The sequence below is a fragment of the Dendropsophus ebraccatus genome, chromosome 8, assembly GCF_027789765.1.
Source record: "Dendropsophus ebraccatus isolate aDenEbr1 chromosome 8, aDenEbr1.pat, whole genome shotgun sequence".
In the NCBI taxonomy this organism is placed as follows: Eukaryota; Metazoa; Chordata; class Amphibia; order Anura; family Hylidae; genus Dendropsophus; species Dendropsophus ebraccatus.
The window spans coordinates 65,989,663-66,133,841 of record NC_091461.1 but is presented as its reverse complement, the minus strand read 5'-3'; the positions used below and the strand labels follow the sequence as shown (position 1 = coordinate 66,133,841).

Below are 144,179 nucleotides of genomic sequence, written 5' to 3'. Positions count from 1 at the left end.
TTTCCTCACCAGTGGAGATGGCTCCAAAAGGAGTGACTCCAGTTCCGTGGGTGTAGATGCAGGAATGCCCTTCGGGAAGATAATTCTCCTGTAGCATGGTGAATGGTTTAAGGGCTGCACCTGCTCCTAAGACATGTTTCACCCTGACATTCCTGGACGCTGACCACCCTAGAAAATGCTCTCTCCCACACGCCGGCGGAAATGCTGGATTGTCAAACAAGGGACTCATAATCCCAAAAATGGAGAGGAAAAGTAATAGTTTGTAATAGTTGCAAAAAAAATCTAGTCAAGTATGAGAAAGTGTCAAGCTGTGGGCATTTGATCGGGAAGACCGAGGGTGGGAATCGTAAGTTAATGGGCGTCAGTCATTACCCATTGTTTGATAGCAGCGTTGTGGAACCAATCCACCACTCTTAGTAGAACAGCGGCTTTGTGGTACCTGGAAAAGTCCGACAATCCAGCACACCCATTAAGTTTATGCCGGGTAAGTGTCTTAAATTTGATGCATGGCCGGATAGGGCAAGAATCAATCGCACTGAAAGCCTTCAGGCCAAATCACTCACTATTGGGTCTCCACTGACCCTCCAATACCAATATCAGAAGAAAATAGTGAGAGGAAGGAGGAGCCTTATCCTCCGTAACGTCCGCAGGACACCAGGTGGACTCTTGGGTGAGTGGATCAGCCGTTGAGCTGAAGTGTACCGAGTATATTGCTAAAAAATAAAGCAGCAAATTTGATTGCAGCACCAGTGTCTGGATTCCTTTCTACACGGGTATCCCGCTCAACAAGAGGACTATCATCTTATGATACTCAGGTACTCTCGTGTGTTACACGTATATACTCTCACTATTTTCTTCTGATATTGGCCGGATAGGGCCCCACACAAACCTTCTCAGTATTCTCTTTAGCTGTTTTAAAAATGTGGCAGGAACCGTAACGGGGAGCGTTTGAAAAATGTATAAAAACCTAGGTAACACGTCCATTTTGATGACATTGATCCTCCCAAACCAGGACAATTGGGATTTATTGTAGGTGGACAGGTCAGTTTTAGTGCGGGCTAGGAGTGGTAAGAAGTTTATTGTGAATCAAGTAGACAAGTCTGTGGGCACCCAGATCCCCAGATATTTGATGGCCTGCTTTTGCCAGCGGAAGGGGAAGGAGTCTTGTAGTTGAGCTGTCAGCGCGTTAGGGAGGGAGATATTGAGAATCTCTGTTTTAGCATAATTTGCTTTCATATTGCTTATCTGACCAAACCAGTCAAATTTCTTGAGAATGGCTGGGAACAAGATCAGCTGTTATGTCACATACATTAACAAGTCGTCTGCGTAAAGCGCCAACTTGTAATGTCAGCGCAAAAGTTTGATCCCAGAGATGTCAGGTGATGCTCTCAGGGCCACTGCCAGAAGCTTCATAACAAGCACATAGAGCATTGGGGACAGTGGACACCCCTGGCGAGTCCCATTCATAATGGCGAACGGAGTGGACAGCACGCCATTAACCTTCACCCTGGCCATGGGGTTATGGTATGAAGCTGCAAGCTGCAAATCTGGTCCCAGCCCTGCCTGTTCATGGGAGACCTTTAGGAAGGTCCAGTGTACCCTGTCGAAAGCTTTTTTTCCATCAACCAACACCAAACAGGTGGGTACACTGGACCTCCTAGAATTAGATGGTAATAAGAGGGTTTTGTTCAATTTATCTCTCGCCTCCCTGTGCGGGACAAATCCCACTTGGTCAGTATGTATAACACTCGTGCATGTTTCTGATCAGCGAGTTTCTGTAATTGACCTTTTAGCTCTATAAGTGTTACTATATCCTGTGGGACAATTCTGTTGTGTGTATTTTAGTAAGTTACATAGTTACATAGTTAATACGGTTGAAAAAAGACACATGTCCATCAAGTTCAACCAAGGAGGGGATGGATACAGGGAAGGGGGAGGGGTGATAGGTTCTATACATATGCATTTATATTATTTTGCTCTAAGAACTTGTCTAGCCCTGTTTTGAAGCCCTCTACTGTTTTTGCTGTGACCAGATCCTGTGGTAGACTGTTCCACAGATTCACAGTTCTCATGGTAAAGAAGACTTGTCGCCTCCGGAGATTGAACCTTTTTTTCTCCAGGCGGAGGCAGTGCCCTCTTGTCCTTTGAGGGGGTTTTACCTGGAACATCTTTTCCCCATATCTCTTGTAGGGGCCATTTATATATTTAAATAAGTTAATCATATCTCCCCTTAAACGTCTCTTCTCCAGACTAAACAAATGTAATTCTTTTAATCTCTCCTCATAACTAACATGCTCCATTCCCCTTATTAGTTTAGTTGCCCGTCTTTGTACATCCATCATTAAACAGGTGTTCCCTTTTCAAGCGCACCCCATTTTGTTTCAGGACCCTTTTAAGCACACATTTAAGTGCTTCCCATTGTACCAGGAGGGGGTGTCATCCTCGGCATGGACACTGAGAAAGTCTGTGATTGCTCTCTTAATATCAGCTTGGCATGCTTAATCCCTCACGAGATTTGGATTGAGTCTCCAGTTCCATTCCTTGGGGGTAGGATCTAGGAGAGTGAATTGCAGAGCAACTGGGGCGTGATCTGCCCATGTCATAGAATTTATAGTGGTCAGTTGACAGAACATGTCAATTCTGCTATATGTGTTGTGCTCTGAGGAATAAAAGGTGTAGTCTCTTACCCCAGGGTGCAGAACCCTCCATACATCCACCAGTTTGTGCTCAAACAGAAGCTTCTTGAGGGACCAAGACTGGGAGGATGACAAGGAGGACCTGCCCAAAGAGGAGTCCAAAGTCTTGTCTAGGAGGAGTTTGAAGTCCCAAGCTGTGTTAATGAGCGAACTTTCCCAAAGCCCTCAGATACAGCATCCCTGTTCAAACCTGGTTTTGGTTGGGGAGATAAACGTTAGCAACAGAGAGCCTCCACTTTTGAGACAAACGTGTCTCAGGAGTGACAGCACACTTAGCCAGTCACTGGCCACGGGGCTGTCCTGTGTCAGTCAGAGATTGGCTGAGCAGGCTGTCACTCATGTGATGAGTTTGTCTCGGAAGTGGAGGCTCTACAGTCAGCGGGGGACCCCAGCAACAGGATACCGGGAGAGAGCGGAGAGGTAAGCATTGGATGCTTATTGTTTTATATATAACAGCAGCAATATGTTAAAAATGCAGAAATAAAGCACATAAAAAGTAGTGGATTTTTTGCAGACCCGGGTGCTGGATATGTTTTTTTTTCATCAAATGCAATGTTCACATTGATAATAAATAACTCAGTAGAAGGTTTGCTGTTTGCCCCTGTGGATATGGTGTTGTGCCCTCGCTTTTCCAATTTTCTCATAAAAACATATAAAAGGTCATATGTGTATCCAGCCTTGGATTACTTCTTTACTAGTGATCATTATCCTCTGTCCAAATAGCTTCTATTGAATCACTTTGCACAAACTCTCTCAATAGATTTTCTGGCCTTCATGTCACTAAACAACACTTGTCACTCTTTCTAGATGGGTGAGTCTGCCCGGGGCTGTGCTACTACAGATTTTAGTGATCAGACAAACACAGCAAGCAATGTATTGAACAATGAAGAGGCAATACTTTCTGACCCACTATGTGTATTATTTTCAGATTGCATGTCATTTCAGATGTCACATGGTATTTAATACATTTTAACCAGATCAATTTGAGAATAATCCCAGTAAGCCCAGTCTGATTAAGAACTGGATTTTCCTGCTTGTTATTTTGTGAGTGCAACATGAAAGTAAACATTATGTATATCCAGCCAAGTGACTGATAGAAATCTTTTATAAAAGCATAATCACTTCCTCCATTTCTATAGCTGTAGCTGGATACCATTGTTTTTATTTACTGCGCCTCATAAAAGTATTACTATTTCCTTATAGCTAATATCCAACGTAACCACTGTGAGCAGCACTTACAGCAGCTAGACGGGCCAGGAATGATTTAATAAGGAACTGGTAGGCTGTCAAAGGTATCGTGAGCCATGCTGACTGCAGGAGTGTGTGTGGGGAGGATCCGCAGAGTTAACACTATGGTCAAGGTGGTTCCACAGATGCTGAATTGGGTTCAAAGGGGTTATCCGGTGCTACAAAAGAAACATGGCCACTTTCTTCCAAAGACAGCACCACTCTTGTCTCCAGTTCAGGTTTGCAATTAAAGGGAACCTGTCACCCCCCGTGCTGGGGCAGAGCCCGGCCGACCCCCCGGTGGAGACCCTTATACTTACCCCGAGCATAAAGTCCCACTCCTGGACCCACTTCCGTTGCTGAGATATCGCCGTCGGAACCCAGCGCGCGCTCATCAGAGATGAGTCAGACGCTCATAGAGAATGACAGCTCCATTCATTCTCTATGAGCGTCGGACTCGTCTTGGGGGGTGACAGGTCCTCTTTAAGCTCCATTCACTTTAAGGCTGGGTTCACACTACGTATATTTCAGGCAGTATTTGGTCCTCATGTCAGGTCCTCATAGCAACCAAAACCAGGAGTGGATTGAAAACACAGAAAGGATGTTCACACAATGTTGGAACTGAGTGGATGGCCGCCATATAACGGTAAATAACTGCCATTATTTCAACATAACAGCCGTTTTAAAATAACAGCAAATATTTGCCATTAAATGACGGCCATCCACTCATTTACAACGTTATGTGAACAGAGCCTTTCCTTGTTTTCAATCCACTCCTGGTTTTGGTTACTATGAGGACCTGACATGAGGACCAAATACTGCCTGAAATATACGTAGTGTGAACATAGCCTAATGGAACTAAGTTACAATACCTGCACTGAAACTGGAGACGAGTCGTACTGTCTCTGGAAGAAAGTGGTCATTTTTTTGTAGTACTAGATAATCCCTTTAAGTCTGGGGAATAAGGGCACAAGGGTAGTCTGGGGAATAAGGGCACAAGGGTAGTAATTGGAATTCTTGATCATGCTATTCAATTCAATGTCAAACATTTCTAGCTGTGTGATGTGATGAATTGTCTTTCTGGAAGATCCTATCTGTCCCAGGGAAGATAATCAGTATATATATGGGTATACGTGATTTGCAAGGACAGATTCCTACCCAGATCATTTGAGAGTGCCAGCTACATGGATGAGTGGCTACTACCAGCCGGTGTTCTAGCTGTGGTCACAGAGTGCTTGTGCGCTGATGTTTTTCTTTTGACACGCCAACATCCATCCGTTTCATGACTTCTCGGAGAAGGCAACCTTTTACCAATTAGAGGACGTCCAATTATTTTACTGCTGTGTAAAATTTTCTGCCAATGTAACTTTATTAGCAGAGTTGCAGTGACCATCTGTCTGCTTCAGAGCCCCATATGCAGTAGGATTCAACTGTTGGTTTAGGCATACGCCTGGTAGCCCCTGGTTTGTTTTGGTGCGAGCTGCTCCATTGTAGTGTGTGATTCAGCCATTCTTCTGTAGTCAACATGCACCTGTGGTTGTTGTACTTTGTTATGACATGCTTGAGAAAGGCTCTGTTATATGTGGGTGCCGAAACGCATTGTGCTTATTAATATATCATTTGTGCTCATCAATTGATGGTCCATCTCTACTGCATCTAAACTGCTCACCTGTGCTTGGGATTTCATAGAGGATCAAGTAGTACGATAGGTCTGGATCGAGGACACAGGTGGTCATCCCTCTTTCTTGGAGCTGCAGTGACTTATGTATACCACAACACGCTTATAGACTAGGTGAGTTCATTTCAATACAATTTTGTGTGTGCTCATCTTTGATGATTGTATTGCACTAGGAAGCGCCCTCTTGTTTGTTTCTATAATAAAATGAATGATTTAACCCCCTTAAAATATCATTTATGGGGTTAAAAATTGGGATAAAAAAGACAATTCTGCCAATTTTGGGGGGCTTCCGTGTTTTCGTAATGCACTTTACGCTAGATGTTTGGGAGACCTGTAAAATGGGGCCTCCCAATTTTTTTCCTATTGGAAAAATAAAATGTTATAAAGGTGTCCACACCCTTTAAGTCCAATGTGTAAATATTAGAGATGAGCGCGACTCGAGCATGCTTGAGTTTGACCATTTGGCATTTGAATACTGGTGGCTGGTGAAGTTGGATACAGCCCTAGGGAGTCTGGGACAAATGGGTAAACAATGTTGGGTGCAGCCATAGGCTTAGGTATTCAAATGCCGAGCAATCTGACTAATCTGCTAAAGTTGCACTAATCTCTACTACATACCTACTTTCTGGCCAAACAATACAGTAGCATAGCCATAACATTGCCAATATAATCTTGTAAATTAAGCTGACCATTAATCTCTGCAATAGGAACTGGTAAGAAAGGTGTCCAGGTAAAGTAGTTTGCAGGTTACTGGGTAGAGAAACGATGCCATGAAAATATAATCCGCTGATATAAATCATTTCTAACTGAGTCATATAATAATGTAATATAATAATATTATAAAGAGATGATCCACTGCGATCATAGCTGAAGCATCAGGTTCTATAAAATGCCAAAGGGACTGACAAAATGGGTGGAGAGCAAAATTCCACCTTTTAACAAAATTTTCCTATTAAAATGTACATAGAAAGTTGACTAACCTTGTAAATACTTTGTTTTATTGTGTTTTTATTGACTATGATTTCACTGTGGCTTGCTGTCTGACACGTGGACTAAAGCCTTCTGTGTACTAGTCACCTGTGCACTGTTCACAGCTGACAGGCAATAGCAGTAGTGTGAATTTACCTTCCTGCGCCAAATGCCAATAAAATATGTCATTAAGATGTGGCACAAGCTAAGAAAAGCAAATAATTGACATAGTGACTTTTTGTATAGATTTAGGGTACATTCACATGTACAGGATCTGCAACAAATTTGATGCTTCTTTACCAAATAGAAGGTTACAAATCTAAAGTTATGGCTTTGGTAATGCTTTTAAAGTGGAATTCTGGGGAGTTCATGAACATTACAAAACCCATACTGACCTTCCCCACTACCCTGCCGCCACTGCTGCCACAGAACTTCCTACTCTAGACAGTTCTGGACATGGGCAGAGGTGGCAGCAGGGGGCACTGTGTCAGATTGGAAAGACGTGCACAACTTCTTCCGGGGCATACAGCAGCTTATAAGTACTAAAATGATAGGATTTTTAAACAAATTAACAAATCTGTAGAACTTTCTGGCATCAGTTGATTTAAATCCGTTGTAAGAAAGGCGACATACTGTATAAATGAAGTGCTCTGATTCCTCTAAACCAGGTCTGCTAACAGGACATTCCATGGAATGCTCCTATTTTCTAAAGTACAGGTTATAAAAACTTTCCGAAGGTACTAGAATGAAAGCAATTCCATCTCTGATTCCTAGAATGGCTGCACCCTCTATAGGTAAAGGGAAGCTGTGCAGCATTTTTCACATTAGTACAAATGATAAGTATGTCTTACTGCTCATGCACACAGTGGTAATATAACTGGTACCTCCATGTGACCTCAGTTTTATGAGAGGCTCAAAGGCATGACGAAAAATATGACATATTATAAATTTATATTAGAGGACATAGGGACAGAGCAAATACAGCATAGAGATGTCATATGACTAATTCTGTAACACAGAATCAGGCTGTGTCCCCAAAACGGCTTTTTTAGGCAAAATAACTGCCATTGTTTGGTAATGATGGCCATAAATAATGATCACGATTATTATTGAAGACCTTTGTTGTAAAATAATGACCAGTATTTTCATAACAATGGCAGTTATTTCGCATAAAAAGAAGCTGTGGGGAATAAAGCCTCATAGAGACATTGTATGAGGCTAAACAGGGGCTGCCATGTGCATGAAACCCTAGAAAGATTGGTCTTGTATTAAGGCACTTATAACCGAGCAGAAACCCAAATGACTGACAGCCATTAATATCTTTAACAAATAAAGGGGGATTTGTCTTTAAGACTTATTTAACAAGGTATAGCTTATTGTAATTTAAAAATCTAATTCTGATAACAGAGCAGTCCTCCTGGGACTAATGTCAGATAAACCTGTAGTAAATGTTACATACATGCTAAGGCTATGTTCACACTATGTATGTGTGCGGCTGTGTTTTTTATGCGGCTGGAAATGTGCGGCTGAAACTACGGCCGTGGGAAAAAATAGACATGCGGCTCAAAACATACGGTCATTTACTTGGAAATCTGGTTCAACTAAAAATAACAAATATAATCTTAAGAAAGTGATGCAAACACCTCTGGATGCATCTGGGAAAGCAGGAAAACAGTTTACATGAATTGCTATTACCGGGGTTTGCAATCCTCTGCAGTATGCCGATGCCTCTCATGGTTAATATATTGAATTAATAAAACACATTTTCGTTGTAATAAAGTCCCTTTCATTGTTCAATAATTAAATTTAAACGAATCCATCCTTTTGCAATTAAATATACTGTTAAAATAAATATATATATAAATAAATGTATATTTATATATATATATATATATATTTATTTTTTGACAGTATATTTAATTGCACAATAATGGATTCGTTTAAAATAAATTATTGAACAACGAAACTGATTTTATTACAACGAAAATGTGTTTTATTAATTAAATATTAATTAGTACAGGAAGCTCCATTAAGCCGTTAATTCATATTGCCGGCAATAGAGCATTCTGTACTAATCATCACTTTACTTTAATTAAAACATCAAATGTTTCTTCTAATTATGTTATCACAATAGCATTATTAGAAGAAACATTTAGAATTATATGTGCGCTCAGCTGATTGGCTGATCGGCTGAGCGCACGTATAATTAGCGGGTCCGCAGCACAGTGACTTCATTGTGCTGCGGACCAGCGAAGAGGACACATCGGGGTGAGTATAGAGCTCTCCCCACCCCCTCCCCAGCACTGCACCCCTCCCAGCAAGGAAGGGGGGTCACTTAACCCCTTCCTTGCTGGGATGGGTGCAGTGCTGGGGAGGGGGTGGGGAGAGCTCTATACTCACCCCGATGTGTCCTCTTCGCTGGTCCGCAGCACAATGAAGTCACTGTGCTGCGGACCCGCTAATTATATGTGCGCTCAGCCGATCAGCCAATCAGCTGAGCGCACATATAATTCTAAATGTTTCTTCTAATAATGCTATTGTGATAACATAATTAGAAGAAACATTTGATGTTTTAATTAAAGTAAAGTGATGATTAGTACAGAATGCTCTATTGCCGGCAATATGAATTAACGGCTTAATGGAGCTTCCTGTACTAATTAATATTTAATTAATAAAACACATTTTCGTTGTAATAAAATCAGTTTCGTTGTTCAATAATTTAATTTAAACGAATCCATCATTGTGCAATTAAATATACTGTCAAAAAATAAATATATATATAAATATACATTTATTTATATATATATTTATTTTAACAGTATATTTAATTGCGCAATGGTCTTGTTCATTTTTTACGGGTCCGTTTACGATCGGGCCGTAGATTCATACATAGTGTGCACTGTGCAGCCGTATATCGTATACTTTCCAGCGTACGCATGAACCGGAAAAATCCGGCCGGTGATTTACCGCCCGCAATACAGCCGCACAGATACAGAGTGTGAACCTAGCCTAATACTGCCCATTAGGGATGGTCTGAACCGAGTTTGGTTTGGGTTCGTACAAACCCGAACCCTCGGTAATGATTCCCGCTGTCTGCCCGCTCCGTGGAGCGGGCGGATCCAGCGGGAGGACCACCTGGAAAACTGGGATACAGCCATAGCCATAGGCTGTATCCTAGTTTTCCAGGCATTACTCCGGCTGGATCTGCCTGCTCCACGGAGCAGGCAGACAGCGGGAATCTGCTGCCGAGTGTTCGGGTTCATACGAACCCGAACCTCGGCAGGTTTGGACCATCCCTACTGCCCATGTATGCAAATATAAGCAGAAAACAGTGCTTAATGTAAAGTTTTGAGTAAATTAGACCCTATATAAAATTAATCTGTGAATTTTTGACAATTTAGCTGTTAAAATCAGTGTCTGACAATTTGTCCTCCCATGTGCACATCTGAGTGAACATGTGTTTAAAGGGAACCAATCAGTGCAATTGTGCTGATATATAGCTCCCAGCTGCACCATATAGATCTACTATGCAGCGCCCTTACCATACCAGCTGTGTGTACAGCATTATCTTTATATGGGGAAAAATGTTTTTTATTCCGGTGAACGAGGCAACTAGTCATTTGGACCAGTAACTAGTCATGGCCCTTTGTGTGTCAGCACGCACTGCGGAGATGACTGACAGAAAGAGAGGCCACTAACGGGTTTGAGGAACATGAAAAAAAATGTGTGGGATATACTGGAAAAATAGGTCTGATCCATGAATATCCCACACCCAGCATTTGTTGCTTATGAGAGCCTAGGAGAGCCCTTCTACTCCCAGCACAAAGCCTTGTACATCAATAATCTGGGACAGGGTGGGAAGCAGATGTGCCACTACACCTGGGCATACCTCGCTGATTGTTCAGTTGAAAAAAGAAACGGCAGCTATATAAGTTTACAAATTGCGGTCATTGTAGGCAAAGGTACTGTGCTTCTTATCATCCTATGCCTTATCTGCTGGGGTCTGCATCTTTCTGAATAATAAAGGGTATTTTCTGCTATATTACTCATAGTGAACAGGGACTGAGAACAGTGGAAAAGACTTTCTATATTTCACATATTAAAACAATGTAAAAATTAAAGGGGTTATCCAGCATTATAAAAACATAGCTGTCTTTTTCCAAAAATAGCACCACCCTACTCCAGAATGTGGTAGTGCAGCTCATTTCCACTAAAAGAGAATGGAACCAAGTTGTAATACCACAAACATCATAGAGGAAGCTATGGTGCTGTTTCTGTTTTCTAATTAGCCATCCATCCATTCTTCTATCTCTTTGTCTCAAATCTATCTGTCTTATATCTATTGGGCAGCATGAGGACTACACCATAGCTGATGGTCAATGACCAAATTGCCAACACCCGAGGGGTATACCCGCAGTACCAATAGAGTAAATGGATAGTACAAATGCTGGGTGATAACAATAAATAGTCCCCTGCAGTTCAAGGCAACTATACTAAATAACCTAAATATACAAAAAACCCAAACTACTGCAACATAACAAAATGGAATAATTACTTTATAATATCTATTTACTATAGATTATTTACCATAGTTGATGGGCCTAGCATGAGGCACACAGAACAGCTAAAGGCTACAGCAAATGTGTGGATCTTTCACTCTGTTGCTTGGTGTCTGGCTGCTTCTTGGGTTCTTAGACGTGACGTGGCAGGCCCAGTCAGCCAGTCAACGGCTGCAGTGGTGTCCCACCTCTGCCACTGACTGACTGAATGGGCCTGCCACGGCACGTCTAAGAACCCCAGAAGCAGCCAGACACCAGGAATTGCAGTGTGGGTGGCAGCGCTGGAGCCAGGGAGGGAAGTGGATTTAATTGTTTTCACCCACCCTATAACCAGGCATTGCCAAAAAGAGTTTCTGGACAGACACTCCCTACATAGGTATTGCCAATAAAGGGGGACAGACAACCCTTTTAAGCTGCAGCAAACATTTGTCTTGTGTGTAGCCAGAAGGGGTCGTCTGCAGAATTACTTTAAAGTGACACTGTCACCCCCTTTCTATATGAGGACTTCTCTACACAGCTGTAAAGCCTAAATTCTGCTATTTTCTTACCTTACTTTATAATAGATTTCTTGGTGCTTGGTCCAGAAAAAATGCTTTTTATCATTGAGGGATTGTGGCACCTGGGTGGGGCTTCATGGCTGCAGCGCCACTTGACCCCGTAGGCCCCATAGACGTCATCGCCGTCCAGGCCCCACCCCCTCTAGGTCAGCCCATTCAATGGCCACAGAGGGGGCGGGTCCTAGACTGTGATGATTTCACAGAAGGGTGGGGCCTATGCAGCCTATGTGTGCAGGGCCAAGTGGCGCTTTGGCTGTGAAGCCCGCCCAGGTGGCACAATCCCCAACGATAAACTTAACTGCCATCATTCCCCCACTGGTGACATTTCTGAATGTGTCTCCACACTCACTCAACCAATCAGCAAATGAAGCGGGTGATTACTGTGACCAGTAATTTGCTGAGTAAGCATTTCCTTTGTTCCACAAAAAAGAGTATAGGAAGGCACTCCCCGCATTAACATCTTCTTTATTGGTATATTCTTCATTAAAAGACATACAGAGTGTGTTGCAGTTGGTGGGGATGCCGCTCAGCAGCTGATAGTGTGACAGCTGTTTCCCTCACGCATGCGCGCTTCCTCGGGGTGTCTGAGGAAGCGTGCATGCACGCAGGAAACAGCTGTCACACTATCAGCTGCTGAGCGGCGTCCCTGCTGACTGCTACACACTCTGTACGTCTTTTAATGAAGATATACCAATAAAGAAGATTTTAATGCAGTGAGCGACTTCCTATACTCTCTTTTGTGGAATGTTTCTATTGTTCTATTGTACTGCATTTCCTTGGAAGAGCACCCTGCCTTATGCCGCAATATTAGCCCAGGATAACTATTGCCCATAGTTAATTAGTGCTGGTCCGCTGTTCCTTTGCTTAGAGCATTTCCTTTATGTTGACAAACAAGCAAGAACTCTCTGCAACAGGGACCGGAATCGTAGGGGGTCGTGACTTTTTTATAATGTTTTCATCCCAACAAAAACACTTCAAAAGGAACCTGTCACAATGAAAATGCTACCTAAGCTATTAGCATCATGTTATAGAGCAGAAGGAGCTGAGCAGATTGATATGTATCTTTTTGGGTAAAAATTCAGTATAACTTGTAATTTATTGATTAAAATCTCCTGATCTTTCAATGCTAAAGAGTCCAGTCCTTCTAGTGACACTGCCCACTGGACTCCTTAACAGAGAATAAGCAGGGATTTCAATCAACAAGTTACAAGTTATACTGAATCATTTGCCACAAAGACATATATCAGTCTGCTCAGCCATTTATTTGTAAAAATTATTTTCTTTGACATTTAGTTCCTTGCCCACTGTGTTATTCAATGGACATTGGTGGTTGGAGTTTAGAAACACATCTGTATGTTTTAGCATTTGCTCTAATGGAATATATTTAACATAATTTTACATGTAAAAGGAATGTACGAGAAACTTTTATGTTTGGGTTTGCGTCCTAGTTAATGTATTGCCTATTAGTGTTAATGGGGATGTGTGCCTACATATCCTTCATCTGTGCTGCTGCATCTTTAGAAAATGTAATTGTGCAGCTACAGTATTTGCTATTAATGTGTCAATTTGCAGGAACGCCTGTTTCATTTAGTGATAAAAGGAATTTCCATCTGAAAACACAGATTGTATTTCCTAAAGTGTGACACATCCTGTGTAGGCGACTAGAAAAGGGAACCCTGAATAATTATTTTTCTTAAGAGACAACTTGACATATGAAGTGTCAAGTTGTAAGACATCAACAAAATACAATATGAAAGTGTGGTGAGTCTATACTAGAGTTCTTAAACTGTGACGTGCCCCCCTAATTATTGATAACACAGAGAGGAATATTAGTGTAAATGGCCTGAATTTGCTTGCAAAAAGCAGGCAAAAAAGTAATATGGCACCTTGGCATATTAATAGTTAAAGGGGTACGTAAAAATGGCCACTTTCTTCCAGAGACAGCCCCTCTCTTGTCTCCAGCACCTGAACTGGAGACAAGAGACAAGAGTCGTGTTGTCTCTGGAAGAAAGTGGCCATGTTTTTGGATAACCTCTTTAACAATGGCCCATGGCTATGGATGACACTGAGCACTGAACAGCTTTACACTTTAGAGCCGGGTTCACACTACGTATGACACCGGCCGTTCTGTGACCCTGCCGTGCCACAGAACGGCCGATGTCAGTGAAGTTCAACCCGGCCGGTACTTAACTTCTTTAGAATTGGGATGCGGGCACATTCCTGTGTGCCTGCATCCCAATTACCCTCACCCAACAATTTAAAGATCTTCCGGAGCCGGACTTTACATTGTCTGAGCTGTCAGTCTTGTGCCCCCGCTATTCATTGAATAGCGGCTGCACAAAACTGACATGTCATTATTTTTTTTTTCATTAGAATCAATGTAATCCCCAATTTCATTAAATAACGTCTGTGGTTGCAAAACTGCAACTACGGCCGTTGTTTAATGAAATTAAACATTGTCACTACGCTGGCACTAGTGGCGGATTAACTACCATGAACCACAGGCTGTTCACAAATCTTGGGCGCCAGCATGCCATATATATAGTTCACACAGGGACAGGTATGCTAAAGATTTTTGGAAAGAGGTTTTAATGCAGAAAATCCCAGTGTGTAAGAGTATTGGCAAAATGGAGTAGTGTATAACCCTATAGTGATGCTGTTATCAAATACAATTCAGCTAACAGAAAAGCTAGCAATCAGACCAACTGGAGCGCTTAATCCAGATCCACAAAACCCAGATGCAAATCAAGGTCAAATATAAACTGTTTTTTTTTATTGGAAATAAAATAACAGACCAAATAACCAGAGGTCAAAATAACAGACCAGACCTCTGACTCTGCAGTGATCATGACTTGCATCTGCTACCAAATACAAGGAAGAAGTATTATCCCATACATGATACCATTATACTGACCAGATCCAGTCTCTAGGACCCAAGGCTGCGGAGCTGCAGGGGGCCAAAGTTGGGGAGCTCCTTTGGGGTTGGGACCAAAGACTCTAGGGTTAAACAGACAAGGGTCTAGTTTAGATTTTGTCCCAACCTCAGTAGTGTAATTTGGTGGGGACAGAGGGGACGGCCGCTCCCGGGCCCACACTGGCAGGGGGCCCAATGAAGATTTCATCAGTTAATGCTGTCCGCTAAAAACTATTGCTTATGCAGACAGATTTAACAAATGTCTATTGGCTGTAGGTGGCCCTTGGCCTGCACTGCTTGCTCCTGGGGGCCAACGCGGCTAGGAAATGCTCTGCCTGATGAGAGGCAAACATACGGTTAAATGCGGCACAGTGATCGAAAAGGCTCTCAACCCTGCCAATCACTGTTGTAGCCACAAGAGGCTGTTCCCTCCCTTAGAGCTGCGGGACATGAGTGATGTCACTTATGGGCTCACAGAGCAGGGAGAGAGTCATAATCAGAAGACTACAGTACTGCAGCTGCACAGCCGGTAAGTATGGCTTTTGTTTTCTTATAGAGGAGGAGACCTTTGGGGGTTGGTGGGGCTAACTCCTGGGAAGGATGTCATCTATGGGATATGGTATGTGCTGGCTAACTAAAAAGGGGGTACCTTTTTTGGAGGTACAGTCTACAGTCTAGTGGTGGTGGTGGTGGGGGGTCTAACCACCAGGAGGATTACCAGGGAGATTACTGCTGGGGCAGGGGGTGGCTTCATGGGCAATACATACCGGGGGGATTACCTACACGAGATGGTGCTGGAAGGGAAACTACCTTTTTTTGTAGGTGTGGGGGGTATTGCCTGCCCAGAGAGGTCTAAATACTATATAGATCTTCAACATGGAGATAGAGGAGCGGCTGCACATCACACCTATGGCTGATACCAATGCTGCTAAGCCTATTTTAAAAAACCAACCTCAGGATGTTGGAATATGAATTGATCAAGCCATAATAGCCCCGTGGACCAACGTGCAGGTCTCCTGGTTCACACTGGTCCCTACGCTAACTCCACACCATGTCGGTCAGTGACCGCCACCCCCGCAAAGCGTGCACATGCAGGGAAGGGAGGCCATGGAGTGGCCCTGCAACCCCCATGTCACAGGACCAGACCCAAAAAATGCCCCCTGCAGTTGTTTTTTTAAAATAGGCTTAGCAGCATTAGTATCAGCCATAGGTGTGATGTGCAGCCGCTCCTCTCTCTCCATGTCGGATTTTGTATTTTTCTCCCCTTTCTGGGCAGCTGGCACTCCCCTTTAAAAGACCCATGTGACCTAAGTCAGCAGAGCATATACTTGTGCTCACACGACAGTACCTCCATGTTTTTCCCATTCTGTCTGCAGCAGTTTTGGTGAGTGTAATACCTATCCATACTTCTGTATGGAGGTAAAGGGGTTGATAATCTACTATGTTAGATAGTTGGTGGCCTTTACTGTATGTGAGAATAGAGGGACCCTGTGTTCTATATCAGGGCTAAAGCTGGGTCTAAGTACTACATGAGGGCATAAAGTGGGCAACAGTGTGGAGCAATACACATAGGGATGGTTTAGTGAGATGCCTAAAAGGTTTGGCAGAGACGAGGCATCGCTTGGAGAAGTCTTTATGATGGCCGAGCAAGACAGAGGTAAAAGTAAACAATGTAGTAAAGACGTCACTTACATTTCATGTACATTTTCATTCTCTTTAAGTGGAACTGAGCTACACTACAACACTCAAACTTTGGAGGAGGGTGGTGCTGTTTCTGGAAAAAGGCAGCTATGTTTTTGTAATGCTGAATAACCCCTTTATTTTTTACATAGTTATATGTGAAATATAGAAAGTCTTTCCCACTGCTCTCAGTCCCTGTTCACTATGAGTAATAAAGCAGAATATACGCTTTATTATTCGAAAAGCAGTGTCATCCTCTGAGGTTCCCTATGGGTAACATAATCGGTTGTGGGCCCACTGAGAATCACTCGCCCCCCCCCCCCCCAGGCTGAACCACTAGCTACGCCCCTGCCCACCCTAAAGGCTTGGCTGGGCCTTCAAGTGCAACCAACGCAAAGCCATAAAGGAGTAACTTTAAGCCCCCATATCTCCCCAGGGGAATGCCAGAACTAAGATCACCGGGTATGCCTGGATAGGTAATTTTACCCAGAATCCAATGAGCTTCTGCAACATTTCCCCAAGAATTTAGGCAGGAGGGTCTAAGTGGCAGATCCATGGCTCCACGTTCAAAAGAAGGCTGCAAACTTTCACCCCTTAAGGACAATTTTCATTTTTTACTCCTCGTGTTTAAAAGGACAGAGCACTTGCATTTTTCCACCTACAGACCCACATGAGGCTTTATTTTATGCAAAATTATTGTAATTTGCAATGACAGATTTAATTTTTCTATAAAATATGCTGCAAAAACAGAAAAAAAAATATTTGGTCTTTGAAATTGAAAAAAAAAAAAGCATTTTGCTTTAATTTTGGGGGTTTTGTGTTTTTGCCGTTCGCCTCATGGTAAAACTGACATGTTACTTCTGTTCATCAAGTCAGTATGATTACAATGGGCAACTTATATAGCTTCATTCATAAATGTTATTTTATTTGACTTCTTTAAAAAAAAAAAAGACCCTTAAAAAAATGTGTTTAAAATATCTCTATTATATCCCTATAACGATTTTATTTTTTTGTCTATGGGGCTAATCGAGGTGTAATTTTTTTGCGCCATAATCTGTACTTTTTATCGGTAGCTTGCTTGCGTATATGTGATTTTTTGATCACTTTTTATTACAATTTTTCCAGATTTTATGTGACCAAAAATCAGCAATATTGCATTTTGACATTTTTTCTAGCGATTCCACACGAGGTGATAACAAATATCTATACTGAATAGATCTGAATGAGAGATCAGTATAGTGATACTAGAAGTCCCCCAGGGGACTATAGCAGCAGAAGTCATTGGAAAGACTGCATGGTCACTGGCATGAAGCTACCTTTAGCTTAAAGGACAACTCCCGCGGGACTCCCCAAAAAAAACAAGCACAGACACACACAGACACCATACTCACCATCCCTCCGGTGATGATCCCCACTCGATTCGCCCACCGTCCGCCTCTCCGTAGCCGCCGTCCGCCATCCAGCGATGTCTCTGACTTCCGGGTCAAGGGGATGGAAAAGGCTGCCAGTGCGCTTGCGCACCGGCAGCCTTTTCATTGGCTGGAGAGCATCACATGGCTTCCAGCAAGCTCAGCCAATCAGGGCTGAGCAAGCTGGAAGCCATGTGATGCGCTCCAGCCAATGAAAAGGCTGCTGGTGCGCATGTGCACCAGCAGCCTTTTCCATCCCATTCACTTTCTATGAAGACACCGAGGAGGAAGAAGACCCGGAACGCCCCCCCCCCCCCCCCGACTCTGACGTCGTCGTCACCAGATGCCGCCGGGGAGAAGAGGACCGTGACGACCGAAAAAGGTAATGTATACATTCTTTAACTTCCGGGGGGGGGGGGGGGGGGGCGACTTTCCGAAAGTGGGGGAAGGGGGCCAGACCGGGTATTTAACCACATTACAAAGTTATATAACTTTGTAATGTGTGTTAAATAAGCTAAAAAAATTTTAAAATTTTTTGTGGCAGTTGTCCTTTAAGAAGCCACATAACCTACTTTGCTTTCCTTGCCATAGGACTTGAAGAGATGTTGCAGTGCTATGCTATAGTATTTTTCACTGCTGGTACTCATAGTATGTTGTACAAACAGGTCTGCATTTGATATAGACATTGAAGAAACTGCAACACTTCCATAAGCTCCATGGCCTCTTCAGACGTCATGATAGGCCATTTATTCATCCCATATTAATAGCCTCTTGATCTATCAGTTTAAAAGGCTGGATACTTAAACATTGGTAGTGTGTATTCATGTGCAGTAATGTGCACTGGCCTGTTCACACACTAATATGTTAAAAGCATATTTAGGTGGTATTGTGAAGTTCATTTATTATTAATTTTCCCTTAAATATGTGGTTCATCCATCAATGCTTTGAAGCACCAAAGATAAAGAGTTATGGTGAAATTTCATGCTCAAATGGTGTTCAGTTGTGTATGGTTCTGATGTGCCATGAATCCAAGTAAACTTTAATTTAGGTGGAGTGTAAGTGGCTGAACACAGCCAGTATGGGTCCCAAAAATCCTTTGAAATGATGGGTACACTTTGAATGGATTCTCAAGCTTTGAACACTCCTTACACATTAGTAGGGTCTAATGACAAATGGCAGATCACAAACTACTGGGTCTCCCACCAATCAGCTGTTATTTGTGAGAAAATCTAGCAGTAAATGTTCTGTTAATTCTCAGGAGTAAAACCTCTGGGGACACACAGTGTCCTTTTGAATCAAAAAGTGTTTGTGTAATGCACAATATATGTCTATAAGAGTTACTCTTTATAAACATTCTCTACACTGGCCAAAAAATAAGGTCCCTTAACAGATAAACATAACACAAATCAGAATTTAAAGGGTTATTCCCATCTCCCCTTTTTTACTTTGCACATTGCTTGGAGATCCTTGGATGGCCCAGTAATTTTACTGTTATTGGTCCTCACTTCCTTGAATTGGCTGCTTTGATGCATAACCAGTCCAGGCAAGACTGTGGCTGGTTTAAAACTGCTTAAAGGGGTTATCCAACAATAAAACTTATTTTTAACTATCTATTAAATTAACACCTTTACTTACTGGGGGTCTTTGATTCTTCCCTCTACTTTTCATGCAAATTCTCTGCTCTGTTGGCTTTGATCCTTTAACAGGCTTCCTGTTCCTCTGTACAAGATACTCTAGCCTCCTAATATGGAGGACAGGTTATAGTCCAGAAAGTTGGCTAAATTACTGGCTTCAGTGTTCTGTACACAGGAAGACAACACAGCAGACAGGTTGCATCAACAGCAGAGGGGAAGCATGAGAGTGAGACACCCCCAAAAGTTAATAAAATTAACATATTTTCCAATATATGTTTATTAGCTATTTGAAAATAGTTTTTATCTTTTGAGAACCCCTTTAAGCTGCTGTGCAGTTGTGCCTGATCATATTTTGCTCAGGTGAGCAGTTCGATTTAATCCTTTTCTCCAATCCACTATGTGCCGTGTGGTCTCTATACTACTGGGTGCAGTGTAGATATTATTCAGGGTCTTGGCTCAAATGGTGCGTATTTTCGGATACTTTTAGATTTTAATCCCTTAGAACATGCTGTTTACCACACTTACGTTTGGATGGGCAGCTGTCATCTGCAGCTATTTATAAGATGATGGCCAACATGTTTTTCTTTTTGAAGTAGGAGTCCCCATTTTCCCACAGCAATAGAATTAAAAAGTTCAATGTGTCTTTGGGTTAGTTGGAAAAGGTTGCCTTAAGGAAATTGTTTTTTCCTCTTATAAGTCGCAGATATTTAGGGGCAGTTTTTATTTTTGCTATCTTTAATATACATAGGATGATTACACAAGTGACTTCTTATGCTAAGGTTTAGTCTGACTAGTTAGATTCTAATGTGTCACTAGTTAGTGATAGTAAAGCATAGCTGGTATTTTATGAGAGGATCAAAGATGTCCCAATCAGATGCACTTTAATTAGTGAAATTTTTTTTTCTCTTACTACCTGGTCAGTGCCAGCACGTATATCCAATTTTTCAAATGGCCGCCCAGTTCCCACCATCTGCGCCAGTTTCTTATATACAATTTGGCCCACTCTATGCACTGGAGGCTGGCCCGGCATCCCAAGTGCTCCGATATGCCTTCCTCTCTGTGAAGCGGCGAGAATTCCTTCTGATGGAAGCGTGTCACAGAGGAGGGGGGGTATAAGAGAATTGGGGATGCTGGGCCCACCTCCAGTGCATTGAGCATGCCGAAATGCATATCAGAAATCAGCACAGGCAACAGGAATCGAGCGGTGGTTTGAAAAATGGACTGCGTCAGCGGGATGTACGTGCCGACGCCAACCAGGTAGTATGAAAAAAAACGATGGGTGCCCCTACGTTTAGAGGTAGTAATGCAATGGACGTGGCTAGATTAGGTCTAAGAGAAAGTGCTACTTAAAAATGTAGGTGGTAATTTGGATTTCTACCGAAAACCTACATTTAAACACTAGGCCCTTTAGAACTTATTGGGGATGATTTACTAATGTGTTCCTGTCAGAAAATAGCAATTTTTCCAAATACCAGACAAACACGTCATTTTTGTCTAAAAACCTGCCAAGTGGGCGTGTTGTGGGTGTGTAATGGGTGTGTCCTTTAAAATCCGCCACAACCGACAGATTTACTAAGCAAACTAAGGTTTTTTAAAAACCGCCTTACATATTGCGTGCACCTCATTAATGAATTTAGTGCAAAACACCAGACACAAACAACAGCATAACAGCTTATAATTGATGCATTGTTGGTAAATTTGGCCCATTGTGCTGAAGTAAGTTTAAAATGGAATGAGTTAAAAAATTTTGCTGATTCTTCCAAGCATTGCATGTGGGTGGCAATTACAGTGATGTAGGCAAGATAAGAACATTTGATTTTCTTTTTGAAGTTAGTAATTATTATTGTTTTTGGATGTTTTCCTGTTTTGCAATGTTTTTCTTCCTTCCTTCCTTCCTTCCTTCCTTTCAAGTCTATGTTCACACTACATTGTCATTTCGCTGTTTGGCTGCCCGTCAATGCGATGACGGCTGTTGGTATTCTAGTTGTTTTGAAAGGTTCTCAAATATTAGGTGAGAATGGCAAAGGTTCATTAAGGCAGATTAATTTAATTAAAACAGTCAAACTATAGTAGCTACAATAGTGGGACTATTCCAGAGTTACGATTTTTTAACAGATATTCTTGTAACAGTGTCAAATTGGAAAATGAAAATTTAAAAAATGTAAATCACTCAGTCAATCATTCAATTTCCGCCATGGATGGGTATCATTTCAGGTACCCTTTTCCCTCCCCTTGTGTTGCACCCTTTGTATCCCCTGTTAGTTTAAATGGCACCAATTTAAATGGCAATTTAATTTTGATTGAAATAAAATGTCCTCTGCAAGGATGTCAAAGCATCTTAAGAAGTCTGGAAGGCAGGGTTTAAACTCCAGGGGTTGCTAGGCCCGAAAGCAGTCAAGAGAGCAAAGTCTTACAAAGCAAAGTGATCGAAAGGCGTGCGACTGGAGGAAAACATCCCCAACGATGATGATGATGTGGTAGACCCCACATGGAATCTGGGAACACAGGCATCGTTATCTTAATCAGGCCACAAAGGTATGTTTGTCCCACCAAGCCAGGGTCAGGTCCCAAGAACAACTTGTGGTTCCAGAGCCAAAAGTGTACACAAAGAGGTACACCATCAGCTGGTTGGCAGAATAGAGTTCAGGAAGGTCCAGGGTACACTAAGGGGGGTCACCATTAGCTAGTTGGCTGAATAGCGTTCAGGAAGGCACTGGCACTTTGACGGGTACCCTAAGACAGCAGCGGCACTCCACAGCAGTCAAGCAATGCACCTGCTACGATGACCCACCCACTGCGATCAGAGGTGTGGCAGTTTGTCGTTGTGGCAGACCATGATACTATATGCACCATCTGTGATCATAAAGTGGGTAGGGTTTGGGTTCAAACCCAGATACAACTTCTATGCGACAGCACCTGGAACGCCACCACCCGACTGCTTGTAAGAAAGAACTGAGACCCCCATGCCACTTCTTGCCTGTAACCACCAACAGCGGCACCTACCATCATCACGCAGCCCTATCTTTGCAATTTAGGGGTTAGAAGCCTCACTTGGAAGCAGGAGGTCAAGAACATCTACCTCTACCTCCTCCGTGGGGACCATTGGGAAAACACTGCTGGGACAACAGTCTCAGTGTGAAGCCACCACAATAAAACAGCAATACATCAGCAGGAGGTCCTGACATCACAAAGGGGCTTGCAGGTGATTTGACAAGCACAAGGTATTCTGGATAATCTCTTGATCCTGCCTAGTGACAGTACTGTAAACTAACATGTGTGACTTTGTCAGATTCGCTTCACTCATCTCTAGTAAGAACAGTATAAAAAAGGAAAACTTAAAAATAACGTACGGTGTTTGCAAAAGACGTCCGAAAATGTCGTTATCATTATTTTGAATCGTCCTTAAATCCAAATGACTAAGTAATTTTGTTTATGTATTGGTAACTAATTATTAATTTGTCGTATTATTGCTTTATTAAAGTGAATGTACGATCAGATACATCGCCGTGTTTTTTTTTTTAACCTTATTTGGTGCCCGCATGGGGATCCCAGTGGCGCAGTCCTCTTTTTTTAAACACAGCCCAGTTCCAACTGGCCTTTTCCCAAGCACCAGCCCACCCCAGGCCCGCCATCCCTCCTCAGTGTGGAGGGGGTTTCGTGACACTGGTTGGTGAGGGGCCTGTCCCCAGTGCTCCGAGCTGGGATGGTGCTCAGGAAAAGACTAGCGCCAAGCATGGGAACTGGGTGGCTTTAAAAAAAAAAAAAAAAAGGACCGTGCCACCTGCATCCCCACGCTGGCCAATAGATTGAGGTAAAAAAAACAAGAAAAAAAACGCAGTGATGTACCTGATGGTACATTTGCTTTAATGTTAACCTGTATAACCCTTAATAAAAAATACTATAAAATTTGATCCATAGTTGACACTTGATTCTCTTTAACCCCTTGCCTCTTCAGCCTGTTTTGGCCTGTTTGGGCCTTAATGCCCAGGGCCTATTTTTCAAATCTGACCTGTCTTTCTTTCTGCCTGTGCTTTTAATTAGTGCGGTTATTCTGAGATTTTGTTTTTGTGACATATTCCTCTTTATGTTTGTCGTATAGTTTGGTTTATACACTCAGTAGTTTTTTGTAAAAAAACCTCACTCACTATTTATTCCCCTTATTCCAGTGTTTCTAGAAATCCCCCATATGTGGCCGCAGTGCGTCCCCTCACTCAACCAAAGACCTCAGACATGACAGAGACCTGGTGAATTTTGGGGCCTTTTTTTTATTTCAGTTTTTATTTTCAGTTCCTTTATAGCCATTATACCATGTCACAGAGGCTTTGCAGTGGCAAAATATTTGTGTAGGACAAGTTGACATTTCCATCTGTACTGGGGGACATGTGACACCCTCATCATGTTTTATAAAATTTTTTATCAGGTGGTTTGAATAAAAAACACAATTTAGCAGCTGTTTTTCACCATTTTTGTACGCTGTTTACTATACGTTACATATGACATGTTATCGTTATTCGTCAGGTTGGTACGATTACAGTGATATCCATTTTATATAGCTTTTGTTATAGTTTATTGCATTTATACTATAAAAACTGTTTTTGTCTTGCATATTGTAAGAGCTGTTATATGTTAATTTTTTCAGGCTTTTTTTGCGGCATAAGCTGATGTTTTTAGTGGTACACCTTTTGGGTACATGTGACATTTTGATAGCTTTTATCTATATTTTTTAGGGGGTGGGATTAACAAAAATTGTCATTTTGATTATTTTTTTATTTTTTATTTTTTGCGGCGTTAATCGGACTGGATAATTATTGTAATGGGTTAATAGACAAGGTTATTACGGATGCAGCAATACCAAATATATGTGTCTCATTTATAAGGTAACATTTATATAGGGGATGGGGAATGTTATTTATTTATTTAATTTATTAATTAATTTTTTTTATTTATTTATTTGTGTATTTTTTTATTTATGTATGTATGTATTTGTGTGTGCTTTAACTTTTACAGGTACCTCTATAATACATTACAGCACATGATCAGTGCTGTAATGTATTATAGAATGAATGAGCTGTCAGAACCTACCTTAGTGCAGGGGCCTGATCGTCAAATAGCATAGTAGCTCAGACACATTAAGCAGCATCTGGGTTGCTATGGTGAGCCGCGTAAACACTTGTGCAGCTCCGGGGGGTCGGAGGGAGCGGGGGGTCGGAGGGAGCTGTCAGCAATTCACTACCAATTACCAATGTGTCCTTCTGCTTAACCCCTTATGTACTGCAGTGTGTAAGTGACCCAATGTTTACTTACATGCTGCAACACAAAAAAGGGGTTAGCAAGCAGAAGACAAAAAGATCTCTGCTTCACTGCTCTGATAACCCTTGAGCTCTGTTCTTCCTAGCTCTTGCAGAGGTCAGGGGATATCAGTGCACCAGCAGTAAAGCAGAGATCGCCATGTCTTCTGAACATTGGGTCACTTACACACTACAGTACATAAGGGGTTAAGCAGAAGGTAGTGTGTTCCTGCACCTATGTATTTAACCATAAGGGCTCCTAATGGGCTCCTTATAGTTAAAAACAGTGGACTGACAGAGCAGGCAGCCATTGGCACTCTGCTTTGGCAGTTATTCTTGTGGCTGCAGGTAGGATTCTGATTTTTTTTTTGGCCACATCACAGAATATATATATATGTAAATAGGACTTTATTGGACTTTTTTATGGACACTACTGTACACACAGTTGGGTGATCACCTTCAGATGACTCCATATACCCCGATATGTGCACATTGAGAAAGCACAACACCTGATCTGTTATGGCCACTACTTGTTTTGTATACTAGCCGTTGCTGTGATACACTAATTAATGATTTGTAACCACTGATGTCAATTTTGTGTGCTGTGTATAAATTGTAACACTATGCCATATGTACTATAGACACTGCTTGATAAAGACCTTATTGTTAGGTCGAAACGTTGCGGATTTGGGCTAATAAACCACGTATTTTTTTCACTTTAATTTTGAGTGCCACGGCTTTTTCTGTTTGTATATATATATATATATATATATATGATATCTATATATATCTATATATATATATATTATATATATATGCAGTACTTTGTGTTGTGCGTAGGGGAGGGGGGCCCCTTACAATTTTTTGCTATGGGGCTCTGTAAATCCTAGCTACGCCCCTGGCAGCACTGGTTTAATACTTCAACCCCTTCACAGTTTTCACCCACACCAGGGCTCACAGACACTTGTTCTGCAGAGAACTTTGGCATAGATTCTTTCAGGATCATTGGGGGTTTGAGTAATTTGATTTTGACCCATTAGAAAGTAGAGTATAGCCTATATAAGTAGGGTATAGATATACCATTACTTTCTATGATATGAGCAACCTGATGAGTTCTGACAATGATTTTTCCCCCTATAACTCCTATGATGATATACCATATGCCATAAATAAACCAGTGACTTGCAATTGTTCTGCAAAGCTTAATGCTCTTAAAACAAAGACGCCATGATGCTGTAGATACTGTACGTGTTTATTCAGTTGTAAATGAAGAGCATGGATTCTGAATAGATGGGTTACATTTTACAGACTGTCCTTTCTTCCACACTGCATAAAACATTAAGCGTTCATTGCCTTCTATTTGCTGTCTATTTTACATTTTCTTACTCCTCTCTCACTAACCTCTTGAAACTTTTCCTGTTATGCATTAAACAAAACCATCAAAGAGAGCTATAGTTTACATCAACATACATAAGAAAGCCAGGCTGCTTTAAACAGAGCACATTAGGATGTGGCGTCGATGTGACCTGTGCCATTGGCTGCTAAGTAGTCATAACTTATTGCCCATTTCCTAATGAGGTTTGGTGGCCACTGGAACAGGTCATATCTGTAAATTGTCATACACCTACAGGCTACAGATCTTTCTCATCCTGGAAATCTAAGACTTTACAGTTCTTCCGTTTCACCATCAACGGGTACATTAAGTTCAATGTTGTAGTGTGTACCCTCACCAGATCCCAACCATCCAATTGGTGTCCTGTTGAAGGATGGTCTGTTGATGACATTAGGGTTGAAGACAGTTACAGGCTCTGGTTCTACTGGACCAACATCAAATTCAGGCATCTGGAAAGTCATCAGTTTTGATGCTTTTTCATACCCTCCATAAGGCATTGCTGACCTGAAATAGGTAATAGCCATAATTGATGAATTGAGATAAAGAAAGGTTTTATGTAATAAAAACTTCAAGTGTATAGCCTTCAAGATACTGAAAAGTGGTTTCATCTTACACCCCAAAACTACTGCTCCTATCCTCAGTGAATGGGAGTTGAGCTGTAGTAATGCATCACCTCCACTACACAATGACCAGTACAGGGCTTTCAATCACATTTAGGCTAGGTTCACACTGTGTTTTTGCAATCCATTTAACGTATACTTTTTATGGGAAAAAAAACAGATGCAATTGTATGTCATCCGTTTGCATCCATTTTTCCATTGACTTCCATTATTTAAAAAGAAAGCGGATTGTAGCGGATGCGGGTTTTTTTTTTACGTACAGAAAAGTATTGTTGACACTACTTTTCTGTACCTTAAAAAAATAAAACATCCATTTTGTTCCTTCTTTTTTGATAATGGAAGTCAATCGCATCCGTTTTTTGCATCCATTTTTTTCCATAAAACTTATATGTTAAACAGATTGCAAAAACACAGTGTGAACCTAGCCTTACTGTATAATTCAAGTTGCTAAACAGCGCATCGACAGGGGAAGATCAATCAATCATAGAAGCCCAGAAAACGCATTTAATATAAAATTGAGGGGGGCAGGTTGTGGGTACTCTTTAAGGGCCAAAATGGCCAATGACACTTTAGCTGTTCTAAGAGAAAGGGAACTGTTGATGCATGGATACTTACCTGTTGAATGATTTATATTTGCAAAGGTCAGCTTTGCTACCAAACTCCAGTAAGTTAATGCCTAGATTTGCTGCTTGCTGTGGGTCCACTCCCAATGCTTTGTCCCAAGGAGAAAGGTAGGTCTTAATAACAGTGATCTGCTTCCCACCTTCACTTCCTGGTTGGCCAGACTGACCATCTGAAATTATATATTAAGGAAAATAAGACAAAAAGACAAATAAAAAAATATAAGCCATAATTTAGATACTAGTCAGCATAACTCATTGTGTTGTAAAAAGTTAGTTATGTAAATAAAACATTGTATTGTATTTGTAATGCATGTACTCTTTTGGTTTACCTTATGTACCCTAGACTAGCTTCTGCAGCCTAACACCATCTGAACATCTCATCTAGATCCGGATCCCTTTCCTACCCCGACATCTGGGGTGATATACATCAAGCCCAAGGGGCTACAAGGGGAGCCTGGAACCATTCTCATTCTCCAACTTCCATTGTCTACGGTATCACACGAGGCACCGCCTTTTGCCTATTTTTTCTATTCCCTGCCTTTGTATATAGCTAAAGGCCACCCTAAAACATTACATAGATACTAGAGATACATAGTTCATATATAAGTAAAATCTACATATGAAGTTGAGTAACTGTAAATACACTGCATTCCATATCTTTTAACACTGGATATTATGGAGAGGAGATACATTCACAGTTCTGCAAGTGATCATTGGGAACTATCAACAAAATTCTCTTCAGTCACAACCCTATTAACTTAGCTGAGCTCTTATAATAAAGTATATCAAGTAATCTTCCTGTATCATAAGACTATAAGGTACATGGTGTAAAGATGGAACTTCTTAGCATGTACTTCACCTAAACTAGGTCTCTACAGGCACGAGACAGAAGGTGTGAGCTCTAAAGTGTTAATGGGGTTGTCTGGGACTTTTCAATGAACTAGCATTGCATTGTCTTCTGAATGTGTTGTATATTATATATATATTCACTTTCATTATTTATTTCTAGCTCCTCTTGTCACATGACCACTCAGCTTGTGATTTCTTTACTTCAGATACTTACTGTATCAGATACTTCAATATCTGCTCCCTGTTCCTTCCACTGAACAGTCACAGGAGGGTACAACACTCACAGAAGTCAATGCAATGCTAGTTTATTAAAAAGCTCCAAACAATGTAACCAATACCCTTTGAAATCTCACATAAATACATAAATTATTGGCCAGGGTTCTCAGATCAAGACAGATCACTAGAAATAGCTTCACTCCCAGGCTCACTACTCCATATAAACACTACTTATTGCATACTCCATATAAACACTATGCCAGGTATTGGTAAAGCAGAGAGGGGAGTTTAAATTGTTTTGTCAAGTTTCTCCATGGATTTCTTGGTTCTGTCTTAAAGTTAAACAGCTGGAGTGGTTATTTTAAACTTCTTCCATCACATTGGTCAAATGGTTTAAGTATATTAGAACATTAGTATAATTACCTTGACCTCCAGCACCATCCACACCCCCACTTCCTCCTTGTCCTCCACTGCCACCACTGCCTGGCTGACCTCCTGCAGCACCCTTGCTCCCTGGCTTTGGTGGAGGAACAGGTGGGTGTTGACCTCCATGCCCATGTTGTCCTCCAGACAAAGTAGACACAAATTGTCCACTGCCTTGTATTAATCCATAACCGCCTCCTCCAACACCTGCTTGTCCGCCAACACCTAGCTGTCCTCCAACAGATGGTATAAACTTCTGGAAGTGGTCCTAAGGAAGAAAGAAAGAGAATAAAATAATCAGTGCCCTCACTCTTTCAAGCCTGCTTAACACCTATCTGTCATAGATCCAATTTCAAACCAGTACTCAGAGTGGTATTAAAGTAATTGAGTGTCGACATATCACATTTAAACCAAATAAATAAAATTGATTGTGTTTGCTACAAGCAACGTTTGCATTCCATAATCACCCATGTATAGTATCAACTTCTACTCCATTGGTTATCCTGCGGCCTCAGGCAAGATCTGTAGTTTTCTATAGGACTGCAGCTAAACTATATAATGTAATTCCCTCATTTTGTATAGCAACAGTATATTTTGTGGAGTGGTACTGAGATCATCATCACTATCATTAGTTCCTGTCAACAGCGGAGACACAATCCCAGGAGGACTCACTAGAACCAGTTTGTTATAGGAAGCCATATAATGCTCAGTATATAATCAGTATGGGAAGAAAGCACCTGGAGGAAACCCACACAAACACAGGAGTAAATACAAACTCCATATAGATGTTGGTTTTCATCATATATGAAACCAGATCCCCAGTGCTACAACAATTACTACAGCTAAATATTTCTTTAAGCTATTCTGCCATTACCAATTCCTGTGGAAACATGTAAATGAGGTCATGCCGCTTACAGTAAAGTAGTATTAGCTTAGCATTTTGGCTATATAGCATGTGAACTGACCAGTCTGACCAGTCTCAGCAGGTTGAGGCATTTCACACTCTAGCAGTTTGCTTTATCTTTCCTGTGATAGCTGATGAAGCACCATTTATGCCCACTTAGTTTTGCCTTGAACTAAAGCTTAGTCCCTTTCAGACAAACGGGGATACAGTACCAGACACGGCCACATGAGAGCAGATCTGTGGAAAGACGATAGTAATATAGCAGGAGCTTCAAAGACTTGAATATTTAAAGGGGTATTCTCAGCTGCCAAACTTACTCCTCGTCATGATCCTGGCCTGCTTTTACTTCCTGCTTTGGGTAGCTCATTCAGTCATAGGCTGCTCTGGCTAGTAGAACTGTGCTCCTCTGCTCTGCACTCTGCTGTTCTGTGTTGGGCTCTGCTATTCCAAGTCCCATTCTGACAGCTCCATCGGCTGGGAGCTGTCGGTGTGAAGATGAATTACTGCAGATAAGGCAGCTGGGCAGAGGAGCCAGTACACATCTCTTTATTGATGTGTGCTTCAATATTTCCAGCACTCTCTTAGAGCAGTAAGGGAGTGAGTAATCAGCCTGGCCACCAGTGATAAGACTAAGAGGTGGTCGGGAACCTAGACAACAGCTGTAAACATGACAGACAGCCCAAAGTGTCTATCAGGAAGACACATATACAAAGGTAAATAGGCAGTGTTGGTGAGTGTTCAGACCCAGACCAATCAAAACTTTTAACATGTCTCTGTGACATGTCAAAGTTTTTTTTATAATGACAGGTACACTTTAATGCAATAGGTTGTTATGGCAGCCAGGGGCTTAATGAAATGTTAAGTTACATTGAAAGACCAGGCCATTTTAGACTCTGCTCCTTGGTGTGATTCCATCCTATGCCACAGCAGCACAGTGGATCCACAGCCATTCTACCCTATCATGTTGTAGGAGGGCCAAAGAGGAAACAGAGGGTGCTATTGACTATGGCATGTAAGGAGTTAATTGAAATGATCCAGGTGGGGCTTGCTGCTGATCACATAAACCTGCATCATCCCCACACTGGAAGCTATGGCAGGTTGCTGGAAGTACATCACAACAGTGCCATGTATACAACATTTGTCAGGAAGATGTTAAAGAGCAAATTGGGTCAAAAGAAGAAATTGTCCCAACAAAACATGGACACTTGGGAGGTATGGTTTTATGTATAAGCGACCTGTAATCTAGCATGTTGTCACAGTGTAAGTGCATGTACTGCTGAGAAAATCTGTAAACCAGTTCCTACAACAGCTGTTCCAAAGGCTAAATATAGACGGAAATGTAAGAAGTAAAAACCAGGAGACTCAGTGGGATTATATAACCCTGTGAGCTTGAAGGCTTAAACAGCAGAACAGACCTTCCCCATGAGGTATAAGGAAAGGTTCACTGGGCAAATAACCTGCACATAGCACAGGCAATGCTGTTAACCTTCTGTTTAGAATAAATGTGCTAACCCGCTAATACTCTGAATATTTATTTAATATGGCATTAGCCTAAATAAAATGGGAACTCCGCGTGCCACTAACCATGGCAGGTGCTGCCTGAGGGAGACAGTCTCCTCTAGAAGCAATGCTCCTATGTACAGCATATTCTTTAGTTCTGATTCATATAGAAAACTCCTTATGCCTCTATATCCAGAGGCCAGAGGAATACAAATGTACAGTAAAGGCCCTATGCAATTCAATAGGTCACACTCTTACAATGCAAAGCCAGCTCCAGCCAAAGTCCACCTTCCAGGCCTGTATCTGGTGAACCCTTCATAATTCTGGGCCCATTCAAATAGACATCTAGTTACTGACAGCTCCAGGGATTACAGTTTGTTGAGGTCTCACTGTTGAGACCTCCAAAAATCCAAAAAAAAGCCAGTAGTGCATTTCACTCCCCGAATCAAAGCAATCTTTACGCAGGCAGCACCATTATAAGTCTATGGGCTGCTGAAAAAAATGTTTGACAGTTCTCTGATCAGTGGGGGTTTCAGCAGTGTGACCCTAACTAATAAAAACTTTTCAACCTATCCCGTCCCTACATATTTATAATATATAGCTGTTTTCTTCATCACTGTGAGTCTAATAGAGGTCTAATTTTTATCTTAAAGTGTACCTGTTGTTATAACTTTCAAAATCTAAACAAACAGTAGATGTGATATAAAGCAAATTTGCATTTTACATTCATTTTTTTTTTTTGTTATCACTGAAAACACAGCACTTCCTGTGTTCTGACTCTAAACACAGGAAGTCCCAGGCCATCAGAGCCATCACAGAAAGAAGGCAGTCATGTGATTGATAGACACACTGAGCCGTGACACTCTGTGCTGGCCGGAACTTTGTGTTCGTTCTCTTTTTTCAACCAGCACAAGACTAAAAAGCTGCATTCAGGAGACTGGACCTGAGTTTCTGGTAAATATAGCTTTGTTTTAAGGCAGCATAATAACTAAAAAAAATAAATAAATAAATGTAAAATGCAAACTTGCTTTACTGTTGATTTAGACTAGGGATGGTCCGAAACTGCCGAGGTTCGGGTTTGTACGAACCCGAACGCTCTGCATTAGATTCCCGCTGTCTGCCCGCTCCGTGCAGTGGGTGGATACAGCGGGAGGACCGCCTGGAAAACCGGGATACAGCCTAGGGCTATAACTGTATCCCAGTTTTCCAGGCGGTCCTCCCGCTGTATCCACCCTATCCACGGAGAGGGCAGAAAGCGGGAGTCATTGCCGAGAGTTCGGGTTTGTACGAACCTGAACCGAACTCGGTTCGGACCATCCCTAATTTAGACTTTAAAAGCTATAACAACAGTGACACTTTCATATATTTGCATTACTTTTTCTGTTATACCCCAGGCTTTTCTCAGGGCATTCACTGTCTTGTTCTTATATTTATGATCCTGAGTGTGCCCGCCCAATTACTGATTAATCTTGGCCATAATTAATCATCGTAAGAACAATCTTTTCTCTGCATGTTACGGTAAATCTGTTCTGTTTCTGTATAGTGTGTCCCTGCCCAGTCCGAGATTGTCAGCACTGACCAATCAATGTGAAAGCATGTAGAGGAACATCAATAGCTAGTAGCACAGGCACATAATAGAGTTTAAAATAAAAGTGCTCGGGGATTGTTCATTCATGAAGGATATAGGAGAGTAAAGGTTTTCTTTAAGCAAGTCCATGCAGAAATTTATTTAGGTGTTTTTTTTTTTTTTTGCTAGGGATGATTGAGGATGCCATATGTGTTTCTATTTCCACCATGCCGTTGAACTGTCCCCGAAAGCATTGCTGAGGCACTTCTAAATGTTACCGTCTCTCAGCAACAGATGCCAGTAAAGTTAGACAGCTCTTAAGTAGGACCTTATGATCATAAACCAAAACTTACTCCCTGAGCAACACACATTTCGAAACTTATCAGAACAAAATGCCATTGCCTAATATGATGTGCAGGGACTATCACTAATCTGCTTAGATTTGTCCCAGACTAAACAACTATTGACAACCGCTGTATACCTCTTTAGACTTGGAAGCTAATAATCACATAAAAATGCGGTCTAAAAGACCTTTAAAAGTGCTCAGAATATTTCTATACCAGTGTCATACTATGCAATTCTTAGGAACTATTCTGTATGCCATAAAAAAAATATATACTTCCAAGTGCAATATTATGGAAGCATTGAACTGCAGTTTCCACAGTTTGAGCCATGTATCTAGTAAAGCAAAATCATTTTCCATATTACTGACACTTCCAGGAATATCAACCCTATTGCACACCTTTGTGTCATCAGCAAACAGACTAAATGTAATTACCAGTCATAACTTACTGTACCTCTCCCCATGCCCGCGTTAAGTGGTGGGACCAGCCATGGGACCCCGCCAGAAGACATTTTCCCCCAAGTTGTGATGACGTCACGACTCGGGGGGGAAATGCCTGTCCCAGCTGATGGACAGGTGAGTTAATACTCTTTGTTACTTTTACTTTAACAACGACTTTCTGATAGCTAGCTATCAACAAACCAATCACAAATCCACTGAACTATACAGGGATAAAGTCCAATCCTCATTAACTTCTCTATCAGATCTTTATGGGAAACACCCAGGGACACTGTCTCATATTTGGTTAACATGCCCGAACATAAGTAATTTTTGGTCAATGGTCTCACATCACATACGGGATATATGTGGCTGTGACATCCAACTAGACCCGTCACTTATCCTCCTATGGGGGCCGTCCTCTACATTCACCCCTAAATGCAACAATCTTCCCACATATTGACAGCTCATTCCTCATTCCTCATTGCTCATTCCCCTCCATTGGAGAGATGATTCTTCCCCAACTCTTACGGAGTGAATAGAAAAAACACAACAAATAGCTCGTCTTGAAGAGCAATGAAGCTGGGAAAACGGCTCCCACGAGAAATATCTCACCATTTGGGCCCCTTGGATCACCTATAAGAAATATCTGGCCTCTTCTTCCCCTTCTCCCACAACACAGGGGTTGCCATAGTCTCTCTATTATTATTCATCTAATACTATGATATATTACTTTTCTACAATTATGCAGTGCTGGTCTATACCGTCTCTTTCTCTCTTTAGTTTTATTTTTATCTTTATAATATGGCTTTATGTCTTTAAACTCCTTTTAAACACAGTTCCAATACCACTCTGTGCATTAAGTGATTTCAGCAGTCTTCTGCACAAAATTTCATAAAAAAAATATTTGTTTCTTGAGAGCATTCTGTTTAGCCACATGATATTGCAAGGTCCTGCGTGACCTATATTTTGTTGTCATGCTCTGTGTCATGATGTATAGTTTTTCTGTTTAATAAAATTTGTTTGGAAAAAAAGGCTTTGCTGAAGTCCAGATATCCACGGCACCACCTACTTCCACCACATTTAGTGACTTAGTTAAAGAAATCGATGAGATTAGTCTGACATAATTTGCCCTCAATAAAGCCAAGCTGGTTTGGATCTATCTGGTTGTTGATTTTTAGGTGATTCCTCATCTTTTTTTAGAAAAGTTTCCATCTTTTTTACTACTACAGAGTTCAAGCTAATTGGCCTGTAGTTACTGGCCTCTTCTCTGGTGTTGAGTGGACTTGCCAAACTGTTCGGATTCAGCAACGTTCTCTACATCTAAGCGCTCAGAATTTGACTCCTGGCATCTGAAGAAGTTGGATGCTGCCCTAGGGCTTCCAGGAAAACATGGATGTGGCCTATAGATACAGCCCCATTCCCCACATGGGATAAATATTATATTTTAGACCTGAAAATGCCAAAAACCTGTTTTATTATTTAACTTTTACTTTATAAGCCTCCCTAGAGGACTTGTACATGTGTTATACACTGCTATACTAATGTAACATGAATGTAAAAGTTTCCATCCGCATCTTTTTTACTTACTTAATATGTCCTAATTAAAACTATGAAACATGGGACTAAGATACTACTAGGGTATCATTTTAAATTACATAGTTACATAGTTACATAGTTAATACGGTTGAAAAAAGACACATGTCCATCAAGACAACTTACCAGTGAGTTGTCACTGAACACATCAGGATTGTTCTCATAGATGAATTTTTCCACTCTCTTTTGACGAAGTTTAAACATCTTGGAGCCTTTATTGCTTAATAATGATAGCTCCTCCAGCATAATATCTCTGGGAGTGCTGATCTTCTTCCCTAAATTTAGTCTGGAGACATCCTGCTCTCCTTCTCCTGATGCTAAAACAGTAACAGTAATATGTTAAGCAAGTGTGTCATTGTAGGAATTAAAACTACAGAATTAGTGGAGTCGTGACCAGTCTTTGAACAATTGTTGCCCTTTGCAGTGCCTTCTAGGAATTGCCCCTATAAAGTGCATTATAAAGCGACAAATAAAGGATCATACAATATTTAAGGTGTCCAAATAACACTACCCAATAAACTAGAGCATATTCTGTGCTGCCACCTTTCTGTTTCGAGCACCAGTAGTGAAAGAGGGTGCAAGCTCCAGGTGTCTTGTTAAGACCCTTAAGACAGCATGTCCCATTCAGCAGGTGTATTACAAGTATTAGTGGATTCAGTTGCACTTACACAGTGCAGCTACTTTACTGAAGTTTTGTGGTTTAGTTTTGTAGCCAAAAGCAGGTGCCGATCTTCATTCCATTCAAAAGAGTAGAAGTAGCATCTGTTGCATACGTTATCTAATTCATTATGATCCACACCTGGTTTTGGTTTAAAACTGAACCACAAAAATACAACAAATCTGCACTGTGAAAGAGCACCCTAAGAATCAAACCATAATGGACACCAGAAAAAAAACTTTCTACTCTGGCAACTAGTAGGGATTCTGAGCAGACTGACACCCTCAATGGCATACAAATGGTTTATTTGGTCTAATATTGCACACATGATTCCTTGTATGAAATACTCCTTTCTATATTTGGATGAGCTATTTGAATAGATCCTTATTCTGAACCCCATCTTTATTGAATCCATATGTCCAGAGTTGAGCATCAGAGTAGGTCTTCCTAGGTGGAAGCTGGGTTTCAGTCATGCTTAATCCTTAAAAGTCACGCAATGCCTGCATTGAAATCAACTATTTATCTGAAGGCAAGTGCAATATTTAGTACAAAGCGACATCTTTGAATAATTGGGTGCATAAACATCAACTCCAACAGTGATGGGAACCTGCTTACAGGTCAAGTTTACAACTCATCAAGAAGATCTTTGTTAACACCTTTGCAAACTTTACTTCTTTAACCCCTTCCCTAACTTTTAGTCCCCCTGGGGACTTTTACTATTACTGCACTGATCTCCCATCACTGTAGTATACCTAATACAGCACTGATTGATTAGATCAGTCCTGTATTACTCTGGGCTGCTGCAGCCCAGATCTATGCATTACCGAGCCAGGATCAGCATCAGTCCGATGCTGAGCCCTGGCCCGGTAAGAAGAAGGGATCTCCCCTCCGTGATCGCAATGGGGGGGGGGGGATCCCCCCCACTAGACCCCCGGTTGTCTGTTTACTCCCGCCTCCAAGACTTTGCTTGTGCTACATTGATTCATTAGAATGCAATATCCCAAACCATCAGACTTATACTCAGTATTCATAGTATTAAAGGTGCCCTAAAAACATATAATTTCAGGCAGGAGTATAGCATTTTTATTATTATCCCTAATTGTTCTTCCCTATTATAACTGTGTTGCCCTCACTTTCATTCAGCAGTGTCCCCCTAAACTCCATGAACTTTAGACATACAGAGATGGATTGGTAACTGGCCCCCCCACTTTTATGTGCTCTACCCTATTTATAAAAGATGGTTGGACCATTGTATAAACCAAGCTTTTTCTGCCTTTTGTCTGCCATATTCTTCATAGACTGTAAGCTCTTGTGATCAGGGCCATCACTCCTCTTATTTGGATGAATTGTGTTTCAGTTTGTGAAGTCTGATTGTCTATATATAAACCCTCAGAATTGTAGAGTACTGCAGAATATATTGGCGCTAAATTATTATTATAAATTCAGCAAAGCTTTTCATCTACTAAATCTTGATGATATCACAATGTTTTATCAGTGCTTTCCTGCTGCTGTATAATAACTCAGTGAGATAAGCTAAACAAGCTCTGGAAGCAGTTAAATTCTAGATATTACTTTTTGTATTTGTACATGTGTAATTGAATAAATCACGAGTTTTCCAATTGTCGCTCTAAGAGTATGTTCATATGGACACAAGTTGCTCTTTGGGAAGCACTGCAGTTTAGATGGGGATACTTGACAGATTACCTAGGGGCCTGTTTACACTAACTAAAAGTGGCAGAATTTCCGTGCCGTGGATGCTGCTTGGAATTCCGCCTGTCCTATTGTTTCAAAGGGATGTCTCGTGCGCTTCCGCTCTCCGCTGCTCTCCACCCAAAGAATTGACAGAGTGGAGGTGCACAAGACATCCATTGAATCAGTAGGACAGGCAAAATTCCAAGCAACATCCGTGGTGCGGGCTCCGCTTGAAATTCTGCTACTTTCACTAAGAGTGAACGGCCCTAAGGCTAGTTTCACACCCAATGTTTTTTTTTAAATGCCACAGCAGCTATGTTACAGAAGAAAAAGTATAAGTCTTTCCTTTGTATTTCCTTTCTGTTCTGGTTACAAAACTGCTAAAATAGTGGACCAGGTCCTTCCCCAAATGCACAACCATCATAAGGAGGAGTATGCAGTAGGGTTAAAGCGACTCTGTACTGACAATCTGCCCACCCCAAACCGCTTGTACCTTCAGACAGCTGCTTTTAATCCAAGATCTGTCCTGGGGTCCGTTTGGCAGGTGATGCAGTTATTGTCCTAAAAAACAACTTTTAAACTTGCAGCTACGTGCCCAACTTGTGTGGCCTAGACTATGTATGCATTAGGCTGCCACAACCTCTCTGTCCCTCATCCCTGTTCATCATTAGGAATGCCCCAGGCAGATTGTCTCCTATTCCCCACCTGTGTCAGCCCGGCACATGGGCTGGATCGTTAAGGCACCTGTGCAATGTTCAGCATGAAGAAAATGTTCCAGTGCCATTCCTAATGATGAAGAGGGTGGGGAGGAGGGACGGAGGGGTGGTGCAAAGTTAGGGCACAGATACTCCAGTTGGGCACGGGGCTGCAAGTTTAAAAGTTGTTTTTTAGGACAATAACTGCATCACCTGCCGAATGGACCCCAGGACAGATCTTGGATTAAAAGCAGCTATCTGAAGGTTTAAGTGGTTCGGGGGGGGGGGGTCAGATTGTGGGAACAGAGTCGTTTTAAGTATGTGTGCTGCTGTGCTGCTGCTGAATAGATAATCTAATACAGTTAGAAAAAAATTATTAAATGCAGCACTCCTCTGTGAGTGTGAGACTGCACAAAGACTGAAACGACCATCTACTAGCACAAGTACTGAGAAAAGAAACACCCGCAAAAAAGTGCAGAAGGAAGGAAATAATTGTATACATCTACTCACGGGCAATCTGCATGATGATTTTTGTTGCCTTTTTCCTCTTGTTTGGGGCTGGAGTTCCAGACAATGGCATTTCAGCAACTTATAGGTTTTGTATTTTTCTATTAAAAGAAAAAGGCTTATTATTATTTGTCAGCAATACATTAAGAAGTTTCTCTATTTTCCTGGGCATATAATCTTTTTGAACAGTGCAAAACAAGAGTCCGTGGAGTCTCGGTTGTGAGTCTCAAAACACGGGAATAGCCAGATATCCCTAGTCTGTTGCCACAGGGTGCCTCCATGATGGGAAGAGCACCACACCACCCTGATAGCTTCTTAAGTCCCACTCGGTTGTGAGTATTGGAACATAAATAGGGAAACAACAGGGTGGCCCCTTTTGTGTCAAAGTCTAACTCAAGGTGCGAGTATTGCTACATGACAAGGGCTTGCTAAGGCAGGCATATATCCACAGACAGCCGTTTCAGGGTATTTGCCCCTCGTCAGTGTGGAGCAGGATTCTGGCTAGTTGGGGCAATGACAAATCAACCAAAAAAAACACAGTAATCACTGAACTCAACTGATCTTTTTCAACAATTCAGATAATTATTTAACCCTTAAAAACTGAGAAACTTAAAAAATTTTAAATATTTTTTAATAAAAAAAATAACATTTAAAAAAACTAAAAGAATCTAAAAAAATTTTTTTAAAAATAAAATTTTTTCATTTTGCCTTAACACCACCTGCCAGCCATATTATCATCATTATTATTATTATTATTATTATTATTAGGTCTGTATAATTTGTCCGGGAGTCGAGTTCCATAGTAAATCCTTAAATAAAACCCCAACACAAGGTCTTACCATTTAAGTAAACTAAGGGGTGAAACCAGTATGATGTGCTTCCCCATTCTCCAGGCTCCCGAAAGCAGACACAAGGGTCTGCCTTTATGACATACTGTATACTACACATTTTGCTATACAGGTAACATCTCTTGGGTTTTAGTGTTGTGTAAAAAACCATGGGTATGGATACACCTGCATTGCACATTTCAGATTCCAGTTCTCTTAGCATGCTTGCAAGACAAGAAAAAGGGGAAAAAATGGTTTGTGCATGGTTTGTCTATTCTGTAGCCAAACTACCAAAATCCAATATCTGTTTTAAATCCATAAGCTTACTAAGTATCCCACTAAGCAGTGTTACAGTCTAAGCCTATGTTCACACAACGTAAGTAAATTATTAATCAAGGTCGTTGTTGCCAATTTGCAACACGGCCGTGATTAATCCTTTACCCACATTGTGCTGCAGGCCAAGGACATCTCGGCTGGAGTGTATACACATAGAATACACTCCGGTTGGGACCCCTAGCCACACAGAAAACATGTCAGTGCACACAATGTAGCGTGTGGCTCCGGCCGCACGCTCCATTGAGTACCGTGGCGAATTTGGATGCGGGCGCACACGGATGCACCTGCATCCGAATTCAACTGCAGTGAAGATCGGTATGATTTTCTCTGACACGGACCGTTCCGCATGTGAACATGGCCTTAAAGGGAACCTGTCACCCCCCGTGCCGGGGTGACAGGCTCCCGACCCCCTGCTACAGCCCATCTGATCCCGCCGGGTCCTGCTTCTGGATCAGGTCGGGTCACGGAGATCTCAGCCGGTGCAGCCCGGCGAGCACGCTGAGAGATGAGTCCAACGCTCATAGAGAATGACGGAGCGCTGGACCCCCTATACTTACCTGATCACACCGGGTCCCGTTACTTGATCCGGTCTGGTGACGGAGATTTCAGCACCCGAAGCCTGGCGCTTGCGCTCCTGAGATGAGTCCGATGCCCATAGAGAATGAATGGTGAGTCAAACGCTTCATTCGTTCTTTATGAGCATCGGACTCATCTCAGGAACGCCCGCGCCAGGCTTCCAGCGATGAAATCTCAGTCACCGGCCCGGATCAAGAAGCGGACCTGGCGCAATCAGGTAAGTATAGGGGGCTCTAGCGGGGTGTCGGGAGCCTGTCACCCCGACACAGGGGGTGACAGGTCCTCTTTAAGCTGCTCCAGTCCCTTAAAAATGTTTAACTCATGTGGCTATGGAAAACTCTATGGAAAAACTAGTAATTGGTTCTAAAACCCCCAAAATGAGAAAAAATGAAAACTTAAAGGGAAAATAATCAGCTAACTAATATAGATATTAGACTTGAGATCTGGTCTCAAGTTACGATGGCCCAGAAGGGAACATTGTATGTTAAAAATATTGAAAATCTTGATGCCATTGTAAGTTGAGGGACCATTGTATTGCATCTCTTGTTAGGTGACATAATATACAATGTATATCATGTGTCCATCAAAAACCAATAGTGCACAGTGTTATAATATTCACCATTCGTTTATACATCAATCAAAAGTGTCACAGGTGTCACTATTAAAAAAAGAAAAGGATGTTTACCCACTCCACAAGACTCAATGGTGTCACAGTGTGGATATCCGTAAGTGACAACAGCATGACACAGGTCTCTTAGCGCAGTCTCTGGTGACAGATGCGGATAAGTGATAATCAACTCCATCTTAGATATAGTCTCTTAGAGATGATAAGTCTCTAAGAGACTATGGGGGAGATTTATCAAACTGGTGTAAAGTAGACTTGACTTAGTTGCCCCTAGCAACCAATTACATCCCACCTTTCATTTTTCAAAGAATCTGTGAAGAATGGAAAGTGGAATCTGATTTGTTGCTAGGGGCAACTAAGACAATTCTACTTTACACCTGTTTAATAAACAGGTGTATACAGTCATGGAGGCCGTTATTAAATCCAATATAACTATGTGACAGAAACTGCATAATTACTGTGTTTCTAAAAAAAAAAAGGGCTAGAACTTATTTTTGGGGGAGGTCCTATTTTTTTTTCTTGAACAACAATCATACATTTATGCTTAAACAAAAAAAACAACAACATTTATTCGAATACAGTATAATCATATCATCACAATCTGGAAAATCTGCATAACTGTCCCAACCCTAAATTCCATCATGAATTTCTTAAGATCCTCCATCTTTATTTTACTTTAAATAGTATGCATGAACAAAAAAGAAAAATCAACATTATTAAAAAAAAAAAAAGTCATGTCATCATCATCTGGAAGAACAGAACTCTCCAAATCCTGAATGCCACTGTTAATTCTATGTGACTCCATTTCCTTTAGAATCATTGGCCCTCAGCTATAGCACTTTCCTGAAATGAGGACCTCTTCTCCAAGTAGCCTGCTTGTAGCGCAACCGTCAGAGATTTTCTCCTATGAATTTTTTACTCACAATTTTATTTTCAATATAGTTATTGATTTCCATGTGCAAATGGTCTTTGAGTGGCTTATTTATTGAAAGATCAAGAGTCTGGAGATGGCAGTCAATCCTGCGGGAATCATTAATGTGTTTATTTCTCTCTTGGGCCCTGTTCACACAGAGCAAGAGAGGCGGAATTAGCAGTGATAAGAGGTGGGGCTTTGGTTCCATCCAGATGAATTGCCAAAATACAGGTAATACGTGCACTCTCATAACCAGTGGAGGGAACGCAGACTGAGGAGGCACCCCAGTAATCAATTGTAGTTTGTGATCCTTTGCCCATAAACACCGCTGTTTCATCCATAGCAATCATGTTGGAAAGTTGATATTTAGAAATGTCGATGCCATCAACAAAGGACTTGAATGCAAGTGCAAGTTTAATGACTTCTGCACGTCTAACTTGAGCAGTGTTTTACATCTTCTTAGAGACAGTCCACATCCCTGAAGTAAGTCTTCCAGTCAGTGAATGGATGCTTTTTATCCAAATAATACCGCCCAATAGGCCAGACTAAACTGACAATTCAGACAACATCTTTTTAGATAAATATAGACCAAATGATTGGTTTTATATTAATTTAGTTCTATGTGCAAAGCAAGACTTTTAATGCAGTCCTAGCTTTCACACTTTTAATACCATGCAATATCTAGATACTAAAGCAATATTATCATTGTTAAAATCTTCTGAAATCTCATAGAACTGTTCAGCCCCCAGCAAATCACTAGAACAAGCCAGGAGAAGTGTTTAGCTGAGTGCTTCTCTCCCGGGCTCTCGTTTTCCTGGCAGCTCTAGGGTGGCATCCAACTTCTGCAGCCATGGTGAATCAAATTGCAAACATCCTGGTTTGATGAACAGTTTGACAGGGCAACACTACTATAGAAGCCTTTTCATGCAATGAAATTGAGACAGAAGCGCTCAGCTAAAAAACTTCCCCTGGTGCATTCTAACAATAGGTTGGGGTCTGAACACTTTACTGATCAAACCTTTTGACATCTTTCTATGACATGCCAACAGTTTTTCCAAATGATAAGGACCCTATTACATCGTCCGGTGTTTGTCTTTCCTCTGTTCGCTTCCCGAAGCCACCGCTGTAACTTCAGAGCAGGTCTTTGAACTGACAGGTTGCTCAGCCGTGGCGTTCCCAGGCAGTGATTGGCTGAGCAGCCTGTCAGTTCAGAGACCCGCTCTGAAGCTACAGCGGCGGCTTTAGGAAGCGAGCAGAGGGCAGGAGAACACTGGACTATGGAGAGGTAATGTATACAATTTAAGAGCAAGAACTGGATGGTGATCACTAACTATGTCTGTGCAGCTCTTAATAGATTATCAAGGAGTTTAGACTCAGTAAGCAAGTACTGATCTAGCAGATCAGTGCTCGCTTACAGGAGGCATCAGGCTGTCTAATACGACACTAACACCTTAAAGGGAACCATTCACGCTAAAATTGGCCGTAAAGCTAAGGAAACGTGCTGGTACATCACCCAGCACGCTTCCCTAACATCCCCCTGTAGCCTCCGTCCCCTGTACATACAGACCACAAAGTTAGTTTAATAACCTCCTACGCTCTATGTAAATTACCAGCCAAGTAGTCATGGTGGGTGGGTGGCTGGTTATCTAGTTGCCCTGAAACTAGTGATTGGCTGAGTGGGCCGTCATTCTTGAGACAAAAGAGTGACAGCCTGCTTATCCAATCACTGGCCATGGCTCTTTCTGTTCTCAGTAAGTCAGTGGTTGGTCGAGCAGAGAGGGACAGCACACTCAGCCAATCACTGACTAACTGAGAAGGGCCAGTACTGCGGCCAGTGGTTGGCTGAGCGAGCTGTCACTCTCAAAACACAAGAATGATAGCCCGATCAGCCAATTACTGGCCCTGGTGCTGTCCCTTAGTCAGTGATTGCCTCTGCGCGCGGCTGAAAACACGGAAGAGGATACCGGGGGAGGGTGGGGGGGGGGACAGGTATGTATAGATTCGTTAAGTTCAGTTAGTAAAGTTCACAATTTTTGCGCTAAAAATTCATGAACGTTGCAAACTACATTTTTACATGATTCGCTCATCTCTAATCAAATCAATAACAATAAAACTTTTACAGAAAAGCATAATAGCAGGACTAAATAAAATAAGCCCCTGATTCTTTAAATGTTCTATTAACTCTGTGACAAGAAAGTGTCAGGGATTGCCTGACCAATACCTAACACTAATTGCCCTGCCAAGACCTCAAGGGAAGCCAGTAATATTATCCTGCTTAAATGTGATCTGTACATCCATAAAAAGACTCCTGCTAAATGTTACATTGTTACTTGGGTAGGGTCAGGCCAACTGGTCTATAGTAAAAGTGGGATAATGAACAAATCCAATACTGACTTACAAGTGTACCTGTCATTTCAAAAAACATTTGACATATCATAGAGACATTTAAAAAGTAAGACAAGGCTGAGAAAGGTGTAGCTGATCACTGCTTTTCCCTGGTCTGTACACTTGACAAGTGACATCCCATAGACTTTCTATAAAAGCCTGGCAGATCTACACTTAGCTTGCACTTCTTCTGGCTATATCTAGTGATCCTAGGGGTCTCCCCAACAGACAAAAGTTTTGATATGTCTCAACGAAATCTTAACTTTTTTTTTTTTTTAAAGTGACAGGACTCATTTAACTGCTAGACTACCCTGGACGTACATTTACATCCTGGGTCTCTAGGGAGCTATGAAGTGCTCTCCAGAGCGGATCGCGCTTCATAGCAGGTTGCAGTCAGTAGCTGGGCCCTTACCGTTAATGACAGACTGCAGTGATCGCGCTGCAGCCTGTCATTAACCCCTTAAACCCCTTTAAGTGTAAGTGACAGGGGCCTCTCCTTTCACTTACCGATCGTGACCCCCGCAGTGTGACTGCGGGGTCCCAATCACTTTAACGGAACGCTAGAGGTCTCTTACCTCCCTCCGTGCGGTCCTATCGGCACTCTGCTGATTGAGTCTGCCACAGGCCTTTGGCATAGCAGTAATCAGTGGATGCACATAAAACATGTAAAAAAAGAAAAGTAAAAATGTTTTTACAATACCCCAAAGCCCCTCCCCCAATAAAAGTTAAAATCACCCCCTTTCCCATTTAATAGATAAAACATATGAAAAAAATTAAATAAATAAACATTTTATATACCGTAGTTTGCGTAATTGTTCGATCTATTAAAATATAACAATCGTCATTCCGCATGAAGAATGGTGTAAACGAAAAGAGGGGGAAAAAGAGCCACGATTACAGATTTTTTGTTACATTATACATATATTAAATTTTTTTTTATAAAAAGAGATCAAAATGTCCGAGCTACACAAATATGGTATTAATAATAAGAGATCATGGCGCAAAAAATTACACCCCATACAGCCCTGTATGTGAAAAACAAAACCATTGTAAGAGTCACAAAAGGACCATTTTATTAATAACTAATTACAAAAAAAAGGATTTCAATAAAAAAAAAAAATAATAATCATCAGAAAATCTGTGTAAACCTGCATATAGTTGTGTTAAGACTGACCTATAGAATAGTGTTATCATGTCGCTTTTACCATATAGTGAATTGTGTAGACATAGGGACCTAACCAAAAGGTACAATATTGCATTCTTTTTTCCAATTTCACCAATTTATATTTTTATAAATATCATTTTGGGCTTGGTCTTCAAAGGTTTAATACCCAAATGGGGTATTTATTTTTTTATCCTTATCTTGACCTTGAAAAATATAGCTTGCTACAAAGATAACTTCAAGTTAACTTGCAAAGTTGTACTTCCTGGACAAGTTGATGTGGCAATAAAAAAAGTTCTTGAATTGTAACTATCCGGACATTTTTTCATTAATTTTAAACTGTGAATGTACAAAAAGTGAGTTTCAAGAGGACACTAAGAGGTCTAAGGTACAGAGGAGCGAGCCAGCCTAGTAAAAATCTCTGAAGGGTTCTTACATTACCCAAAGAGAATTTGGCTGCAGTCTATATTCATCTCATTCTCGAGAGGTTAGCCCTGCTGCCTCAGCAGTATTCCCTCAAAAGTATTCCCTTGCAGTCATCTTCAATTTAAGTACAAACATTTCAGAACTTATAAATAAAGGTGACTAGTTATTTACAATAATATAGCAAAAATCCCATCTAATTTCTAATATTTTGCAGAATTTCTTTCCTAAGTACTCACAGCTGACATCATCCATAACAGCCATAGTAATCCATACCTTGGAGGAGACCCTGTAATGCTCTCCTTCTTTTATAGCTGATGGAATTTGAATGTCCTTCTCTTGTTAGATTTTCACTTGGTTTCTTGGGGTCTTCTACGTGAGAGGGAGCAGCAGAGAGGACGTGTGTACCGAGATGTCTGCACAGCACAAAGTGCTGATGCAAAGTGCAGTATATTTGACTCTTGGGATGTTGCTTGCAGTGGCATCCTGGAGTTTATTAATAGTAAAAGGAGTAAGGGGGATCTCAGATGGCAAGAGCACAGAAGAGGAAAGGAAAAAAGGTGGCTCTCAGCAGTCCTGAAGCCCATTAAGTCTCAGTTTATACCGTGACGTCAATCAGAATTAATATTTCATTCTGTATGGGATAAATGGTTTATTTGAAAAGAAGTAAATAAGTAACAAAGACTTGTACTTTTCCTATTTCCATATGTATAAATGTGACTAAGATGCTACAAATCCACTTGTCTAGTATGCAGAATGATAGTTGTGGGTGGTGGATTGACTTAAGCCATGTCAATTACTAGCTGTGTGTTGTTGTCAAACGTCATTCTTTGTTGCTTCTGGCTCCCGGACATTTGAAGGAGCAATTGGACATGGCATGGTATTACTTTCCAATTTTTTTAAAAGGTATTTTTCCACACACAGTGGATTATTGGAGAAACACAATTTTAGATATTGGTACAATTTTTTTTGGTCTAACCACACATTAAAATACTAAACCACAAAAAATATAGACAAAAACTTTTGTTATGTAAAATAGTAACACTAGCAATTACTAAGAAAAATAGAGAAATCAATTTCTGTGAACCTTCAAACCCAGTTATTGTTATTTAATAAAACCTGTTTCCTTCCACTACACTTGACCTTGTATTTGTCTCTAGAACTACATGTACGCTCAACATTCACTTAGTAAGTGATAATGATTAGCTAGCATATTCATTACAGCCTATGTGTATTAATATGATTAACTGTAGTAACCCAAATGTCTATATCTCCTTGACTGTGACCACAGCACAAAAAGAAAAGGTCAAAAAACACATGTTCATAGTCAAAACAAACGTCAGAGAAATATATCTTGTGCAATATTTATAGTCTCTCTCCAAGAAACAGGGAAGACAGGGAATTGAATGGGCACCTTCATAAAACAAACATTTGACATGTTACAGGGACATACAAAGACACGATTTTTTTTATTTTTTATCTTGTATTATGTTATGCTGTGTTTACACGTAACGATTATCGTGCGAATTTGCGCGATAACGATTGAATTTGAACAATAATTGTACATGTAAACGCAGAGAACGATCAAACGACGAGCGAGAAATCGTTCATTTTGATCTTTGAACATGTTCTCAAATTGTCGTTGATCGTTCGCAAAAAATTCATTAATCGTTCAGTGTGAACAGTCGTTCGCCGATTTAACCAATGTGTGAGATAGGCTTAAGCCATCGCAAAACGATCGCAAAACGTATATTCCGTACGATATATCATACTGTCTAAACGCTGATCGTTATGGAAAAAAAAATGTTACTCCGACATCGTTTATTGTACAATCGGGCCAAATATCCTTACATGCAAAAACAAGCGACTACAACGATCAGCCGACATGAATGATGTCAGCTGATCGTTGCAGTCTATTCCACGGGACGATTATTGTCCGTAGCGGCTGATATTGGCCGAATACGGACGATAATCGTTCCGTGGAATAGGGCCTTTAGCCATTTGGCTGTGGGGCTCTGAAGCCCCAGCCACGGCAACAATCAGGGACGCTGCCAGCGCGCCCATAACAACCAGCCGGCCGGTTGTTAGGGACGCTGTCGGCACTTACAGGAAGCCGGCTATATATATATATATATATATATATATATATATATATATATATATCATACACTGCACACAGGCTATATACCATACACTGCACACAGGCTATATATCATACACTGCTCACAGGCTGTATATCATACACTGCACACAGGCTGTATATCATACACTGCACACAAGCTATATGTCAAAGGCTGCACACAGGCTATATATCATAGGCTGCACACAGGCTATATGTCGGGCTATGTATCATATGGTGCACACAGGCTATATATCATACACTGCACACAGGCTATGTATCATATGCTGCACACAGGCTATATGTCCAGCTATGTATCATATGGTGCACACAGTTTTGTGTATAAAGCCTAAAGCTATGTTCCCACAGTGCAGTTGTATTTATTAATAGTGTACCTAAACTAGTCACAAGTTATACTGGACCACCAGAGCAGGGGAGATGGCCTGGTCACACATGTATTCTCACATGACAAATCATTAACAACCCCCAACATCCATTATATCTAACGTCCAAATCTAATCTATTTATTTTTAAGAGCAATATTATGCTGCTGAATTTGGCTGGCTAAGGAGGCCTTTACACAGAGATTTATCTGACAGGTCATTGAAGTCAAAGCCAGGAACAGACTATAAACAGAGAACAAGTCATAAAGGAAAGACTGAGATTTCTCCTCTTTCAAATCCATTTCTGGCTTTGGCTTCAAAAATCCGTCAGATAAATCTCTCTGTGTAAAGGCGCCCTTAAGCACAGTGATGTAGCAGAGCCGAAATTCAACACACATATACAGTAGCAGAGCTGAATTTCAAAACAGCTGTAGCAGAGGTAATATGACGTAATATGAGGTAATATGACGTTTTTCACTGTAATGTCCCTGCAATGCCCCTAACATCAAGTCCCTTCTGTGAAGTAGCTTTTACTTGTGCAGTCCCATGCAAAATATAGGGGGCCTGACCTGTCAACTACTTTTTTTTTTAACCCCCAACAAACCTGGTTCATCCTGCCTGAAGGAGTTGGACCGGAGCCAGAGCACACTGGAGAACTAAACATGTCTTATCTCCTTGTCTGGCATCCTGTGACTGGTGGCTGAAGTGTTCGTGTGGTGCAGCTGACCTGAGGAAACTGGTGAGAGAGGAATGGGATTGGCGAATGTGGTGGTGAGAATGGAAACGAAGCAATTCATGGTTGGTAGGAGCAGGGGTTGGGAGCGAGGCGGCCCGGGCAGCAGTGTTACAGTAGTACCTTGTGCCCACCAGGGAAACTGACTTTAGGATCCACCCTACATACACAGAACAGCTTCTTTAGGCCCACCCTGTCCCCCCATGTAGTCTTAGACTTCCTCTGTGTTCTCATATTATATTAACCCTTAGAGGAGCGGGCCAATTTCAATTTTTGCATTTTAGTTTTTTCCTCCTTGTGTTTAAAAGGCCATAGCACTTGCCTTTTTTCACCTAGAAACCCACATGAGCCCTTATTTTTTGCATCACTAATTGTTCTTTGCAATGACAGGCTGAATTTTTTAATAAAATATGCTGCGAAACCAGAAAAAAAATTCAATGTGTGGTGAAATTAAAAACGCATTTCTTTTATTTGAAGAGTATTTTTTTTACGCCATTCGCCCTGAGGTAAAACTGACTTGTTACATATGTTCCTCAAGTCGTTACGATTACAACGATATGTAACATGTATAACTTTTATATTATGTGATGGCTTGTAAAAAAATTCAAACCATTGTTAACAAATATATGTTTCTTAAAACTGCTCAATTCCCATGCTTATAGCGCTGTTATCCTTTGGTCTATGGGGCTGTGTGAGGTGTCATTTTTTGCGCCATGATGTGTTCTTTCTATCGGTACCTTGATTGCGCATATGCAACTTTTTATTACAATTTTTCTGGATTTGATGCGACCAAAAATGCGCAATTTTGCACTTTGGGATTTTTTTGCTCTTGCGCCATTTACTGTGTGAGATTAGAAATTTCATTTATTAATAGTTAGGGCGATTACGCATGCGGCGATACCAAACATGTTTATTTATTTATTTTTATTCATAACATGGGAAAAGGGGGTGATTAACACTTTTATTAGGGGAGGGGGCTTTTTATTATTAACCCCTTAACGACAAAGGGCGTATAGGTACGCCCTATTGCCGGTAAGGGCGTTCAGAGCGGGGTCGCACGGCGACCCCGCTCTGAACCGCGGCGGTCCTGGGTGCCCCTTGTAGCCCGGGACCGTAGGTATTAGCGGGCATGGTCCGATCGCCGTACCCGCTAATACAGTAATCAGATGCAGCTGTCAAACATGACAGCTGCATCCGATTACCGGATCCAGCGTCTCCCTGGTGTCTAGTGGCGGAGATCGCTCCTCCGGGATGTTATCCCGGAGGAGCGATCTCCGTTTCTGAAGCCGGCCGGGGACCGCTCCAAGCTGGCGCCGCCCCCGGCTCGGCACTCGTTTACTTCCGGCTGCAGCAGCCGGAAGTAAACGAGTGCCTATCTCATGGATCTCTGCAGCATATCTATGCTGCAAAGATCTCAATGAGAGATCAAAGTGTATATACTAGAAGTCCCCCGGGGGGGGCTTCTAGTATATGTGTAAAAAAAAAATATATAGTGTTGTTGTCAATAAAAAGCCCCCTCCCCTAATAAAAGTCTGAATCACCCCCCTTTTCCCAGGTTATAAATAAAAGTAAGCAAATAAATAAATAAACAAACATGTTTGCTATCTCCGCGTGCGTAATCGCCCGAACTATTAATTTATCACATTCCTGATCTCGTACGGTGAACGGCGTAAGCGCAAAAAGATCCCTAAGTGCAAAATTGCGCGTTTTTGGTCGCATCAAATCCAGAAAAATTGTAATAAAAAGCGATCAAAAAGTCGTATATGCGTAATCAAGGTACCGATAGAAAGAACACATCATGGCGCAAAGAATGACACCTGACACAGCCCCATAGACCAAAGGATAAAAGCGCTATAAGCCTGGGAATGGAGCGGTTTTAAGTGACGTATATTTGTTGACAATGGTCTGGATTTTTTACAGGCCATCCGATACAATATAAGTTATACATGTTATATATCGTTTTAATCGTAACGACTTGAGGAACGTGCATAAAAAGTCAATTTTACCCCAGGGCGTATGGCGTAAAAACACATTTCCCCCAAATAAACAAAATGCGTTTTTTTTTTAAATTTCACCACACTTTGAATTTTTTTATGGTTTCGCAGTATACTTTATGCAAAAATTCAGCCTGTCATTGCAAAGTACAATTAGTGACGCAAAAAATAAGGGCTCATTTGGGTTTCTAGGTGGAAAAATGCAAGTGCTATGGCCTTTGATGCACAAGGAGGAAAAAACGAAAACGCAAAAATCAAAATTGGCTCTGGCCTTAAGGGGTTAATGACACTTTTTTTTTTACTTTCACACTTATACTAGAAGCCCCCATGGGGGACTTCTAGTATAAGTACACTGATTTCTCATTGCAATCTATGCTGCATAGTAATACAGCATAGATTGATGAGATAGGCACTCGATTGCTTCTGGCTGCTGCAGCAGGAAGCAACCGAATGCCGAGCCGGGATCAGCGCCATTACGTCGCAGACCCCGGCCGGGTGAAGACACAGGGATCACTCCTCCGGGACAACGTCCCGGGGGGGTGATCTCCCCCACTAGACACCTGGGAACGGCTGCATCAGGTAATCGGATGCAGCTGTCATCTGTGACAGCTGCATCCGATTATCTAATTAGCGGGCACGGCGATTGGACCATGCCCGCTAATAGCCACGGTCCCGGGCTACATGCTGCACCCGGGACCACGGCGGTTCAGGTATGTCCAGGGTCGCCTAAGGGTTAAAACAGCCTCTTTACAGACCCTGTATAGTATTAGGCTCCTCCATGAAAAAATACTCACCTGACAAACATAATCTAAATAGTTTTTGCCTTTGGCTCGTGCCTGTGAATATGGTGTTTTTTCCGGGTTAGTGATGTGCTGTATTTGGATCTTCTGGCTTTAGGACCAATGGACGGTGTACCTAGTCACTCTCCCTTGCCTGCTGATTCTGATTATTACATGGCCTCCTGATTCTAAATATTAGACTGTTGGACTGTTGGAAGCTGTAAAACCTTATTCTATGTTTAAGATTCTATTAGTCCTATATAAGGCTGAATTCACACTGTGTTTTTGCAATTCCTTTTTTTCATCTGTTTTATGCAAAAAAAAAAAGGATGAAAAACCGGATGTGTTTGTGTGCATTTGTTTTGATCTGTTCTTCCATTTACTTCTATAAGGCTGCCTTTGAACTCTGTGTCATTCTATGGCTCTCCACTCCAGGTGCCTGGAAAAGCTGGATCTAGTCCTGGGAAACTGGAAAAAGTTTCCTAAGACTGGATCCAGCTTTTCCAGGCACCCAGAGAAGAGCAGCATTGGAGTTCAAAGGCAGCTGGCTGATAAGCTGCCTGCCAAACTAAAAAAGCAAATTTCTTTGTTTAGGCTATGTTCACACTACGTATGAGTTCGTACGCAGCCACACATGTGCAGCTGAAAGTACGGCCGTGGGAAAAATAGACATGCGGCCGGATTGCGAACATGCGGGCGAACCGCGAACATACGCCCGTAGTACAGTTATGCTTCCCTAGCTTGTTTCGAAGCGGTCTGAAACAGGTCATTTACTTAGAAATCTTCACCCATCCCAATAAAACTCACAGAACCTTTTGGATCTAAAAATCAAGTTGAATTTGGCTGAAATAAGTACTTGGTACGGGACCGCATGGAAATCCACAGCCGTGAGTTGGAACATTTCCGTCCTCAAACAATGGTCTTGTTCATTTTTCACGGCGCCGTATACGATCCGTCCGTAAGCTCATACGTAGTGTGCATTGTGCGGCCGTATATCGTATACTTTCAAGCGAACGCATCAACCTCAAAACTACGTGCGTATATTCGCGGTTCGCACGATGGCCGGAAAGAAACGTAGTGTAAACATAGCCTTAGGCTAGGTTCACACTATGTATCTGTGCGGCTGTATTGCGGGCGGTAAATCATCGGCCGGATTTTTCCGGTTCATGCGTACGCTGGAAAGTATACGATATACGGCTGCACAGTGCACACTATGTTTGAGCCTACGGCCGGATCGTAAACGGACCCGTAAAAAATGAACAAGACCATTGTTTGCGGCTGTAACTGTGCAAATTCATGGCCGTGGATTGACAGGCCGTCCGTACGGAATACTTCAAAAATAGCCGGCAATGATGCCGAATGCCGATGCCTCTAATAGTTAATATATTAAATTAATAAAACACATTTTCTTTGTAATAAAGTCCCTTTCGTTGTTTAATAATTTAATTCTAACGAATCCATCATTGTGCAATTAAATATACTGTTAAAATTAATATATATATAAATAAATGTATATTTATATATATATTTATTTTTTGACAGTATATTTAATTGCACAATGATGGATTCGTTAGAATTAAATTATTGAACAACTAAACTGATTTTATTACAAGGAAAATGTGTTTTATTAATTAAATATTAATTAGTACAGGAAGTTCCAGTAAGCCGTTAATTCATATTGCCGGCAATAGAGCTTTCTGTACTAATCAACACTTTACTTTAATGAAAACATCAAATGTTTCTTCTAATTATGTTATCACAATAGCATTATTAGAAGAAACATTTTGAATTATATGTGCGCTCAGCTGATTGGCTGATCGGCTGAGCGCACATATAAAGAGCCGGTCCGCAGAACAGTGACTTCATTGTGCTGCGGACCAGCGAAGAGACAACATCGGGGTGAGTATACAGCTCTCCCCACCCCCTCCCCTGCACTGCACCCCTACCAGCAAGGAAGGGGGGTCACTTAACCCCTTCCTTGCTGGTATGGGTGCAGTCTGACATCAGTCTTGCCCCCAAGGGGTTAAGGGGGATGCAATGCATCCTCCCTTAACTCTTTGGGGGCCAGACTGTAAGCAGCGATCTGTAAAGATGCTGCATACTGTAAGGAGCACAACACCGCTCACAGTGATGGGTGTTGTGCTCCTGTTTGTGTGTTTTTTGTGTGTTTCTCCCTTTTTATTTTTCAGATATCGGTATCCTGTGGATTATGTTGGATTCGGTGGACTACGTCGATGACCAGCGGTTGTTTGGTGTTTTTTTTTTATAAAATGGTCAATGAGGGGTGTGGGGGTGTTTTTATTTGAATTAAAAAAAATTTCACTTGTGTGTTGTCTTTATTTCTTTACTTTATAGACTTAGTAGTGGAAGTCGTCTAATAGACGGAATACATTACTTAGTCGGGGCCTAGTGTTAGCCGGTATAAAATAGCTAACACTAACCCCCCATTATTACCCAAAACCCAATGCCACCAGGGGTACTGGGAAGAGCCGGGTGCCAGTGGTCCCGGAGCGTCAAAATTGGCGCTCCTGGACTGGGGCGGTAGCAGGCTGGTAAGATTTAGGCTGGGGAGGGCCTAAACCAATGGCTCTTCCCACCCTGGTGTTACCAGGCTGCTGTCGCTTGGTTTTTAACCCGGCTGGTTATAAAAATAGGGGGACCCTATGCGTTTTTTTTTTTTAATAAATAAATAATTAAAAGAAACGCATAGGGTCCCCCCTATTTTTATAACCAGCCGGGTTAAAAACCAAGTGACAGCAGCCTGGTAACACCAGGGTGGGAAGAGCCATTGGTTTAGGCCCTCCCCAGCCTTAATCTTACCAGCCTGCTGCCGCCCAGTCCGGGAGTGCCAATTTTGACCACTGGCACCCGGCTCTTCCCAGTACCCCTGGTGGCATTGGGTACTGGGGTAGTAATGGGGGGTTAGTGTTAGCCATTTTATACCGGCTAACACTAGGCCCCGACTTAGTAATGGATTCCGTCTATTAGACGGCTTCCACTACTAAGTCTATAAAGTAAAGAAATAAAGACAACACACAAGTGAATTTTTTTTTTATTTAAATAAAAACACCCCCACACCCCTCATTGACCATTTTATTTAAAAAAAACACCAAACAACTGCTGGTCATCGACGTAGTCCACCGAATCCGATGTAATCCACAGGATACCGATATCTGAAAAAAAAGGGAGAAACACACAAAAAACACACAAACAGGAGCACAACACCCATCATTGTGAGCGGTGTTGTGCACCTTACAGTATGCAGCATCTTTACAGATCGCTGCTTACAGTCTGGCCCCCAAGGGGTTAAGGGAGGATGCATTGCATCCCCCTTAACCCCTTGGGGGCAAGACTGATGTCAGACTGCACCCATCCCAGCAAGGAAGGGGTTAAGTGACCCCCCTTCCTCACTGGGATGGGTGCAGTGCTGGGGAGGGGGTGGGGAGACCTGTATACTCACCCTGATGTTGCCTCTTCGCTGGTCTGCAGCACAATGAAGTCACTGTACTGCGGACCGGCTGTTTATATGTGCGCTCAGCCGATCAGCCAATCACCTGAGCGCACATATAATTCTAAATGTTTCTTCTAATAATGCTATTGTGATAACATAATTAAAAGAAACATTTGATGTTTTCATTAAAGTAAAGTGATGATTAGTACAGAATGCTCTATTACCGGGAATATGAATTAACGGCTTAATGGAGCTTCCTGTACTAATTAATATTTAATTAATAAAACACATTTTTGTTGTAATAAAATCAGTTTCTTTGTTCAATAATTTAATTTAAACGAAGCCATCATTGTGCAATTAAATATACTGTCAAAAAATAAATATATATATAAATATACATTTATTTATATATATATTTATTTTAACAGTATATTTAATTGCACAATGAAGGATTCGTTAGAATTAAATTATTGAACAATGAAAGGGACTTTATTACAACGAAAATGTGTTTTATTAATTTATTCATTTATTTATAATTTATTAATTAATCGGCATTCGGCATTATTGCCGGCTATTTTTGAAGTACTCCGTACGGACCGCCTGTCAATCCACGGCCGTGAATTTGCACAGTTCCAGCCGCAAACAATGGTCTTGTTCATTTTTTTACGGGTCCGTTTATGATCGGGCCGTAGGCTCATACATAGTGTGCACTGTGCAGCCGTATATCGTATACTTTCCAGCGTACGCATGAACCGGAAAAATCCGGCCGATGATTTACCGCCCGCAATACAGCCGCACAGATACATAGTGTGAACCTAGCCTAATGGTGCGTTTACACAGAGAGATTTATCTGACAGATCTTTGAAGCCAAAGCCAGAAACAGACTATAAACAGGGAACGGGTCATAAAGGAAAGACTGGAATCTCTCCTCTTTTCAAATCCATTACTGGCTTTGGCTTCAAAAACCTGTCAGATAAATCTCTCTGTCTAAACGCACCATTAGACTAGACCATGGGTCTCCAAACTGCGGCCCTCCAGCTGTTGCAAAACTACATTTCCCATCATGCCTGAACAGCCAAATCCAAAGCTTTAGCTGTCCAGGCATGATGGGAAATTTAGTTTTGCAACAGCTGGAGGGCCGCAGTTTGGAGAACCATGGACTAGACAATCTTTAAACGTGCCAGATTGATCAGGCTGTTTGGTAAATCTGTAGCATTAGATTGGTTGGTTTTTGGTGCAAACTTTGCACCACCTATTACTGGACTTGAAGTCTACCAGAATTTTCAGCCAGATTCAGGTCAATTTTTTTGTGCAAAGTAGGCCAGGTCCCATTTTTGCAGAAACCCCGCCTTCTTTCGTACCAGGCAGAAAAGTGTCTGAAAGTGGTGAAAAAGTGTCTAAAACGCATAATAAATGTGGAGAAAAGTCCAGTTGGACACTTTTTCAGCCAAAAATCTGTTGGAGATATATTAGTAAATGTTGGCCAATGTCATTGTAATGCGGCAGTTGCTCCTCCTGGCTAGCAGAAGAAGCTGCTTTTCATTGCCCACAGCAATTTGAGGGAAGCCAGGACCCAGAGGAGAAGGATAGATTCAAAGCTCAGAAAATAGGAGGTGCTGCTGTGTTAGCTGGAAATATATGTGCTGATGGAGCAGTAAGAGCTGTGTCTGAGAAAAGGGCTAAACCAGGCCTAACTCAAGGTGTGAGGCAGCTTAGGACACCAGCAAAATGTAGCTACAGACCTGTGGCAGAGCGTGTGTCACAGATCCAGGGAAGACAAGAGGTCCAGTACCAGCCATGAGTAGTTCGGCCGCGGTACAGCTACAAGCGTGCCCAGATTCCAACCAGTGAGTGGAGCCACAGTTTGGGGAACCGACTAAGTGCAGCTCAGTACAGAGGAGTGTGTGGTTCAGCTGAAGAGAAACAGGTTACTAGCCCAAGTTGTGTGCACATGGTGCTTTCTGAGATAGGAAGATGAAACTTTACATTTATTCCACATACTCTCTACTGATGTCAACACACATCTTACATTGGTATTCCAAGTTCTGTAAGCCTTGCAAAAAGAAGGATTTCAGTTGTGCCCCAAACCAGCCATCTGCAGCAGCCATGGCATCAGAAATGGTGTGAAATTTGGTACCCTTTAGGTGTTTCTTCAGCTTTGGAAACAGATGATAGTCAGAGGGAGCGAGATCTGGTGAATAATGTCGGTGGTCAACCAGATGGAAGCCTGGCTCCACCAGTTTTGCTGTGGTCGCTCGTGCAGTGTGAGCGGAGACGTTGTCTTGCAAAAACAAGGTTTCTTTGGACACCTTGCTGCGCCTTTTGGCCTTCAGAGCTGCCTTCAGTTAGTCCAAAAGTTCAAAGTAATACCTTGCATTGATGGTGGAACCATTTTGAAGTTAGCAAAATACCCTCCTTATCCCAGAACACAGACACCATCACCTTAGAGGCTGATTTTTGCACCCTAAATCTCTTTGGACCCGGAGAACCACTGTTTCTTCACTATTTTGACTGCTCCTTTGTTTCAGGGTAATACAAATAAATCCAGGTCTCATCCATAAGGACCAGTCGATCCAAGACGTTCTTATCAGTCCGGAAATGCTGACAAAATGGACTGGGAAGTTTTCACCCACATACTTTTTTGATCAGTTGTCAAACATTTGGGGACCCCCTTTGCAGCTTCTTCATGTTCAGATGTTTATGGATAATGACAAAAACACGTTCCCATGATGTCTGCTATTCCTTTAACTGAAATTCACATGATGTCTGCTATTCCTTTAGCTGAAATTCGCCGATTCTCCATTAGAGATGAGCGAATAGTGAAATATTCGATTCAATTGGATTCGATTCGAATAGCTCCCGATATTCGACTATTCGATCGAATATCGAATCCCATTAGGAGGTCACCAAGTGCCCAATAAAACCTCAGGAAATGATGCCAACACCTGGAATGCATATGGGACAGCAGGGGAAGTATGCCTGGGTACATGAACGTAAAGTATACCTTTTGGTCTAGTGGTACTTGCCCACACACTGTATACAGCCGTATACTGGATATAGAATTGTTTTTACAACAATAGAAATAAAGGGCTGGTCAATGCCTTCCTGGACGCAGACTGCGCAAATCTCTAGAGTTGAGATAACAGCGGGTATACACACTGTGTATACACACTGCCTGTCTCACAAATTCTTACACAGTGTATACACACTGCCTGTCTCACAACTGCTTATACAGTGTAGACACACTGCCTGTCTCACAACTGCTTATACAGTGTAGACACGCTGCCTGTCTCACAACTGCTTCTACAGTGTAGACACACTGCCTGTCTCACAACTGCTTCTACAGTGTGTGTATACACTGCCCGTGTCACAACTGCTTATACAGTGTAGACACACTGCCTGTGTCACAACTGCTTCTACAGTGTGTGTATACACTGCCCGTGTCACAACTTCTTATACAGTGAAGACACATTGCCTGTCTCAAAACTGCTTGTAAATGTCTGTTTTTCTATAGTTTGAGCCCTAACAAGGGCTTTTGGGGGGGTCCATTCCTACCTAACTTTACCTGAAAAAGTTCCTCAAACTACTTTACAGACTGTCCCTCTCTAGTTCCAACCAGCAAGTGACACTAATCTCAAATCACTATTCTTTTGTTCTGGAGGTCACATGGTCTAGCCAGCCAATCACAGTTAGAGTTTTTTTTTAAAGTCCTGCCTGTCCCTACCCCCTGCATGTTTATTGGCTGGAAAAAAGCACCAGGGGATGTGGGAGGGCGACTCAAATTTTTACTACGTTTTAGCACGAATATTTGACTGCGGTACGTACTACTCGATCGAATAGCTGTTCGATCGAATAGTATTCGCTCATCTCTAATCACCATGAATATCCTTTGCAGACTTTCCTTGTAGAAACAAGAATTTTATCACTCCTCTGCTCTCATTTGCTGTGAATATTGCCTTAGACTTCGCCATTTTGTTTTTCTGTGTGTCTATATCACTGTTGCCATAAGCTACATACACAAAATGTGGAAAACATATATTAGACACATAAGGCTTTCCTGTGATGTAACATTTGTTACTGTAGAAACAAAAAAAGAACACAAAGCCAAAGACTTATCAGCAGCCCCTCATATAATCTAATATTGAGAATCTAAAAAGATAAAAGTTAAGCTTAACATTTTGGCTGAATTTAACCGTGCTTATTTATGGGACAGCATTTTGCATTCATTCTGGCATCTGTTGTGGTCCTGATGATACATGTGGACCCAGCCTTACAGGTTTTATTTCTGGTTATATAAAATATTTACTTTAATATCTAACTGAGGATCACCGAATTCTGAAGCCAGAAACTCTCGGTAGTAAGAAGATACTTGTTTGGTCTCTTTGATCTCTTATCACTGATGTTCTCAAGCTGTAATATCTCCAGTGCCACCTCAGATGAGCTTTAATGTGTGCAATATCTTTGGGAAACATGCCAAAATATTCCACCATATCACATAACAGCATTGGGAATAAATAGCTGGGACTATCATTTTGTACATCTCTCGTAGCCAGAGAAGCCCACAAGTGGCCAACCTAGTAGATTTTTTTTTAATTTGCATACGTTTTTATATTTCTAGTATTCAGTACATCTCTGGTGTCATTATGCCTTCTCTTGGTCCAAATAATGTATCATAGGATACTCCTGAAGTGCTGTGTATGTTTGCAGTTGTTTCCAGTGTTGTATGTGTTTTTCCCCTTTTTTAATCCCACTTACTACAAAAGTATATCTTTATGGCCCCCATTAGATTTTAGCCCAGAACCTAAATGCTGCAGAGACCGAATTTTCACCATTATGGCTCCATGTTGCCTGATCTGTCGGGCTTTTCGACTTTTCTTTAGGTATTCCTAAAGACTATACAGTGGTACATTGGTTTAAGAGTAACTTGGTTTAAGAGCGTTTTTGTTTAAAAGTTTCCTGTGCTGGGTGGGAGCATGAGTGGGGGAGGGGCATGGTCTGCATAGCGGGGTCTACAGCACTGTACTCTGACCATGGAAGTCTCCCTCACCTTCCAAATCATAGCAGATCCACTTCAGGCTGGGGCTTGCATCAGGGGACAGGACTGTGGAGGTAATCTCTCCATAGCTGTAACCCCTCTCTTCCTGGACAGAGAGTGCTGCATGTATGTGCCCACATCTGTACTGCTCATTCCTTCATGCTCCCTGCAGTCTCTCTCAGCCCTTGTGTTTCCCATCCTCTCCATTACTGTACAGTAACTTATAATATCACATATTCTGCTGTTTCTGAATGTTTGTTTCATCTGTTTTACATGTTTTTCAGAATAATAAATCATTATTTTTGGGGTGTGGAACCAGTTGTCTGCATATCATTGATTTCTTAGGGGAAAATTTGCTTTGGTTTAAGAGTGGATTTGGATTACAAGCACGGTCCCAGAACAAACTATGCTCGTAATCCAAGGCACCACTGTATCTATATTTTATTAGCAGCTGAATGGAAGTTGACTGTAGTGCCACATTGTAGTAGATACAATACAAAGGTAATTGTATCCAGAGTTTTCTGTACCCAGCACAAATATTGAGTTTGTTACCCTAGCCTTGCATTTCTGGCAATCGAGTGACTTGTTAGTGCCTGCCGTATGAGCCAGCACCCAGGGCACGTGCCCAGCTATCCCCTGCAACTGTGTGCATAAAATTCTGCAGACTCTAATTTCCTAGCATTTCCTATACCTAATTTCATGTATAGCTGTACTTTGGTATATACATGGAAGCTGATACACAAGTACTGTTTACTCTCACCGATACTCATAAGTATAGTAGAATATCCTGGCTTCAAAATGTGCAAGGATATTTGAAAGAGATTCAAACCAACCCACACAAATTATTTGGAGATCATACAATAAAACTATAGGCCAGACACCAAGAAAATATAATTAACCATCATCATGTGTAATATTTGTATGTGTATTGTAAGGGATTAGGTGTCTCCTGGGGTAGACAGGCACTCTGGCAGGGACACATGCAGGAGTCAGTCCACACCAAGGTTTGGCTTCACTGACCGCAGCCAGTTATATTTCTCAGGTTGTGGCAAAAACAAAATAAAACAGCAAAATAAAAGCCTATGCCTGTCCGGCTCTAACTAAACATAAATGCTCCTGGCTAACTCAGTGCAGGCCTAGTACCTGGCACCAACAAAACACAATATAGCACAGTCCATACAGCCTGATGCAGTGTTAGTGCAGGGCTCTCACAGACACTTGGCCTTAGCTCTTTTCCCCAATGAGAGAGAGAGACATCTGAGCACCTAGCAGACTTTTATAAGGCCATCACACCTGATTGCTCTGCCTCAGAACTCTAAAACTCGGACTGTCTAGCTGTGGCCTGACATTAGCACTAGAGATGAGCGAACCTCGAGCATGCTTGAGTCCATCCGAACCCGAACTTTCGGCATTTGATTAGCGGGGGCTTCTGAAGTTGGATAAAGCCCTAAGGGTATGTGGAAAAACATGGATATAGTCATTGGCTGTATCCATGTTTTCCAGACAACCTTAGAGCTTTGCAACAGTCCAAAGGAACAGCACCGGTTGGAACAGATGGTAACAGCGGACACAGTACCGCAATATGCACACCTTTGTTCACATAGATTTAATCTGTGATAAATGCCCATCTGATCTCCCATATCCAAAATGGCGCCCGGGATACTGGAAAGTCACTGCGCATGCGCCGGTTACACGCGAGTTGACGTGATGACGTGCTAGGATGACGCTGACGCAGTGACGTTCTGAGTCCAGCGTTTGCTGTTTACGAACACGCCATGTTACGGGAACATGTGGTAAAGTATTTAATTGTTTTTAACTGTAGTTACACTATAATATTTGCAGTGTGGGTGATTTGATATCAGTCGGGATAGGGAATGTCTGATATTTTATGTGAAATATATATCACTGGCCACTATGCATCATTAATGAGATATGTACCAATGATATGTACCGCGTTATGATTGCAATAGTCTATTTTGCTGTAATCTCTTATGAATTGATACACTGTAAAGTTAATTGATGTGGAATTGTTGTGAAGCACATTTAAGAGTGATTTGGACACTGTGTTAGTCACGCTTGAGAAAGGCTGAGAACCAGCCGAAACGTTGCGGGAGTAGGATGTGAATAAAGAAATCCCGTTTGCTGTGAGCAGTGCTGTCTCCTTTTGGATTTGTTTTGAACCTTAGAGCTTTATCCAAGTTCAGCAGCCCCCGCTAATCAAATACCGAATGTTCGGGTAAGGATCGACTCGAATCCGAACCCGGTTCGCTCATCTCTAATCAGCACCCATTACCAGGCTTTACACCAGACCTATTGCATACATTCTGTTAAAACATGGGGAAATGTATATAGACTACATAATAAACTGTTGATATGGAAAGTCAAGCTCTTCATTACTGCTCAGTTCATCCTCTATTGCAGTCATGTCAAACTCTGGCCCGTGGGGCCATCATTTTTGGCCCGCCAGGCAATTCAGAGTTTGAATTTCAATCGGGCCAGGCTGGCTACTATGAGACTATGGGGGAGGGCTGGCTACTATATGAGATTACTGAAGAGGGCTGGCTACTATATGAGACTATGGGGGAGGGCTGGCTACTTTATAAGAGACTATGGGGGAGGGCTGGCTACTATATAAGAGACTATGGGGAAGGGCTGGCTACTATATAGGAGACTATGGGGATGACTGGCTACTATATGAGACTATGGGGGAGGGCTGGCTACTATATAAGAGACTATGGGGGAGGGCTGGCTACTATATGAGACTACTAGGGAGGGCTGGCTACTATATGAGACTATGAGGAGGGCTGGCTACTATATAAGAGATTATGGGGGAGGGTTGGCTACTATATAAAAGACTATGGGGGAGGGCTGGCTACTATATCAGAGACTAAGGGGGAGTGCTGGCTACTATATGAGACTATGGGGAAGGGTTGGCTACTATATGAGACTATGGGCAAGGGCTGGCTTGGGAAGGGTGGATACTATTTGGGCACTATTGGGAGGGCTGGCTAATATGTGGGGCAATTTTGGTTGGGTTGGCTACTAAATGGGGTAATATTGGGGAGTTGGCTATTAAATGGGTTGGGGTTTAATCATATCATAGCAACTTATTATGTGATTTATCATAGTGCACAGCGCTGCGAGACTCACACGCTCTTCAATAATTATCAAGGTTGGCCCGCTACTTTGTCCAATTTCTTAATTTTTGCCCACTGTGTATTTGAGTTTGACACCCCTGCTCTATTGGGAAAATATAATTTTCTATATATCATTCTAGATAAAAAGGTAGACTCCAAAAGGTTTAGAAGTTATAGTTTGTAATTGAATTGAACACCGTATCCAGAGAGTGGTCGTCAATGACTCTTTTTTGAATGGTACCAGATTATAGGTGGTGTACCCCCAGGCTCAGTACTGGGCCCACTTTTTACTTGTTTATTAATGATATAGAGTATGGGTCTAAGTGGGTATGCCAGGTAAAAAAAAAAACAACTTCCAAATTAACTGATGTCAGAAAGTTATATAGATGTGTAATTAACTTCTATTTAAAAATCTCAAGTCTCCTGTACTTATCAGCTGCTATTTGCCCTATTTGCTAATTTTTTATTTGCTATTATTTGCTATTTTCTAATTATTACATCTATATAACCTCCTGAAACCAGTTGATTTGGAAGAGATTATTTTTTTTGCTGGAGTATCCCTTTTACAGCAGTGTTTCTATATTTGCAGACGACAGCTTTATAGTACAGTACAGTCTATGGAGGATGTGCAGATGTTACAGGATGACTTAGACACACTGAGTGTTTGGGCATCCACTTGGCAAATGAGGTTCAATGTGGATAAATGTAAAGTTATGCACCTGGGTACTAATAACCCGCATGCATCATATGTCCTGGGGGGAGTTACTCTGGGCGAATCATTTGTACAGACGGATCTAGGTATACTTGGGTGGATTAAGCAGACCAATAGCCCTGTACTGTTTTCCATATTCAGCCTCTCCCTTCTTTTCCACTATGCCATGTCTGTAATCAGTACCCCCACTGGTCAGATGATTTAATAGGCATCGGTGCTCATGTTAGTTATGCATACTTTTCATTGCTTACCAGACATAGCTGCTGACATTTGGTAGCAGCTGTACCCGGTATTGCAGCTTGTCTCTCTGAACTGAATGGACTGAGCTGCAATGTTAGAGGCAAAGAAGAGTCAGCACCAGGCACCTCTGTTCTGCACAGTGACAAAGTGGGGAACCCTGCCCCAACCAGTCTAAGTCCAATTTAAAGAGAAGTCACAAGGAAGTCAGAGGTCATGTATAAAATATAAATATGTTTATTCCACAATGAAATGTTGTATCTGAAGATGGTGGAAAAAATATATCTATGTTTTATACATGACCCTCTGGCTTCACTGTGACTTCTCTTCACATTGAGTTGCAATATTAGGTACAGCTGCTACAGATGCTATAGACATCCAATGACTCACAGATGATGTCATCAGAGACATCCACTTCCTCTTTTTCATCTACCTTAGACCACCAAGAACACTTCTTATAGCCACAACTGTTGTCTGCCCCCAGCTATCCTTCTACCCCCCCCCCCCCCCATGCACCTTTCATTGCCCATTGCATAGTAATAGTGACCAATACTAGATTAATGAAGATTGTGCTTCACAAAGTAATGTAATGTGCCCCGCTATGTAATAATTTCTCTTTTATATACCCATAAGGTAATAATGTTACAATGTCCCCTTAGTGCCCTGCAAGATATTAGTGCCCCACTTTTGTCCACCTTTAAGCACATCTTATAAAAAATAATCCTCCTTTGTGTCCCTGTGGTGTGTACTCTGCTGCGACCGGCCCCTTTAATTATGCCCTTTTGCCCCCTGTAATGATAACCATGCCCCCTCTGTGCAGTTAGTGATTATTCCTTTTTAGTTATTTAAGCTCTGTGGCACCATCCTGCATGCAGAAGTCTTCTTCCCCTGGCTGATCTGAGAAAAACAGTGGATAAAAACTACTGGATTGGGCCATTCATATCAAGTGAGTAAGACAGCTCCCTTCCTCTCCCTCCCTACTGCACAGGTCATACAGCATGCCAAGAAATCATTTCCATAGAAGTCAGCTCCATACTATTGCTTTCTATTATACAAAGTGATTTTTAAAGATTAAAGCGCAACTATAATTTAAGTGACCAAAAAATGAAATTCCACAAATAAAAAGCCCACGTGTTACCCTTTAAAAAGGGCCCTAACTTGTGTGGATATCTTGTGCGGTTGCTGAGATATCCCCAGCTGTTTGGCTCAAAAAAAAAATGAATTTTTCTCCTGGCTGCATGAAAGTGGGCGTGGCCTCCCCTCTCTCTCACACCACAGCTAGCTCTACTATGAATCAGTGGGCTGCTGGTGGAGGATCAGGTGATGGAAAATGGGTGATCTGTGATGACAACTAGCTGGGATGACTTATTTATATACTCCAGGGTTCTCCAACCTATGCCTCTCCAAAACTACAGCTCCCAGCATGCCCTGCTAGCCTTCATATGGCAGGACGTGATGGGAATTGTAGTAACACTGTTATAGTAAGGCACTAGGACTGACACAGTTCTACAAGACAAACAGAGATGTATATATATTACTACAAAGATGGCTGCATAGTGATAGCTGGAGAATAATGGCTGCACACATGTAGCGGTATGATGGTGGGATCAGGACAACCTTACACCAGACTCAGGGACGTAGCTAGGTGTTCACCCTAGGGGGGAGCGAGCGAGTCTGAGGGAAAACCTCAGCAGGCGACTATCTATCTATTAATTATCTATCAACTATTTATCTACCTTCTATCACATATCTGTCTAATATCTATCAGGCAGAACAAGGATGATAGAGTGACCTCCATTATACTTAGTAAAAGATGTTGGGAAAGCTGGGTGACCTCTATTATACTGGCAATAGGGTGCTGGGAAAGCTGGGTGACCTCTATTATACTGGCTACAGAGTGCTGGTAAAGCTGGGTGACCTCTATTATACTGGTTATAGGGAGCTGGGAAAGCTGGGTGACCTCTATTATACTGGCTTTAGGGTTCTGGGAAAGCTGGGTGACCTCTATTATACTGGCTTTAGGGTTCTGGGAAAGCTGGGTGACCTCTAACTGGCAGAAAGAGTTAATACTACACGATGTACAGCCCCTTTGCTTTCTGCCAGGGTACCCACCCATGTAATTCATTCCCCAAACCCATATGTACTGTAGGGCAGGGCTAGCAGCAACAGTGTGCACATTGATTATACATGTTATTCCCATAAGGCTCTGGTGGGCTCTCCTCTATGTTAGGGAGGCAGCAGGTGTCAGGTGCACTGTCCCCACAGACCCCCAGCTTCCCACTCGTACCTTTAGTGTGGAGCCGACAACACTGCATCCCCACTGAGCAGGAAGTAGTGGAGGCAGATGGGTTTGCTGTCAGTGCAGGACAGGCTGAGGCTCCGGGGCAGGCTGTCAGCAGAGGTGGGTGATGGTCCCAATATTACTGATGTACAGCCCCCCTGCACTCTGCCAGAGTATCCTGGGGGTGGGGCTTGTCATCGGGGGGTGGGGCTTGTTGGGACCTTAATTTGCCCCACACAAACAAATGACTATCCAGATAAGCCCCGCCCCCGTACAACAAGCCCCACCCTCTGCTCCTGCCGCTGGTGGGGTACTCTGGCAGAGTGCAGGGGGGCTGTACATCAGTAATATTGGGGCCATCACCCACCTCTGCTGACAGCACGCCCCCGAGCCTCAGCCTGTCCTGCACTGACAGCAAACCCCTCAGCCTCCACTACTTCCTGCTCAGTGGGGATGCAGTGCTGTCGGCTCCACACTGAAGGTACGAGTGGGAAGCTGGGGGGCTGTGGGTACAGTGCACCTGCTGCCTCCCTAACATAGCAGAGCCCACCAGAGACTTATGGGAATTACATGTATAATCAATGTGCACACTGTTGCTGCTATCACTGCCCCCTAACCAAAACAGCCCTGCCCTACAGTACATATGGGTTTGGGGGTGGATTACAGTGTGAGAGCTGCCTGACATGTGCTGCTGTCTGAGAATCCGTACATAGCTCAGCCAGAGTACGGATCTCCAGGGGGGCGTGGCCAGCAGGAATGGACAGATAATGCAAAGGCAGACATAGGGCACATTCAGCCACATGTATTAGAAAAACTGTCCAATTTAGCTTATTATTGTATATTGCAAAAATTCTTAACATGGCCTTAACTAACTAAAACTAAATGGTCAAAATATTTTATAGTTACGCTTTAACGATAAAGATTGCAAACGAGATTGTTTATTGTTAACCTAAAATCATTCACCATATTACACAGAGCAGTAGTCGATATTTACAATTGTTCCAATAATTGTTACTACGATTGTTTACTCCATCTGATCCCAGCAAACACTGAATGATTAGCGAACAATTAACAATAATTCTAGTGTCAGATCTAAATCAACGACATGTGAATGATTTTTCGATCGTTGCCTCCAACTACATGAAATGATTATCATTTAAATTCAAAGAATATAACAATTTTCCGCTGAATATTGGTCCCGTGTAATAGGGCCCTTAGTCCACATACCTGCTGTAAAGCATTTCTGTAATAGCTGCTGATATCAGCTCAGTCGGGTCACGGAGCGGCCGGTCTCTGAAAAGATCATCCCAGCTGGTACTGCAGTACTGGCCGGATGATCTTTCCTGCCATAGTGTTTTGATGTGGGCGCATCAGGGCGTGCCTGCATCAGAATTTACCACTGCACACTATGGAGCGTACGGCCGGAGCCGCTCGCTTTATAGTGTGCACTGACATGGTTTCCTGCGGCCACAATTCACTGAATGGCGGCTGCAGAAAACTGACATGTCAGTTCTTTGCGCGCTGCGAGGGATCCCGGTCGGAGCGTATACGATGTGTATACACTCTGGCCGGGATCCCATAGAAGGAGAGGCATTGTATATATTCGTGCAAAGTACGTCCATTGTTGCGGCTTGCAAAAGCAGTCGTACTTTTACGTTGTGTGAACATAGCCTTAGGTTGCGTTTACATGTACAGGATCCGCAGCAGATCTGCAGCAGATTTAATGGTGCAGATTTGATGCTGTGATCAGTTATGTAGATCAAATCTGCTGCGGATCTGCACCATCATATCCGCTGCGTTACTGTACATGTGAAGCTACCCTTATACTTCTCCACAACAGTATCTCGGACCTGCCTGGTGTGTTCATTGGTATTCATGATGCTCTCTGTGCATTAAACAGAACCCTGAGACTATCACAGAGCAGGTGCATTTATAGGGAGACTTGATTACACACAGGTGGATTCTATTTATCATCATCAGTCATTTAGGACAACATTGGATCATTCAGAGACCCTCACTAAACTTCTGGAGTGAGTTTGCTGCACTGAAAGTAAAGGGGCCGAATAATATTGCACACCCCACGTTTTTTTTTGTTAAAAAAGTTTAAAAGATCTAATAAATTTCGGTCAACTCCAACAACCACAGCCCATGTACCACAATAGTAAATGCACCAAAACTGAATGAAAGACAGACTCAAGCAAAGCCTTCTAAGGGCCCTTTTACACGGAAAGATTATCTGACAGATTATCTGCCAAAGATTTGAAGCCAAAGCCAGGAATGGACTATAAACAGAGATCAGGTAATAAAGGAAAGCCTGAGATTTCTCCTCTTTTCAGATCCATTCCTGGTTTTGGCTTCAAATCTTTGGCAGATAATCTGTCAGATAATCTTTCTGTGTAAAAGGGCCCTTACTGTCAGGCTCCAATACCAAATGTGGGTCATAAAGTATAACTAGAAAATAATGCTTCTCTTATTGTGGCTCCTATGAAAACACTAGAGAACATAAACCTGCCTAGATCACATCCAGGCAATGGTGCATAGTACGTTGGTACATAAGTGATTTTTAAGGATTTATTATGGTCATTTGTTCTGGTCATGAGCTGTATAATAGCAAGGAATATGGACAATGAATGTGCTTTGCAGAAAATACAGATGCTATGTAGTATTGTGTATTTACAATATCTCCTATATAGCATATCTCTTTATATAGCATGAACATATTCTGTAGCACCGTACAAAGATATTATGGTGAGGGTCCTATTAGATTAAGCAATTTTTAACTATTAACAACAAATGGTGCGTTTACACAGAGAGATATATCAGACAGACCTTTGAAGCCAAAGCCAGGAACAGACTATAAACAGAGAACAGGTCATAAAGGAAAGACTGAGATTTCTCCTCTTTTCAAATCCATTCCTGGCTTTGGCTTCAAAAATCTGTCAGATAAATCTCCCTGTGTAAATGCACCATAACGATAAACGATTGCAATTAAATTACTTTATTGCCCCCCCCCAAAAGTTATACAAATCCCAAATATACACTTATTACAGGAAATGCTTATAAAGTGCTTTTTTCCCTGCACTTACTACTGCATCAAGGCTTCACTTCCTGGATAACATGGTGATGTCACGACCCGACTCCCAGAGCTGTGCGGGCTGTGGCTGCTGGAGAGGATGATGGCAGGGGGACACTGAGGGACACAGGGCACTGGAGGGACACTGAGCATCCCTCTGCCATCATCCTCTCTGGCAGCCACAGCCCGCACAGCTCTGGGAGTCGGGTCGTGACATCACCATGTTATCCAGGAAGTGAAGCCTTGATGCAGGAATAAGTGCAGGGAAAAAAGCACTTTATAAGCATTTCCCGTAATAAGTGTACTGTATATTGGTGATTTGTATAACTTTTGGGGGGCAATACAACACTTAAATAAAATTTTTTGCTGGACTTCTCCTTTAATCGTTAACCTGAAATCGTTCACCATATTACACAGAACGATAGTCCTTAGGTAGCACTGTTACAATGATCGTTACTGCGATCGTTACTCCTATCGTTTACTCCATCTGATCCCAGCAAAACAATAAACAATGTGCAATTACACTGAATGATTAGTGAACAAATGCGGAACGAGTAACGATGATTTTAGGTTCAGCTCTATAAAGGCCATATTGCACATAAAGATTATCTTTCAAAGATTCTCTATAACGATCGTTCGCTAGCAGTAACTATCGATTTTTTAAGGAACGATTTTGAGGTTATTACATTCACTGATTACTGTTATGAATGATCGTTTTTCGTTGTTATATGGTCACTAATCATTCCTCAGGATAGCCCACACAACATGTTTTATTGGCGAACGACTTATTACACGAACAAATATGTGAACGATCGGCGAACTACCAACGAAAATATTTCAACATGTTGAAATACCAAAATTAACGATTTTTCATTTGTCGTTTCATCATTGGGTGTTATTATACAGACAGATAATCGCTCATTTCGATCGTTTTAGCAAATTTTTAAATGATAATCATTCTGTGTAATAGGAGCTTATAATCAACGATCAACGACACACAAACGATTTTTCAATCGTTGCCTGCAATTACACAGAACGATTATCGTTTTAATTTGAACGATATAACGAATTTTTGCACCATAATCGTCCTGTGTAATAGGGCCCTACATTTCCTGGGAAGCCAACCTACCAGCTTGGAGAACACATTATACAAACTCCATATAAATGTTACCCTTGGATTTAAACTATACACTCCAATGAAGCAAGGCAGACGTGCTCACACACACCAGAAAAGCCATAATGCTTTCATAGTCATGTATTCTGAGTAGAGAGGGAATGGGATGTGCAAGGGACTCAATATATGATTTTCTACTGCCACCTAGTGGTTTTACTCGATATTATACAATTGTTTTTAAAAAGTCTGCAACTCTTCACAACGAATGGCAGTAACAATACAGCAATAATATAGACAAGAAGAAAGTCACTACAGGCTAGTTAGCTTAACATCTGTAGTAGTACAAATGATGGAACATCTAAAAAGAAATTGATCACCTAAGAATTAACAGATTGATGGGCCCAAAGCAGCATGGTTTTACTGAGGGCAGATCATGTCATACTAATGTTACTGATTCATACTCATTTCTCACAGTCCTAAAATGATTCCACATTGCACCCGACATTTATGTGCACAGTGGTGATTCGGGCAGTCGCCGGGGGCCCATGGCTTCCAGGGGGCTAATGGCCAGAGCCGCCCATATTCAAAGAGGCGGCTGCTCAATCATCCAGGGACCCCTCCACACTGTCCCTTTTAGATATGAGCCCTCTAGACAAGCGCTCACAGTTAAAAACAAAAGACCATGATTGACACAGTGAGAAACTATTGGCCCACCACTGTGCCAATCTCTCTTGTGGTCACTCCCTGCCTCAGTACCTCAGCGTTGCACAAGTGATGTCACAGAGAAAAGAAGTAAAGCCAGTTAAATATGTGTTTTTTGTTTCTTACACTGGGATACCTACTTGGAGGGAGGGAAGTGGGTCATAGCATCTCCTATGTTAGGTTCGTTATCTACTGGAAAACAGGGAAGTTACCTATAGGGGATGCTACCTATCAGGGAGACTACCTATGGGCTAAGGTGGGGGATATTAGCTGCATGGGAAATACTTCTTGGGAGAAGGGGGGGCTACCTGCACAGGAAGGCAAAACTACTATATGGATGCACAGAGGGGGGACCTAACTAGTATATGGGGGAAAGGGGTCTAATCTACTATATGGGAGCACAGAAGCTAGCCTTTCTAATATAGAGTGGGTAGAAGGAATAGAGGGACCATAAGTACTGTTTGAGGGCCCAAACTGGGGCTAAATTCTACATTGTGTAGAGGTGAGGATGGTGCTGGAATGAAGATCGTAAAATGTTTTCTGGCAGATTCTGCGAAGATGAGTCGTGATCAGAAGAAGTCATTATGACAGTCTGGGCCAAATGGGGAAGAGGACAAAAGAGGAAGATGCCACTCAAAGAAGACCTCATTGGATAATGGTGGTAATGCATAGTCATTTGTTATTTGTCATTTGTTTAGTTATTTTTTAGCCCCTGTATTGTTTTGGTATTAGTAATATTGTCCTTGGTATAATGGTTTTTATTTAGTAAGAGTGTAATGGTAACATAGTTATTATGTGGGGGCAATAGCTTATTGAGCAAGATGCAACTGAGAGGGCCTGTGCCTCAGATGTTTTAGGACCCTAGCAAAACCCCAGTCTGGAATACTGTGTCAAGGCCTGGTGACTTCACCTACAAAAAGATTGATTGATAAAATAGAATGGGTCTAAAAACAGGCTACGAAAATGGATGGTTTGAAGCACAAAACCAGGAATATTAGGAAAGACTTAAATGATTTTTAGCTACTGAATTATTATTTTTTTAGGGAGGGGGGGATGTAGGAAACTGCAACAATTCCGTAACTGGCTCTCCCAAATAGCTTCAGAACAAATGATGCTCAGATTTTTGTTTCATTTTTGTTCACCAATATATGTACAATGCAATAATTAAAGTGTTCATAGACAATAAATCACAGATTATTTTGACAATCCTTTTCATAACATTTTAGCCACCATGTTTCACGTAACAGCTTCACTTTAAAAAGATCAAATGACATTAGTCATAAATTGTAAAATAGCTTATGAATAAAACATTTCATAATATTTCCAATGCCTTTTCACTTGCCTACAATGGCAAACTCATCTCTGTGCTAAAAGTCTATTCTATAATGTGATAGAATTGGGAATAGTAGAAAGTAAATGTATTAGGAAACAAATGGTTTTTGTGCAGTGTGGAAATATGAAGAATGGATATCATGAAGGAATTGACTACTTGTTAGTGTTGCTTTGTTGACTGACATGACATGCAAGATGAAAACGGAGTCATCTTTTTATCTTTTTACAGACTGAGGTCCATGGGTCTTATTTCCCACCTCAAATGGGACTTTGCATATTTACTGTGAACTTTGAACGTTTTTGTTAAGCATCATAAAACGATTCTTTCAAGATCTGCTTCTAAGAGTGCCACCGAATAATAGGGTCCTCGGGGGGACACTAAGATCTCAAACACTGAAATGATGTCTTGTTAATGTGTTCTTCGATTATTTGGGAGAGCTGATATTACCAAGGACATTGCTGAAGTCTGCTACAAGTTTTTGGAATTTTTCTTCTCCTTGCGATACTGTCAACGCCCCCCCCCCCCCCCCCCCCCCCCCCCCCCCCTTCCTCAGGTCGGACAAATTTTCGGCACCAATAGCTACTGGGCCTGCTGTATATTCCTAAAATTATTTTGATAAAGGTGTCCTGGTCCTCCTTTAGGTAAAAAAAGGCTTGTCATCAGGGCGGGGCTTCTTGACCATAAATTCCCCTCTCCCCGCCTTAGTCTACTTCTTACTGAATTAGAATTGGCTCCCTGGCAACATAACAAAGGAAACACATGGATTACAGCAACAGACTGAGGCGGGGAAAAGTGGGACTTGATGGCAAAAAGCCCCACCTCAAAGACACTATCCAGTGAGTTAACTGTGACTTAACCCTTCCTATACACATTCCACCCCTGGTAACTTTCTTTGACGATCTCTGAAGACATTTGTAGTTGCCAAGGTAAATTTGCTTGTACAGTTTGTCTGGCTTATATTGTTATTGATCCTGCATGATCATCAGCAACAAAAACAAAAAAGGCAAAATTGTTGATTTTTGGTAATTAATAAATTCGAATAAAAAAGCAGACAAATAGTCCCATCTACCCCAAACTCATACTGATTAATCTACAGATCACAGGTGACCATACTGCTCCATAGATAGAACAGAAAAGTGAATGGAAGGATAGAAAAGAGGTCAGAATATGGCAACATGATAATCTTAAGCTAGCAAAACAACAAACAAAAATTATATTAATTGGTTATCACTGTAATTGTGCTGAAAAAAAAGATAAGATAGCAGTTTAACTGCAAAGTGAGGTGCAGAATTGTGGGTATTTCTGCTCACAATTATTTTTTTCTTTCATTTCTTATAGTACATATTAGAGTAAAATGAAGAATGTCTTTTAAATGTACAATTGATCCCACAAAAAACAAGCCCTCATATGGCTCTAAATATGGAAAAATAAAAGAGGCATGGTTCCTAGAAAGTGAGGAATTACAAACCTGCCAAAAATTGCTGACAGTGGAAATGCAGGGGCAGCAAATTGGTGTCACATAACGACAAGTGTTACCCAGGCACCTACTGTACAAATGTTCTCATTGACATAGAAACTCAGAAACAAATGCTTATTTGTCCAGACACTGAAGGATGGGCACAGATCATCTTACCCAGGTCATATGCTTATACTGTACACATATAGACAAATAAAATATTGAGAAATCCACACAATTACGTATACTGAACAAACCTCTTTACAGCCATCTGCATAGAGACACCCAACAGGCATGCTGGAGAAAATGTAACATATATAGCAGGGATGTCACTGACATTGTACTGGACAGAGACTTTCAGGATGCTAATAGCTCCCACCACAGTCACTGAACACCTACACCACCAAGTTCTCCCAGAAACATCGCTACCCAAAACACCATCACGCCGTTTAACAGCTAAAAAACCTTAGGACTTGGTCCTAGAGGTTTTTTATATGCCTTAAAACTGCTATTAAATGTCATCTTGCAACTAGATACTGTGCAAAGATGAGAATAGTATAAATATCTACTATAAGTGTCTCCTCTTAGTACATAGCGCCAAACACTGTCAACAGCGGGTAAGAATAAACTATTAGAATTGGAGGATGAGGAGAGGGAGGATATTTTGAGATACATGACTCCAAGATTGTAGGATCATTCATAGAGTATTACAAGCATAGCTTTACACCCCTTAGAGACCTGTTGTCTGTTTTACAGCAGCCACCAAGGGGATTTCAGCTGGGTTGCTGCTTTTTTATGCTGGCAGCCACTAGGTGTCTCACCTCTCTGCAGTCTGCTGTTCTCTGCCTGTTTTTAGGTTTAGTCAGTCACTAGTAACAGAGACAGAAAGATGGAACACAGAAAACAGGGTGAGGCTTTGCTTTATCTGTGTGCAAGAGATAAAGACTGTGTACTTGCAGTTGGTTAGTCTGTCTGCCTGCTGAAGATAATCTATATTTTTCCTGAAAGGAAAATCATGGCTTCCTTCTCATTTCTTACCACCCATAAATCTCATGTCAACTGTAATTTTTTTTAAATACAAGTGTATGTACTATTGTACATGATCTTCCCTCCCCTTTAGCTTCTCTTCCGCAGCAGTTTAGTACTTTCTGTACTTCCTTGCTGTGCGCACCTTGCATAAGTAGAACAGTGCATCCTCCCATATACCATCTCTAGAACTGTACCATGTAAATCATTGCCCAGTACAGTGAAGCCTGTTCAGTGCACTATGTACCATGTCATGGAACAGCAGAGAGGAGTAGGCGCTGTTCTGATTGTACTACACTATCACAGTGTCTTATGTTGTTTAATAAATTTAGTGCATCTTTAGATACTATTATCTAACTTGATACTACATATTAGCTAGCTTACTTTACACAACAGTGTTTCATTTCTAAACTTTGTCCTTTCCCCTAAGCCACTCCCCTTTGTCCAGTTAGGTGCAAAAAAGCGTCTAAAGAACACATATTAAATATAGTGAACAGCATGTATGCAGTGTCCTGGTACCTATATCCCAGCTGCTATATGTATAAGGTTGTGTGACTGAAAAATACTTTGCTTAGCACATTGAACTGTATTTGGGACTTGCATATTCTTCATATGTACTGCTATCTTACTTGTCACACTGATACACACTGCTTATGTACTGTATATTATCAGTAAAAGTTCAACCAAAAGAAAGATCATTTCAAGAGAAGTTGCCTCTGAGCTGACCCTGTCTGTAAAGCTCAAATCAGAGAAGATTTTCTTCTAAGTAAAGAGATGTGATTTCTTTTCAAAGTCCTGCTTTCCAAGTAAAGTGCTCCAGAAGTTTCAGCAAGAAGAAGAACAAGGTACAAACAGATACCTTCCCTCTGAGAGCTTCACTACCTGTGAATAGGACAAGACATACTGCCCCTGAGCGCCCCTGACTCGACACTTAACAAAGCTGTCACAAGCTGTTAAGTCATAATTTCTAGTCTATGCTGCAAGTATATACTGTAATCTACATCCTACAACTTTCTTCTTGTCAAGGGTTGAATAACTTCTACTCAAGGGTCTCCTGGCATTTACCAGTCTCCTAATAGGCCTCCGCACTGATTGGCTTCCATGTTGGTGATCAAACCCCTGCACACATCCCTCCGGATATGGTGTTACAGTACTCTAGAGTTCTTCAGTGAGTATTAATATTTCCTTTGAACTACAGTTGAACTGTGAAGATCTTCTTAGGAAGAGTCTGTTGTAATTGTACTGAGTCCCCTTTAAGTAGATTTCCTACTTTTTATCCCAGAAGACTGGCATGTGTATGTTGATAAATTCCTTCTTAAAGGGGTATTACCATCTCAACTAATATATTAAAGGAGAAGTCTGACAGGGGGTGCAGGAACATATAAAAAATGTATACTTACCCCCCACCGCAGTGATGCATTACCACTCCCAAACCCCCACTGCCATCCCCCAGCTCTCCCTCCCGCAACTTCCCAACCCGGCTGATGGATTGCCAACTCAGTGACTAGCTGAGTGGGCCATCCATTAGTCAGGTCGGGTTCTTTTCCCCAAGTCGTGACATAGCAGGAAAATTAGTTCAAGCGGCAGTCAAACAGCAAGGGAGGCAGCAATGCAGGGGCACAGGACTGGTGAGTATAGATTCTTTATTATGTTTCCCCCACCTCCTGCTTACACTGTAGTTTTTGCTTTCGCCAGGCTTCTCCTTTACTTCTGTAGGACTCGTCAAGTTATATATTTTTGCTAATATTTTAATATAGGAAACTTGCCTCCTTCTCCTGATATGCTGCCCTTTCCCTCCCATTGTTGACAGCTCGTTGCCTAGGTTACAAACCACCTCTCTACTCTAAAAACAGTGGTCTGGCTGGTGTAAATATAGATATTGCTCTCAACAATGGAAGGAAAAGAGCCGCATAACAGGAGGAGACACATTTGCTAAATGAATGCATTTGCAAAAATGTTTAATTTGATGATTACTGCAGGTTTAACTATCTTAGTTAAGATTAGTATCCCCTTTAGGATGCTTTACCCGCACCAGATTGCGCATCGAAATCCACTGCAATTCCCGGTACTGTCATTTTCTATGGGTTTACATACTCACAGCGGATTTTTCATTTCGCTGTGAGTATGTAATGTCCCATCCCCCTAAACCCAGCACAGCCTGGTTAATACGTTACCCGTCCTCTCTCCCTCCTGCTTCTTTGCCTCCTGGCTCCCTGACAATCCACTCAACCAGTCAGTGCGCTTTGCTTCAGGAGCAACTGATTGGCTGAGCAGGACGTCAGGGGGTGTAAGTATGTAAACCCATAGAAAATGACAGTACTGGGAATTGCAGCACATTTCACATACAGTCCGGTACATGTGAAGGCACCCTTAATATTGACATATACCAGACTGAATAAATGCCAAGAAATACCCACTTTTTGGCCCTCATTGAGTTAATGTAACCATATACAGTGGTCCCTCAACATACTGTACAATATTAATTGGTTCCAGGATGACCATTGTATGTTGAAACCATTGTATGTTGAGACCAAAATTCTGTGGAAACTGGTAATTGGTTCTGAATCCCCTAAAATGTCATCCCAAAATGAGAGAAAAATATGGATTAAAGGAAAACAATATGAAAATTAATATGGATAAAGCAAGTCCTTATATATAACAGCCAGAAAGAGCTACTGGAGACTGTAAATGACTTTCTAAGTAGAAGATGGGAGCGTCTTCAGGGTCCTGTAAAGATCACACAGGGTCCCCAGAGGAGTAGCTCATCCTGGGCCAGGTATAGAGCAGTAAAGGACATGTAGTATTACACTATACTCTAGTGAATCACTACTAGACAGCCAGTGCATGCACTTCAGTAATACAGTGATTTTACCAGTAAAATGGCCACTTTTTATTGGTTGATCATCTACTTATTCACATATTCCACAGATCTGGACTGCCTGTAGCATTGTATGTTGAGTCTGGTCTCAAGTTACGATTGTCCAGAAAGGACCATTGTATATTAAAAATATTGTATGTCGAGGCCATTGTAAGTTGATGGATCACTGTATACATGTTTATTATGTAAATCAGAAGCTTTCCTGGATTACACGCTAAATAGAAATAAAAAATGTGGTGTGAACAACCTTATATCCCTTCAGAAAAACACCCCTCAACGTGTATATCTTACCTGAGAAGTATGATAACTTTTCAATGAATTAGGACACCTTGGCAAACTTTGTTCCTAATTGTGTTATCTTGAAAATCTTAATCTAATGTTTAAAAAATTTGTTTTTTTGATTGTTGGGGTCCACACCAGTCGGGAGAGCATGGGAAAGTGCTTGGCTAAGCACTTCACACCCAAATTGCTGTCTTTTTCGTTTAATTGTGAGCAATAGACTTTATTCTAAAGCCCCTATTACACGGGGCGATGTGGAGAGCAAGTGAGCGCCAACCTGTCAGGCCAGTGCTCGCTTGCTCCTCCTTCCCACGCCCGCTGCTCGTACTTTTACACGCGCCAACAGCGATCAAGGAGGAGCAGGTAAGAGCCACACATACACACTCAGTAAGGAAATAGATCTTGTTCTCTTTTGGAAATAAATTTTATTGAACAACCTACAAATCAATCACTAGCCGAGCTAGACGGCAAGTAGCATTTCACTGAAATATGTTAATGCGGTTTGACCACTTTGGGCAATCTCATTTTGTTAGAAAGCATTCTTGACATAAGGCCGATCATAAGGTGTCCTACTGAGGATTGTACCAGTCTGGTGTTACTGTTGGTTCTGGATCCTTCTATGGTTAATGGTCCTCCTTTATAGCTCACAAAGATTCTTTACAGCTGTATCTGCTAATATGTGAGGATGCAGAATCAGATCCCACTCTGCAAACACACATTTCTATTCTCTCTTGTCCCAGCATCACCGATCTTCATATCGGCCACTTTTCAGGAGTGTGAGAACTAGTTTGAGAAGTGCCTTGGCTATGTTACAAATGCCCTTGTATTTTACAAGATTTCATACATTACTATCAGTAAGATAAAAGGCTAAGAAGCAATTGTCGAGTTCAAGGTTAAAACTCCTCATCTTAAACCAAAGCCAATAAATTCTTCAGCTGACATTCATTAGTCCATGTCCATGTTCCTTTGTTATACAGTACATTATTCCATTGAAGGCATGTCATAACCATTGTTTTTAGGCAGGTTTAATTTCCTGTTATCTGTGTAGAGATTCCTCCTGGATCACATCAGTCAGGAAGATAATGGGCTTTAAGTCGGTAGATGTTTTGCTAATATTTCCAAGTATTACTGTTGAACATAATCTTTCCATTTTGTAAGCACATAAATTCCATAGAGGGATCTGTTTCATTGGAAGTCTAGAGAGGGATCCCAAAGATCTCTGATCGGATCACACTGACTGTTCATACCACATAATAGGCCACTTATTATCCTCCTTACATTCTTCACATGAACCGAGTCATTAGCCCAAACTGAACATCTGTGTGTACTTTTTCTCTTTTTTCATTTAGAAAGAAAACTAAACCCCCCTCACCAAGAAGTGTCTATAATGACTGTTTTATCTTATACCACCAGTTATACTTTGTGAGGCAAATTATTTTTTGGTCAATTCATGCTGTCCTAGGCATAAGATGAAGAATTGAAGAGGGCAAGCAGTTCAAGAGTCATATCTTAGCTCAATTATAATTTTAAGGAATATGAAGATATGGGTCCGATTCTGAAGGGCTCTATTCACACAATGGCGGATTTCCTACAGACATTTCTGTGACTGTGCCATTCATCTGAAAACTAGCAAGTGGCTTTATTGTCAAGAATTAGATAAACCGTTGTAGTAATAGAAACCTATTCATAACATTTCATAGTGATCAGTCCTTTTCTGTTTATTTTCTTTGGAGAACAGTACTTTTCTTATATATGTCTTAAGGGTGCGTTCACATGTAGAGGATCTGCAGCAGATTTGTTGGGGCAGATATCATTGTAACAATATACTGAATAACTGAACACAGAATCAAATCTGCTGCAGATCCTGTACATGTGAACGCACCCTTAAAGGGAATCTGCCACTAGGTTAAGCTGTCTTATGCCAATGATGACAACTTCTGTTGTGTAATACAGCCGTTCTTCTAATAGCTAAGAGACCAAGCGTGCTGCTCCCGCACCCACTCATCAGAAATTGACAGCTCTCTGCCTGATCATTGCATTAATGTGTCAATCAGTGTCTGGTGGACAGTGGAATTGACACCTTAAAGGGGTTATCCAGCGCTACAAAAACATGGCCACTTTCCCCCTACTGTTGTCTCCAGTTTGGGTGGGGTTTTGAAGCTCAGTTCCATTGAAGTAAATGGAGCTTAATTGCAAACCACACCTGAACTGGAGACAACAGTAGGGGCAAAAGTGACCATGTTTTTGTAGCGCTGGATAACCCTTTAAGAATATCAAAGACTACTGAGTGCTCATAAGGAAAATTACTTCTTCACCAAATACAGTATTTAGTGTGCTCAATATCAGAAAAAAGGTGGCAATACACAATGTAACTAATATTTTGTTGTCATTAGCTTACGTGTCACTAGTTTCTTTAGCATAAGGCTAAGTTCACACACGTCATGATGACAGATGTTTTTAGTGAACGGGGGCGTCCTTTAACAGCCGCCATTGTAATGGTGTGTGAATATAGCCTAAACCTAGTAATAGAGTTTCTATAAAATGCACCAAGTCTGGATATTGTCATTTACTGAAACCTCACATATACCACTAGAGATGAACAATGCATGTTTTCCATGTTTCTATGTTTTCCAAACAGTCCGCGGACTGCATCCACCTTCTCCAGACAGCGGGACCCAAATGCTGATTGTTCAGGTTTGTGGGAACACAAACTTTTGGCAAGTTCGCTCATCTCTACTGGTGACTCTTTTTTTTTTTTTTTTTAAAGGGCTGCAGTTTTTGTAGTTTTTTTTTTTTTTCCCCAGATGAACTATGGTGTAAGTTTATTGGTAAATCTGAGAGACAAACTGGCTTAGTATTCATCCTGACAGGTTATGTTATCTCTGTCTCTTTTTATGTTATTGGTGACTTCCCCATTTTGTAACTATATCCATTCTTGTAGCAATCTCTATGTATCATTATATGCAGGAGTGTTACTGGGCGCTGAGGATCTGCATGGCATCTACTCCAGATGGCATCTACCTTAGATATGCCTGGCTGCAGTTATATGTAGTTTTACATATTTTTATTATGATTTTGTACATTTCTTCATATTATTTGTATATTCTATCATACCATGAAATAATATATGTTTTATATGCAAAAACTCAATTAAAAACTTTTAAAGTTAAAAAAAGACAGCTAACATGTAACAGCATGGCAAATATCATACATTAAAATAGCAAAAATAAGTAGTTGCATTATATTATATTCACTCTTCGATATTAAGAGGAAAAGAAAGGGGAGAATGTTTTATGCAACATGCATCAGCACAGAAAGGAAAGGAAATTTGTTGTCAACTGCTTGTTTTTGACTGCAAAGCTATAAATGTTTAGATGCATTTACTGTGGAACATTGGATAAAGAAGGAAACAAAGAAAAGTATAGAAAAACAAGTCTCTAGCATACAAAATGGCAAAAAAAATATGCTTTGGGTCTGTTCACAAGCTTTTACCAGGGTTCCACTGAAGATTTCATTAGGTTTTTGCAGTGTTTTTGAGTAGCCTATAGCTCTATCCTTGTGATAAAAATGCCAGCAATGACAGCAGTGTAAATAGTGAGTGTTTATATCATATAGATGCATGTTTATAGAGTCAGGCTAAGTTCACACACCATCTTTTTTTGCCCTTTCGATGGCCGTCTTTCTGGCCGTCCTTCATTTTGAGACCAAATAACGTTCAGTATTCTATCTCAAAATAATTGAAGACCATAAAGACAGCCGTCAAATGGCCCAAAAAAATGTGGTGTGCGAACCTAGCCTCAAGGTTAAAGCTATGGAATCAAGATAAAGGCTATCTTCACACACAGTATTTCGCTCGGTATTTTGGCCATTGTTTTGTCAACCAAAACCAGGAGTAGGTTGAAAACAGAGAAACGATGCAAATCTTTCCATTATAAGGGCCCGTTCACACTACGAAATTCTGTGCAGAACCTCAGCACGCAGACTCAGCGCCAAATCCTGCCTGCTATCTGTTTGAATCGGAGGTCTCGCACGCCTGTGCTCTCTGCACCTCTCCACTCAAAGAATTGTCGATTCTGTAGTGTGAATGGGCCCATAGTTTTCCCTGCCACGTCAGATTTTGCCAACAAATACTAACCAATACTGACATAAATACCATGTGTGAACAGAGCCTAATCCAGACAATTTCAGACAAATTCTTGATCTACAAAGGTCCCCCTGAAGTCATGGAAGAAGATGGGGAGGTCTGGGTATTTATTTCCTTAATCTCAATACTGTTAAAGGTAAGAAATTGGCTAAGGCTATGTTCATGCAAAGTTTATTTTCAGACATCTTTGTTTTCCACAAAACACAACGTATTTTCGGCTCCAAATGGCGGTCGTCCAAAAATATAACCAAAAACAAACATTGTGTGAACATAGCCTAAACAAGTAAGTGTACAATTCAGGATACACTTTCAAATTGAAATGTGAATTCATCTTTAGTATTGCAATTATAAGGTCATTGTGTTGTTGAAACGGTTGACTTCCAACTAAAGTTTTATTATGTTGTATTCCTACACAATTATGAACCTCCAGTAAGTCTTTATTCACAAAGAGTTGCCGTGTTAGCAGGAGACAGAATAGACCATGGGTCTCCAAACTGCGGCCCTCCAGCTGTTGCAAAACTACAACTCCCATCATGCCTGAACAGCTAAAGCTTTGGATTTGGCTGACCAGGCATGATGGGAAATGTAGTTTTGCAACAGCTGGAGGGCGGCAGTTGGAGACCCATGGACTAGTCCCTCAGACTGAGTAGTATTATAGCTTAGGTAACCATATGATACTAGACACCTATCCTAAAAGCCTTCTTCATGATGATATAAACTTTAATATTAAGGTCCTTCGAAACCAATTCTATCAAGATAGGGAAACCTCCAGAAATAATATACCAAATGCACACATAGTTTTGCTTAACATTGGTAAAAATAATGAAAGTTTGGCATCAATGCATTTACTGAGGATTTATTTTAACTAAGTGTATCACTTCAAATAAATGATTCTTTAAAGTTGAGTTACAAAAGGCTGCTAAACTATACGATGAATGGAATCAATGTTTTCCTCTACAGTAAAATGGGAATCCTTCAATACTTCATATGAGCAAATCCTAATCCAGAATTATTTGGGTCTAAACAAAAAGTCACTTTTGTACATAAATTTACACTACAAATTTTGTAAATAAAACACATAATTATGGGGCAGAAAGTGTGTCAAACAGGCATGCACACATCACAGAAAGAAATGATCATGCAATTGCGATCATTCAAGAAGCAAACAATACACACACATACACACTACAATGAGGCTAAATTGTGATCTTATCCATTATGTATACATTGACATTGTAAGATTTCCTGTATCCCCCCAAAAAACTGCATGCATCTCATTTATGTGACTAAAGAGATATCATTCTGTATCTGGGTATATATGCCTGGGCACAATATCACCTCACGTATAATGGCGGTACAATATAAAACAGTTCCTACATTCAAAGCCTCTTAGATCCCTAAACTGCAACTTGTCCTTTAACCACCATAGATAGTCCATCTCTGTTTGCTTATTATAGAGATGCTCATATTACATTCATGGTACATTCTGTATATATCAAACCTTTTGCCAGTTTTAGTTATTTCATTATGTCGCCATCTTTAAATACCTCTCCTTCACTTGTCCTTTTTTAATCCATCAGGAGGCATATCACACTCTTCTTCCATGGTTCATTTTGCTTAGTTTTTTTCTTTCAGTCAATATCAGTCTAGAGATGATTATTACGTTATACACACAATTAATAGACAGCTAAGCCAACAGTAATCACAAGAGCACGTTTGACAACTAATGGATAACACTATACCAAAATCGGCAAGATCAGAAATGAACTTTGGCCGGTCTCCATACATTAGCCTGCATTCCTGTTTTTGCTGCAGAGAATCTTGGCTTTGGCACCTGAATTGTAGACACTGATCTAGGGGAGGTGAATGAGTTAGTAGGACTGATGACTGAGGATTCCATATTTCTCTGTGGAGTCTCCTGCACACTGGCATAAAAAGGAGCAGGCCCTGGAACCTTGGTTGGCATAGGCTGGCACGATACATCGCTTCTCCAAACTGGTTCAGCAAGTGTTGTTGCAGATCTAGGAGTTAACACTGTTGGAGTCATGTTGACAGAAGACATTGGAGTAGGAGTTGAGAAGCGCTTAATCTCATGAGCTCTAGTTTTAACAGGAACTTGTCTGGATAGAGTGGAACTCATTTTTGGAGTATCAGGGCTGTTAGAAGAATCCCCGAAGCAGAACATGGCTGAATTTAGTTGGTAAGGTTTATGGCGCATAAAATCTATAGCTTGCATTCGTGGTTTACCAGGGGTACCTTTTTTAACTTTGCTATCTGCTTTGCCACCTTGAGTTTTAGATGCAGCTAATGGACAGAATGGAGAAACCAGTGGATTATATCCTATTGGAGGTGGTGCTCGAATGTTAGATGAATATTTCCAAGATGAGGGAAGTGATGGTGTTGGTGATGGTGTTCTTGGCCTAGAGTTGGGCCTTGAGCTAGATCTGTGATCTGAGTCGACTACAAATTTGTCCATACGACTCTGTCGTTTGGCAAACAATTCTGCTCCTTTACCCTTTAGCTGTGGAAGATCTGAGCTTCCATTTACAAGTTGTTCTGCTGTTGTTTTAAAATTGGGTTTTGGGGCCACAGGAGGAGGAACCTTTAGTTTTCGTGCTGAAGACTGCATAAAATTACATGCTTCAGCTCCTAAGCTAAGGAAGTCTTCTTCAGGGCCAGATTCAAAACCTGCTACGTGTTGCTCCTGTTTGGGTTTCTCATCTATATTCTTCACCATAGACAGAAGTTCTGGGTTTGGCATAATCTTCTTCTCCTCCTTTTTAACAAACATCTGTTTCCTGCCTCCTCTCTTTCGCGCTTCATTCAGAATGCCTGTGCGCCCTATAGGTACAGAGATCCTTTGCTCTCTTGAGTTTACACACTCTGGTGACTGATTTACTTGGGTGACTGGTGAAATGTATGAAGATGTAATTGGTGCTGGGCTAATAAATTGTGACACTGTAGATGTTGATGGACTGACAGGATTCGATTGTGATATATTTGACTGGGAGGTAACAGTATGAGGACCTGATGGACGAGAAGGAGATGAAAGATATATTGAGGCAGTAGTAGTCCGTGGTGTTGTTGGTGCTAAGTGGTTCTCTTTATGATTCTCATGGTATTGGGGTGCTGGTGACACTGTTCTTCCCGGGGCTGGGATAAAAAGGGATGCAACAGAACTCACAGGAGTTTTCTGTGGATTAGCAGGTGAATCAGCTGTAAATGGGGTAAATGCAGATGAAGCAACATTTTGCACGGGAAAATTTTCAATTATTTTTGGTGTGGAGGGCTTGAACGAAACTGAAGAAGCCATTGCCCGCTGCCCAACTTGACCAGGAGTAAATGGTCTTGCTGATCTGTTAAAGATGGCATTTCCAGAACCAGGGGCTTGTGGATCATTAGAATAAGCAGGAGTTAGTGATATTTGTGTGCTTGTCACCTTGGTACTCTCTGAACTTCTTGTCTCTTGGCTTTTATCATAATTTACCATTTGAGTGACATTTCCATTAGCAACTGATTTCCGAGGAGGAGCAACTGGAGTTTTATGATGCTCTTGAGGATTTTGTAGCGGAGCACTCTCAGCTGCCTGTTCCGATTTCTGCCTTTGTAATTCAAAAAGTGCTGCTCCCTTTCCAGATACATCAGTCAGACCTTTTTCTTCCTGTGTCTCATGTTCCATTTTGGACTTTTCAATATCCATATAGGTGCTGTCCCAGTCTGAATTATTTGTTAAACTACGAGCATCAGAGAATCCCTCTTCATCAAATTCCGATTCACTTGTAGGAAGCACCCCGTCTTCGTCTTCAATATAACGATCTTCGTCTACACTCCCGTAACTCACAAGTGTATATTTCTTTGCTCTCTGCCGTCTCTTCTTAAACATAAGCACGCCCTTTGAATGAGGATTTGGAGCATCAGTTAACAGAGATGCAATTGTTCTACATTTGGTTCTAGCCTCCTTGACATTTTTGTCCTGCGCACTCTCACTGCGATTAAGTTCTGCAAAAGAAAAGAAAAAAATGAAGCCTAAACATATAGTAGTTTGATGTAGCTGCAAAGATCACACTCATATATGTAACACAATGAGTGATATATTAGTTTATCAATTAGATGCATTTATGAAAATATTGTAAGGACTTTGGAAGAAACTTCACTACCTCCAATACAACTGTGAAGTTGACAATTTAGTAAATGTATAGATTGGTGTTCTTTACGTTACAGTCCTACCACTACTTCCTACTGTTCAAGTGTCCTTCAACAACTGCCAATACTTGACATTACTAAAAGGGGAACGGTATGAAGTATTTATATAAACCATGAGCAACTTAATAGCCACTTTTGACATATGAAACTGGTCAACTGGGACTTTGCACATCATTCTTAATAATGTAGAAGCAGATTAAAGCGAATGCACTACCATAACAATTATATTCATGACATTTAATCAATCAAATATTCTGACATTAATCCTGTTACATGTATGTACTTCTACTGCATATATAATAGCATGCATGGCAGATTTTATGGGTACAGAAATTCAAACTTTTAAGGCAATTTTTGTCGCTAGCAGTTTACCAGAAAAGAGAAATTAGGAATTAATCCTTGGTATGTAAAAGGTTATTTGAAAAATGCTCCAAAACTTCCATATTTAAGAATATTAAAAGTCAATCAAAGCAGCTATCATGTATATAAGAATTATCTGGAAGTGTAAATACTCTGTACCTGAACTGTTTTAGTCTACATAATATTTTTTTTTGGCATTGGCATTTCCTGACCACCACAATAAAACAAAAAATATCCAGAGAAGTGTTAACATCAAGAACGCAGGTCTCTTCACTTTACATACACTTGTCCTACAAAGCTCTTCAAATTGTCAAGCTGATCACTTAACACTGACACAGACACATTACACAGAACAGGTCATGCCAAATCACTGAGAAATAAACAAGAAGTCCTTTAAAGTGATATTAAAGGATATAATATTCCCTCTAGACATAGGCAATGTAGACACAAATAATAAGTAAACATGAAAATGTATGATATTAGTTACTTGTAGATGTGAATTACCTGCATAGAGATTATCTGTGCTGTGGTAGGAAGATACCGGTGAATCAGGCATGACACATGTACCATTAGAGTCACAATGTTCCATAAAGAGACGACAAGGGACAAATGCACTCCAAGCTGGAGCCAAACCAAAGTAGGAAAATCTCTCCAGCTCTCCGCTGCCCTTTCTACAAGCCTTTTTAAGTCCCCACTTTTGTCTCCCCTGGCATAGCTGCTGGATTCACTGGCTCTCAGAGGCCGATGAGATCATAGAGTCTATTTTTATGTGCCCAGGCTTATCACTGGACCAGGCTATGGACATTATCACCTGTCACTTCAGCTATGTTCCTTTGCCTGTGGTTGAGTAAGAAAGAAATATTTTCAGCCAGCCACAATTTTTCATAACCCCCTCTTTACATAGAGTGTGAAACAATGATATGTATTCCAGTCTGGAAACATGAGGTCAATGCACTTAAAATACCTTTCTTATCCATAAAGATCCCCATAGAAATATAGAAAATAGAAAACAGAAGATCCCAATCCCAAAATCAATATCCCTCGTGGCTCTCTCAAACATGTCAGAAAGAACCTTTAAAGAATAAAGTTACCATTCTAAGGGCACAATGAGAGTTGTATATTGGTATTAGACGATAAATGCATTTAGTTATACAAATAGATAAATGTAGAATACTATAGACAACAAACTGCAAAAGAAACGCGTTGGGCTATGTTTTCACACCATCTTTTTTTGCCATTTGAGGACAAATAATAGCCTTTATTGCATAACTGACGGTATTAGGACAATCATGGCTGTCATTATAAAATAATGGCTGTTATTTGGCCTCAAATTTCCGGCCACCCTAAAGGACAGCCGTCTAATGGTCAAAAAAAGATGTAGTGGGAAATTGCAACACCGGCCGTGATTATTTGAAAATTTACATTGCACTGAAGCCAATAGAATCCTGACCGGAGTGTATATAGTATAGTATACACTCCGGCTGGGCCTCCAAGTGGCTGCAGCGAAAACTGACAGTTCACACAATGTAGAGTGCGGCTCAAGCTGCACTTTACATTGTATGCTATGAGTAATTAGGATGGAGATGAACCAGAATGTGGCTGCATCCCAATTCTAAAGAAATGAAGTTCATCTGGCCGGTTTTGCTGTAGTAGTAGTACACCAAATTGCCTAATTTACATATTAATTGAACTGAATATTCAACTAAAATGCTGGCTGCTGGAGAGGATGATGGCAGGGGGACACTGAGGGACACAGGGCACTGGAGGTACACTGAGCATCCCCCTGCCAACACCCTCTCCAGCAGCCACAGCCCGCACAGCTCTGGGAGTCGGGTCGTGTCATCACCATTTTATCCAGCCTTGATGCAGTAGTAAGTGCAGGGAAAAAAAGCACTTTAAAAGTATTTCCCGTTAAAAGTGTCTATTGGTGATTTGTATAACTTTTGGGGGCAATACAATACTTTAATAAAAATTTTCCCCAGACTTCTCCTTTAACACCTAAACCACCCTAGAAAGCACAGCGTATTCTCATTAACCCTTGTCAGCATGTTCTCTTACATGCTTGGCTTCCTATTCCTCAGAATGTATATTTTCTAAATACAAAAATTGGTGGCCTATAAATTTGCCTGTTGAAACCCTCAGAAATTATACAGGCATCCCTTAAAGTAACAAGTTCTGACCAACCACCAGGTACATAATATTTGGATAATAATATTTTGCATGGTCCATCAGACTTAAAAGGGCTACTCTGGCACTGTAAAACGTTTTATATAATGCTGAACTTATACACATAATATCCAACTTATATACAACATAATGAACATCTTATTCTTACGTCACTGTGCCCCCTTTGTGTCTACTGCCATTTCTGAGATGAGCTCTTCTTAGCAATGGCAGCCCGCTCGGTCATGTGTATGTGTGTGTGTGTGCTATGGCGTGCCCCCACACCCACAGTGACCCCTCTATATCACTATGTGTGACTTCTCTATATCACTACTGTATGTGATTTGATTTTTAGACAGTGGATTTTCCATTGGTGACACTAAAGGAACCTTAACAGGAGAGAACATAGAAAAAGCACATATGGAATGTACAACAGATGACTCTTCATTTTCTGTCATAAAGCTTTAAGTGGTGCTATAGCTATCAAGTTGCAAAATAATTATTATGTCACATATTCTTACCCTTCTGGTGATAAATATATTATTGCTTGGATCATGGTGTTAATTCGCAGGACTTAAAGAAACTGCTTTATGTGCAGCAAAATCACCTGTTCCCACATTCCACCGTCCTCTGTGACCATGTGTGACAACTGCTTATCATTATATCTGACTAAATGTAAAATTAGAAGAGACTTATGGTAATGCCTTTAGAAATGCACAGAGCCACATAACGTGAATGGGAGCTGAGTTGCAGTTACAGGTCACTACCACTACACAATGAATGGAGACAAACTGCTTTCGGTGCTGTGCAATTTGTGCTGAGCAGATGCTAAATAGCAGAAAGCATGTCAGTAACCCGCTGATCAGTGGCTGATAAGCTATCTTGTGGATAATATTGTCAATTTTGGCCAGAAAACAAATTTAATGGCTCAACATGGACACGTGGGGTCCTCCAGGGAAATACTCTTTGTGACTTTGCTAGTTGCTGGAGGTTACAGATAAGAGACATCCTCTAGTATCTCTTAGCCTGTGTTCACACAGTCAAGCCTGGTCCGCACATCCATAGACCTTTCCATAGCCATGGACCCACAGCTACTGATAGGACAATGAGCAATAGTTACAGCTCAGCTGACCAACATAACCTGTGCTAATAACTAAGGTTACAGATGCCAGATGATCAAATATACTATATATATTGAATACATAATGAAACATTAATCACATATGTTAGGAAAATATCACAGAAATATCACAGAAATGTTCAGTACTTGAGGAAGTCCAAGGGCTTGTCAAGGATTAGAAAATTGTGGCTGCTTTCTTACAGAAACAATGCCATCCTTGTCCATGCAGTCACATATCTGTGGTATTGTAGCTCTGACTGAGCTTCATTACCAGATACAATGGGCCATGGTTCAATACTATACACCATGGGTCTTTAAACTGCCTCTCCATAAATCCTGAGCGCACGGAGGGAAACCTACGCAAGCTCTAAGCACAAAATCATAAATTAAGTGGAGCTAGAGTTCGTGCCCCCCGTTCCGCCCCTTCGAACCCCTTTCCCACCCCCCTGGCGCAAGTGGCGTAAACTGGGCTGGTGCAAAAATTTTATTTGCAAAACAGGCTTTTGCAAATATAATCATTCAAATCTACCTGTTTTACGTTGAAAAATAGAACATTTTAAGTTGATAAATCCCCCCATAGTGCTGTTTCTGTTTAATTCTGATAACCCCTGTAAAGTAATAATTGGTCAATTTATTTAATAAAGCATACCTATCATTATGCAGCTTTCCTGATCAGCGTGCAGTCACTTCTGCCGCCATAAGTAATCATGGATACATCAACACTGGGGGGAGTTCTGTGCAAGCGAGCCTTATTCTAGATCAATAGGGCGCATGCACCAAACTCTTCTCTCATGGACATATCCATGGTAACACAATCTTCCGGTGGCAGGAGCGACTGTACACCTATCAAGAAACACTGCAAAATGACAAGTTTGCTTGTTCTCACAAGTAACTAATTTTCTGATTTAAAAAAAAAAATGAATGCAAAGTAGTGGACATACTACATTGTATAGCATAGGAGCTCCTGCTATAGTCCCTTGAAGATCTAAATGTATGGCTATCAGCCAACTGCAGTATACATAAGAGCAGCATGCAGGCCTTTGGGATTTTGAAAAAGTCCTTGCTAGTGTTCTGTGTGTGTTCAAGATTATAACTCAATACACAAACTGTTTATATGAAAACACAACATAAAGGAATATAAATTCTAAAACCTATAGAAGAGCCTTGTAGCCATGTATTAAAAAGTTAAATCTTACAATCTGAGTTAAAAAAAAAAAAAAAAAAGTTAAATCTTACAATCCTAACGCTTACATTTTTTTTTATTTACATTAAGCCTGAGTTACCTTGTCTAAATGAAATTAAGACAGAATTGTAATTTTTTTTTTATCTAAGAGTTCATAATTTTTCCCATAATTTAATGTTTTACCTCAAATTTGTTATCTCAAATCTGACATGTTTAGTTATTATTAGACTTGATAAGAATTGTGCAAAATGTTTAAAGGGTTTGTTTTACCAAATACAGCATAGGGAAAGGAATTGTCTTGATGAGACAACTCCTTAAAGTTTATTTGAACAATTGAAATTCATCAGCATACTTACCGAACAAAGACTCGAGGATTCTGTTGACGTATCTTTTATGAAGTATAAAGTTCTAAGGTCTTATGATTAAACTCTGCCTCAGTTAAACCCCTCCTAAAGTATTTAGCTGGCTGGTGAAATGCTGGCAGCACTCCTGTTTTGGCATCTGTCCAGATGTATGAGAGGTGACGTTTTCATTTATAAAGGTAGGAAAGTTCCCTTTTATGACTGGTACTGGCCGTATTATTGTGAAGCCTATAATCTTTCAGCTGTCTCTTCATAACTCTTATATTTCTTACCAGATAGTTATTAATACGTCTGTGATTGTGTATTAAACAATAGCAGCGTTATCATAAAACATTCCATTATAACTGATGCCTGCTGTATCACTGCACCAATGAATGGAAGAATGCAAGGGACTTGATTCCAGTAGCACATCCCAGTGAGTGGCCATGGCTGCTGCCGACAATCACATCCAATTACTATACTAGGGGGCACAACCTAGGGAACCTCCTGGAGTTTAATAGTATTGCTATTCATGTTTTCCCTGACCTTTCATAAAACGTAGGGGCAGGAGACCTCAGTCATTGATTGATCGAACAGGCAATTGCTCAGTCGGGCTGTAATGTTGTAGCTAAAAGAGCAGGGTACGTAATGTACCCGTATTTCAGCTGAAAATGACAGCCGGTGGCCGTCAACAGGACTCGGGGGCGTTGCTAGGGCACGGGGAGGTGTAAATATATATTGTTTATTAAGGTTCTGTACCCCCCTGCCTACCTTGCTGTTTATTTTCATGGGACTTCCTATTTCATATTTGTATTTACTGTGGGTCTATCATTTGGTCTTCATATGCTGTGGAGCAGTTTCTTCTCACATTATCATTTTCTCACCCATTCAATCTCATAATGGGGCACATGGGCACAGGTTTTCTTTATGAAATAACCCTAAAACTAAACAAATGGGGTGTCATCTATATATTGGTCACTGTAAGGATATGGCCTACCTCACATTCTTTGAATTATTTTTGAAAGTGTGTAAGGAGAAAGAATAATGCTTATCAGCTAGCATGTATTAGCAGGAAGTGGCACTATACACTTCAAACAGCTTTACCCCTACTGGGCTTCTGAATGAAGGCACACAGGCATACAAAGAGTTTACATGTTTTCAGGTATAGTAACAGGTAAAATACTAGTTAATGAGGGGATTTATCAACACTGTTGTATCTGTACTCAAATCCTTACAAAATCTCTGCCCTGATGTTCCATGCTGGATTTATTGAGCTCTGAGTAGGGGCCGTATAACATGACCCGATATTTGGGATAAGTGAGCCCTGACCTGCTAGATCCTTAGCAATATCGGTGCAGCCCTTGCTGTATTAAGAAAATAAAGTTTTTCATTTACATGTACCTCTCCACTCTTGGAGGTGACCTTCTAGATTTTTTCCACTGTCAGGAGCCACCACGGAAGCTCCTACAGCCATCTCAGCGGTGACAGGGTGCTCAGCCAATCACTGACCAAGACGGGACAGTGCCACAGCCACTGATTAGCTGGCCTGTCGCTTCAGAGAATGGCTCTAAAGTTTTAGCAGCGGCTGCAAGGATCGGGCAGAAGCTAGAAGAACACCTGGAGCTTGGACAGGTATATATAAAGTATATTATTTGTCTTACACATTCATCAGTCATGCATCGCTATTACACATATCACATGATATTTTTTTAATGTCATCAGCTGATCATTGAAAGACAATCAGCCAATGATTACGACATGGAGAGAGAGGAGCAGCTGCACATCCCACCTATGGCTGATACTAATACCGCTAGGCCTATTTTAAAAACCAACGCCAGGATGTTGGTATATAATTTGATCAAACCACATTGCCCCATGTACCACGTGCAGGTCCACTGGGTCACACGGGTCCCTACGCTAACTCCACACCGTGTCGGTCGGTGACCGCCAACCCTGCGAAGCGTGCACATGAAGGGAAGGGAGGCCATAGAATGCGGTCTCTGACCGAAACGGTGTGGAGTTAGCGTAGGGACCCATGTGAACCAGGGGAACTGCACGTGGTACACGGGGCAATATGGTTTGATCAAATTATATACCAACATCCTGGCGTTGGTTTTTAAAATATGCCTAGCGGCATTAGTATCAGCCATAGGTGGGATGTGCAGCCGCTCCTTTTTCTCCATGTCGTATTTTATAGTTCTGCCTTTTCTGAGCAGTTGGCACTCCCCTTCATAAGACCCACATGACCCAAATTGGCAGGATATACCTGTGCTCACATGTCAGTACCTTATGTCTTTCCCATTCTGTCTGCAGCAGCAGTGGTGAGTGCAATACCATATTCATACTTGTGTTGTTTGGGGCAGCCTTCCCCGCCGGTGGTGCCGGCTGGGTTTTGGTGAGGAATTTTGGGTTTGGTCCTGTGACATTGGGGTTGCAGGGCCATTCCATGGCCTCCCTTCCCTGCATGTGCATGCTTTGCGGGGTTGGCGGTCGCTGACCGACACAGTGTGGAGTTAGCGTATTGACCCGTGTAAACCAGGAGACCTGCACGTGGTACATGGGGCAATATGGTTTGATCAAATTATATACCAACATCCTGGCGTTGGTTTTTAAAATAGGCCTAGCGGCATTAGTTTCAGCCATAGGTGAGATGTGCAGCCGCTCCTTTCTCTCCATGTCGTATCAGCCAATGATTGTTTCTACGGCTGATCTTTGTCTTTATTACACAGGGCAATAATCTGCCAAATCTGTAGATTGCTTCATGTAATAGGGCATTTAATTAGGTGCAGGGGCCATGCCCCCTTGATGCCTTGCCGCGTCCCTCTGCCAGCCCATCAGGCGAACAGTGTGGTGACAAAAGGGCGTAATAGGGTAACAGCAGCATATCATCCACCTCACCAATAAGACTTGTTTTCACCATTTTGGTGACAACGATATACATTTTATTTTTCTGACAAATAAAAGCCTTTTTTTATATTACTAGTGATCTACCACAGAGACAAGAGTATAAGAGATGATTTGCATATCTACTTCCCAGAGTTCCCAGTGGAGAATGAATGGCCAATAAGCCTCCATATGTCTTTAAAACGTTTCCCTCAAGGAGAAATGTGACTTCTTTGTTCCTGTGGCAAATATATTAAGGTCTTAAGGTGCCTATACACTTTCAATCCCGGCCACCCCATACACATGAAGAATCATGGTAACAATGAACAATCAGAGGTAAGCTGCAGCCAGACAGCTCGGACACTGGCATATACATTTGTTTATACTTTTGAAAAACCTAGGGAGAGATTTATCAAAGGGTGTAAAATTTAGACTGGTGCAAACTGGCCAGAGCAACCAATCACAGCTCCTCTTTCCTTTCACCAGAGCTGGAAGCTGAGCTGTGATTGGTTGCTGTGGGCAGTTTGCACCAGTCTAAATTTTACACCCTTTGATAAATCTCCCCAATAGTGATACATTTACATGGGTTTAGGTGATACTGCTTCCCTGCTCAGTCATGATCCCCTCTATGAGCCATAACAGAGAGCTGCTGAGTGAGTTGCTGTGGGTTGCAAAAGTTGCACTCAGATTCTTTTTTTAAAAAGGGTGTTTTTTTGTAAGATAGCCCCTTTAAGCCCTGATTTCTAACAGCATTGACCTAATTAGATTTAGACACATAATGGTTGCTTCACCAAGGCCTGGAATATCAGACAGCTGAGAGCAGCTGAACATGCTTTTCTAGGAACTGATCTCATACACAAGTCTTCCCTTACTTGCTGGTCAGAAAATAGCTTGCATACATGTGTGCAATGTGGGGAAGGGGTAAATTGTGTTAAAACAGGTTCTTTACTTATACTTTTGATAGAATAAACCATGATGGTGAAACATAACTGGACTGGCAGTCAGACCCTCTCCTCAATCATTATAAAGGCATTAACAACTCACAAGCAGAACATTCCAGCAGTCATTTCAATTTCATACAACAGCTGTGATACTTAATACATCCATTGCTGTTATGGTGTTGATATTAATGCCAAATAATATACATTACTCCAATAGACTCATCGGCAGTAAAGAAGCAATGAAGTAAAATGGTGTAATCAATACAAACATGGTTTCAAATAAAAAAAAGTGACTGTTGACATTATACAAATATAGCCAGAAAATGTAAAAACACTATAGTATAACAGCAAAGCATAAGAGAGATTACATGTACAGTCATGGCCAAAAATTTTGAGAATGACACAAATATTATATTTTTTTACATGATCTGCTGCCCTCTGGTTTTTATGTGTGTTTGTCAGAAGTTTTTATCACATATAGAAATATAATTGCAATCATATTATGTTGACCCTTCTTCTTCAGGACCTCTGCAATTCTCCCTGGCATGCTCTCAATCAACTTCTGGACCAAATCCTGACTTATAGCAGTCCATTCTTGCACAATCAATGCTTGCATTTTGTCAGAATTTGTTGGTTTTTGTTTGTCCACCCATCTCTTGATGATTGACCACAAGTTCTCAATGGGATTAAAGGGAACCAATCACACAAAAATTGGCCATGAAGCTAAGGAAGCGTGCTGCTACAAAAGCCAGCACACTTCCTAACCATCCCCCTGTACCCTCCGTCCCATGAATATTCAGCCCGCAAAGTTAGTTTAATCGTGTCCCGCGCTCTATGCAAATTACCATACAAGTAGTCACGGTGGGGGGGCGGCTGGTCAAGTAGTCATGGTGGGCGGGGGCTTTGTCAAGTATTCACTGGGTCCTGGGCCGGCTCCAGCGCTGTAATCACGCCCCTCTGGGCGTGTTGTAAAGCGGCGCCTGGTGACGTCACTCGGGGGGGGGGGGCGGCATTGCACATCGACCACGGCGACGTCTTTACTAAGCTGCGCATGCGCAGTGCAGCCTGAGAAGATGCTGCTGTACTGCGCTTGCGCGTCGTAGTACAGCAGCGGCTTCACCCACTGTACTGCGCATGCGCAGCTTAGTAAAGACGTCAGCGTGGCCGACGTGCAATGCCGCCCCCCCTGAGTGACGTCACCAGGCGCCGCTTTACAACATGCCCGGAGGGGCGTGATTACAACGCCGGAGCCGGCCCAGGACCCAGTGACTACTTGACAAAGCCCCCGCCCACCGTGACTACTTGACCAGCCGCCCGCCCACCGTGACTACTTGTATGGTAATTTGCATAGAGCGCGGGACATGATTAAACTAACTCTGCGGGCTGAATGTTCATGGGACGGAGGGGACAGGGGAATGGTTAGGAAGCGTGCTGGGTGATGTACCAGCACGTTTCCTTAGCTTTATGGCCAATTTTTGTGTGATTGGTTCCCTTTAAGATCTGGGGAGTTTCCAGGCCATGGACCCAAAATCTCTATGTTTTGTTCCCTAAGCCATTTAGTTATCACCTTTACTTTATGGCAAGGCGCTCCATCATGCCTGAAAAGGCATTGTTGATCGCCAAACGGTTGGACGGTTGGGAGAAGTTGCTCTTGGAGGACATTCTGGTACCATTCTTTATTCATGGCTGTCTTTTTAGGCAAGACTATGAGAGAGACGATTCCCTTGGCTGAGAATTGAAGGAATGGTTTCAGGATGCTTTACAGTTGGCATCAGACAAGACTGGTGGTAGCGCTCACCTCGTCTTCTCCGAATAAGCTGTTTTCCAGATGTGCCAAACAATCGGAAAGGGGATTCATCAGAGAAAATGACTTTACCACAGTCCTCAGCAGTCCACTGCCTGTACCTTTTGCAGAATATCAGTCTGTCCCTGATGTTTTTTCTGGAGAGAAATGGCTTCTTTGCTTCCCTCCTTGAGACCAGGCCTTGCTCCAAGAGTCTCCGCCTCACAGTGCGTGCAGATGCACTCACACCTGCCTGCTGCCATTCCTGAGCAAGCTCTGCACTGCTGGTAGCCCGATCCCGCATCTGAAACACTTTTAAGAGACGGTCCTGGTGCTTGCTGGTCTTTCTTGGGCGGCCTGGAGCCTTTTTGGCAACAATGGAACCCTCTCCTTGAAGTTCTTGATGATGCAATAGATTGTTAACTGAGGTGTAATCTTTCTAGCTGCGATACTCTTATCTGTTAGGCCATTTTTGTGCAGTGCAATGATGACTGCACGTGTTTCTTTAGAGATAACCATGGTTAACAGAAGAGAAACAATGATGCCAAGCACCAGCCTCCTTTTAAAGTGTCCAGTGGTGTCATTCTTACTTAATCATGACAGATTGATCTCCAGCCCTGTCCTCATCAACACCCACACCTGTGTTAATGGAGCAATCACTGAAACAATGTTAGCTGGTCCTTTTAAGGCAGGGCTGCAATGATGTTGAAATGTGTTTTGGGGAATAAAGTTCATTTGCTAGGCAAATATTGACTTTGCAAGTAATTGCTGTTAAGCTGATCACTCTTTATAACACTCTAGAGTATATGCAAATTGCCATTTTAAAAACTGAAGCAGTAGAGTTTGTAAATATATATATATATATATATATATATATATATATAAAATATTTGTATCATTCTCAAAACTTTTGGCCATGACTGTATGTATGAAGATGCAATTTAGCTTCAGTTTGCAGACTAGAAGTTGTATACTACTCTATTCCATACCAAACAATGTAGGCCAATGCATAGGGGCCTGGCACACGATAAAAGGAAACTCTCTTGGCATACACAAGCTCAATGGTGTCTTATGCATATACAGTATTTAAGCATAATGTGAACAAACCTTAAAAAATTAAAGTTTGTGGAAATAAAAATATTCAGTTCTGGTGGGGGGAACATAAAAAGGAACCTAAACTTACCTGTCCCCATGCCCTTGCAGTGCTGCGTCACAATCCCAGACCCCAGCAGGGATTCTCCATCTCTCCCTCTCGGCTGACCCATCAGTAACTATGGCAGTACATCGCTGCAGTCACTCACTAGCTGAGCAGGCTATGCATCCGTGCGTGCCCGCATAAGAACTCCCCCTTACACACTATGGAGCGTGCGTCCGGAGCCGCTCTGTCCATAGTAAGCAGTGACAGGGTTTTGTGCGTCTGCTATTCACTGAACTGACATGTCAGTTTTCTATGGCGCAGCTAGGGATCCCGGCCGGAGTGTATACTATGTGCATACACTCCGGCCGGGATTCCCTCAGCCTGCAGCACTACGTAAGTACCTTAGGAATCACGGCCATGATTTCTGCAGAACTTGCGTAGTGTGAACATAGCCTAAGGGTGCGTTCACAGGTACAGTATCTGCAGCAGATTTGAAGGCGTAGATTTGAATTTGCAGATTCAAAGCAAATAAAATCTGCTACAGACCTGCTGCAGATACTGTACATGTAAACGGACCCTATGGTTATGTTCACACAGCGTATATTTTCGTAAAAGTACGGCTGTTGTTGCAATCGACCAACAAAACACAGTTATCACTGAACTCAAGGAGAACAGTGAAAAAAATTCCAATGAAGTACTCAATCAAGAGTCTCCACTGATGCTCCCAAAAATTTAAATATGCAAAACAGGAGTCCGTGGAGCCTCGGTTGCGAGTCTCAAAACACGGGATAGCCAGATATCTCTAGCCTGTTGCCACGGGGTGCCTCCATGATAGGGAGAGCACCACACCACCCTGATAAATAGCCCCTTAAGTCCCACTCGGTTGCGAGTATTGGAACATAAATAGGGAAACACCAGGGTGGCCCCTTTTTCTCAATGTCTAACTCAAGGTGCAAGTATTGCGATCATGACAAGGGCTTGCCAAGGCAGGCTTCCATCCACAGACAGCCGTTTCGGGGTTTTTGCCCCTCGTCAGTGTGGAGTAGGATTCTGGCTAGTTGGGGCAATAGCAAATCGACCAACAAAACACAGTTATCACTGAACTTAAGGAGAACAGTGAAAAAAATTCCAATGAAGTACTCAATCAAGAGTCTCCACTGATGCCCCCAAAAATTAAAATTTTTTTCACTGTTCTCCTTAAGTTCAGTGATAACTGTGTTTTGTTGGTCGATTTGCTATTGCCCCAACTAGCCAGAATCCTACTCCACACTGACGAGGGGCAAAAACCCCGAAACGGCTGTCTGTGGATGGAAGCCTGCCTTGGCAAGCCCTTGTCATGATCGCAATACTCGCACCTTGAGTTAGACATTGACAAAAAGGGGCCACCCTGGTGTTTCCCTATTTATGTTCCAATACTCGCAACCGAGTGGGACTTAAGGGGCTACTTATCAGGGTGGTGTGGTGCTCTCCCTATCATGGAGGCACCCCGTGGCAACAGGCTAGAGATATCTGGCTATCCCGTGTTTTGAGACTCGCAACCGAGGCTCCACGGACTCCTGTTTTGCATATTTAAATTTTTGGGGGCATCAGTGGAGACTCTTGATTGAGTACTTCATTGGAATTTTTTTCACTGTTCTCCTTGAGTTCAGTGATAACTGTGTTTTGTTGGTCGATTTGCTATTGCCCCAACTAGCCAGAATCCTACTCCACACTGACGAGGGGCAAAAACCCCGAAACGGCTGTCTGTGGATGGAAGCCTGCCTTGGCAAGCCCTTGTCATGATCGCAATACTCGCACCTTCAGTTAGACATTGACAAAAAGGGGCCACCCTGGTGTTTCCCTATTTATGTTCCAATACTCGCAACCGAGTGGGACTTAAGGGGCTATTTATCAGGGTGGTGTGGTGCTCTCCCTATCATGGAGGCACCCCGTGGCAACAGGCTAGAGATATCTGGCTATCCCGTGTTTTGAGACTCGCAACCGAGGCTCCACGGACTCCTGTTTTGCACTGTTGCACTGTAATCGGCAACAACGGCCGTACTTTGTGTGAAAACATACGTTGCCTTACTTTCTATGGGATCCCAGCCGGAGCCTATACACATTGGAGGAGATTTATCAAAGGGTGTAAAATTTAGACTGGTGCAAACTGCCCACAGCAACCAATCACAGCTCAGCTTCCAGCTCTGGTGAAAGGAAAGAGGAGCTGTGATTGGTTGATGTGGGCAGTTTGCACCAGTGTAAATTTTACACCCTTTGATAATTCTCCCCCATAGTATACGCTCCGACCGGGATCTCCTGCGGCGTCGTAGAAAACTGACATGTCAGTGCACACTATGGAGCGAGCGGCTCCAGCCATACACTCCATAGTGTGCAGTGGGAAGTTCTGATGCGGGCATGCACGGATGCACCCGCATCAGAACACTGCGGCACCGAAGATCATCCGTCCTGTACTGTAGTACCAGCCAGGATGATCTTTTCAGTCTCTTGCTGTGTGTGAACATAAATACTAATAAAGATTGTGTCATCAGAAAAAAAAATCTGTTTAAATCAAGTTTAATTGGACATATTTTTGTTTCTTTGTGTCTTTTATTTTCTTTCTTAAGGGCAAAGTAGCTGATGCATAAGAGGCGGACCTATCACCAGGCCCAGGCCAATAGAGGGGCCCACAAGGCTCAGACTCTAAAGTGTCAGCTCAGCATGGCACATGTCTGTAGTGGGCCCCCAAGGTGGCATCAGCACCCGGGAAGTGCGGGCCCCATGCTCCTGTGGGGGCCCTTTAGTGACTGGATGCTGTGCCTGGTTGGGGCTGGTTCTCCTCTTGTACGCTGCTGCTGACAGCCCCTCCTGTACTCCACTGTCTGGCATATCTTATGTGAGAAGGAGAGGAGAGAGAGAGCATGTGATGACAGCCCCTCCTGTACTCCACTGTCCGGCATACCTTGTGTAAGGAGGAGAGGAGAGAGAGCATATAATGACAGGTCCTGGAGGGGTCCTGCAGGGTTATGGCTGCCAGGGACAGGACTGTAAAGAGGAGCAACAGCAGTAGCTCTGACAGTGAATATTGTCAGTGTGTCTGTCAGGCTGCTGAAAGTTGTAAGATAGAGGGTGGACTGTGTGAGAGAAAGCACAGAGCCCCCACCCCCTCTCTGGTGCTGTAAGTTTTATTGTAAATTTATGCCTTTTAGCCAATATCTGTGCCAACTTCCCCCCCTGCAGCATGCTTGTTTTTCTTTTTCATCTTCCCCCTAAGCAGCCACATACAGTACATGTCTCCCACCTGTGCAGCTACATACAGTACATGTATCCCACCTGTGCAGCCACATACAGTACATGTCTCCCACCTGTGCAGCCACATACACTACATGTCTCCCACCTGTGCAGCCACATACCCAGCATTCTCTGAGAGCTTCATAAGTATAAGGCATTCTGAGAGCTGTAGTTATTGTTATTCAGGCAGCTGTGGTCACAGATACATCAGTACAGGATGGGACCAGGTCAACATGTCGCTTCTGACGCTTTCTTTATTTGGGTGCTCCCCATGATCAGTTCTGTTGGTGGGTCACAGGTACCCCAGTCCCACACTGGGGCCTTCACAGACTACAGTACAGTCCTTTAGTGGGCCATGGCATCTGTGCTATAGGGCCCTCCTGAGAAACCAAGACACATGAACCAGTCACCCGGGCGTACATATGTGTGCCCCATCAAGGCAGAAAGGAGGAGAAACGGGGGGCCCAAACACATTTTTTGCACAGGAGCCCTTAGCAGTCTGTGTCTGCCAGTCTGAGGCCTTCATTTCTGCTTGGCATGAATCACCCTATATCAGTGACCAGCACACTGGTCCCTTACCCACTGAAGGGAGGAAGGAGCGCTATGCATCAGCCACTGTTATTACCAGACAAGCCTCTGGTATTGGTTGCGGTACGTTGTGGGCAGGTGTGTTTAGTTAATACAGAACTGTCCTACACTTTTTGAATGGTACAGTGACAAGCCCATAGGTTATGTCATTAACCTATCATTCATCTAATGTAATGGCACTATAAATAAAAAGAGAAACATGTGGAAATGCCCCCATGATATCGTCATTTACTTAGCACAAAGTTCTGCAGCCAATGACTGACATGTGACTGGCTGCAGCGCCCTGTAGTGAGTATACAAGGATGGCATTGGAGCTCTTATACCATGCTGACTGGAGATGCAAAAGTGGCACTGGGCTGGGATGAATTGTGTTTTTTTTTTTTTTTAATTTGTCCTGATATAGGCCATAAAACACTGTTCCCTAAGGCTACGTTTACACAACGTAAATTTTCTAATAATCACGGCCGTTGTTGCCGATTTGCATTTTTAAGTCCAGTGCAGAAAACGCCGGGCTTAATAAATGTCCCCCTATATGTACACTATAGAAATATATACATCAGCCAGACCACTGGTTTTAGTGCAGAGTGTTAATCGATAACTTACACAATGAGCTTTCAACAATGGAAAGGAAAGAATGGCCATATCAGGACTAGGAGACAAGTTTGCTAAATGAATGTATTTGCATAAATATTTACCTACATTCTCCATCTTTAATTATGTTGAGATGAGAATACTGTTTAAGAAGAACTATATACAGGTGCATGGAAACTTGTAATGGTACGTTTACACGAAACGATAATTGGCCCGATCGTACGATTAACGATGTTGGAGTAACGATTTTTTTTTTCATAACGATCAGCGTTTATACGGTACGATATATCTTACGGAAAATTCGTTTTGCGATCGTTTTGCAATCCTTAAAGGACAACTCCGGCGGGACCCCCCCAAAAAAAAAAAACACAGACACACACAGACACCATACTCACCATCCCTCCGGTGACGATCGCCACTCCATTCGCCCGCCGTCCGCCTCACCGTCACCTGCGTCCGCCGTCCAGCGATGTCTCCTTCTTCCGGGTCCATGAGAGAGAAAAGGCTGCTGGTGCGCATGTGCACCAGCAGCCTTTTCATTGGCTGGAGCGCATCACATGGCTTCCAGCAAGCTCAGCCAATCAGGGCTGAGCAAGCTGGAAGCCATGTGATGCGCTCCAGCCAATGAAAAGGCTGCTGGTGCGCATGTGCACCAGCAGCCTTTTCTCTCCCATTCACTCTCAATGAAGACGCCGAGGAGGAAGAAGACCCGGACCGCCCCCCAGCTCTGACATCACCCGACACCAGAGAAGAGGACCGTGACGACCGTAATAGGTAATGTATATATTCTTTAACTTCCGGGGTGGGGGGTCGGGGGTCGGAAAGTGGGGGAAGGGGGCCAGACCGGGTATTTAACCACATTACAAAGTTATATAACTTTGTAATGTGTGTTAAATAAGCCAAAAAAAATTTTCGCCGGAGTTGTCCTTTAAAGGGGTAGTCCACCCAAATTTTTTTTCTTTCAAATCAACTGCTGCCATGAAGTGACAGAGATTTGTAATTTACTTCTATTAAAAAATCTCAAGCCTTCCAGTACTTATTAGCTGCTGTATGCCCAACAGGAAGTTGTATTATTTCCAGTCTGGAGAGCAGGAGGGGTTTTCTATGGGGATTTGCTCCTGCTTTGGACAGTTCCTGACATGGACAGAGGAGGCAACAGAGAGCACTGGGTCAGACAGGAAAGAAAACACCACTTCCTGCTGGACATACAGCAGCTAATAAGTACTGGAAGACTTAAGATTTTTTAATAGAAGTGAATTACAAATCTCTGGCACTTTATGGCACCAGTTGATTTGAAAGAAATTTTTTTTGGGTGGACTACCCCTTTAAGCCTATCTCACACATTGGTTAAATCGGCGAACGACTGTTCACACGGAATCTGCAAATTTTTTTTGCGAACAACGATTTGATAACATGTTGAAAGATCAAAATGAACGATTTCTCGTTCGTCGTTTGATTGTTCGCTGCGTTTACACGTACGATTATCATTCGAATTTGATCGTTATGACGCAAATTTGCACGATAATCGTTACGTGTAAACGCACCTTGAGAAGCTACAATAAACATGCCATAATTATCATAGTGAATAATCATTCTCTCATGTCCTCATCTATGTAACTGATTGATGGTCATGTCAAGTATATTGTATTGTAGATCCTACATCTCTATTAGCCATCACATGTTGTCGACACACATTCCAATATTAGATTTGTAAAGTATATTTTTATACATTGTCTGTACTACTCTACAATGTACCAATCTATAAATAGCTGATGAGCCCTGTCTCTTTCTATAATCCACTTCTAAGGTATTTACTTCTTCCGGCATCTGGGAACTTCAAGGAATGGCATTCAGAAGATACTTTTAGGTCTGAGCTATACAGACATCATCTCTACATATTTACTTTTCCTTCAGGACTCGGTAGATAGGTGTTTATGTATGCAAATTCCTAACAAATGCAGCATAATAAAGATTGAAGAAGAGTTTCTAATCTGCCAAAGACATCCTATAGATAAAGGGCAGCAAGCTGAACTGAGAAGAAATAGTTCCCCCGCCCCCTGCAAAAAATAAAAAAATTGGAGCAAACTGCAAATTTGCACGGCCAGTGTTCCATTCAATCAAAGGGAAATTTTCCTGTACTCTAGTTAACACTGGAATTATGAATATCCCTCTTATTCTCACTAAACTTACCTCTTTTAGTGTGTCACTGAACCGGACATAGCGTTAGTTTCTATGGTGATTCTCCACTACTCCACTATGGTGACTTCTCCACTACTGGAACTGATAGAGAGAATGATAACTGCCAATAATAGCTCAGGATGGAAAGGCACTCAAGGATATAGACATATATTGCTTCGGCTAGCAGCCTATGCAGGACCCAGCAATTACGGTCAGTGTCAGTGGTTTCTGCTATTTTATATTAAAAACACTTTGGTGGTTCCTATGTGTTTAGCACAGTTTTTTATGGAGCACTATATGGTCCTATTCACAGTTGGGCTATGTTCACACACAGTATAACTACGGCAGTTCTTATACTGGCAAAACACCAGCCGGTGATTCAGAGCTCTCACAGCCGCAGGAACATTATTTTACATGCGGCCCATTCTGGCTGTGCAAGAAAATCAATTAACATTGATTTCCATGCACAGCACAGATGCACGGACTGCCGGAAAAGGTGCATGGACAATTAATAATGTCCCGTGTTCATGCAAAGCGGCCGTTATTAATTGACATGTCAATTCATTTCATGGTTGCACAAACAATGTGAATTGTTTGTTGCAGTGTGAAAACAGAATGGGCGGCATTGCATTGATTTTGATGCAATGCAACCCAGGCTGAAAAGAACGACCGCTGTTTTCATTTATAAAAAAATACTATGTAAGAACATGGCCTTATAGGGAACAACAATGTATACCACAGATAATTATTTATGGTATATATAGCTATTATTGCAGATCATCATAACCATCAAACTAGTCCCACAAAACAATATACTCTCAAAAATGGGACAAACATAGTCACTTTTAGACCAAATTCAGCACACTAAAATGGATGGATCTGATGGAAGCACACTGTGGTATATGTCAGCATAGGTCATTCTCCATAGTTGCCTCCGTATATTCAGGGCCGTATTAACAGCTGCTGCTGCCCTAGGCACTAAACCTGAGGACGCCCCATCTTTACTCACCAATTAGCAGGATTGGTAGGTAATAGCTCCAGGCGTCATATTTAACACCACCACACCAGACCTGAACAATACAACCATACTGTGACTGGATAACACCCCTATTTCAGACCTGACCAATACTACCATACTCCCCACCCCACCCCTTCGAGAAGACACCAGATTCACTGGCAAGTCTGAAAGGGAGGTGGGAGACTAGAAAAATAAAAACAAACAAAAAAGCTGTTTCCTTCCTTCTACTCCCTGGTGCTGCCCCCCTGCAAGGTGCTGCCCTAGGCACCGGACCATGGGTGCCTAGTGGTAAATATGGCCCTGCGTATACTACAAAATATTTAGTGTAAACATACTCTGACTCTTATTAAAACTGAATGTCATGCAGAGTACTTCTAGTGTCCAACCTAAAATAGCTGTAACCGGAAATGTCAGCAAACAGCAATTCTCAATACTCAAAAGACAAATTTTATCAAGTTGACAGATATGGAGTATCAGCTGTAAGTGAGCACTAATGATGGAAGACAGACAAACTAAAAATACAACTTCCTATCTATCTGGCATCCAACTGCTATCTTGAATGTTGTGCTCCAAACATTCTTACACTTTAATTAGTTTCTTGTAACACAGTAAAAGTGGTTGTCCCCTTTATAGTAAAGTTTGTTATGCCTTATAACTGCTTAGAATTGCTCCCGCTGTGCCTTATTGCGATCTTATAGGAAGCTCAGCCCACTTGCTGTGCCATCCTGCCCAACGCTAAAAATGTTTATTCTGACAATAACATGGCCAAGCATGGAGAAGCATGTGACCATACTTGTCTATCAGTGTCCTCCACTAAGTCTGTAAGTGCCCATGGAAAAGAAGTATGGTCACATGCTCCTCCATGCTCAGCCATATTATGGATGGCATTGCCTTCCTGAGTGCAGAACAGTAAGGCAAGAGGGCATGGAGTTTCCTAGAAGTTTACTGCGGGGCACGTTGTAAGTAATTATATGTCATAACATTATTGACGCAGGAAGCTGCAAAATTTTACAACAATGTGGCCAACCCCTTCAAGACCTCATGCAAATGGCAAGGCCAGCATAACAGTCCCCACTGGGGTATGCTATATGAAATCAGATGGTATCAATCTATGGTATAGATCCTTACAACTCAGGTTTTTTGACTCACATGCCAAATTTGTTATGAAATGCCAGCCCGGAATGGTTTCTGTGGGAACAACTATTGATTGTGAAGACTAGTTTTCAAAGATGTAGAAAATGTTATTACAGACCTGTCAGTGGCTACACAGTGGTAAAATGAAGCCCCTAGCTAAATAGAGCTTCTCATTAGGAGTCTGGGCATTCAAAGCTCACATTCACTGTCTTCAAGCCAGTCAGGCAAAGAAGAGTAGATGTATACAAACAGGCACAGAGGCAGTGAATTAGAAGAGATGCTCTAGGAAAGCCTGGGCTCTTGCATTTCTGGGGAACACCCCCTGGGCACTTAATGGTGCGTTTACACAGACAGATTTATCTGACAGATCTTTGAAGCCAAAGCCAGGAACAGACTATAAACAGGGATCAGGTCATAAAGGAAAGACTGGGATCTATCCTCTTTTTAAATCCATTCCTGGCTTTGGCTTCCAAAATCTGTCAGATAAATCTTTCTGTGTAAACGCACCCTAAGTCTGGTTAACATATTAAGGGTGCCTTCACACATACTTGCTCCGAGTTTCTGCTACGAGACGAGGTCCTGGAAGGCCCCTACCACTATATACAAGCAGTGGTCTGAAAGACCGCTGCGTGTATGTAATGCAGCCGCCCCCTTAACCCCTTCAGCTCCCGCACCTGTCTCCATACATTACCTGGCTCTGGCTGCACGGGTCCCTGCGTCTTGCTCTGCCGCCCAGCCAATCAGTGTGTTGCCCAGCCGCAGCCACTGATTGGCTGGGCGGCAGAGCAGGACCCCGGGACCCCGTGCAGCCAGAGCCAGGTAATGTATGGAGACAGCGGTGCGAGACCGGTGCGGGAGCCGAAGGGGTTAAGGGGGTGGCTGCATTACATACACGCAGCGGTCTTTCAGACCACTGCTTGTATGTAGTGATAGGGGCCTTCCAGGACCTCGGCTCGTAGCAGAAACTCGCTGTGAGTTTTTTGCTGCGAGTCGCTATGTGTGAAGGCACTCTAACAAAAAGACATACCATAGTGCTGAAAAAGGACTATAGAGATATAAAAAAATGCCTGTATTTTAAATAACAACCTCTGTTTAACCGTGGGCTTATTTTAGCTGCCAGGTCCCTTAATATGGGCCTATGTGTTAAACAATTTCCCATAAATCAATGGTACAAGCTTCAAGACATCAGGTTACAACCCCCCATAGAAGTCTATGGATGAGATGGGAAGGAGAAAACCGAAGGAGAATAGCTGCTATGATATCTTCAGTGCACAACCCATAGAGGATATCCTGCTCATCCTCTACTCACACACAGCACTGTAGCAGGACAGTAATACATTAGTTAGATCATTTAGCAGCATCTGTTTGTCTTTGTCCCTCTTTTTCTGCCTCAGGTCCCTCCTCATACTTTCCCCTTCCTTCTGCAAAGACTTCTGTAGGCAACTGTAACCTGATCTCTCAGTAAAGTTAAAAATCTGTCTTGTCTCTGCTGTACAGATTTTATCGGTGAATTCGGAGTGGACAATTAAGGATGCAGGGGGGGGGGTAGGCACAAAAAAGTCTAAAAAGTGAAGAAAGAGGCATATATGTTAATAATATGTAAAGGTTCTTTGCTTATACTATTAAGTTCAAACATTTGTTGGGTAAAAATATAAGTGATGGAAAAGTCAAAATATAAGTATCCTCAGAACAAAATATATTTAGGCTATGTTCACACTACGTAAGAGACCGGCCGTTCCGTGACACCGGCCGGATGATTTTTCCGGCCGCAGAGCTCTGAAGCGGGCGCATCAGTGCGCGCCCGCATCAGAGCTTCCCATGGCTTCCCATGCTTCACTGTGTGAACTGACAGGGCTTTCTGCGGCCAGAATTTACGGAATTCTGGCCGCAGAAAACTGACATGTCAGTTATTTGCGGCCCCATATGGGATCCCGGCCGGAGCGTATACGATGTGTATACGCTCCGGCCGGGATCCCATTGAAAGTAAGGCATTGTTCCACCGAGCCAAAAGTACTTTTACGTAGTGTGAACATAGCCTTATTAATCTATATGGAACTTTTAGATCCTTTATCTATTCTAATATAATGTTACTCTTTTGACAGAAAACTAAAACAGCTGTAAGGGTAATTTGACTGTGGCGAATCTCGTAATCATGGGTGTGTTTCACAAGTTTTGTGTCAGTAGCAGACACTCAGGAAAGTATGAAATACTTACAGCAATACTATACGGCTGAAAGGATTATCCGACTTATGTTTAGACTGCTGCTGAATTCTAATATAGTCTTACAAATAAAGTAAAAATAGAGAAACCACAAGGGCTAGATCATGTTATCTATTAGCTAAGAAACGGATATAAACCCATGTACTGGGGATTTCACTAGCAACTCAGTATATTAGAACACATAGCACCTTGATAACCTTGTAGTTAGTAGTAACTCTTGTAATGGCATCAAGTAGATTTATTTTAGGAGACAGATCTGAATTAGTACTTACTTGCTTCTTTGGCTTTATCCAAGTAGGTTGTTGTCAGGTCTTCATCTACAGGGTGTTCCACTGGTCCTATCATTGGGATAAGATGTCTCTCAGCTCGGATGCTTTTTGTGGCATGGGGCAGGAGCATAGATTCAGGTGAGGGTGACGTGACATTAGATATCTTCTCTGGCTCCTCTGTTGGCAGGAAGCCCTCCACATCTGAGAAGGGGGTTTCAGCCCTGCTGGCATCGGGCTGGTATACTATTTCCCTTTTGGCTACTCCACTTGTTGACTGTAAGACTCCTTCAGCAGCACCACCAGGACCACTTTCATAACCACTCATCTCAGATAGAGATTGTTGTTCGTTTTCAGTTTTACCACTGCTCCCAGGTGGAGATCTTGGACTCTTCTTACGTGCTCTACGGTGTTTTTCTGGAGCTACCTGTGGCTGGTTAGGTTGCTGTTGGGCACTCTGGAGATGCCCAGGAGATGCTTGGATGTCTGCGTCACTATCTGTTTCCCCGTAGTATGCCTCACTATCTGGAGGAGAGGTAATGCTCTCTAAGTGCAACAATCGAGGTTGACCAGATGTTGTGGAGATGGATTGTGTTGCAGCCCAATAGCTGGGGGGGTCCGGGCTTCTAATGGAGTTTGGGCTGCTAGGTGAGGGAAACACTTTCTGGGTCCGAGGTGTCTGAGCTCCAGCTGCTGTCCTGTATGGGATGAAGAACAGAGTCACATTACATCCAGTCAGCTCTTAGCTGGGAGGAGTGCACAGTAGAGGCGATTGCTCCAGTGGCATGAACTAGCTCCAGAACACAAGAGATACACAGAGTCCTGGAGTTCTTTTCATTGCCAAGAGTACATTCTAATGGGGATGACCTATAACTTTAGAAAAAGCTGTAGATCTTTAACTGTCACAGAACAAAGTTAAAAAAAGAGAAAAATCCAGAGATAAATAAGAATTCTCAGGTATTACAGTCAATCACTGTCATTGATGCATTGAGTCTGGATTAGTCAACTTACATTTCTATTAATTTTAAAGTAATTAAATACTATTGATATCTCAATCAGAAACCATGAAACATAACTAATATTATATAACGCCACTTCTAAAGATTAAGACTTCCTTCCATATAACACCAATGTCTAAACCAAGTTATACTGAAAACATTGCTATTTTATAAATCAAGATATCTAATCTATACGCTGAACATTATGACCAAGATCTATCAATCTGTCTGAGAAAAAAAAATAGATTTTTCCAAAGCAACCAATCATAAAGCAGCTTCCATTTCTCAGATAATGTGGGTAAGATGAAAGCTGGGCTATGATTGGTTGCTTTAAAAAATTATTTTTATGTTACTATGGGTAATGGTTACCATTATCATAGCATATGGAACTAGCTCTACGTGCACCATAATTGGCTAGCGTTCTGATATAATGAGAGATAGCCATCATACTACCGAATAAAGATATTCTTAATAATTGACATCTGATGTAGTGTGGAATTCTGCAATGGGATATTTCTAATTTTTACTGATTTATTCATCTGCAGGCACTTTCCCTGAGTCATAAACTACTTAAGACTCTTCACATTTTCATGTGTCATTTTCTTTTACAGACAGGCATCTCTGCTGGTTAAAAATAAGTTTTACTTCATGCTCGCATTGTAGCGCCCTCATGTTATGGCTATAAGGTATACTTAAACTCTACAAGGCGACTTCTCTGTACTGCTGGAGAAAGATCACCACCTACTGGAGCAATCATATTACCACATCTAGGGCAATACTGAAAAGAGTCCCATGAAATAAAAAAAAAGAGGAAGTGGGAGAAAATAATAAACAAAAAACATTTTTACCCATCCCCATCCTACCGTAGCACCGCTCCCAGGTCCCGCTAGTGGCTGCCGGCTGTCATTTTCGAGTGGAATTCCAGTATGTCATGTACCCGGCTCTTCCAGCTGCAACGTCACTGCCCGGCTGAGCGATTGCCCACTCAGCCAGTCAGTGACTGGAGTGGTGTCCCGCCCCAGTCACTGATTGGATGAATGGGCAATTGATCAACCGGGTACATGACATTGCAGCTGGGAGAGCTACAGGTGGCCAGCGACTGTCAACGGGAGCAAACGAGCAGCACTACGGGGCATGGGGATGGGTAAAACTACTTTGTTTATTATTTCAAAGCACCCCTCTGCCTTCCTCCCTTTTTTACATTTAATGAGACTTCTTCCTTAAAGAAACTTTACATCAATATAAAATAATTATAGATACTATTTTATAAACACATTATCCCTTTAAAGCGACTCTGTACCCACAATCTGACCCCCCAAACCCCTTGTACCTTCGGATAGCTGCTTTTAATCCAAGATCTGTCCTGGAGTCTGTTCAGCAGGTGATGCGGTTATTGTCCTAAAAAACAACTTTTAAACTTGCAGCCCCATGCCCATCGGGTGTCTTAGAATATCTGTGCCCTAGCTTTGCACCACCCCTCCGTCCCTCCTCCCCACCCTCTTCATCATTAGGAATGCCACTGAAACATTTTCTCTTGTCTGAACATTGCACAGGTGCCTTAACGATCCAGCCCATGTGCCGGGCTGCCACAGGTGGGCAATAGGAGACAATCAGCCTGGAGCATTCCTAATGATGAGGGGGGCAGGAAGGAGAAACAGAGAGGGTGTGCCAGCCTAATGCATACACAATCTAGGCCACGTCCGTTGGGCACGGGGCTGCAAGTTTAAAAGTTGTTTTTTAGGACAATAACTGCATCACCTGCCAAACGGACCCCAGGACAGATCTTGGATTAAAAGCAGCTATCCGAAGGTACAAGCGGTTTGGGGGGGTCAGATTGTGGGTACAGATTTGCTTTAACCTCTCCCTTAAAGGAAAGGTCCCAAAGAAATGAAAAAAGGAAGGAAGTCAGAGGTATGTGGAAAAATAATAAACAAAGTAAACTTACCTGTCCCCATGCCTCCATAGTGCCACTCCCGCATCCTGCTGATGGCCACTGGATGTCATTTTCGTCTGGAATTCGGGTACGTCACGGCTGACACAGACAAATTTTAATTTTTGCATCTATTTTTTTTCTCCTCTTCTTCTAAGCGCCATTGTGCTTTTGTTTTTTCATCTACAGAGCTGATGATGGTCATTAATGATGACGGATGCTTTACATGTACAATGTGAGTCTAGCTTACAGCTTGACTCAGGCTGGGTTCACACTACGTATATTTGAGGCTGTATTTTTGAGGCTGTATAGCAACCAAAACAAGGAGTGGATTGAAAACACAGAAAGGCTATGTTCACATAATGTTGTAATTGAGTGGATGGCCGTCATTTAATGGTAAATATGTGCTGTTATTTTAAAACAACAGCTGTTGTATTGAAATAATGGCAGTTATTTACCGTTATATGGCGGCCATTCACTCAATTACAACATTGTGTGGACAGAGCCTTTCTGTGTTTTCAATCCACTCCTGGTTTTGGTTGCTATGAGGACCTGACATGAGGACCAAATACAGCCTCAAATATACATAGTGTGAACCCAGCTTCATGGTGCTTTACTGTGTGTGTACTGGCATCATGGTGCACCAAGGCCTAGGTATGTCGTGAAGGGTTTAAAGACCAACCTTAAAGGGGTATTCCCTTTTAGAGCAGAGCTGTGGTCAGTGACTTTGACCTATTAACTATGTAAGGGAAAGTGCGGCATATCAGGAGAAGGCTATATGTATCTGCAAAAATATTTAACCTGACAAGCTCAACAAGTGTAACTATATTAGTTGAGATGGGACTACTGCTTTAAGGACCCAAAGAAGTTGAATAAGGATGTTTCTTGCATTGCAAGAACCATCACTTTTCTTCATTTTTTGGGTACATATATTTTATGAATTATCTTTTAGTTAATATTATTTTCAAAATATTCCATGATTGTTTTTTTTCACCGTTTATCATGTCATAAAAATACCAAAATTGTATTGACAATAACAAAAATGTGACAGTACCAGATGCATAGGTCTATTTTTTATTTTAGAACTTCTGCCCAGCGAAAACATAACTGAGAAAAAAGTAATATTTGTTATTGTAAGGGAGATTTTTTTTTTTATAACTACTTTGATTTATTTTGGTAGACAATGGGAAAAACTGCAAATCTGCCAGTTTTTTTCTTTTTTTTTAGTTTATTTTTTAGTTAGCACTAGTTTTCAAATATAACTATACCAGAAGGTATAGAAAGAGGAACAGAAGTAGCAGATGCATTTGGATTTTGTTGCCTGAGGAGGCCCTTATTTCACACACCAAGCAGTCATAAAATTAATTCCATCCTAACATTTGCCATACATCCCTGGATAGTTCAGTGGATATGCAGTTGGCTGGAGTATAGGTATCAAAGGGTCTTTGTTAACAGAGTCTATTCTGAGCAGAGACTGGGTTCAAATCGTGGCCACAGAGGCCTATTCTGGGTCCTGTTCTTTGTAATACTTTGTAATTGACATATGAGAAGGTCTGGTAGGTAATTTCTGTCCGTTTACCAATGACAGTTCTTGGAAGTGCCTATAATATGGAAAATTATTTAGCTTTACTAAACAAGTGGTCAGAACAATGGAAACTACAGTTCAATGTTTCCAAATGTAAAATAATGCACTTGGGGAAAAGGAATCCTCTGTTCGAGTATCATATCGGCAGTTCTGTGTTAGCAAAGACTTCAGAAGAGAAGGATTTAGGGGTAGTTACTTTATTTGAGGAAGGGAGATATCTCTCTCAAAACACGTCATTGTGTAAGCTACTTTATATGTTTATTATACCTAGTAAACCATATCTGCTTTTTAACACATCTATTAAAATTTTCTGGTAGCTTATGTGGCAGCGTTGACACTTGGAAGTATCTTTTTATCTCATTGTTTACTTGCATTATGTTAAGATGGCAGAAAATATAGTGCAGATATATTATTCTTTATGTGACAGTTTTTTGGTATATAGAAGCTGCACATTTTTGCGCAAAGGCCATTTTGCATATAAATATATGCTGTTCACAAAAGTGGATGGGGCCTATCAGGAGAGACATGGCCTCTCATGTCTCAACACATTTACTATAATTATAATTTACCAGAAAATTGGTGTCAATCATAGCAAAAGTGAGGTAGGTGAGTGCCCTGTAACAGATTTTTCATTATGACTAGGGATGGTCCGAACCGAGTTTGGTTCAGATTCGTACGAACCCGAACTCTCGGTAACGATTCCCGCTGTCTGCCCTGTCCTGCCATAGCCATAGGCTGTATCACAGTTTTCCAGGCGGTCCACCCGCTGTATCCACCCGCTCCATGGAGCGGGCAGACAGCGGGAATCTGATACCGAGCGTTCGGGTTCGTACAAACCCGAACTTTGGCAGGTTCGGACCGTCCCTAATTATGACCTTAGAGACTAAGGTTACAGGTTCTGAAGAGTGAGGCTGCATTCACACGTTGCGTGTTCCACATGTAACATGGATGTGGAATGCCTGTAACAGACTTTTCCCCTGCCCGGGCAGCATCTGTGATAAGATGCTGGGAGTGGGGGAACTGTACAGATATGTAATGAGAGAAGTCCGTTACAGGCATTCCATGGCTGTGTTCTGTGCGCAACACGGAATGTGTGAATGCAGTCTGTGAATGCCACACTACAGAAATTATGATGAATTTAGTTAGTTATTGACCTCATGACTAGGAATTAAAGATGAGCAAAGTGTGCTTTGTTACGAATCGTTCAAAGCTGCCTGCTCGGCTTTTGAATCCTGACGTCTGGGCTGTCCGTGGAGAAGGTGCGGGAAGCCTGAAGACCACCTGGAAAGCATGAATATAGCCTATGGATACTGGATACTACTACTACACAAAAGGTTGCTGATCTATAGTTCCTTGTTTTCTTTAACAAAAGAAGGCTAAATATTTGTTCAGTATACATCCATCACTGTATGTCAGGCTATAATCAAAAATGATGCCAGGAAAATAATTATGATAACATAAATTCCTGCCTGTGGACATCAGCAGAGATGTTTCCGCAGGTATCAGTTGCCAGTAGCAAAGCACTGGTTCCAGTCAGCTGTTAGAAAGACATTACCATTCAGCAAACAAGCAGCCTGTATGTGAGCTGTCAAGAGAAGCAGTTAATACCATGTGAAATCAATAGTTCACTGCTGGGGTGATGCTATTTCACCCCAACAGGTGGACAGAGAGTCTTTCATGCTGAGATTAAGTAAGGTGGGTGAGGGGATTGCTATTTTCAGACATGTAAAGCTGTTGACTTTGCTGCTATAATAAACTATTATGTCTCCTGCCTGTTCTCTAAGCAGCTGAATGCTACATAAAAGAAGCTTTACAGGTCAGATTTCAGCCATTTACTAATTTGTGCCACTTTGCAAACACCATTATAAGTAGTCAATTACACGGTTGTCAATGAATAATAAGCATCATAGGTATTCTTTTCATGATATTGTATGTATGATCACTATGATGACATTAGTATCACCAACAGTTTGATGTATTACCATAGTATTATATTATAATACCATGTATTACCATATAATAATGTAAGATGCCTGGAAGCCTCAATTATATTAAATCTAATAGGAAAAGAGATAGTCTTGTTTGGTGTGTTTACACAGACAGATTTATCTGACAGATTTTTGAAGCTAAAATTTGAAAAGAGGAGAAATCTCAGTCTTTCCTTTATGATCTGTTCTCTGTTTATCGTCTGTTCCTGGCTTTGGCTTCAATAATTTGTCAGTGTAAACACAGCATTAGTGGTCTAAATGCCCCCAAATGGTACCTGGTCATAACGATATCATCAAAAAAAAAATTATGACCTGTCAGATTCCCTGAAATCGAGTATCCCACAAAGTATACTAAATACATGTATTTCTCATTCTTTTTTTGTATTCTACATCGTGCCATTACTGTATATTACTATATTAAAGGGGTAGTCCACCAAAAAAATTTTTCTTTCAAATCAACTGGTGCCATAAAGTGCCAGAGATTTGTAATTCACTTCTATTAAAAAATCTTAAGTCTTCCAGTACTTATCAGCTGCTGTGTGTCCAGCAGGAAGTGGTGTTTTCTTTCCTGTCTGACCCAGTGCTCTTTGTTGCCTCCTCTGTCCATGTCAGGAACTGTCCAAAGCAGCAGCAAATCCCCATAAAACACCTCCCCTGCTCTCCAGACTGGAAATAATACAACTTCCTGTTGGGCATACAGCAGCTGATAAGTACTGGAAGACTTAAGATTTTTTAATAGAAGTGAATTACAAATCTCTGGCACTTTATGGCACCAGTTGATTTGAAAGAAAAAAATTTTGGGTGGACTACCCCTTTAAAGACTGGTTTTTGCCATTCCCCTTTCCAATACATGTCAATATAAGACCTGTACAGCCAATACTGATCAGACACTGTTGTCAAACACCCAGTTGTCAATTTAGTTATTCATTTTTAACCCCTTCCCTACCAGGTTAATTTAGATTTTTCTGTTACCTTTTGTTTCTGTCTCACTTTCTAAAACCCATAAGGTTTTTATTTTACTACTGTTGTATGAGGGTTTATTTATTGCAGTTGTAATTTTTATTGGCATCCTTTATTTTACCATAAATTATATTGTGAAAAACTGGTAAAAGAAAATGCAATTAAGCTAATTTTTGGGACAATCATTTTTCCATGAAGTAGAAAAACTAAATCCTATAGGTCAGTATGATTACAGTGATAGGAAATTTAAATATTTTGTTTTGTTTTACTTTTACATAATAAAAAAAAAAAAACTTATACCAAAAAAAATATCTATACCATTATGCACTACTCTATTTTTTTATTTTTTTCATCTTGAAGGAACAAGGTTAAAACCCCAATAATCCCAATTCCAAAAAGGTTGGGTTGCTGTGTAAAATGGAAATAAAAACACAATTTGGTGATTTGAAAATGTCATAGACATGGTTTTTTTTATTAACAATAGAAATTGGGACACTTTTCAGATGTTGAGAGTGAGACATTTTACCATGTCATAAAAAATGAACCCATTTAAAACTTGATAGTAGTGTATCTCAAAGAAGTTGGGATGGGACAACAAAAGGCTGGAAAAGTAAGTGGTAGTAATAGAAAACAGCTGGAAGAGCTATTTACAACTGAATTACATGCCTGGCCATAAAAAGAGCAGTTAGAAAGGCAATGCTTTAGAGGAAAAGATGGGCAGAGGTTCACCAATCTGTAAAAGACTACGTCTAAAACTACGTCTGGAACAATTTTAGAAAACTGTTTCTCAAATTGTGAACCTTACATATCCCACCATCCACAGTACATATCATCAAAAGATTGATGCTACGTTTACACGGAGCGATAATTCGCCCAATTGTTTAACGATTTTGAAGCAACGATTTGGTTTTTATAACGATCAGCATTTAGACGAATAAATTGATAGAAAAATCGTTATAAAATTTGAAAGAAAAATCGTTATTGCGATCGTTTTTAAGATCGATTAAGCCCATCTTTTACATAGGGTAAATTGGTAAAAGACTGTTTACACGAAGCGATCTGCGAATTTTCAGCGAACGCCGAACGACGATTTGAGAACATGTTGAAAGATCAAAATGAACGATTTCTTGCTGGTCGCTTGATCGCTTGCTGTGTTTACACGGTACGATTATCGCTCAAATGCAATCGTTATTGTGAAAATTCAAATGATAATCCTTCTGTGTAAACGCAGTCTTAGAAAATCTGGAGCAATTCATGTGTGCATGGGACAAAGCAATAGTCAACATTCAGCAAAAAAGAAAAAAGGAAATAAGATACAGCTCACCGATACTCCTAGAGTCAGCAGCGACAGATAAGGTGCAGGGTAGGGTGCTCGAACTTCAGGGCGTTAGCCAGGCGCCGTACGCTTGATATTCAGCAATAGGAGAAGGGGGAGTTGGAAGTCGGCACTCCTGGACGTAGCAAGTTAAAATATAACTTTTATTCGTGCATTCAGGTCCTGTTATGCCCACCATGGGATTTTAATGCACGAATAAAAGTTATATTTTAACTTGCTACGTCCAGGAGTGCCGACTTCCAACTCCCCCTTCTCCTATTGCTGAATAGTCAACATTGTATGCTTGTGTATGAATGGGTCCTTAGGCCCAATTACAAACAGGTGTGATTCTGTACTGGGTATCACTATATGCGCTCAGGAACACTTCCAGAAATCGTTGTGTCTGAACACAGTGACAAATGCAAAGTCAAAGTTGTATCATGCAAGGAAGTCATATGTTGACACAACCTAGAAATGTCGCCATCTTCTCTTAGCCAAAGCTCATTTAAAATCGGCTGAGGCAAAATGTCAAACTGTTCTGTGATCACATGAATCCAAACTGGGGAAAAAAATGTGGGCACTGTGTCAAAAGCCTGCATCTCTCATAGTATGGGGTTGCTTTGGATCCTATAAAGGCAGTATATCAAGGTTTTAGAACATATGCTCCCATCAAAACAACATCTCTTTAAGGAAAGGTCTTGAATATTTCAGACAATGCTAAAACTCATACTGCATCCATCACAACAGTCCACACCTTCTACCAATAGAAAACATTCCAACAAAGAAGACCCATTACTGATGAGACCTTGAATCTACATTAGACGAATCTAACCTGCTGATAGCCCCCTATTGCGCACAGGGGCGCCAAAGAGGAAGGTATGTCTCTTACCATCCTCCCCAGTACCATTCCTGTGCTGCTAATGATAATTAATGGAGTGGGTGGGCCGGCTTGGCGCTATGGGGGCAGGGCAGTGTGCCTGACGGCACCTAGCTACTAACAGCACAGGAACAGCGCCAAGGATGAAGGTAAGACACATACCTTCCTCCTCTGCTAATAGTTCTCCTTTAAGACAAGGATGCTACACAATGGTACACATTGCCCTGTCCTAATGCTTTGAGATGCAGTGCTGCCATTAAAATGTAAAGGAGTATGGTAAAATGTCTCACTTCCACATCCAATATGTGTTCTACTGTGAAAAGATTATGGGTCTATGCATTTTGTTTATCACTGCATTGTGTTTTTATTTACATTAATTTATATTTTACATTGCTTCTCGACTTTTTCAGAACTGCTCATTTTTGTGCAGTGATGTCTATTTTATTAGTACCATTTTGGAGTTGATTTGGATTTTTGACTGCCATATTTCATATTTCTGGTATCTTATGGTACCCAAAAAATGATTATGGTATTTTGGTGTTTCCTTTAGTTAACACGCTCACCATGCAGGATCAATACAATTACATAGAGCAAATTATTCAACAGTGTCTAAAATAATTAATTTTATTGATTTTTTTTTTTACTTTTATTTTGGGAAAATGGGAAAGGGAGTTACTTAAATATTTACTGGAAGGGTAGGTTCGTTCTAGCAGATCTGTTACAGTAGCCACAGAGCCTTTAGAAGCCCTCAGGCTGTTGTGATGATCAGCACTCTATGACTGCATAGGGGAGGGCAGTCCGATCAGAACCCCAACAGGTGAGACACCTTTCAAATGACTGACTAGCTGCCACAATCACTATTCATTACAGTGTCTAGACCAGGCATGTCAAACTCTGGCCCGCTGCACATTATTTTTGCCATATAGTAGCCAACCCCCTACCCAAAGAGGGGGCTGGACTTACCTCCCCTGGCTCCCGCACTGCGGCTCTTCCATCTGCAGGATGCACCTGGCACAGAAAGTGTATATGATGATGTCACCACGCTGCCTTTGCCAGGACACAATATGACTATGTCTTCTATTTATTAGAAGACGTGTTGTGTCCCAGCACAGGCAGCGTGGTGACATACACTTCCCGCGCCCGGTGCATCCTGCAGACGGAGGAGCCGCAGCGCGGGAGCCAGGAGAGGTAAGTCCAGCCATCTCCTGGGGTAGAGGGTTGGCTACTATATGGCACACTAATTACTAATGTGGGAATTGGCTACTATATGAGACACTATTCTGGGGGCTGGCTATGATATGAGACAAAATTGTGGGGGCTGGCTACTACTGTATGTGGGACAATAATCACTAATTTGGGGACCAGATACTTTATGGGACATTACTGCGGGGGGGGGCTGGCTACTATATAGGACACTGTTGTGGGAGGTGGTTACTTTATGTGGCACCATTACTGTGTGAGGCACTATATGGACCACCATTCGGGGGAGGGCTTACTTCTATATTGTGGATGCTACTATGTGCGACACTATTGTGGGGTGACGCTGGGCGACTCACAACGCTCTGAAAGTGCCTGGAACGCCACATGCCACTTTGAAAGTGACAGAAATGCTGCCTGCACCATTCAATAAATATCAATAAATATCAACAAATATCAATATCAATATCAATAAATATCAATAAATATCAACAAATATCAACAAATATCAATATTTGGCCCGCGACAAAGTTTTTAAATTTTGGCCCACTGTGTATTTGAGTTTGACACATGGAGGTTTTTTTTGGAAAACTGTCAGTGCAATTTTTTAGCCAAAGCCAGGAGAGGATCTGGCTGGTAGGAGACATATAAGTGCTTCCTTTATTTTACCCCTTTACTTTGAATACACTTTTGGTTTGGGCTCAAAAACTACAATTGCAGTTTTCAAAAAACTGCCATGTGTGATTCCAGCATAAGAAAGGCACAGATACAACAATAAACACTGTTTCTAATAATGTTGTGTCCTAACTTTTCCTTACCTAAAGGTTCAGTCACATTTCCTTACTCCCTTGTGTATTGTCCTGATCATACGGGGGAGATTATCAAAACAGTCTTCTTTGTTGCCCACAGCAACCAATCGGAGCTTAGTAGAGATGAGCAAACCTCAAGCATGCTCGAGTCGATCCGAACCCGAACTTTCGGCATTTGATTAGCGGTGGCTGCTGAACTTGGATAAAGCCCTAAGGCTATGTGGAAATCGTGGATATAGTCATTGGCTGTCTCCATGTTTTCCAGACAACCTTAGAGCTTTATCCAAGTTCAGCAGCCACCGCTAATCAAATACCGAACGTTCGGGTTCGGATCGACTCGAACCCGAACCAGGTTCGCTCATCTCTAGAGCTTAGCTTTTATTTGTTAAACTAGCCCAAACCGTGAGCTCTGATTGGTTGCCATGGGCAACACATTTTTTTCTTTGAGTTTTAAAGGGGTACTCTGGCCAAAATCTTTCAAGATTTCAGAAAGTTTCAGAAAGTTATATTTGTAATTTACTTTTATTTAAAAATCTCAAGTCTTCCCATACTTATTAGCTGCTGTACTGTATTCCAGTCTGACAGTGTTCTCTGCTGACATCTCTTTCCGAAACAGGAACTGTCCAGAGGAGTAGCAAATTCCCATAGAAAACCTAACCTTTAATTATCTTTCCCATGGTGTTTTAAACACAAAGTGAGAGTACCTGACTAATTGATAGAAAATTGATAGAAAAACTAGAAATTACTACTCAGAGGATGGTGCAAAATTATGTTTATTACGTGCACAAAGAGTATATAGAAGTATTACAAATCTGTACAGTAGAGGGTATACTTTAGGTAAGAAAGTAGGCTAAGGTTCTGTCGGGAAGGTAGCCCTGCAAGTCCCTGCCTTGCATACATGAAAACCACCGGGTCAGGCGTCCCTTAGCCAGACGGAAGATACCCCTACACTAGAAAACCGTCATCAGGCTGTCAAGATAAGTTGCAGTCAGGTACTGGTGTTAGGGGAATGCAGAATTGACGTCTGGTGAGTTAGAACGAATCAGAACGTGCATAGAAAGGAGGACATATAGTCTAAACGAACTATTTTGGAGAGACAGTTTATCAGGGTTGTTCCACTTCCATTGGGTTTCCCCTGGTGTGCATAGGTGCATCAGGGAATATTGTGGAAATAGTATGTATGTTGTTCTCAAATGAAGGTCTGTAGTATCTCTATCTATCTGCTAGATAATACAATTAAAGGTCTTGTAGAAGCACCACTATGGTAGGTAGCATCGCTCTTATTGGATAATCAAGTTAAGCCTTAGGTGGTCAGCACTCTAGGTACAAAGTGCTGACTGATGGTTATGAGTGAAAATTGCAGCCACGGTATATGTATGCCAATGGGTAAGACAGGTAATGGATTCTAGAGCTTGGAGATGCAGTGCAGGTTCATTTAATCAGTGCACAGGTGCAGGCTACAGCCTTTCACTGATGATGTCCAGGGAAGTGTTGATTGTAGGGATATGGGTAACTGGATGGGGGTGGGTGTCCCCTGTCTAAATAAGAGTGGAGGAGTCCAGTGGAGAATGATGCTCAGATGAGACGTCCTCCTGGGGCACGAAGAGGCGGACCTTGCGTCCCAGGAGGACGTCTCATCTCTGAACATCATTCTTCACTGGACTCCTCCACTACTATTTAGACAGGGAACTCCTACCCCCATCCAGTTGCCCATATTCCTACAATCAACACTTCCCTGGACGTCATCAGTTAAAAGCTGTAGCCTGCACCTGTGCGCTGCTAATAGGAACCTGCACTGCATCTTTTACACTATCCTCTGAGTCTACCACAGTAGTAATTTATTATTTTTCCATTGTGTTTTATGTGTCACAGATAAATATACTTATTTGTTTTTTATCTACTTACCTTTTGACACGAAGGTGGAGACTGCCTCCTGATGAGTCTATCATCTGCATTGCTTCTGCATGTGATAATCCAACGCATGATTTACCATTGATCCCAATCAGCTCATCATTCTCCCGCAGCCCCCCACGACATGCCTTGCTGCGCTTACGTACCTGGAAGAAACAAATATGGAGGAAAATATAATTATGAAGTTTAAATAAAAATGTTCATCCGAAGAAAAAAAACATTTTCATAAAATGCATCAATTTTAAACAGGAGTGGACAGACCATCACTATGATGACCTCAAAATGACTCCCTGTGCCAAGTAGAGAGGGGTTTACAGTACACTACTATACATGTGGAGGGAGGGCTTTTCAAGGCAAGAAAGGGGCTACACTAGGCACTGAACTGCTACTGCTGGTAATGATGATGACATGCTAGGGGATAGGGAGATTACATTCAGGAGGCACCTGCCCAGAACTTTATAGGTTTTAGAGATGAGAGTGAAGCCTTGAATTAGCTTTCAGAAACAGTAAATCATTTGGGGAGGGCAGAGAGGCTTACCCTTACCTGGGTCGGGTACCTGCAGTCTAAGCCTCTCTGCCCTCCCCAAATGATTTACTGTTTCTGAAAGCTAATTCAAGGCTTTACTCTCATTTCTAAAACCTATAAAGTTCTGGGCAGGTGCCTCCTGAATGTAATCTCCCTATCCCCCAGCATGTCATCATCATTACCAGCAGCAGCAGTTCAGTGCCTACTGTAACCCCTTCCTTGCCTTGAAAAGCCCTCCCTCCACATGTATAGTAGTGTACTGTCAACCAAGCACAGGGCTAGTTTTTTCAGTCCAATGCACTTCACCAGCACTATGTCATGGCATAATAGTAAGGAGTAGGTGTTGTGTTGTGATTAGCCAGACAATTAAAGGAAAGGAAGTGCCTATGTGTGTACTACTGGCAAACAACCCCACTGTAGTCCCGCCCCAGAACTGAAAAGAATGATAAATAACTTTGCACCATGACAGGGACTCTCGGGAGCTTAATAACAACAGATAGAGCATTAAAATGAATGTATCATTGTGAAGAAATAATCTAACAAAAGCATGCAGTTCTTTTTTATTTATTTTTAAATCAACAGGCTCACTTAAACTTGTGTGCATGTCATTATGTAGGCAATGGGCTATGTAGGTGACAGATGTGAGTATTAGTACTAGCTCATGGCAAATGAGATATCTGCCTATCCTCACAATGTGTTCATGGTGCAATGGGTTTTAATGAGCTCTACACTTCTAAATAAGAAACGGACTATACATGTCTACTTTTACTGTACACAAGTATTCTTAGGGGGACATTTATCAAAGTCCCGCCCGAGGCGTATGCCAGGGAGAAGGTGCAGATTTGTCTCTTCTCCCTAGTGTACTCCTGCCGTCAGGGGCGGATTAAGAGTACCATGAGCCCCAGGCTGTTCAGAAATTGTGGGCCCCCTGCTAACCATGCCCCTTCTAGCCCTACCCCCACCCCACTAGCCATGCCCCAACGTAGGGAAAATGGAGTGATGTCCTCTGCACTGAATCATTTATATTATCCTCTCTGTTATGCATCTATCTATCTATCTATCTCCTATATAACTCCTATCTATCTATCTATCTATCTATCTATCTATCTATCTATCTATCTATAACCCCCTGTGAGCAATCTCTCTGTAGCAAGCCCCCTTCCCTGTAGGTAATACACCCCCTTTCAACAGACAATCCCTCTGTAGACAATAAGTTCGCTCCTTTAGGGAATTAGGTGATGCTCCCTGTAAGCAATGACCCCCCAAATAGGTGATGCCCACTGTAGACAATGAACCCCCTGTAGGTTATGCCCCCTTCAGGCAATCCCCCCTATAGCCCATGATCCCTCTGTAGCAAATCTCTCTCTGATGCCCCCTGTATCTCCCCTCCTCCTAATCTTTAGGCAATCCCTCTCATGTAGATATTGCCCTATAAAAATTTCCCATCCCCATGCAGTAAGCCTCCCCCACCTCAGTTCCAATCGCCCTGTCTTTCCCTTCCTCTCCCTGCTCTGCGAGTGTGTCACACGTGCGCTGGGGAGCTGGGGGAGGGAGCGGCCTCTTGTGGCCGGAGCTATAATGCTGCCTCTGGTCAGAAGAGTGACTGGCAGAGTGAAGGGCCAATGGCTCTTCTCTCTGCCAGCCAGGATGACACGGCCGGATTGTTTAACTGTGAGCGTTCATTGGGAACGCTTACAGTTAAAGGACTGGAGCACAGCGCACAGGTGACTGTGAGATTATAATTAAGACAATCTGCATGGGCCACCCCGGAGTCCGGGCGGTAGCCCAGATTGCCCTCATTATATTCCGCCTATGCCTGCCGTATATCCCAAGCATAAATCATGATCTAAATCTAAATCTAAATCCCAGGGGATAAACTCTATACCTGGTGGTGTAAAACAGCCTAGGCCCTGCTATATCGCTCTGGGCCATAATATTATTACTTTACTGGTTTTCTCACCCCTGGCCCAGGCCACAGTATACCCCAGGGCATATATTTTTTTTACCCAGGGGTGTAAAATAGCCTAGGCCATAATATAAACCTGGGTATAGTCTAGTCCAGGCCACAGTATACCCCAGGGGATAAACTCTATATTTGGGGGTGTTTAACAGCCTAGGCCAGACTATAGCCCTCCAAGTTATCATGTCACTGGTTCTCTCCGTTCTTGCCCAGGCTACAGTAAACCCCAGGGGATATATTCTATACCAGGGGGTGTAAAATAGCCTAGGCCAGAATATATCACTCCAGGTCATAATGTTATCACTTCACTGGTTTTCTCACTTTATCTCTAATTTGTTGAAAAGTACGCAGATCTTTTTATTTATTTTTTGTTTATTTATTTTTAGTTATCTTTTTTATCATACGCGGACACAGAGCTGCTTCCTCTTATTGGGATATACAGTACAGTGCTTACATTGAACTGACAGTAGATGGCACTGTCCCATCACTGCATCATCTGCACTATTTTTTAAGCAGGAGGAAGTTTTTATGGACTGCGCAAAATTTTACGGTTGTTGTGCAAAAATCATCAATAGACACAAGTGCCTTGATACATCTTGCACAATTTATTGCACAATTTAGGCCTATGGCTGGGTTGACACTGCCTTTTTTGCAGTCCGTTTTTTTTCATCCTTTTTTGCAAACAAAAAACTAATTGAAAAATGGATCAAAACTAGAGATGAGCGAACCAGGTTCGGGTTTGAGTCAATCCGAACCCCAATGATCGGCATTTGATTAGCGGGGGCTGCTGAACTTGGATAAAGCTCTGAGGTTGTCTGGAAAACATGGATACAGCCAATGACTATATCCATGTTTTCCACAGAGCCTTAGGGCTTTATTCAAGGTTAGCAGCCACCGCTAATCAAATGCCGATCGTTCGGGTTCGGATGGACTCGAACCCGAACCCGGTTCGCTCATCCCTAATCAAAACGCATATATTTTTTAGTGTACACAAAAATGCGGTCAACCATATTTTTTGTATACGCTAAAAAAACCGATGCATTTTCATTCCATTTTTTGATCCATTTTTTATGGATTTTTTTTTATTAAAAATTATCAAAACGGAGGCATGCAAACGATTTTTGCAAAAAACGGATGGGAAAAAAAAGAAAAAAAAAAAAACGGATGGGGAAAAAAAGAAAAAAAAAAAAACGGACTGCAAAAACACAGTGTGAACCCAGCCTAAAACAGCTTGTCTACAAAGCTATGCTAGGGTAGAATTTTGCGCAACAAATAAAAATTTGCATGAAAACTAGTTAAAGGAGAAGTCCGGCCAAAATTTATTTTTTATATGTTATTACTTATGGAAAGTTATACAATTTTCTAATGTACGTTAATTATGGGAAATGCTCATATACTGCTATTTCCCTTAATTTAGTGTATCAGAAAGTGTTAGAATTCTCTCAAAAGCAGTGACGTCACGACGAATGGTGTAATTCCTAATGAGTACCATTGACTTCTATATATAGTGCGCCCCTGTGGACACTCCATTGGAATTACAATGGATGTGTGTATGTAATGTAATGTACTGTACTTTGCGATTGAATACATTTATGGAATACGTTGGGGAGCAAGTACAGTACATAACATTACATTACATACACACATCCATTGTAGTTCCAATGGAGTGTCCAGCAGCGGCGCACTATATATAGAAGTCAATGGTACTCATTGACTTCTATATATAGAGCGCCCCCTGCTGGACACTCCATAGGAATTACACCATTCATCGTGACGTCACTGCTTTTGATAGAATTCTAACACTTCCTGATACACTAAATTAAGGGAAATAGCAGTATATGAGCATTTCCCTTAATTAATGTACATTAGAAAATTGTATAACTTTCCATAAGTAATAACATATAAAAAATAAATTTTTGCCGGACTTCTCCTTTAATAGAATAACCCCCAAACACAATGATAAATATCTCTATGGGGGAGATTTATCAAACATGGTGTAAAGTGAAACTGTCTCAGTTACCCCTAGCAACCAACCAGATTCCACCTTTTATTCCTCATAGACTCTTTGGAAAATGAAAGGTGGAATCTGTGCCACTAATTGTACTTTGCAATGACAGGCTTAATTTGTGCAAAAAGTATCCTGTGAAACTAGAAAAAAATTAAATGTGTGGTGAAATTGAAAAAAAAAACACACAATTTTTTTTATTTGGGGAGGTTTCGTGTTTACGCCATTCACCCTAGGGTAGAACTGCCTTGTTATACATGTTCCTCAAGTTAGTACGATTACAACAATATGTAAATTGTGTAACTTATATTTTATTTGATGGCTATTACTGCTTTGATCTCTCATTGAGATCTATGCAGTATAGATATACTGCAGAGATCAATGAGATCAGTGTTCTATTGCTCTCGGCTGCTGCAGTCAAGAGCAATAGATTACCGAGCTAGGATCAGTGCCATTACAGCGTAGACCCCGGGCCGGACAAGATGCGAGGATCACTCCTCCGTCATCGCATCGTGGGGGGGGGGGGGCGATCAAGGCAAGATCTAGGACCTAGGCAAGGGGTGGCTCTTGTAGGAACACCACTAAAACCATCATATTAAGTGGCCCTTTCAGACAATGTCCAATTTAATTTACAAGTTAACTGATCTCAGGGAGGGTCCATTTACACAGAAAGATTATCTGACAGATTATCTGCCAAAGATTTGAAGCCAAAGCCAGGAATGGATTTGAAAAGAGGAGACATCTCAGGCTTTCCCTTATGACCTGATCTTTGTTTATAGTCCATTCCTGGCTTTGGCTTCAAATCTTTGGCAGATAATCTGTCAGATAATCTTTCTGTGTAAATGGACCCGGAGACTAGCTAATAAAGACACCGCAGGCTGCTAGTAAAATTGCTGAAAACAGTGAAATCCTAGGTGTATTGCCCCCTGGAAATAAAAGTATGCAAAAAGAGTCAGACGAGCCTCATTTAGGAGTCTCGAAACACAGAACTAGCCTGATATCCCCCAGGGAAGTTACTTACTTATAGGATTCATGAGTAAGGATAGTTTGATGTCAAAAATGCATCACTCACTTTCATGGACTTGCTGAAGTTGGAGTGATTTGAGAATCTACTCAAAGTGGCAGAAATCAAATATATAAAAGTTCCCAGTAGGAATCAGAGTAATAAGCATGGGGCCGTATTACATCATAGCGGGTGCGGTAAGGAAACCCAGGTAGGTAGGTGTTTTTTTTTTTGGGGGGGGGGGGGTTGCAGCCCCAGCAACAAATAGCAAAATGTTATATTCTCAAAATACCCATTTATTAAATTTGGTGCAGTCTGAAGACTTTTTATATACTTTCTATGGGCAGACATATATTTGGACCTCCTTTTTTCCTATCTCTATATAACACTTTTGGCTTAAGCTACATCTACTGGGAGACCATACCCACCTTTTCTGACAGATAAAGTAAACAGAAAATTCACAAAACATATTTAATGTACAAGACATTCTACCAGTATGCCAACATATACCAGAACATACTCACGGCATGCCCATTGAGATTAGGGCCCTATTAGGGTCCATTTACACAGGAAGATTATCTGACAGATTATCTGCCAAAGATTTGAAGCCAAAGCCAGAAACAGACTATAAACAGAGATCTGGTCACAAAGGAAAGCCTGAGATTTTTCTTCTTTTCAAATCCATTCCTGGCTTTAGCTGCAAATCTTTGGCAGATAATCTGTCAGATAATCCTTCTGTGTAAATGGACCCAGGGGGGGGGGGGGCGATCGGAGCGGGGGGGGGGGCCGTGGGGCCGGGCTGCGGGTGGGCCGGGCTGCGGGCGCGCGATCGCAAAACGTTTGCAAAACGATTTTTCCGGACGATATAACGTACCGTCTAAACGCTGATCGTTATGGAAAAAAAATCGTTACTCCGACATCGTTAATCGTACGATCGGGCCAATTATTGTTTCGTGTAAACGTAGCACTACACAGAGCGATAGTCTGCCAAATTAGGCCAATTTAGCAGATTATCACTTTGTGTAATAAATAGACCAATCAGCTGATGAAACGATTGTATGGTAGAAAAAGTAAGAACAAAATTCAAATATCTGTGTTTGGTCCAGATGTACACAGTGAATGGAAGTTCCAGCTGCGTTCATTATACAGCGGCCGTGCCAGTTTACTGCAGCTCAGCCCCTGTACATCCAGGCACCCCTGTTCTGCTAAAAAGCTGATAGGTGACAGGTGTCATTCACAGGATGGGCGATCAATATGTGATTGGTGGGGTGATAAGTTCTAGACAAACCATTTTATAGCCAAGACACTTTTCTACATCCATGGAGCCACTTCTCTACTAGAGATGGATGGACTTGTTGAAAGTTTGGGTTCACATTCATCTCTATTCTCTACACAGTAATGCAGTCACTTCTCTACAGTCAGTAATGGAGACATGTCTCTACTAGAGATGGACAGACACACAAACTTTCACTCAAACGGTTCACACAAACTTTCGCCAAGTTCACTCATCTCTATTCTCTACACAGTAATGAAGTCACTTCTCTATAGTCAGTAATGGAGACACGTCTCTGCATCCAATAATGAAAAAACTTCTCTACAGTTTTCTGCACAAACCATGAGAAAGAATAAGGATAAAAGTAGTGTGCCATAGTGAACAGAACATAAGGCTTTTGTGAATTATGGGATCATTGGCTGATGGAGCATTTCTTGTTTATAGGACATTAACCAAAATACGTAGAAATTCCTTTTTGGAGTAAAAACAGCAACCACCAGCCGAGGGCACAGATGACTCCTGTTATACGCTTCTCTGTTCTTCCCAGCTATGTATAGGACATTGAAGAGGACTCATTCTGTGAGCTCAGTTCAGACTAAAAATAAAAGGCCAACTCCTCAGCTGTCTGAACATTCCTCAAAAGAGATTTTGGGAAGATTCTGGGAACAGGCTAAATTACATGACAAGTTTGGAGGAGAGGACCTTTAGCGGCGGGGAACTCAACTGAAATAAAGAATTAAAGTCCAGCTGTCTTCTGTAAACAGTACTAGAGTGGTCCTTTTACGTGCAATTCAAGTGGGACTGATGGCATCATCAAAGAACAATGCCATACTATGATGCACTAAAGCAAGGTATTACATGTCAGGCCTACAGCAGTGGATAATGCATATGACTAAATATTTTATTACATTGAACAATGGTGTCATACTATGCTTGTCACAGTAAATATTTAATTCATTTGAATTTATAAATTGGACTTAATCTTTAATTTTAAACCCAGCCTAGCTATAGCCTACATTCATATTGTATAGTGTATATTCATAAGTGATTATTTCCTAATTTTGACGATATTATGTTGTAGTACCTTCCTGATTGATGATAGCATACATACTGCTGCCATCTATAGGTAAAACACAAACCTTCTGAAGTTCATGTACACACAGTAAAGTCTTCAGGCCGTGTTCACACAATGTAAAAACAAGGGCAAATAACCGTTATTATCTATCATGATCATTAAGAACGGACATTTTTTGCCCATATTTTTACATTGTGGGAGCATAGCTTCAATGTGGCTTTATATATTCAAGTCTACAGATCAAAGAAAACATTTTTTGTGCAGCATTTTTGCAATGGAGCATTTCCCGTGTTTTGGTGTTGTTTTTTTTTTTTACTTCAGCATGCTTTGGGTGTGGCCTTTTAGTCTTCCTATTTTCTTACAGGCTTCCAGGGCATCCAGTTTAAGCAAAAGCATTTTCTTTGCACTTATAGATGACTGTTTGTTAGGGAGTAATGGCTTTGGTTTTGCAAATACTTAAAGGGGTTATCCAGTGTCACAAAAACATGGCCACTTTCTTCTAGAGACAGCACCACTCTTGTCTCCAGCTTGGGCGGGGTTTTGCAGCTCAGTTCCATTGAAGTGAATGGAGCTGAAAGGGGTTATCCAGCGCTACAAAAACATGGCCACTTTTCCCCCTCTCTGGTCTCCAGCTTGGGCGGGGTTTTGAAACTCAATTCCACTGAAGTAAATGGAGCTTAATTGCAAACCGCACCTGAACTGGAGAGAAGAGTAGGGGGAAAAGTGGCCATGTTTTTGTGGTACTGTATAACCCCTTTAATTGCAAACCACAGCTGAACTGAAGAGAAGAGTCACGTTGTCTCTGAAAGAAAGTGGCCATGTTTTTGTAGCACTGGATTACCCCTTTAAGGGTAGCTTTACAAGTACCGGATCCGCAGCGGATTTCACGCTGCAATTTGCAGCAAAATCTGCTGCGGATCCTGGTATAGTGAAGTTCTATGGGGTCACATACCTGCAGCGGAATTTTCATTCTGCTGCAGATATGTGACCCGGCCCCTTTAATCCCCGGCCACCCGCAGCCTACAGCCTTTGCTGCGGATCCGGTAAGTGTAAAGCTACCCTAAAGGGGTATTCCAGGAAAAAAAATCTGTGGATAGGGGAGAAGTAGGAGGTAGCAGGGGGTCCAAACTCTGTACCCCCGCCGATCTCCGTATTGGCTCTTCCAGCGTACTCCAGTGTACTTGGCTCTTTCTGTCGATCCATAGGAATGAACAGAGCCACATGGCCCGATAAATTTCCAGGACATGTTAGCTACACATTATATGACATCACTACTCTGGGTGAGTGAGGACCACAGCATTGTTTTGCCCAGGAGCCTCTAACAACCTTGATTCAGTCCTTAGTTAGTCCTAACAATTCTAAAGGCTTAGCATTTACTACAAGGTATCCAGATTAAGCACTCTTTTGTCATGCCCGCTTATGAGACAATATCTATCCAACACTGTTACATAGTGTTACCACTAACAGATACATGAATAGATGATGGAAACAGCAGCTGCCAATGAGGGTGGAAAATACCTGAGGACTATCATGGTGGCTGACAATGTTTTCCACTAGATAAAGAAATGTAACAATTAAAGCCAAAAATCCTCTTTGGTTAACCTTCAATTACTGTATGTATTACAGAACTGCATTTACAGGAATTGGGTTATATATAAAACAAATAATTTCCATTAAAATGCGTGAGAATCTTTTTTGTTACCTTATATTTCTAAAACAAATGCAGTGGACTGTGCTTTTCTATTCAGAGGCATCTCGCACAAAAATGTCTTTTAAAATAGGAGTCTGTAGCCAACGTATGCCAATGTGCCTTTACAGTGGCATACACTGGAACCTTTCAGTGGTATACTGAGCTATACCTGTACTTCCAAAAAGCTTCAGATGTATAAGTAATACAGGTGAGGCCAGTTTCAGTCAAATTTACGTGTCCTGCTTATGGCAACAAGTCCTAGTCTGATCATGGGCCCAATCCAAATTGGCAGCATCATTACAGTTTAGGTCAAAAGACCTACAGTTGACCCAGGCATAGCAGCTGTAATGTGGACACAGAAATGGGGTTATATTCAAGGACAACCTTTGCTATGTGCAACCAGTGTGTTTGCGCATGGCGCCGACCACCCGCCTGTCAGAGAAGGTGGCATCAGGATAGGTAAGTAATTAATTAATCTACTTACCCATTCATGCTGCCCTCTACAGGGCCGACATCAGCGCCCCCCTACAGCTGCGCTCTGCACTGTATTTGTGAGCGCTCCTAACGAGCGCTCATAGCTAAAAGCAACATCACTGACAGAGCAGGAGCCGTTGGCCGGCACTCAAATTACATCACTTGAGGGCTGCTATCAGAGAAGAAGAGATGTGTGGGACCCAGGTGAGTATTAATGTTTTTTGTTTGTTTGTTTTTTTGTTACAGAGGATTCCTACCAGGGGGATATAGGAGGGGGACTAACACTCAAGGGATCAGAACACAAGGGGTATATAAAACTGGGGGAGCACACAAGGGGTCTATATTAATAGGGCAGCACACAAGGGGGCACTTGTACGCCGGTCTTATATTAAGCCCAGCCCCTTTTTCGTGGCAGGATTTACTAAGAGGTGTACGCCTCTTAGTGAATCCGGCCGCCCAAATCTGCGCCCGGCATACCAAATCAAGCAGGCGTAAATCATCATAAATGAACCGCCTAATCATGCCCCCGCAAGCTCCACCAGCCCGCCCATCAGGCAAGCGGGGCCCACGGGAGGTGTACGCCAGGTAGAAGGGGCGAATCTGCACCTTCTCCCTGGCGTACGCCTCTGGCGTACCCTTCGTAAATCCCCCCCTGGTGTCTATACTAATGAGGCAGCACACAATCGGTCTATACTACTGGGGGAAGCACACAAGGGGTCTATACTAATGGGGCAGCACACAAGATGTCTATACTAATGGGGCAGCACACAAGGGGTAAGGGTTTATACTATTGGGGGCAGCACACAAGGGGTATATACTTCTGAAGGTAGCACACAAGTGGTCTATATACTACTAGAGGCAACACACATTGGGGCTTCACACAGGGATCTAACCAAAGGCCTTCACCGAGGGGCCTATATTATATAGGGACACTATATATTATAGTTATACTATATTGGGGCACAGAGCATACCTAATTATTATTTAGGGGCACAGGGACACCTTAAAACTATGGGATCACAGAGGGCGCAATGAGTTCAAGGAAAGCTGGGAGAAGGAATTAGTGGTGAGGCGTGCCGAAGTGCGGCAAAAATGCATCATCACTACTTTGACACTTGCAGAGAAGGTTACGGCACAGATTGGTGACAAAGTACAGCACCGATCGTAAAAAGAAAGGTAACACACACTAAGAGACATACACCTTCATTACACTTTCAGCACCTCAGAACCAGAACAGGTGCTGACAGATTCCCTTTAACTATATCACAAAAGTGCTGGATGAAGGTGGTGCCTTGGATATCGCCTATCTGAAGTTCAGCTAAGCCTTTGATAAAGAGCTGATAGAGAAGTTAGTGAGGATTTGACTTAATCCCTGGACAGTTCAGTAGATTTGTGGTTGGTTGGTTGGCTAAAAGATAGATATCGTTGGTAATGGATAGATATTGTTATTAATGGAGTGTATTCTGAGCAGAGACTGGTTACAAGTGGTGTGCCACAAGGGTCTGTTCTAGGACCTGCTCTTTTTAATATGTGTGTAAGTGACAAAGGAAAAGGTTTGGTAGGTAAGGTATGTCTTTTTGCTGGTGACACTAAAGTGTGCAGTAGGGTTGATGTTCCTGGAGATGTCAATAATATGGAAAATGATTTAGCTTTACTAGATAAGTGGTCAAAACAATTGTAACCACAGTTCAATGTTTCCAAATGTAAAATAATGCACTTAGGGAGAAGAAATCCTCTATCCGAGTATCATAGCAGCAGTTCTGTGTTAGCAAAGACTTCAGAAAAGAAGGATTTAGGGGTAGTGATTTCTGAGTCACCAGTATAATCTGGCAGTAGTGAAAGAAAATCAAATAATGGACTTTATTGTCAGAAGTATATATGTTAAATCATTTCATCATACAGTTACATGTAATAGTTTACTTGCCTATGGTTAGATGAGCGCATCATACAGTAATTTTTGTTTCTTTATATGGTCCAGTGTTGGAGTTTATCAGTCAATGACAGAAAGCAGAAATACTGTGTGAGAAACATGGTGTCAAGTGCTCATCATATGCACCTTCAGCAAGTCACATTGTGGTTGACTGAAGGTCACTTCTGCTTGAGCTATGAACATATTGCAGCTGTTCAGGGCAGCCTCATCACTGACTGTTTCATTTGAATGTAGGTACTCAAGTCACTTAAGTTGGTCAATGATGTAAAGATAAGATCACTCTATAGCCCCTATTACACAAGCCAATGAGCAGGAGCACGCCAGTGCCGACCTGTCAGATCAGTATTGCTCCTGGTTTCCTGCTTGTTGCTGGCGCTATTACACGCGCCGACAGCGAGCAAGAGCGGGGGGGCTGAGAGGAAGTGTGGGAAGAGCTCTGTAGACGATCTTTAGATCAATCCGGGGGCCCATAGGAGATAACAGCAGTCTGCTGCCGCCACTCCTATTACATGGAGTGATAACCTACAAACCTTCGTTATCATTAAAAAAAATTTCAACATGTTAAAAGACAAGGTTCAAGTGACATAATGCATGTAATCTGTTCGTTGCCTTTTAACAATAGATACAACACCAAGCGATTATCAGTCCAATACGGCCAATAATCGCTTGGTGTAATAGAGGCTTATGACTTTAAATACAATTATTTACCTCACACTATTGAATTTAAAGTGACTGTACCAACAGGCCCAGGCTGAAGCACTGGAGGCAGGCCGACCCACCCTTAGTGGGAAGAAACTCCAGCCCCTCCATGAGGTGACTCCATTACAATCAATGGAACCCTATCATAGAGGGGCTAGGGTTTCCTCCCACTAAGGGTGGGTCAGCCCACTTCCAGTGCTTCAGCCTGGGCCTGGTGGTACAGTCACTTTAAAGCACAAAAGTTTTCCAATCAACAATGCATGAGCTGGATATGAATATTGGTTTCACAACAAAAACATTGAAAGTTCCACTAAGGCTATGTTCATATATGAGAAGTAGCCGACGTTTGGGGGTATATATGGCACACCGGCAATATGGTGACTACCATTTGGTCTATTTCTGAGTGTGCAGCTGTACTTTTGAACCCCATAAAATAGCTGTATACACCTTGAAATAGACCTAACATACAAAGTCTCTAGTAGACTAAAATTGATACACTATACTCAGTGGACTGTTGGCATACCCTTGACATACCCTTCTGTCAGTATGCCACCATATAGCCTGAATGTAATTGCAATTGGGACCCCACACGCAGCACATGATGTCATTTTGTCAACCCCTCTGTCCTAGAAATGCTCATTATAGTTACGTGTTTCATCTTTAGGACCTCTATATACCTGGAGAATAAGAGTCTCAGAGCACTTTATTTAGCAATACAGAATAAAAGAGAGAGACTCGGATATGAGTGGTCTCCTATTCTCTGGTGTGCTAAATACTCTGGCAATAGATCCCATTCTTTCTATATGTCGGACCTCCCCCCAGATGTGGAACCTATAAGGATTATACATTTATGATATATACTGCCAATATAGATGGGGATATCTTCTAGATTTAAATTTGGCCCTTGTAGGTGGTACAATCTGACAATGTGGTCTCCAGACCAAAGTTTGTACATCCCTGCTATAGCTGTACACTTTCGTACACCTTTAGGCTATGTTCACACTACGTATATGTCCGGCCGCATATTTTCCGCGGCCGGACATATACGTATGAAACTCCGGCCGGGACTTTACGCAAGTTGCGGACGGATACGTACGGAACGCAAACTTACGCCCGCAGTGTACTTATGCTTCCTGAGCGCTCTTCGTAGCGATCTGACAGCGGTCTTTTACTTGGAAATCTTCGCCTAGCCCCGGACACCCCACAGAACCTTTTGGATCGGCACAAAAAGCTTTCAAAATGAAGAAATCACCACTACGTACGGGACCGCATGTAATGCTACGGGCGTAAGTTACGGCATTTCCGTCCCGAAATAACGGTCTGGTTCATTTTTTACGGCGCCGCATACGATCCGGGCGTAAGTTCGTACGTAGTGTGAACTGTGCGGCCGTAGATAGTATACTTTACATTGTACGCAAACTACGTAAGTTTCCAGCCGCTTATTCACGGAACGCGCTACGGCCGGAAACTTACGTAGTGTGAACCCAGCCTTAGGCTATGTTCACACAACGTATATTTTCGTAAAACCACAGCCGTTGTACAACGACTGAGTTTTATACGGAAATATACGTGCCATTGCTGCCTAGGAATCAACTGACATGTCAGTTTTCTGCGGCCGATATTCAGTAAATAGCGGCCGCAGAAAACCATGTCAGTGCACACTATAGAGCGAGTGGCTCCGGACGCAAGCTCCATAGTGTGCTGTGGGGAGTTCTAAAGCGGGCGCGAACGGATGCACCCGCATCAGAACTCTGCAGCTACAAAGATCATCCAGCCAATACTGCAGTCTTTTCAGAGACTCTTAGGGTCTCTTACTGTTCACACACAGTATATTTCAGACAGTATTTTGGTCCTCATATTGCAACCAAAACCAGGAGTGGATTAAAAACACAGAAAGGCTCTGTTCACACAATGGTGAAATTGAGTGGATGGCCGTCATGGCAAATATTTGCTGTTATTTTAAAACAATTTTGAAATAATGGCAGTTTATTACCGTTATATGGCGGCCATCCACTTAATTTCAACATTGTGTGAACACAGCCTTCCTGTATTTTCAATCCATTCCTGGTTGAGGTTGCAAAATACTGACCAAATACTGACTGAAATATACTGTGTGTGAACCCAGCCTTAGGCTATTTACGCACACAGTATTTTTGCTCAGTATTTTTTAACCAAAACCAGGAGTGGATTAAAAACAGAGAAAGGCTCTGTTTACACACACTGTTGAGTCGATGGCTGGAATTATTTGTCATTAAATAACGGCCATCCACTCAATTTCAACAGTATGTGAACATAGCCTTTCTGTGTTTTCAGTCCACTCCTGGTTTTTGATGCAAAATACTGACCAAAAATACTGTGTGGGAACATAGCCTAAACACATTTAAAAAAAAAAACAGCAGTTTATTTTGGTCAGTATTTGTCAGTACTTTGGGCAGTATTTCTGTCCGTACTTTTGTCAGCATTTGAAGCTAAAACAAAAACTGGAACCAACAAAGCAAAATTATAATGGAAAGTTTGCTCAGTTCCTGTGTTTTCAACCCACTCCTGATTTTGGTTGAAAAAATACTGAACAAAATACTGACTGAAATACTGCGTGTGAACAGTCTATAGCATCACTATGTGTGTTTTTCATGTGTTAGTGGCATTTTTAACTTTTATGTAATTTTATACAATGATGGTTCCTTAAGGAACCTAAAGATAAAATGTCTATAAAATATACCATACCTACTGTAGGACATGCTATGCTATGTAAAATTGCCATTGACCCTCAAAACATTGATAAACCATGCCAGGAAAAACAGATCCAAGGGAACAAAGCAAAAGATGGCAAGGAAAATATTGCTAAAGGCTGTATGAAAAGTACATACAGCAGGTTTAATGCAGAACTTTTCTGTGACCGAAATTCAGTTCCATAAACATGGGTGGGGTTTATGAGATACATGAAAAGAATGTGATTTCTTTTTTAGCATTATATGACAATGTTCTGCTATTAAATTGCATGCTTCACGCATATGTGTCAACAACCAAGTAGAATATTGGGTGAAATGATAGCAAATTATTCACATAGGATTTGTGTAGATTTCTAACAGACACCCAGAAGGTGCCAGTATTATGCTTCCTCTTGGCAAATAGTACATATACTTTGTGTTGCTGCTGCAAATGGTGTTATCAATATGCAAAATGCAATACAGTCTTTATCCAGCTTTATGACAATGGAGCATGCATGTTCTGCAGAGTTGTACAATAAAAAATATGTTTAGGATGTAGCAATTCACAATAATAATAATAATAATAACAATAATAATAATAATAATCATTACTATGGTGTAAACCGATGGAAAGCATCTTTGTAAATGTGACAGTAACTTGATGAGGTTTATGTCGGTGCAGCCACTTGGCCTTGTGGTGTTAGGCCTGATGATGAGCGCATACCTTTGACACAAGGAGAGGTAAGCTCTTCTCAGCTCCCCCCTGCAGTCTAAAGCCCCAGGGACCCTCTCCGGATAAGGTGATGAGGATATGGTCGTCGCTCCCCATACTTCTTTGTCTTATTCTGCAGCTCTGTTTATTTGATCTCCATCACAACTCCTTTTCTCTGTATGAAAAATAAGAAAGCAAACAACAGGAGTGGAGATCCTAGCTGCTCTCAACTCTTCTGGGACCTTCACTACTTGTTACCATGAGTCAGTGATACTTTTGGGACAAAGCCAGTGGCGTCCCCAGCACATGTCCTGTCAATCTTCCAGCTCTCTCCTCTCCTTCTCCCTCCCTTTTTACCCCTTCTCTGAAAGCAGATCCCTCCTACCAACATAGGGAGCCTTGTCACACCGACCTTAATACAGTCTAATTATAGATGGTTCTTTTACTCTGCCTTTTAGTAATAATGTGCTCTGACCCCTTCTACACCCACCTGTTCAAATACTATTCTCAAATACTATAGCTATTTGTAGAGAAAAAAGGAACTGTTACTATATTTTTTTGGCTATATGACTTACCTATATAGGATCCACCCAGGATAGGAAACTGAAAGGCTGGGATCACAAAGGTTTTTCCAGGCTATATTTTAACAGCAAAATATATGTGTAAAACTTAGTGCTGGTTTTGTCATGTCTCCGATTTGCACAATGCACAACACAATTGCTGGTTGTTGATCATCTGGCTGAGGCCTTTGCTGCCATATTAGAACTCTTGTTACAGTATGCCTTGGGGATTTAGCAAAATCAAAGTATTGTGGTTTACTTTACAAGTAGCTGAATAATTACTTGTACAAGTCCCCAAAGGGATTTAAAAGAAAAATATTTTAAAAAGGTTTTTAATAGAGATGATTGAATTTGCCGATTTGCTTTGTTTGTACTGTAATCTGCTTGTCAGCTGTGCTGGTCCATCCCGGGTGCCTGGAAAAGCTGGATCCAGTCCTGGGAAACTACTAAAAATGTAAAAGATCTGATAAAGAAATAGTGGTTGGGGGTTGGTTAGTTGTTTGATTTGGTGGGGGAGGGACACAGACAGAGAATTTATTTGTTTATTCCCTTTCTTCCATACAATTTAAGGTCCTTAGACTTAAAGAGGTTGTCCGACCACAGGATAGGGATCACATGGTCCATCCTCCATACCCCCATACTGATCTCTGTGTCAAGCCCCAGCTTCTCTGTTATGAATAGAGCCACAGGTATGGTACGTGACCCAGGGCTCTATTCATTTCTATGAGCCACCGGAAAGAGCTGAGTAAGCCGGAAGAGAGCTCTCCGGCACCTCCTTAGGAATGAATAGATCCGTGGATCACATGCATTGATTTTGCCTGACAAACTCTTTAACAGTCTTCAGCTTTCTGTGGTCGAAAAGGAATGGCAATCAACGGGATTGGCACTCATTTGCAGTGCTCTTATGGTGCGTTTACATGAAACGATAATTGGCCCGATCGTACGATTAACGATGTTGGAGTAACGATTTTTTTTTCATAACGATCAGCGTTTAGACGGTACGATATATCGCCCGCAGCCCGCCCCCCGCTCGCAGCCCGGCCCCCCGCTCATCCGCAGCCCGGGCCCACGGTCAACCGCAGCCCCCTGCGCCGCCCCGATTGCCACCCCCGCCGCCCTGATCGCCACCCCCGCCGCCGCTCTGATCGCCACCCATGCCGCCCCGATCGCCACCCCCGCTGCTGCCGCCGCTGCTCCGATCGCCACCCCCCCCCACCGCCGCTGCTCCGATTGTCACCCCCCCGCCGCCCCCCCCCCCCCCCCCCCTGCGAGCATACGTTACCCGCTCCAAGTAGCAGGTCTTCGAAATACCCGGCTCCCCTCTTCAGTGCATTGATTGGCTGAAGAGGTGAGCCGGGAATTTCAAACGGCTCCTCTTCAGCCAATCAGTGCTCCTCTTCAGCACTGATTGGCTGAAGAGGAGCCGTTTGAAATTCCCGGCTCCCCTCTTCAGCCAATCAATGCGCGGCAGCACTAATTGGCTGAAGAGGAGCCGTTTGAAATTCCCGGCTCCCCTCTTCAGCCAATCAATGCAAGGCAGCACTGAAGAGGGGAACCGGGAATTTCAAACAGCTCCTCTTCAGCCAATCAGTGCTGCCGTGCTTTGATTGGCTGAAGAGGGGAGCTGGGAATTTCAAACGGCTCCTCTTCAGCCAATCAGTGCTGAAGAGGAGCACTGATTGGCTGAAGAAGAGCCGTTTGAAATTCCCAGCTCCCCTCTTCAGCCAATCAATGCACTGAAGAGGGGAGTCGGGGATTTCGAAGACTTGCTACGCGGCGATCGGAGTGGCAGCGGCGGGGGGGTAGGCGATCGGAGCGGCGGGGGGGGGGCAATCGGAGCGGCGGCGGCGGGGCGATCAGAGCGGCGGCGGGGGTTGTGATCGGGGTGGCGGCAGGGGTGGCGATCGGAGCGGCGGCGGGGGTGGCGATCAGAGTGGCGGGGGTAGCGACCGAGCCGGCGCAGGGGGCTGCAGATGAGCGGGGGGCCGGGCTGCGAGTGGGGGGCCGGGCGGCCGGACTATCACGTGACGACTATTTACACGGAACGATCGGCGAATTTTTTGCGAACGACAATTTGATAACATGTTGAAAGATCAAAATGAACAATTTCTCGTTCGCCGTTTGATCGTTCGCTGCGTTTACACGTACGATTATCGTTCTAATTCGATCATTATCACGCAAATTCGCACGATAATTGTTACGTGTAAACGCACCATTGATAGGGCACAATTAATAGAGCAGCCCCCTGCACAAACAATCCCTGTATTGTATGCAGCCATTTAAATTCATTGCTGTCTGCTGCACATCTCCTGTTTAGGATGATGACTTTAAGGCCAGCACAAAAGATGCAATCAGCAGAGGATCGGGCTCTTTTCTGTCCTCAGCTGATTGCTGACACTTTTACATGGGACGATTTTCAGCCAAAGGAAAATTTCTAGCAATGCTCATTGCTGATAATCGGCCTATGTACTGGGGCTGTAGTCTTCTGCGGTCATTTTCCTCTTGTCTCCCACCCTACCCCACCACTCTTCCCTTGGTTGCTGCCGCTATCCTCTTTTCTCATGGATATTGGGGAAGTACATGATGCAAAGGTGGTGTGGAGAGGAGGGAGGATGGAATAAAATACAATATGGGAACTAAAAGAACAGGGAATTATATCTGTACTATCCTAAAGTTTTCTTCAAGGTGAACTCAGAAAACCACACAAAATTGGTCAATTGCTGTTTTCTTTTCACAGAACAAATATTTTTTTCTTATTTTTAAAAGAATATACACCATTAAAAAGTACCACTTATCCAACAAGCCATCACATGACATATGTCAATCGAAAAAAAAACAAAATTCTCTGCATGGGGTAGGTTTAAAGAAATACATATAACAACTCTCAGCATATCACGGGAGGGATGTGACCAGGTCACACGGTAAGCATCATCTCCCATGCATCTACTCAAACATAGAGGTAGTAAATGCACCATTTTAGAGATGGTAAATAAAATAAAATTGGACATATAAATATGGTAAATAATCTAGTTGGTACATGTACTAATATCAAAAAAGGAAGACTAGATACAAAAGTTGAAAGGGACCATATGTTGCTTAGTAAACACTCCATATATTGGGTGTTACATAAAATGCAAGGATCAGTTTCACAGTTGGAATCTGTAAACCATGTGTTGTTGCCTGACATATGGGCTTTCCGTAATAAAAAAAAATGTGTTGGACATCAATGTAGTCCTGTTTAATTCTGACAGTCCCCTGCACATTGGTGTAGGGGGATTGTAAGGTTAGAACAAAAAGCTTTCCCTTACAGTATGAGGCTATGTTCATACAACGTATATTTTGAATTAATCCCGGTCGTTGTTCCTAATTGCACCTTCCAAGATTAATTCAAAATATACATTGTGTTAAAAGTCAATGGAATCCCATGTATACACTCCGGCCGAGAATCATACTACCCCAGGAAAAACTGACATGTCAGTTTCTTGCTGCTGCTATTCATTGAATAGCGGCCACACAGAACTGTCAGTTCACACAATGGAAAGTGCGGCTACAGTCGCACTTTCCATTGTCTGCTATGGTGAATTGGGATGCGGGCACACCTAAATGCGCCCGCATCCCAATTCAACAGAAATGAAGTTCATCCGGCCAGTACTGGTGTCTTACTGTGTGTGAACCCAGCCTTAGGGTGGAAATGATTTCAGGTGTGGTCTGATTAGACACTGGGTTTTGCCACACAACAGGGAGTAACAGTACTCTTACAGTTTTCTTGAATAAATTTATCCTTTCACTTTTAGGCCGGGTTCACACTATGTAAGACTCTGGCTGTTCTGTGACCTGGCCGTGTCACAGAATGTTTGGTGTCAGTGAAA

At 41.9% G+C, this 144,179-nt stretch overlaps 2 protein-coding genes across 3 annotated transcripts; both read right to left on the bottom strand.

Annotated features, from left to right (window-relative positions):
* Positions 1-25,842: 25,842 nt before the first annotated feature.
* Positions 25,843-46,337, bottom strand: MYOZ1 (myozenin 1). The gene is made up of 6 exons (XM_069980620.1): positions 46,159-46,337; positions 38,639-38,736; positions 35,210-35,400; positions 28,736-29,003; positions 27,240-27,417; positions 25,843-26,508 (listed from the first exon to the last, which is right to left on the bottom strand). The coding sequence occupies exons 2-6, from the start codon at positions 38,706-38,708 to the stop codon at positions 26,277-26,279; spliced, it is 939 nt and encodes a 312-aa protein (XP_069836721.1). The 5' UTR covers positions 38,709-38,736; positions 46,159-46,337; the 3' UTR covers positions 25,843-26,276.
* Positions 46,338-79,006: 32,669 nt separating this feature from the next.
* On the bottom strand, positions 79,007-140,009 carry SYNPO2L (synaptopodin 2 like). 2 transcript variants are annotated; one of them, XM_069980607.1, is made up of 4 exons: positions 139,763-140,009; positions 123,690-123,841; positions 110,132-110,823; positions 79,007-86,747 (listed from the first exon to the last, which is right to left on the bottom strand). In XM_069980607.1, exons 1-4 carry the CDS (start codon positions 139,865-139,867, stop codon positions 84,505-84,507), a joined length of 3,192 nt encoding a protein of 1,063 aa, XP_069836708.1. In that variant the 5' UTR covers positions 139,868-140,009; the 3' UTR covers positions 79,007-84,504. The 2 variants fall into 2 exon arrangements, with proteins under 2 accessions (XP_069836708.1, XP_069836709.1); XM_069980608.1 differs by lacking the exons at positions 123,690-123,841; positions 139,763-140,009 and adding an exon at positions 113,069-113,129.
* Between the last annotated feature and the right edge of the window lie 4,170 nt (positions 140,010-144,179).

What these genes read in the sequence shown, in the direction of transcription:
- SYNPO2L (XM_069980607.1), bottom strand. Translation starts at nt 139,867, where the DNA reads ATGGGGAGCGACGACCATATCCTCATCACCTTATCCGGAGAGGGTCCC. An exon ending in TACCTCTCCTTGTGTCAAAG is followed by an intron (nt 123,842 to 139,762) that starts GTATGCGCTCAT and finishes TGTTTCTTCCAG; the next exon opens with GTACGTAAGCGCAGCAAGGC. An exon ending in CTCCACCTTCGTGTCAAAAG is followed by an intron (nt 110,824 to 123,689) that starts GTAAGTAGATAA and finishes CATCCCATACAG; the next exon opens with GACAGCAGCTGGAGCTCAGA.
- MYOZ1 (XM_069980620.1), bottom strand. Translation starts at nt 38,708, where the DNA reads ATGCCATTGTCTGGAACTCCAGCCCCAAACAAGAGGAAAAAGGCAACA. An exon ending in TGTTCAGTGACAACTCACTG is followed by an intron (nt 29,004 to 35,209) that starts GTAAGTTGTCTT and finishes TTTCTTCCTTAG; the next exon opens with GACCACTTCCAGAAGTTTAT. An exon ending in AAATATAAATCATTCAACAG is followed by an intron (nt 26,509 to 27,239) that starts GTAAGTATCCAT and finishes TACCTATTTCAG; the next exon opens with GTCAGCAATGCCTTATGGAG.